Source organism: Miscanthus floridulus, chromosome 16 (assembly GCF_019320115.1).
Source record: "Miscanthus floridulus cultivar M001 chromosome 16, ASM1932011v1, whole genome shotgun sequence".
In the NCBI taxonomy this organism is placed as follows: domain Eukaryota; kingdom Viridiplantae; phylum Streptophyta; class Magnoliopsida; order Poales; family Poaceae; genus Miscanthus; species Miscanthus floridulus.
The window spans coordinates 75150493-75293754 of NC_089595.1; the positions used below are offsets into that span (position 1 = coordinate 75150493).

Genomic DNA, 143262 nt, shown 5'->3' on the forward strand with positions numbered 1-143262 from the left:
TGGCAACCTCCAAGAGTAACAAGCACCATCGGCTTGCAACTCGATCACCTAGTGCCACTTGATGTAATCTCACAATTCAACGAACTAGAATCAAACTCACTCGCAATCGATTCGCACTCTTGCAAGCACAAGTGAGTTAGAGGGCATCCAAGCACTTCTACACAAGCCACATAGGCGTGAGGGTGCTCAGCAGCCAGCCCAAGGCTAGCTACATACTCCTTTTATAGCCCCAAGTGCTAAAATAGTCGTTACCCCCTTCACTGGGCAAAGCACGTACTGACCAGACACTAGACCCCCCAGCGCCCGGTCACTTATAGAGATGTTCTAGAGATGTTTTTCAGTGATTGGACGTGTCCGATCATCACTGACCAGACTCTTCCAGCATCTGGTCGCTTCTAGACATGCTAAAAACACTAACCGGACTCACAGATGCTGACCGGACGCAGACCCTGAGCGTCCGGTCATTTTTCGCTCCAGCATCCGGTCATAGACCTTTTAGTGCTAAAACGACTATAACTCTTAGCTCCGAACTCCGATTTCGATGATCTTGGATATTTTAGAAAGCTTACTCAGAGGGCTACACATCCCACATGCATACTTGATCCAAATCACAATGGATCAAAATAGTACTCCAATCCAAAGACCATCCTATAGTTTGAAGTACAAACCGAAAAACCTTTTCTCTTCTCTAAGTTGATTCACGACAACTCTAACTTCTTCTCCTTTGCAAATGTGCCAACACCACCAAGTATGCACCACCATGTGTATGTGTGTTAGCTTTTCACAAACATTTTCTAAAGGATTAGCCACTCAACTTGCCACGCCACTTAATCCTAGCGACGATGCAAAGTTAGATCACTCGAGTGGCACTAGATGACCGATATGCAAACAAGTTTGCCCCTCTTGATAGTATAGCCATCTATCCTAAATCCAGTCATCAACTTCTTTACATACCTATGACCGGTGAAATGAAATGCCCTAGGTTATACCTTTGCCTTACGCATTCCATTCCATCTCCTCCAATGTCGATGCAACATATGCACCAACATGATCAACAATGATATGATCCACTTCATATCATCATGTGATTATATTGATTCATCGATCTTGACTTCACTTGCTTTTCACCATTGCCTTCATCCATCGGCGCCAAGTCCTTGCTCAAGCTTCACCGCCACGCGGTCCATCGCTCCAAAGCCTCTAACTTGCCCTTCACGCTTGCAACCGGTCCATCAAGCCAAGTCTTATCTTGATCTTCTCCACCTTGATCACATGACTCAATGTCATGTCTCATGTGCAATAAGCTCCTTCATCATCACATGTGTGAGCTTTGCAATATCTCCAAACCATTTTTACCTTCACGGCATATGTTGCTCACACATATGTACTTGTGGACTAATCACCTGTGTATCTCACATAAACATAATTAGTCCACCTAGGGTTATCAGTCAATTACGAAAACCACACAAGGACCTTTCAGCGGTGCGTAGGTGGTACTGCACAAAGGTTCCTACAACGAAGGAATACGACAAAGTAAGTTATGAAATATATGGACATGTGCATTGCAGAGGCAACACAAGTGTATGGCTTCATAGCACTGAATAAAAACAATATCCTTACACACATAAATAAAACCCCCACCCAATATAAAAGAAATTAAATATAGTAGACTTCCGTTCAAGGATTAACCTCAAATGATGAGACCTAATATTAAAAAAACATGATTATATGTATCATAACTTGTCTGATCAAAGGCACCATATTAATTATCTAACTGAAAATGCTTTACAAACCATAGATAGGCCATGTGTGACACTAATGTGCTGCTACCGTACAGCCTCATCAGAATGTATATATTATTATCTAGATTAGTTAATAGTAATGGTGCTTATTACTATAGTTAATGTAAGTCATAAGGTCACCCTGAGGATTTTCTACTGGACTGCATGCATACGTAGCCAAGTTCAATAGTTCTCAAAACACAATTTGAATTAGTGTTCTACAATCCAATGAAAAGATAAATAAATGTACCATAACTATAACTTCATAAAATCCCTAGACCTAAATCCGAATCTCCGTCGTAACCCCATACTCCATCCTCGGCAGACCATTTCACAAGGAAATGCACACAGATTCAGAACTCTTACTAGTTGTGGCAGTGGAAATGACGATGACCTTGGCGGCCACGACCCTGGCGGCGATCGACAAACGAGCGGAGCTGGTTGGAGGAGCACGACGTCGAGGAGAGATTTGGAGACGGGCGGATCTGAAGGGTGAGCGCGGTTGGAGATATGACTGAGGCTGACTGTCGGAGTTGGAGGCGGCGGATGCGGGAGGTGCAGTGGGCGAGGTGGAAGGAGGAGGATGCGGGAGGTCCGATGGAAGGGGCTGACCTTGGCTACGGCGGATACGGGAGGTCCGATGTAAGGCTCCGAGCTTGGCTATGGTGGCTGCGGGAGGTCCGATAGGAGGGGACGAGCTTGGCTATGGCAGATGGGGGAGCTTCGATGGGATGGCGCGAGGTTGAGGGCGGCCGCTGCGAGAGATAGGAGGGGAGGGGACGATGTCGGCGTTTGCGGGAGGCGGCTGGTAAGGGGGAACCCTAGGGTGGCGCGAGCAAATGGGAGAGGGAGAGGGAGACCAGCGGCGCCCTGGCTGGTATATATACCAGCTGGTCTGGGCTGAAATGATCAGCCCACTCCAGCCACTTCCAGCCCAGCCCCAACTAGCGAACAGGGTGTGTATCGTTTATGTAATTTGTTTGCACTAGAATATTCCTTGTAATTAAATCTATAAAACAAGACCCGTATTGACTATATTTTTATACTAAAAATAAGTAGCGCATGGGCTCCACATTTGAAAACTTTGTTAAAACGGTCTCATTCTGTTGGGCACATTATTTTCAATAATAATCTTCAAACGGCTCGTCAAACGGACTTGTGATTTGTGTGATATTGCATTTTAAAAGTCAGAAAATCCACTCTCAAGTGACATAAGGGGGGAGAGAGATTGGCTGCACTGGACTCCACTGCGCTGCTGCTGTGTGTTGGTTCCGAGATCGGCCAGTTGGCTGCAACTAGAGAGGAGAGATCGGCTTCCACATGCTACTAGTTTACACACTGCTCAAATAATTATTATTTTAATCAAATTTCTACAGAAAATACTACTGTTTATGAGCCATTAGATTCGTTTTCGAATCTATTTTGATATCAGTTTGTGCAAAAAAACATCAATACTAATCAAATATTATCATAAAGAAATACCATAGAAAAGCACTCGATTTGTATGCATGCGTGCATTGTTGAGTGCTTGAAGTGACGTCAGGAGAGAGGTAAGCGAAATAGTACCACTAGGAGATGCGAGGCGCTGGCTGCTGTACGTGTCAGAACGAATAATTTTAGTGCATATAAGAAAAATATTTTGTAAATAGAGATGCGCAAATTTAGTTCACATAAAAATGATTTTTATTTCCGCTCATAAGCCGAGTACTTCTCAGAAACCAAAGATATTAGTATTTCCGCTGATAAAAGAACGCTAATTGAAGAAAGAGAAAAGGTGAAAATTTTGGTGAGTAGTAATTGACAAGCTAATTGCCATTGATTTCTGGAATTAATTAGAACTGGATGTGGAAAGGTTATTCCTCTAGACGAAATTGTGATTCTACGTCAATTTCTAATGAGAAAAAATATGTAAAATAGCAGTAGCAGCCCACCCCTCCTCACCGACTGACACAAACACCATGCGCATTAGCAGTAGCAGCCCACCCACGCACATCATTAGCTGTCAGCCATCGCTTTCGAGCTTTTGAGTATAGCAGCAGCCAACGCCTCCCCTCTCCTACTTCAAAAAAATAAAAAAACGCCTCGCCTCTCTGACCTCACGTCACTTTGAGCGGTATATAACGCGGTCCCCTCTCGAAACACCCCGATTTGCGTGAAGGAAAATCCACAGCGTCGAAGTGTAATAAGATCGTTGTAGATCATATTACTCAAATTCCAGTCGAATATTACATCAACACAACGATAATATCAGAGTACAAATAGTGCGGAATTACATAATTTATTACATTGCCGCATTGGCAGAATCAAAAGTAGCATTCATTCAAAACAGCTTGAAGATAAGATCGCCAAACTCGAGCGTAGGCACGAAACCCTCATCCGTCAAACTCCTCGGAGCTATACTCCTCAGCAGAACCTGTGTGCCAAAATTTATCAATACGATTTGTACTGGCCACTTCCAACCCTATAAGCATTGCTTTGTGAAAATTGGATGCAAGTTGGATATAGTCAAAAGTAACCTATAAGGCTAGGGTTTCCTATGCAGTAGCATATCAAGTATATAATAATATTTAGTCGAGTTTTAACACCATTCTCACACATATTCTACCCCATTCCCTTTCCCGAGCCAGGTTTCGATCCTGAAATCGATATACCACCATCACCACACCATCACCATACCATAACCATACTATAACCATACCATCGCTCAGTCGACAGGTCAACTCCCTCTCGGCACTGTCTCAAGGCCCGTAGCCCCTAGCTACGACCGAACCCTCACTCCCAGGGGAAGAAGAGAAGGACTCATCTCACTATCTAGTTTAAGCGAAACCCAGGAAGGGTCCATAGTCGACAAGTCGGCACATATATCGATCGATCAACCGTACACTCTTTAGTGGTTTTACATAACCACAAGATCCGCCTTCCTCGCTGACCGTCGTCAACTGGGCTGATTCTGGCCGCTTGCTAGCCTAGGATAATGCCACTCTACCATTCAGCCCTGGTACATCCCAAGTCTAGTCTGAGGTGGCTGAAACTGTGAGTCATGAGTCGGGTCCACAAGGTCTCCATGAAGTCTCGAAAGGGTGTGGGGGAAATCCTCCGCGCCCCGTACATCCCTCGCACTGTCCGCTATCAACCTAGCAGTAGTGACAATATCCTACCAAGTAGTCCGGTCGTCCCGCACCATATAGGGCGAGTGGTACGTAAGGCTTCCCGGTGAATCTGAGTACTAGTAAGTCCTTAGGGATGACCAAGCCAGAATGTCTTCATCAGGGTTTCCATTTACCGTGCCACCACAACACCTCCCTCTCGAGCTCCTCCCATCACAGGTTCACACCCAGGACCACCTCATATACCATTTACCCACCACAGGTATCCATTTCCAAGGGTGCCCAGGTAGCACCCCATGGCAAGACTTGCCCCAGGCTTGTCATATACTTCAACTTGGTCGACACAACCCTCACGCCCCACACACCCAAGTCACACACGCAGCACTCTCCCCATAGTCCAGATAACACCAGTTTCCACCACGCACCAACGTAGTACAAGCGTAGTAGAAGTAATAAGTAATATAGCAACAAGCGTGTGTCTAGCCTAATAGCAGGGTGAGTAGGGGTAAGGTTGCGTCAAGGTAAAGGCCATCAAGAAAGCATACTACCATGCAGGTCCTATCATAGTGTGATTACAACAATAAAGTAAAGCAATAGCAGTTCTATATTAGCCATGCGTAATAGGTGCTATAAGATTGGGTGGGATGTGGCACCTTTAGTGTAGTCGTCTCCGTACTCCTCACGGTACTCACGATCCTCATCGGTCTGGTTCTCCTCCGAGTCTACAAACGATCGCATTATAGTCGCGTTAGTGACGTCTATAGAATAGCACAAAAAAGCAATGAAAATTCAAAAGAGCCAAATGCACTCAATCATGGGTTCATTGCGTAGAGCTTGATTTTAGATGAATTTTGGTCCTAGTTTTGTATTTTTCTGAGGTCATATGAATTAGTTATAAATTTCTGAAGATTAAATCTATTTCTGAAAATAAAAAAGGCTGAATTAATCCTGGGCTGACATGTGTCACGCTATGACTGGTCCACGTGGCATGATGATGTCAGCATGACGTCATCGTCCTGGTTCTGGTACTGACAGGTGGGGGCCTAGCTGACGTCAGCATGACATCAGCAACGTCATCAGTCCTGACAAGTGGGCCCAGGGACTCTTGGGTCACTGATGGGTTCGGTCAAGGTCAACGTCAGTCAACGGCGAGTCAACGATCAATGGTCTAGGTCAATCGGTCAGGGCCACTGACATGTGGGGCCTGGCTGCTGACGTCAGCAGCTGATGTCATCGTGATGTCAGCATGACGTCACCCTGGCTGTGTGGGCTTCTGACATGTGGGTCCCGTGTGACGTCAGCATGACGTCAGCGTCTGACGTGTGGGTCTAGAGTGTCCGTGTCACTGACATGTGGGGCCAGGTCAACGGTCAATGTTGACCGATCAATGGTGAACATGGGCCAGGTCTCAAACGGGCTCTGGTGGGCTCGGGTTGGGTCAGTCTTGGCAGGGCTAGGCCGGGCACGTGGCAAACTATGGTGCTGCCATGTCGTGGTCATGGGCCACCACTGGGCTATGGTCCATGGCTTGCGGTCCATGGTGGACCGAGGGGCGTTGGTCCATAGACCGCAGACACGACTACGATGGACCGAGTCTACCCTCCTTCTCTTAGGCGTGGTCCTTGTGCACCGGGTGCACACGCGGGTGGCCGGCGAGGGGGTGTTCCCCTATTTCTCCCGCGGCGGTGCTCCTGCCGGTGGTGAGCTCGCTGTGAGCCTCCGTGGCGGTGCTGGTGTCCAATTGTGGAGGGGAAAAGCTTCCCTAGGCCACGGCGATGATGATTCTAGGGCCTAAGTGGTGGCCTTGGCCTTCTAGGGCATTGGCCACGGTGGCTGGCGGCTCGGCAGTGCTCGCCGGTGGCGAGGTCGTGCACGCAGGCTCTCCAGTAGTTAAGCTGGGCAGATGAGGGCTCCTGCAGTTTTGTGGGTGCACGACGAAGGCATCTAGGGCTTAAGGTGAGGCTTTGGATTCCTAGGTGGCTGGTAGGGACGTCCCGGCGGCCACGGCGGCATAGTGACGACGACGAGGCACGCGGGTGAACCACAGGGCTCTAGCGGGGTGGTCACAGCATGGTCACTGACGTGTGCATGGGTGCATGTGTTCCCAGCGGCCGGAGACGGCCCTAGCCTACGCGCCCTAGGTGTGGTGCGCCATGGCCGACAAGATGAGGTTCGGCGGCAGCGGGCAGAGAGAGACCGGAAGGGGGCTCACCATGGGTGTTGTGGAAGAGGGGATAGCGGTGCAGTGAAGAGTTGTAGCCGTGTAGCTCCGGAAGCCATGCAGTGCCGACCCGCATCCGTGACAATAATGTCGGTGTCGTCTTCGGCTCCGACGACCTCCTCCCCCGCAGCGGCTTCAGCATTTTTCTCCCCCCCTTCCTCCCCCTTCTCCCTCTTCTCTCTTGGTTCAGGTGCGCAGTGGATGGCCACCACGGTGGCGGCGGGGCGATGAGATGAGCTAGGGCAATCGGGACCGGGGGCTCTTATAGCCGAGCTCGGCCATGGAGCCCGACGTTCGACGGCTAGAGATTGAGGAGGATCGGAGGCGTGCATCTCATCCAACGGCCATGCATGGTTGCATGGGCGCGGCGCCAAGGGGACAAGGCCATGCCCAGGGCGTGACCCCCCTGGCCTGCCCCTACCACCGCTATCGGGGCTCGATCGGTGAAGGAGATCGGCGTGAGCGGTCGGGGCATGGCGTGGAGAAGATGAACAGGGGAAAGTCTGACGTGCGGGGCCAAGTGGCAGCGATAGCGAGCGAGCGGAGAGGCGCGTGGGCGATGGGTGACGCGCGCTGGGCTGCTGCACGCTGGCGGGCCGAGCGAGTTGGCTGGCCTGCTACTGCGCGCGCGTGGGCCAGCAGGGGGAGAGAGGTGATGGGCTGGCTGGTCGGTGGCCTAGGCCGGTTGGGCTGCGAAGCTGAGTAGGCCTAGGCCGTGAGGCCTTCTCCTCATTTCCTTTTTCTTTTCTGTTTTTCTTTCTTCTCTATTGTTTAAATTCAAATTGATTTGGAATTTGAATTCAAAATTGATGTACCTTATTCTTTGAAGTTTAGATATGAGGCCCACCACATTCTTTTATATATTTTTATATATTAGGAATTTATTTAGCTAGTTTGTATATCAATCATAGGTGTAGTTTGATATATATAAAAAATAGGATTAGTTTTCTCTTTTTACACAATTATCCTTTGTTTTTGAATAGTAATTACTTTATGGTGTGTTTCTTTAAAGGAGTTTTAGGCATTACATAAAGCAAATGAAAATCCAAATCACCATGTGAGTTAACAATATATGCTATGTTTCATTTGTTAGTATTTAAATAAACATGATTAACAATGGCATGCCATGCTTGTGTGATGACTTAGGTTGGGGTTAGACCTAATGCATCTCTTAGGTTGGGTTCCTATACATGACACTCATCATCACATGGGAGTTTTGAGAAAAATTTTGTAGTTGGTATTTTTAGTGTATGGATTTTTGGGTTGTTATAGTCCTACCCCCTTAACATAATCTCGTCCCCAAGATTAAAGCGTAACGTACTCTTCAAAGAGGTAAGGATATCGTAGCTGGAGGTCAGACTCTTTCTCCCATGTTGCTTCTCTCTCTGTGTGATTGCTCCATTGGATCTTGCACATAGGAATAGTCTTGCTTTGGGTCTCTTTGGTATCTCTGCCTAGAATTCTGATAGGATGTTCTTTATACTCGAGTGTATCTTGAATGTCAAGTGTATCAGTTGGAACTACTTCATCGGGCATTCTCAAGCACTTGCGTAGTTGTGAGACATGGAATATGGGATGTACACACGCCAATTCCTCAGGTAGCTCAAGTTTGTAGGCGAGCCTTCCAATCCTCTTGCAAATCTTGTATGGGCCAACAAACCTAGGGGCAAGCTTCCCTTTCACATGAAATCTGATGGTCCCACGTAGCGGGGATACCTTGAGATAGACGAAGTCCCCCATATTGAACACAAGTTCTCTTCTCCTTTTATCAGCATAACTCTTGTATCGACTTTGTGCAATTCTCAAATTCTCCTTCACTTGAGCAACTCCTTCTTCTGCATCTTGTATTTTAGCAGAATCAAAGAATGATCTTTCACCCAGTTGTGACCACATCAAAGGTGTCTAACAAGGTCTACCATACAGAGCTTCAAATGGTGACATCTTGATACTGGCTTGGTATCTGTTGTTGTAAGAGAACTCTACATAGGGTAAACATTTCTCCCAATCAGAGCCATAATTCAGTACACTAGCGCGAAGCATGTCTTTTAAGATCTGATTTACTCATTCTGTCTGTCCATCTGTCTGTGGGTGATAAGCGGTACTAAAATCAAGTTTGGTTCCCATGGACTTGTGTAGAGCTTCCCAGAATCAAGACACAAACTGAGGACCACGATCAGATACAATACTGGAGGGAGCTCCATGCAGTCTGAGAATATGCTCAATGTATAGTCTGCTAATTTTCTACATTGGTCTTGGTCTTCACTGGTACAAAGTGAGCAACCTTGGTTAAACAATTAACGACCACCCAGATGGAATCGTTGCCTTTCTGTGAACGGGGCAATCCAACTATGAAATCTATGGATATGCTCTCCCACTTCCACTCGGGACCGTCAAGAGGCTTTAGCAAACCTATAGGTCTTTGATGTTCAGCCTTGACTCTATTACAGGTGTCACATCGTGCCACATGTCCCGCAATGTCTGTCTTCATGCCTTTCCACCAAAAGTGTTTCTTCAAGTCTTGATACATCTTTGAACCTCTAGGGTGAATACAGTACTTGGAATCGTGAGCTTCTGACAGAATTTCCTCTCATAATACTAGGTCAGATGGAACACAGATTCTGTTCTTGAACCAGATGGTTCCTTGTTCATCTTCTTGGTGGTTGGTCTTGTAGCCTAGTTTCATCAGACCACGGAGATATTCGATCTCTTCACAATTTTTCTGAGCTTGACAGATGTGATCTGTGAGATCATACTATATGCAGAGCTCATTCAACAAGCCATGCGGTAGTATCTCAAGCTAGAAGTCTTCAATCTCTTCCTTAAGCTCAGGTGGTATGAATTCAGTGATCAAAGTGTGACAGTAACTCTTGCGACTGAGAGCATCTGCGACTACATTAGCTTTTCCCAAATGATAGTGAATTTCTAGTTCATAATCCTTGATCAACTCTAGCCATCGGCGTTGCCTCATATTTAGATCTTCCTGAGTGAAAAAGTACTTCAAGCTCTTGTGATCTGTATAGATATCACACTTGTTGCCTATCAAGTAGTGTCTCTAGATCTTCAAGGCATGCACAACTGCTGCTAACTCAAGATCATGCGTTGGGTAACAGTTCTCATGTTCTTTCAACTGTCGAGACGCATATGCTATCACTTTTCCATCTTGCATCAATACACAACCAAGTCCTTGACGGGATGCATCACAATAGACCACGAAATCTTTGCTGATATCAGGCAATGCTAGCACAGGAGTTGTGGTAAGCTTCAGTTTCATTTCCTAGAAGCTTTGCTCGCACGCGGGTGTCCATTCAAACTCCTTAGTCTTCTTTAGAAGGTTGGTCATTGGACAGGCTATCTTGGAGAAGTTCTCTATGAATCGGCGATAATATCCAGCCAATCCTAAGAAACTTCTGATCTCTGTCACATTACGGGGTTGATCCCACTCTTTTACGGCTTCAATCTTGGCTGGATCAACTATGACACCTTCAGCTGATAGTACATGGCCTAGGAAGGCAACTTCCTATAGCCAAAATTTGCATTTGCTAAACTTTGTGTATAGCTGATGTTGGGCTAGTTTCTCAAGCACCGTTCTCAGATGATGTTCATGTTCTTCAGTGGTGGACAAATAGACAAGGATGTCATCAATGAATACCACCATGAACTTATCCAGTTCATCCATGAAAACCTTATTCATCATGTTCATGAAGTATGCGGGAGCATTCGTGAGTCCAAAGGACACCACGGTGAACTCAAACTGCCCATACCTAGTCACAAAAGCTGTCTTTGGGATGTCACTCTCCCAAATCTTCATCTGATGATAGCTAGATCTGAGATCAATCTTGGAGAAATACTTGGCACCTCGAAGCTGATCAAGCAGATCATCGATTCTTGGCAGAGGGTACTTGTTCTTGATGGTGACTACGTTCAAGTTCCGGTAATCAATGCACATTCTCAATGAGCCATCCTTCTTCTTAACAAACAGAATAGGGGATCCCTAGGGTGAAGCACTGGGTCTGATATATCCCTTCGAGATGAGTTCATCAAGCTGTTTCTTGAGCTCGGCCAGTTCATCAACTGACATGCGATAGGGTCTCTTGGCAATGGGTCCTGTTCCCGGCAAAATATCAATGATGAACTCTACATCACGGTCTGGTGGCATACCCAGTAATTCTTCAGGGAATACATTAGGATAGTCTCTGACCATAGGCACATCATGAACTGTCTTCTCCTCTCTTTGTGATTCTGAACTTGCTTTAAGGGCACATAGGATAGAGGTGGACTTTCTGGACTAGGGTTCGCATCTAATGACTTGGCCTGATGGGTGGGTCACTTGGACATATCTAGGTGAACATGATATGATACCTCGGTGAATGGTTAACCAATCTATGCCTAAGATGGCATCTAGGTTAGTGGAAGGTAACAAGGTTAGGTCAGCTTTAAAGGTAAGACCCTCAATGGTAAGACTCACTCCCTTACAGATGTGGGTGCATTTTAGGTCTCCTAAAGGTGAGCTGGTGATGATAGGCTCTTCACGTGGGGTTATAGGTAGGTTATGCTCTCGTGCAAACTTGGATGATATGTAAGAACAAGTTGCTCTAGAGTCAAATAGAACTGATGCAGTATTGCCATTAACTAAAAAAATACCGTACACATCGTTAGGGGTAGCCTGTGCTTCCTTGACGTCAAGATGGTTGAGACGTCCACGTGTAGCAGATACCTTGAACTGAGACTTCTGAGCAGCTGAGTTCTGAGGGCATTCAGTGGCTTTGTGACCTGGTTGGCCATAAGCAAAGTAGGTGAAAGGCGTACCGCTTGTAGGGGTTAGCGCGGGTGCCTTCTAGTTTCCAGTGCCTGGTATGGAGCGGTTCTGTGCTGGGCATTCATTCATAGAGCGGGAGCAGTTGAAACGGTCCTGAGTATTGTGGTCCTAAACATAATGGTCCCAGGTGTAACGATACTAAGCAGGGTGAGAGTATTTGGTGGTGTAGCCTCCACTACCTCTACTCGATCCAGGGTTGTCATCCCTGTTGTGGTGGGAGCGTTCCCTGGATGGTGCATCTCTGTGGAATCTCTTGCAATCACGACCACAGAGAGACTCCTTAGGCTTATGCTTCCTCTCCCTATACTCTTCTCTAGCTTCAGCATGGTCCTTCTCAATCTGGATGCAGTGATCCACCAGAGCACGCAATGTGTTACTCTCAATACCACCAAACTTCAGCTTGATGTGCGGATTAAGTCCCTTGTGGTAATAGTATAGCTTCTCCTTCTCAGAGTTCACAACATAGGAAGGGGCATAGCGCAGAAGGTTGGTGAAACGAGTAGTGTACTCAGTCACCCTGTCCTTCCCCATCTTGATGTTGCGGAACTCCTCAACTTTGGCCTCCATGATACCCTTAGGAATGTGATACTTAGTGAATGCTTCGGCAAACTCATCCCATGAGATGTTGGTAGGGTCCTCATGGGAATCACTGAAACTGTCCCACCAGGCGTGTGCTACACCTGTGAGCTGGTGTGCGGCTGCTCCAACACACTCATCGTCGGTGAAAGTAGTGAGGTCAAGCTTCTTCTCCATCTCCTTGAGCCAGTCATCGGCTACAAGCGGGTCAGGGTCGGTGCCATCATAGGTAGGTGGTCTTAGCTTCAAAAATCCCTCTAGCTTCCTTTGGAAGTCATTCTGCTGACCTCCCTGGCGACGGTTTGCTCCTTCAACAAGAGCTACAAGAAGCTGGGTCTGTTGTGCCATCACTTCTGTCAGGTTCAGTGGTGGTGGTGGTGGAATGTTCTCCTTAGGCGGCAGAGTATTCTCTAGGTGGAAGGGTATCCCTCCACGTCCACGGCCACGGCCACGGCCACGGTTGTTGCCACCACGCCCCCCATTTGGTTTGGCTGGTTCAGGGGTGGGCGCACGTCCATGGTTCATTAGGCGATTAGATCAGCGGTTCGGCATCTGCAACACGGATTATAGAGATTTTAGTGCTTGTGCCATAAGCGCTTATAATTCAATATGATTATATGATTTTGATGATTTAAAGAAAAACATTTATACTATCCAACACTCATTACAAAGAAGCAATAAGATCCATAAGATGCGATAAGATCCAAAACATTCATTACATGGGTTTTATTACATAGCATCATCTCTAGTAGCTACACTTGAAGACGTGCGAGAATCGTACTATGCATAGTGTCTCATAATACATCTCATAAGGGGTACATCATGGGGTACAGCTCATGGAAGCTATAGACATGACTCATGACCACGCAGGGTCATTCTACTCTAACTCGTATACTATAACTAGGATACGACTGTTCTCGATCTCGATCTCCTCGTCTGACTTGTGAAGTCAGGACACATACTTCAAGGCCTCGGCGAGCTCCTCGATAGGCTTGGCTCCAGGTAGGGTAGGGCAAACGTCTAGGTTGAGGTGAGTTGGGGCTAACTCAAACTCCTCTATCCTAGGCTTCGTCTTGCTGCGAATCTCCTTAGGTAGCTGATCCCACATACCCTTCATCTCCCTAAGGCGCTTCTTGTTAGACTTCTGCCATGCCTGCCATGTCCTTTCACACTTGTCCTGTAGGTACTCAGTTTGCCTAAGTGCCTCGATCAGGTGACCCTGGTTGCGAACAGCCTTCTTCCTGAACTCCTCTAGCTCCTAAGTTAGGGTCTTGTTCCGAGATTGGATCTTCAGCATATCAATTCCCTTGGATCTCACTCTGTCTCCTCTACGGTTGAACTCGACCTTCTTGTCGTCCAACTCTCTCTACAACTCCAAGACTTTGCTGTTGAGGTAGCAGTTCCTATTGCCTAGGTCGGCTGCTTTGTCCTGTAAGTTAGCGACCTCGGCTCTGTGGACTTCATCACGATGGTTGAGCTTGTCCTATAGCTTGGTAACTATCTCCAGTAAACTAGCTCGCTCCTGTGCTTTCTGCGAGTCTTGCTCCTAGTACTCCCACCAAAGGGCCTAGTCTTGGCGTCTCCTCTGCTCCAACTAGGTCACGTACCTGTCCTGCTCCAATAGGTGAATAACTAAGACACGAAGGCATCTATCCTCCTCAGTAAGGATAACTCTGCCGGCTACGAAACTCTGCTCACTGGGGTAAGGCTGAGGTCGAGGCCTGGGGAAGTAGACGAAACTCGGTCATCTTCAGGTGCTCGTAGTGGTCCCTCATCACTCTGCGAAGTGCCTTGTGTGAGATAGCTCGCAGTCCCTCCTCGACTGTATCGTCTATAGTCAACTCGGTGAAAGATGGGACAGAAGGTAAGGTAGTGCTAGCTAGGAACTCGACTGAGGTGACAACTGATCCTTCAATTCCTCCTTCCTGAGCTAGTTTTCCGGTGCAGGTGACCTTGACAAGCTCGTCGGGGACACCTAACGTGACGAGAACTTGGCAGAGGGTCTGTGCAAAACCCTCGAGCTCATGTAGGTCGAAGGTAAGCTTGGCGTGGTCCAGAGGTAGCGGTCCTAGAGGTGGCCAGTCGTCGTTCGTTGCCATCTGCATGTTTTAAGGAACAGGTATTAGCAGGTCCATAAATAGATAAGCCTTGCATAAAAGTAAATGTAGGGTCAGTATATAACCAAAAGAAGGGCTGTTCACATCCTATTCTATCATCCATTTCTAAGGGTTTCGTCCTATGGTCAAGTATGGCTCTGAAACCAACTGAAACGACCCCAATTTCGGCGAAGGGAAATCCACAGCGTCGAAGTGTAATAAGACCGTTGTAGATCATATTACCCAAATTCCAGTCGAATATCACATCCATACAACGATAATATCATATACAAATAGTGCGGAATTACATAATTTATTACATCACCGCATTGGCGGAATCAAAAGTAGCATTCATTCAGAACAGCTTGAAGATAAGATCGCCAAACTCGAGCATAGGCACGAACCCCTCATCCGTCAAACTCCTCGGAGCTATACTCCTCAGCAGAACCTGTGTGCCAAAATTTATTAGTACGATTTGTACAGGCCACTTCCAACCTTATGAGCATTGCTTTGTGGAAATTGGATGCAAGTTGGATATAGTCAAAAGTAACCTATAAGGCTAGGGTTTCCTATGCAGTAGCATATCAAGTATATAATAATAATTAGTCGAGTTTTAACACCATTCCCACACACATTCCACCCCATTCCCTTTCCCGAGCCAGGTTTCGATCCTGGAATCGATATACCACCATCACCACACCATCACCATACCATAACCATACTATAACCATACCATCACTCAGTCGACAGGCCAACTCCCTCTCGGCACTGTCTCAAGGCCCGTAGCCCCTGGCTACGACCGAACCCTCACTCCCAGGGGAAGAAGAGAAGGATTCATCTCACTATCTAGTTTAAGCAAAACCCAAGAAGGGTCCATAGCCGACAAGTCGGCACATGTATCAATCGATCAATCGTACACTCTGCAGAGGTTTTACATAACCACAAGATTCACCTTCCTCGCTGACCGTCATCAACTGGGCTGATTCTAGCTGCTTGCTAGCCTAGGATAATGCCACTCTACCATTCAGCCCTAGTACACCCCAAGTCTAGTCTAGGGTGGCTGAAACTGTGAGTCATGAGCTGGGTCCATAAGGTCTCCATGAAGTCTTGGAAGGGTGTGGGGGAAATCCTCCATGCCCCGTACCTCCCTCATACTATCCGCTATCAACCTAGCAGTAGTGGCAATATCCTACCAAGTAGTCCGGCCGTCCCGCACCATATAGGGCGAGTGGTACGTAAGGCTTCCCGGTGAATCTGAGTACTAGTAAGTCCTTAGGGATGACCAAGCCAGAATGTCTTCATCAGGGTTTCCATTTACCGTGACACCACAGCACCTCCCTCCCGGGCTCCTCCCATCACAAGTTCACACCTAGGACCACCTCATATACCATTTACCCACCACAGGTATCCATTTCCAAGGGTGCCCAGGTAGCACCCCATGGCAAGACTTGCCCCAAGCTCGTCGTATACTCCAACTTGGTCGACACAACCCTCACCCTCCACACACCCAAGTCACACACATAGCACTCTCCCCATAGTCCAGATAACACTAGTTTCCACCACGCACCAACGTAGTACAAGCGTAGTAGAAGTAATAAGTAATATAGCAGCAAGCGTGTGTCTAGCCTAATAGTAGGGTGAGCAGGGGTAAGGTTGCGTCAAGGTAAAGGCCATTAAGAAAGCATACTACCATGCAGGTCCTATCACAGTGTGATTACAACTATAAAGTAAAGCAATAGTAGTTCTATATTAGCCATGCGTAATAGGTGCTATGAGATTGGGTGGGATGTGGCACCTTTAGTGTAGTCATCTCCGTACTCCTCACGGTACTCATGATCCTCGTCGGTCTGGTTCTCCTCCGAGTCTACAAATGATCGCGTTATAGTCGCGTTAGCGACGTCTATAGAATAGCACAAAGAAGCAATGAAAAGTCAAAAGAGCCAAATGCACTCAATCATGGGTTCATTGCATAGAGCTTGATTTTAGATGAATTTTGGTCCTAGTTTTGTATTTTTCTGAGGTCATATGAATAAGTTATGAATTTCCGAAGATTAAATCCATTTCTAAAAATGAAAAAGGCTGAATTAATCCTGGGCTGACACGTGTCACGCTGTGACTGGTCCACGTGGCATGATGACATCAGCATGACGTCATTGTCCCGGTTTTGGTACTGACAGGTGGGGGCCCAGCTGACATCAGCATGACGTCAGCAACATCATCAGTCCTAACAAGTGGGCCTAGGGACTCTTGGGTCACTGACATGTGGGTCCGAATCAAGGTCAACGTCAGTCAATGTCGAGTCAACGGTCAACGGTCAATCGGTTGGGCCATTGACATGTGGGGCCTGGCTGCTGATGTCATCGTGATGTGAGCATGACGTCGCCCTGACTGTGTGGCCTTCTGACATGTGGGTCCCATGTGACTTTAGCGTCTGACGTGTGGGTCCAGAGTGTCCGTGTCACTGACATGTGGGGCCAGGTCAACGGTCAATGTTGATCGGTCAACCGGTCAACACGGGCCGGGTATCAAACGGGCTCTGGTGGGCTCGGGTTGGGCCGAGCTGGGCCGGACACGTGGCAAAACTGGGTGGCCACCATGTCGTGGTCGTGGGCCACCACTAGGTTGTTGGTCCATGGCTTGCGGTCCACGGTGGACCGAGGAGCATTGGTCCATAGACCGTAGACAGGACTACGGTGGACCGAGTCCACCCTCCTTCTCTCAGGCGCGGTCCTTGTGCACCGGGTGCACACGCGGGTGGCCGGCGAGGGGGTGTTCCCCTGTTTCTCCCACGGCGGTGCTCCTGCCGCTGGCGAGCTCGCTGTGAGCCTCCGTGGTGGTGCTGGTGTCCAATTGGGGAGGGGAAAAGCTTCCCCAGGCCACGGCGATCATGATTCTAGGGCCTAAGTGGTGGCCGGGGCCTTCCAGGGCGTTGGCCACGGCGGCTGGCGGCTCGGCAGTGCTCGCCGGTGGCGAGGTCGTGCACGTAGGTTCTCCAGTAGTTAAGCTGGGCAGATGAGGGCTCCTGCGGTTTCGTGGGTGCACGGCGAAGGCGTCCAAGGCTCAAGGCGAGGCTTCGGATTCCTAGGTGGCCGGTAGGGACGTCCCGGCGGCCACGGCGGCGTAGTGATGACGGCGAGGTGCGCAGGTGAACCACGGGGCTCCAGCAGGGTGGTCACGGCGTGGTCACTGACGTGTGCGTGGGTGTGTGTGTTCCCAGCGGCCGAGACGGCCCTAGCCTACGCGCCCCAGGTGTGGTGCACCATGGCCGACAAGATGAGGTTCGGCGGCGGCGGGGCAGAGAGAGACCGGAAGGGGGCTCACTGTGGGTGTTATGGAAGAGGGGATAGCGGTGCAGTGAAGAGTTGGCAGCCATGTAGCTCCGGAAGCCGTGCAGTGCCGACCCGCGTCCGTGACGACAACGTCGGCGTTGTCTTTGGCTCCGACGACCTCCTCCCCCGCAGCGGCTTCGGCGTTTTTCTCCCCCCCCCCCTTCCTTCCCCTTCTCCCTCTTCTCTCTTGGTTCAGGTGCACAGTGGATGGCCACCACGGTGGCGGCGGGGCGATGAGACGAGCTAGGGCAACCGGGACCGGGGGCTCTTATAGCCAAGCTCGGCCATGGAGCCCGGCGTTCGACGGCTGGAGATTGAGGAGGATCAGAGGCGTGCATCTCATCCAATGGCCGTGCATGGTTGCGTGGGCGCAGCGCCAAGGAGACAAGGCCATGCCCCGGGCGTGACCCCCCTGGCCCGCCCCTGCCACCGCTGTCGGGGCTCGGTCGACGAAGGAGATCGGCGTGAGCGGTCAGGGCGTGGCGTGGAGAAGATGAACAGGGGAAAGGCTGACGTGCGGGGCCAAGTGGCAGCGACAGCGAGCGAGCGGAGAGGCGCGCGGGCGATGGGCGACGCGTGCTAGGCTGCTGCGCGCGTGGCGGGCCGAGCGAGTTTGCCGGCCTGCTACTGCGCGCGTGGGCCAGCAGGGGGAGAGAGGTGATGGGCTGGCTGGTCGGTGGCCTGGGCCGGTTGGGCCTCGAAGCTGAGTAGGCCTGGGCCGCAAGGCCTTCTCCTCAATTTCCTTTTTCTTTCTGTTTTTCTTTCTTCTCTATTGTTTAAATTCAAATTGATTTAGAATTTGAATTCAAAATTGATGTACCTTATTCTTTGAAGTTTAGATATGAGGCCCAACACATTCTTTTATATATTTTATATATTAGGAATTTATTTAGCTAGTTTGTATATCAATCATAGGTGTAGTTTGATATATATAAAAAAATAGGATTAGTTTTCTCTTTTACACAATTATCCTTTGTTTTTGAATAGTAATTACTTTATGGTGTGTTTCTTTAAAGGAGTTTTAGGCATTACATAAAGCAAATGAAAATCCAAATCACCATGTGAGTTAACAATATATGCTATGTTTCATTTGTTAGTATTTAAATAAACATGATTAACAATGGCATACCATGCTTGTGTGATGACTTAGGTTGGGGTTAGACCTAATGCATCTCTTAGGTTGGGTTCCTATACATGACACTCATCATCACATGAGAGTTTTGAGAAAAATTTTGTAGTTGGTATTTTTAGTGTATGAATTTTGGGTTGTTACACCTCTCCTACCGTCAGCATGTGGTCCAGTTCCACCGAAACAAGCCAGGCACGGTTCCATCTTGTACTATGTTTGCCAAAAAGGGCACACTAATCCAACCGTCCACAACGCCATGCGTCAACCAAAGGTATGGGTAGCCGTCACCCCTTCGGAGCAGCTATCCTCTATTGTAGAAATTCTACACTATTCCATATATATATATATAGACTTATATATTGTTTCATCTTCCAAAATTCATACGAAATTACTTGTGTCTTATATAGAATTATTTTGGTGTTTATTTGCTATTTGGGTTTGAGTGGGGAGTTAAAATAACTTATTTTAATAACAGTTGTAAGAGGAATAAACAGGAAAAACTAAGGTATCGAGTATGCATGGAAAATGGGAACATAGATGCTATATATTTATGGGTGTTGTATAGCATTTCTGTATATTTATTTATATTTATTTTTGTGAAATTTAAAAAGTATAATTTTATTTTATGATGACACGACATCTATAATACAAGTTAATGTTGACAATAATAGAAAAAAGTCCTATTAAGTTTACAATGTCCTATTATGTTTTAACTTTGATTCAATACAAATTTCATAGATTTTTACTCTTGCACAAGAATAATTACTCGTAAATATGTCATACCTTTAATCTTTATACTATTACGTGTTGTTACATTTAAAGAGCTAGTTGTCGATATATCAAGTAGTGATATGTCCACTAATCTATATGCATACCTAATAATAAAAAGGCAAAATTTTTTGCACATTTTTTTTTCGTCCAACATAATAAGGAAGTTTTGAGCCCGTTCGGCTTATCCTATATCCGACTTGTTCGGCTTGTTTTTCAGCCGGAACAGTGTTTTTCTCACAATAATTCAGCCATAACAGTGTTTTTCAGCCAGTTTCAACCAAGATTTAGCAAGCCGAACAGGCCCATTTCCACCGTCCTCCTTTTAGTCTATGTATCCGTGTCCATATCCTCTCCTATTCAATCCAAATAAGGTATCCGTGTCCATATCCTCTGCTGCTCTTTCTTTTTGGGTCATAATAAAATCAAATAGACAAGCGCTAGGCCTAATTAATCATATCATATCATATCATATATATGTATGTATGTATGTATCAATTACAATAGAACGAAACACTGAACCAATTAATCAAATTACTCGAGCGAATCAGATACTCCAAACAGCTGGACCCGTCGTGGACTCAACCTCACCGGCCTCGAATAGAGCATGGCCGGGGCGTCGGCGGCAAGTGCGGCGACGATGGAGAGCAGGCCAAACACGGCGCCGTACATGACGGCGACGCGAGCGTGGCGCCCATGGAGAGCAGGCTGAACACGGCGCCGTATGTGACGCAGGCGTAGAGTGCAGCAGGCCAGGTGGGCGCCACCCGAGGTGGAGGCGGAGCCACGGAGGAGGTGGCATAGTGCCAGGCACGGACAGAGGCGAGCACGGAGTATGAGGAGGGGAGCAGGCGAGCAGTGTAGCGTACACGGCAAGGAAGAGCGCCACCTAGGTCTGTCGCCGGCTCAGCGCCCGTAGCAGGAGCAACGTCCACAGGGGCCATGCCGTCGGCTCGGTCGCTGGATCCATGGACGGGCGGGAAGCGAGGAGTAGAGCTCAACTGAGCACAGGGGATTCTTGGCCTCAAATCGAGTTCGACGTGAGCAGCTTGTATGAGGCGAGGCGAGTGTCGACAAGAGAAGCGAACGCCCCATGGAACTCGCTTTGTGGGACGAGGCCAGGCAAGCGAGTGAGACGAGGCGAGAAGCAGTGAAGGAACGTAGGTCGTTGTTCGAGCCTTCGAGGCGAGGAAAGAAACAGATTTACAGCAGCCACACAGCTTTTACAGAGAAAATAAAGGTTCGTGCATGAACTTTTTGTAATTTGACCCTAATAAATACCATAACTTTTCACTACATTTAAGTTTCTTTTTTCGTTTCCGTCAGTGAAGTATGGCACAATTTTCCCTCTTTTACTTTTCCTTCCCATGCATCCGTGAATGGAGTTCTTATTTCATTTTTGTTTGTTTCCCATAAATACTAAAGAAAAACATAAAAGCAATAATAAAAGACAGTTGAAAAATTCACCTCCAAATTGCGATAAAATTTTGATTAAGAACAAGACTTTTCTTATTAGAACATGGTCCAATCGATGGTCAAATTAACTAAATTTTAAATTAAAATATTGAGTAATTGGTTGACCAGTCCAACCTAAATAAATACACCTCTACATGCATCAGTGTAATCCACGATGACTATTATCACGTGGATAACAGAGAGATCTATCTCATTGACATATCAACAACTAACTTCTTATCGACTGAAATAAAAAAATTAAAATTATAGATTTTTATAGATCCTCAAATATTGTCAATGTCATGATCATTGTAAAATAAATTATAGTTTTAAAATTTTATAGAAGGATAATATATAAATAGTTATATAGCATTCTTGTTCACATTTTCCATGAACATAATAGTTTACTTTCTCAGCATTCTTATTCTCGTTTTCTATGAATATTCAATAACTTATTTGCTCCTGTTGCAACGCACGAGCATATTTGCTCTTAATTATTATGAGAGACCTCTCTTTATTTTCTATGTGCTAGCCCTCGTCCAGGATTGTATTGGTGCATACGTATAGCCTGGAGACGTATTTATTTAGATTGTAGGAGTATTGGGTTGAGAAAATTACATATTTGGAACTATAAACAATGCGCTTCGTAGATTTAAGGCTCCAAACATTGACTTTATAAAAATTGCCGGATGGGCGCCACGGCCCGGGACAGCACCGTGAGTGTGCACGGCGAGGGCTAGGTGCCAAGAGCCTCTTCTATCTGTGCGACGAAGCGTTCTGCGTCGTTGGGGGGCCAACCTCATGGTCACCATCCAGTCCGTGGGCATGACCCAATACCTCACCGAAGACAGAGCTCCATGCGGTCGAGGAAAGCTATGTGCCGCTCCTTTGTCCACCCTCGCTGCAGTGCAGGGCCGGCGGCTGGCTAGCGCAGGTGTACAGGAGCTGTGCGAGTGGCGACCTGCGAGCACTGAGCAGACACGGTAGCAGTCACGTGTGCAAAATCAGCATTCCAAGATCGGTTTGGACCTCTAGGCGATACATCTAGACCCTGTTCCCGTCAGAATTCAAAAAAAATCTGGATTTTGGCCCATCATTTTGCCAAATGGATCTAAACACCATCCAATTTTTTTTTTTTTTTGCAAAATGAGGTCCATTTCGGATTCTGCATTTGGGAGTCCATAGGCCAAAATTGAGCCCGTTTTGTGCCTGGAAGTCTACGTTGCCCTCAATACCCCCACCCTATCCGCTCGTTCCCTTCCTCCCCGTTCTCTTCCTCCCTGACGCACTTCAGCCGCCGCCACCGCTCGCTCCCACCGCCACCACTGCCTCTGTCTCCGGCCGGATCCTCCTCCGAGCTCGCAGATCCTCCTCTGAGCTCGCAGGATCTACCGTCTCCTCCCGGTTCGCAGCTGCCCGCATGGACGGGTACGGCGCCGACAGCTTCTACCATGGTGACAACGACGGCTACGGTGACGGCCACAGCTACGGCAACGTCGACAGCACCAGGGAGTTCCTGTCCCAACCACACCCTCCAACGTCGGATATCCTGCCTACACTCGACCGGCCTTCAACGCCCCGGGTTCCAGCAGCTTCGCTTCTCCCAGGACGGGCATGGCGGCTCTTGACCTCAACTCGCAGGGCGCTGAATGGCCGCCCATGGGAGGCTTCCAGGGGCTCCTTCGCTCTGGTGGAGATCTCGACTGCCCCAATGTCTCCCCTCCCATTGACGCCCGCAGCGCAAGCCGAACCCTAGGCTTCCGGGCTCCTCGCAGCAGTACTGGAGGTGGAGCTGTGTCCGGTCGCGCTACCTCTACGGTCTCCTGCGGTGGACGTGTTGGTGGTGGTGTGCCTCCTGTCCCCGCTGTTGGTCGCGGCGTGCGTCGAGGGACCTCCGGCGTGGCACAACCCTCGATGGCCCGCGGCAAACGTCCTTGAGTGCCGGCCGTCGCCGATGACAACTTCGCTTCCAACACCTCGAACGACGTCGACAACGTTGAGATCCTACCCAATGCTCCCACAGTATTTTCCCTACCAATTGATCTAGTGTGCCAGTTCATATTCAGTTCAGTTCATTTACTGATTGATACAAAATCTTTACAATTACAAGATTAGTAGTAGTTTTTGGAGTGTACACTGGTCAGTAGGTTGGAAATGATAAATGGGAAATTGAAAAGTAGCTAGTGGCAACACAGGATCTATATACCTTTTATAGTTTCACATGCCTAGCAAACTTTTGCCACTTTGTCAATTTCAGTCATATGTAAAGTATAAACTTGCTTGCCTATAGAGTATGGGTTTACCTTTTGTGAGATTACCTTTCTTTATGTTGTGCACTTTCGCCTGAAGATGATATTAGTAGTAGCATAGAGATGATATCTGAATATCTTAGTATCTACTGGAGTTTTAGGGACTTAATCTGCTTCCAAGATAAGTGTAATAAGGTTTCTCTTCCGTTTGTTTCCAAACTAGCATCTTTTTATTTCGAATTCTTTAGCAATCGTCACTGATCAGTTGCTCAACATCTTCAGTTATGCATTTTATATTCAGTTCAGTCCCAGTCCTACTCAGTTTAGTTCAGTTCATTTACCATTTTATATTCTTAGCACCATGTGCTTTAAAATGGTCAATTACTTGGGATCTTAGAGATCATGTTTGGCCTCTTTGCATCATATTTATGAACTGAATGAATGTTCTCTGCTGTGAATGACAACTAGCATCATAGTTATGAACTAAATGAATGTTTGTGTATTATATATGTCAATTCTGCTGCTTGTTACAGTACTTTTGATATTGTTATTTATATAGTTTCCTATTCTTGTGTATGTTTTAGCTTGGTAAAAGTAGGGCTGATTGGTCAGAGGAGAACACCGATAAGCTATGTAGGATCTGGTGTAACCAGATTGACATTGGTAATTGCACGAAAGGTACAATGACCAAAACAGGAATGAAGGAGGTCATTAGGCAGTACCATGCAGCTACTGGTAAGATGCATGATAGAGAACAGATCTCCAGTAGGTACAGGCAACTTAGGGCTCTGTGGGATTTCATCAAGCAACTGAAGACTGACACAGGACTAGGCCGTAACTCTGATGGCACTGTGATTGCAGATGATGATTGGTGGGAGTCAAAGACTAAGGTTCATGCTCATATCTTCTATGTTCTTACTGCACTGTCAATGATGTTCTCTTCTCATACTACCAAGTGTTGCAGGGTAAGAATGAATGGAAGAAATTGAAAGATGGATGGCCAGAATACTTGGACCAGTTGGAGCAAATGTTTGAAGGTATAGCAGTTGATGGTTCCACAGCCTATGTTCCTGGTTCAAATGAAGAATTTGAGGAGGAGGAATATTATGAGGAGGAGCCATCTATGAATGTTCATACCCCAATCAACTCTAACAGCAACAAGAGAGCTAGTAGTACCAGTACATGTGCTTCCAGTCCAAACAAGAAGACCAAGTCCAAAAGCCAAGCAATCAAGCTCATGGATAAGGTGATCAGTGAGCAAACCAGGATTGGTGAGGATAGGAACAAGATGATGGAAAGACAGGTTGAACTTCAAGAAAGGCAAGTTGAAATGAAGGCCATAATGAAGAGAAGGAACAGGGAAGAAAAGAGAAAGGAAGAGGAAGCTGAAGTTGATCTTGTGCAGCAAATGGCAAGGGACTGTGGTGTTCAACCACATAATACAAGGCTCTGGTACATTGTCCTGCAGATCTGCAAGGATAAGAAGACTATGACTTTCTTCAAGAAGACTGATCTAGATGCAAGGAAGGATTTCATAGAATTCTTAGCCAATGTCAACAACTAGTCGTGTTACTTGTGTTAATTGGTCATTGTCTGTCATGTGAACTAAGTTATGTTAGTGTAACCAGACCTAAATGCTGTGATGTGTGTGATGTTCCCAAGTGATGTATGTGATGTGAACCATGTGATGTGTGTAATGTGAACCAAGTTATGATGTGTGCTACTTTTATTAATTATGTTATGTGAACCAAGTTAAATGCTTACAATCAGCTCTGGCCTTTTATTAATTATGATGCATTTGGATGGATCATTAAGTCTATTAATTTTAGTTGTTTTGCATTGTTTCAATACTCACTATTTCCTGTTTGCAATTTGTCAGGTACTTGAGGCAACAATGGAGGGGGCAATTCATGCAGCTCAACCAGCTCTGGTAGTTCCAACAGCTCAACCAGATCCAGCAGTTCCTCTGATTCTAGTAATGAGGAAGTAACAAGTATGCTTGTGGATAATGAGGATTCTCATTTCACTAGTGGTATGTTGCTTTTTGCTCTGCACACGACAAATACCTATCTAGATCAGAGTATAGAGTGCCACTTGTTCCTGGGATAAAGTGGGTAGAGAGGAAGCTAACAAACAGGGAGAGCTGCTATAAAATGTTTAGAATGACCCCAACTTTGTTCTACAGACTCCATGAAAAGCTAGAGTCTTATGGCCTGAAATCCACTAATAAATGTTCCTCTATTGAGCATTAGGAATGTTCTTGTGGATGGTTGGAGCACCACAGTCAGTTAGGCAGGCTAAGGATAGATTTGAGAGGTCGCTAGGGACAGTCCATAATAACTTCATGAAAGTGTTGAATTGTCTTTGCAAGCTAGCTGCACACATCATCACACCAAGGGACCCAAGTTTCAGTCAAACCCATCATAGATTGCAGAATCCTAGATTCTCTCCCTTCTTTGACAATTGTATTGGAGCAATAGATGGCACTCATGTACCAGTCATTGTTGACAAAGATTTGATGGTCCAACACATGTGCCGCAAGAACATTACAACACAGAATGTCATGGCTTACTGTGACTTTGACATGAGATTTACATTTGTGCTTGCTGGATGGCTGGGATCTGTACATGATATTAGAGTATTCAATGATGCTATGGATAAGTGGAGCCATAAGTTTCCACATCCACCATCAGCTAAACACCTTTCTACTTGAGGCATTTCCATTTGAGTTAATGGAAGCTAACAACAGTTCATCATTGTGTAGACAAATTTTACCTAGTGGACTCCGGCTACCCAAACCGTCCGGGTTATCTTGCACCGTACAAGGGAACGAAATATCATCTTCCAGAGTACCGTGATGGCTCGGAGCCAGAAGGTAAAAATGAAATATTCAACTTCACACATTCATCGCTTAGGAATGTGATAGAGAGGGCTTTTGGGGTACTCAAGATGAAATGGAGGATTCTGTTAGGCATCCCTGCTTATCCTCCACATGTGCAAACTAAAATAATAGTGGCTTGCATGACATTGCATAACTTCATTAGAGCTAGTGGATTAGTGGATAGAGACTTTGCACTTTGTGATCATGATGAGAATTACGTCCCACCAGAAGCGTCTGCCAATCAGCCACGAACTACTCTAGCACCGTCAAGGGAGGATGCCGAAGAGATGAATGCTTTTTGTGAATCGATTGCTCTTGGTCTGTTTAATCGTTCTTCATAAGTTAGTTGAGGACTAATGAACATGTCTGAACTGTGTTTGTATTTGAGGTTGTGTTAGATGCTTCAACATGGTTTGTCTGGTCGAATATTTGTGAACTGTTGAACAAATTGTATAGTTTGTGAACTGTTTGTATGAACTTGTGAAGTTTGGTTGGACAAATTGTAGGGTCTGTATGAACAATTGTATGGTCTGTGAACAAATTGTATGAATTGTTGATTTCTATGAACTGTTTGTATGAATAAATTGTGTGGTCTGTGAACTGTGAAGAATGGATTGTGGTCAATTGCCTGGGCGTCAATTGCCTGGAAGGCAGCGGCATGCATGCATGCAATCTGCATGTATTAATGAGGGCAAATCTGTCATTAGTTGAGTTCCTATTTTGGATTTTGGGTGGAAGTAAACACCCTACTAAACCATTTTGCATTTAGGATTTTGAGGGGGATTTTGATTATGGATTCTAGATTTTGCATTCCGGGGAGAACTAAACAGACCCTAAGAGTGCTCAAGCTCAACAGACTATGATTTAGATTTGCGTCAATGGGTCGTTTTATATTGTGTTTTCAGTAGTCGGAAAAATTCAGGAGTGAAGAAAGTAAGGCTACATACAGAACCTTTTTGACCATTCATACAGAACCTTTTTGGTCCACAGGTCAGGACGCAACAGCCAACAGTAATGTCCCTGTAATGGCCTCGTTCGACTTACCCCATATTCGGCTTGTTTTTTTCAGCCGGAATAGTATTTTTCTCTCACAGCAATTCAGTCAGAACAGTGTTTTTCAGCCAGTTTCATATTCGCATGGAGAACCCTACAATAAAATAAACAGTACTGTCACACCCCAAAAATTCTGATTTTGGGTTGTGAATAGAAAACACGGAATAAAATAAAAGATTTCAGTATTGACATAATTTTTTTCAAGATTAATTTGAGTTTCCACAATTTTAGGTATAAAAAAATGCGAGTTTTCAAATTTTCTGAATTAATTTTGATGGGCGTTTGGATGATGTGGTGTTTGCTTGTTCCTTGACTTGGTGTTATGAGTGAGTAAAGTTTTCAAAACGCGTTTTGTAAGTCGACCTTCTTTCTCCGGCATGTCCTTGTCTTTTTCCCAACGCCATCCTTTGGTTTGGAGTTCCCAGAATCTTTTCCTTGTACTACAAATCATTTATTTGAGTTTATCATCCATCAACCTATCTCTACAGTCCTCTTGGGAAATTTTCTAACTTTTTTCTGGAACTTGTTCCCACTTTTCTATGAGCATAATCTAATTTATAGATTTATAGATGCTCCAAAATACCTTTTCATGAGCTCCAAATACTTTATTTAGGATCATCATGTTCCAAAATGTCTCCAAAATTTATCCCCAAATTTTTGGACCTTTCGGGGTATTTTTGGTGGCTCAAATAATAATTCTAGACTGTTCTAGATTTTTTTTTTATAAAATTAATTAATTCCGAAAATAATCGGTCTCAAACCAAACCTTTTGGTTGTCTGAGAGCATATCTAAGAGGTCCCTTAAAAGTTAACCCTCAAAACTTATTATTGGAGACCCTCTTAAACCAATTGTACCCCAAAATCAGTTTCGTCCACAGCAGCTCCCTAATATTTCTGTCCTCAATAGTGACACGTCATTAGTTAGTTGGATCAGAGATCGGATTAGTTGGATCTTGACCTTTTCCGTCCGCTCGTTCCTTTGTGTTGGTATATACGGTAACTTCTGCAAGCAACACACGTACTTGGGCAGGCTGGTCTCCAGAATGCTAGCGCACCTCCTCACGGAGGCAGGCATCAAGCAAGCAGCCAGAGAGGGAGACGAACAGGGACAGGGACAGACAATGGCGACGGTGGCTAAGAAGGCAGTACTAGTACCATCAGCAGCACCAGAGAAAGCAGTACTAGTACCAGCAACACTTTGGGGGCGTGCCTTCCTTCTGGAGAGATGTGGGGCGCACGCTCGTTTTCCCGGAGCGACTAACGCCTGTTCGCTTGGTTATAAGTAGTACGTTTTGAGCTAATGAATAGTATTTTTTCTCACAATAAATTAGTCAACAGTATTTTCAGCTATGGCTTATCAGCCAAGCGTTGAGGAACTGTTGGACCCATGTTTTACAGCTAATCACGTAGATATCAATTTTAGAGGTGTTATTAGCTTTCTCTGGGAGATGCTCTGACCAATGGATCAAGGTCTGTACAATTCTCTCTAGCGTTGATCCATGCTCTACCTGTTCTTTAGTTTTGTTTCTTCGCCCATTTTGGTTCGACGAGAGGACACATACAGATCTGAAGAAGCAGGCAAGTAGCTAGGCCATATCTATATATATATATATAGCTCGACTTCAGCCTGTTGTTAGCTTTGGTTCCATTGCTACCAAAGAGGAACCGAACTATATTTCCTCCTGAACTACACGCTACGCACGCGCAAGGACTCCACGAATCGATGTTGTTTGTCATGCCCGTCTATAAATAGCAAACCGATCTAGCCCACCGTATCCTTTTCCAAACCCTTGGAAACAAGCCGATTGATCATGATCCAAACCGCCACCATCGCTCTGTTCCTCATCACCTCCGTCTTCGTCAAGTTTGACCGAGCCGCCCTCGCCAGTAGCCCTGGACTCTCGTCGTCGGACACCTCCGGCAAGAAAATCGCGCAGCCATCTGCTTGCCCCTGTCGCCGCTTTGCATCATCCTCTGACAGAGCCTCGCAGCTGAGTCCGACGCCGCTAATCGCCGTGGCCCACTGCTGGCGTTTCCTCACCGGCATCAATAACCATCCAAGTTATCAGGAGCACTAGTCGTCTTCTTCAAAATCGAAAGAGCCACCTATGCAGCCAATCTCCTCCTGTACGTTCGTCCTATCTCTGGTATGTGTGCATGTACCTTGATGGCAAGTCTGAAATAACTGCTCCTCGTTGTTGAGGATGCAGATCTCATCAGCCCCGGCCCAGCCGCTATGAAGGATGCAAGATCACGATGCATGTGTCTTCTGGACATTCAGCAGCAGCCGGCCATGCATGAAGGAAGCCATGCTATGGTAATTCTGCAAAGTTCCTTCAGCACCAGTTTATTCGATCAGCTATGAATCATGCCCTGTTTCAAACACATCTTTACTAAACTATGGAAATTCTTCACCAGCATATGTCCAGCCACCAAGTTTCCTGTGTTGCGACGCCATGGCGTCAACGTGCACGTCTTCGCTGGCTGCCGATGCGCTTTTATGGCCGTTGAAGCCGCAGCCACTCGGAGCTTCTCCATGATGCCGCATTCGTTGCTGTGGGAGGTGAGACCTGTCTGCTGTCCACCTTCGCTCCAAGACCAGTCGACGTCAATTTCGTCGTCACCGAGCGTTGTTAATTTTTGCCATCGACAATCGCCGGTGAGCCATTCCGTCTGTTCCTTTTGCTTTCAGATGTCCGCTCACGTTCGCGTATATCCATATTGCCTCCGTTCCAAGTCGTTCTCGTAGCGTTAGTTTCGTAGCGACGCGCTAGGCGAGATAGCGCTAACGTTTTCATATCAAATATTTATGACTTTATTAAGTTAAATATGAATTTGATTAATATACATGCAACTGCAAAATAGGTGTTAAACTCTAATATTTTATTCATATAAATATTTATATGATTTAATTGCTATCATCAATGTGATTTTAAATTATAATTTGTCTAGATGAACCCACGTCATATACAGTTCGAGTAGATGCTATCAGATGCACTTTTTTTTTGCAAAGTTACAGTTTAATTTGATTAAATGATACATTGTAAGGAAAATGAACCCTTGGCCCATTTATTTTAGATTTTGGTATTTGATGACCAACATAACCAAATTGAATTAATGAATTTGCAAGCGATTGTTTTGTAGTTTAATAGGATGCAAGACGTGACTTGGACGAATGCGACATGATGATCCGATGATCAACACCATAAGCAAGACCCTAGAAGCACAAGAGAAGACCCAAGATATCAAGCAAAGTCCAAGCACAAAGATAGGAACCAAGCCGAACGCAAGATCACAAAGAAACGAGCTCACAGAGGTGACCGGACGTTGGACTGGACGCTAGGACAGAGGTGACCGGACGCTGAGCAGCAAAGTGACCGGACGCTGGGTGCCAGAGTCCGATCAACATCAGTAAGGTTCCAGAGAGCCTGTTTTCGTGACCGGACGCTGGTCAGAGTCCGGTCAGTAGCAGAAAAGCGGGATTTCGTCCCCAACGGCTACTTTCTCAGTGTGACTTATAAATAGACCCCCAACCGACCATTTCAGGTATGTGGAGCTGAGGAAACATACCAAGGGTGTTGATACACCATTTTAGTGATCTCCACTTGTATAGTGCTTAGTGTTTTATTAGGTGATTAGCATAGGTGCTTTGCGAAGTGCTTAGGTTGATTAGACTACCGCTTATGAGCTTGTTCTAGGTTTAGGCCTAGTGTTTAGTGAGGTTTGCATACCTCTTTCCACTCGGTGCTTGCGCGCACCATTGTTATACATCGGAGGGGCTTGTAGTCTTGCGAGATCACATCAACCGTATTTTTGGTGTGGCCTGCCATCGTGTACCGGATGGAACAAGGCCCGCGGCGTTTCGGCCGAAAGCTTGATAGTGAAGACAGGCAGGGAGCATCCGGGAGAGGCTTGCCAGAAGGTACATCGGAGACCCACTTGCGCGTGGGGAAGGCCCGAAGCCATCCACAGAGTTACCCGACCGGGAGCTTGGCCCTTGCGAGGGGCTCCAACGAGGACTAGGGGAAGCTTACGCGCTTCTCGATACCTCGGTAAAAATACCAGAGTCGTCGATAAAAGTTTGCATATCTCTACCTTGCTATTTAACTTCCGCATTTACATTATTTATATTACTCCTTTTGCGGTAGAGATAGCAACACACTAGCAAAATCGTAGTTGCACATTTAGATAGTTTATCTATTGCATAAGTTTTGCTAGGGTATAGTTTATCTATTGCATAAGTTTTGCTAGGGTTAGAACAAGAGGCCATAGTTTAGAGTTAGATTTTTAAGTTGCCTAATTCAACCCCCCCCCTATTAGGCGCCACGGTCCCCTTCAATTGGTATCCGAGCCGGTTGGCTTAATTTGGACCTTTGGCTTAACCGCCGTTGAGACGACGCTATTTAGAGTGGTTGGGATGGATACCTCTAGGCCTCCGTACTTTGACGGCACTAACTTCCCATACTATAGAGCTAGAATGGCTTGCTACCTTGAGGTGGTTGATTTGGGAGTTTGGAGAGTCACTCGTGACGGGATGAAACCCATTAAGAATCCCGATAAACCCACAAAGAGTGATGAAAAGAAAATTCATTTCAATGCTAGAGCAAAAAATTGCTTGTTTGAATCTTTTAGCATGGATGTGTTTAACCAAGTGTTCACTTTAAATACGGCACATAAAATTTGGTTAAAACTTAAAGAGCTCCATGATGGCACAAGTAATGTCCAGTGAGCAAAAATATTGTCTAGCTAAACAAAATTATAATTCCTTCGAAATAAAAGATGATGAGCTTGTTCATGAATCTAATTATCAATGAGCTCTATTCTATAGGATTAACAAAGCTAGATGATGCGGATATCGTGAGGAAGATCATCTCTGTGCTACCACAAAAGAAATATGCAAGCATCATCACCATCCTTCACAATATGGAGGACTTGAGTACCATGACCTCGGCCATAGTCATTGGCAAGATAGTGGCATTTGAAATGTCACACAAGATGGGTCAAGACGAAGCCTCTTCATCAAGCAAAGGCAAAGCTCTTGTATGTGGCAAGAAAAAAAAGACGAAGGGCAAGCAAGTTGAGACAAGCTCAAGCTCAAGCTCCTCAAGTGAAGATAAAAAAGAAGATAAGGATGATTATGATGATGATGAAGATTCAAGTGATGATCAATCTTCCTCCTCCACCTCCGATCTTGATGAAGAATCAATCAAACTAATCAACAAGGTGGAGAAGATAATCCAAAAGCTCAACGCCAAGGGTGTACTTGTAGGGTGTATGACCCTGGATACCCACGGCAGACCACTTGGGCTGCGCCCCTAGGGGTGGCCCAGCCCATAAGAAGAAGCCTTGCGAGACACGACTCTACTCGGCGCCTTCCGCAAGACATTGGAAAGATATCCTGAAGATATTACGAGATCTGTTAGGATATGTATGATCCCAAGATTCCTGTAATCAGTTATTACTTTCCGGTTATCTCTTAGATCTAACCGACTTGTAACCCTACCTCCCGGACTATATAAGGTGGGCAGGGACCCCCTCTAAAATCATGGCATATCATATGATAGCTAATACGAATCAACAGACCACAGGAGTAGGGTATTACGTCATACTGATGGCCTGAACCTGTCTAACTCGTGTGTCTCTGTTGCCTTCTTGTTCTTGATCACGTGCTCCTCTGCCGATCAATCTACCTTTGTGGGATACCCCTCGGAGGACTGCCGATGATATTATGTCAACAGTTGGCGCACCAGGTAGGGGTGTGCGTGCTGTTTCCTTATCGAACAAGATGGCTTTTTCTACAGGCTCTTCGTTCCTTCCGTAGCCCGACCAGATCTTCACGGTCGGATCCATCTCGTGGGTCATCAACGCTGATGGAGTCAGAGAGCTCCTCGAGCCAGAGTAGATCGGCTCTGCGCCAGCCACCCCTACACATGCAACTGTAGATCCAATCTCAGAGGCGATTCCTGAGGTCTCTTTCGGCAACAACTCGCCAGTCCGCTTCCTCGCTACCAGAGGAGGCCGATCAACAACGATGATCTGATCGAATCCATCGATCGGGTCAAACTGAAGCTCGCCGATTGTCTCTCCGTCGCTAAATCGGCACTAGGACACTCTGGTTCAGCGCTGACCACCCTCTAATCTAGATCTGTCGGAGGGTGCTCGAGAAACTGCAGGGGCTACGGCCCTACTCTTCGGATTCTCCAATGCCACCGCCGCTTACCAGCATGCCTTGAGGGGCAAACTCACCGACCAGGTCACCGTCCAGCTCCCGTCGGCCGTCAACACACTACACTTAGGCCGGAGCCCTGGGGCGCACCTCCAGACCATCCTAGAAGAAACTCTAGGCTCCAAGTCTTAGGGCTCTATGGAGACCCTCACTGAAACCTTCTCCGATCAATTTCTCCTTCCACCCTTCTGAGGTGGTGCGATCTTCAATGTCAGCATCGACAGCCCTCCTTAGAACGGTGAAACCGAGGAGGAGCGTGTTGCTTAGGAGAACCGAAATGTCAACCGTGCATAGCAGTGAGAAAACGAGGCAGACATCGCGAGGGCCAAGGCTGCTCGGAATAATCGGCTTGACTCTCAAGGAAGACCGCTCCTGCTCTACCGCGACCTCGATGAAGAATTTCTCCACATCGACGGCCATGACGTCTTCAAGACTCCAAGCGCCAATTTGGCAGTAGCTACTAACGAGCTCGCTCGTTTCCCTCAAACTCCCGAGCTCGCCAAGATCGCCGCCATGCTTAAAGCGGCTTAGTGTCAGGTCAATGAGATCCACGAGGATCAGAGACCTTCGTGCTCTATGAGCACTATTCACCGATCAGCTACGTCGAGGACCAATCGCTGCCCCAGTCAAAGCCGTTTCACCGACTAGTCGATACCTCTCTAGGGGGGACCTGGGGGCCATCACGCTGAACACCATCGCCAGCACGACTAGGAGGTTGAACAGGATGCTAGAGTACATCTTAGCAACCTTCGGGATGCGCGGCGGCGTATTGAGCAATGTCGCTTTGGTCGCCATGAAGACGAAGTGCGTCACCGCCAGGATTGCGAAAAGGAGTACAGCAACCCGGACTCAGCCCTTGAGCCTATCCCCGACCACAACGCCATAGACGATGGTGTCAACAACCCTGAAGGGCCTCCAGCTTTCACAAGGGCACTCTGAACGCTTTGATGGCCCCGTGGTTTTAAGATCATCGGGGTCGAGCCCTGCGAAGGAAGAATGAACCCAACTCAGTGGCTGTAGGCTTACGCCACTACCGTCTGCGCCGCGGGAGGAGACACTAGCGTCATGGCAAATTATCTTCCTGTCATGCTCATGCCACCCGCCATGAACTGGTTCACCAGCCTTACGCCGAACTCCATCGACTCATGGGAAGAGTTGAAGAAAGTCTTCACCGACAACTATATGGCCATGTGTACTCAACTCGGCACAAAACATGATCTCAGCCGCATCAACCAGAAGCCATCCGAGCTCCTTTGCAGCTACATCCGGCGTTTCTCCGAGATGAGGAACTCTATCCCCAACATCACGGAAGCTGTAGTCATCACCGCCTTTATCTGATGACTCCACCATCGCAAGCTTCGCTCCAAATTCAACCATAATCCACCGACTGGTATCGGTGAAATGATAACTACCACCAACCAGTACGTCGATGCAGAGGAAGCCAAGGTACGCTTCAACGAGGATGCAGGCACTCAGCGACCACCTCACCGATACGACGATCACCCCGACAATCGACATCACAGCGACCGTCGTCCCGATGACCGTAGCTATCATCGCGATAGCGGCCATGATCGAACAGGAGGACACAGGCCTAGCCAAAATCATCGTCGCCGGCTAGAACACATCTTCATCGCCATTAGTCAACCTTGCGCCAAGCATAACTATGACGAGTAGTACCAAAAGATCCTCGACGGCCCATGCCCTCTTCACAAGAACGCCAAACACAAGATGAAGGACTGCATTGGTCTGGCCAGGGAGTTCTAGGACAAGAGGCTCGATGACGACGCTAACGATGGAGCCGGAGGTCACCGACCACCTGGGAACAACAACAACGCCTTTCAGAACCACGATAAGGTGGTCGCCACCATCTTTGGGGGCCACGCCTCCACTGAGAGTAGAAGGGAGCGGAAGCTCGCCGCCCGACGAGTCCTCGCCATCGCTTCAGAAGAAACTACCACCAACCCCAGCTATCACCCATGGTCTAAGGTCCCCATCACCTTCAGTAGGGCCGACCAATGGGCAGACATACCCTACATAGGGTGTTTCCCCTTTGTCCTCGACGCAATCGTCCAGAAGGTGCTCTTCAGAAAAGTCCTTATTGACGGTGGGAGTGCTTTGAACCTACTTTTCGTCGGGGCCCTAAAGGAGTTGGGCCTCACGATATCAGATCTCACACCCTCGGACTCTTCCTTCTAGGGTGTGGTACCTAGAAGGGCATCTAGACCACTTGGAGAGATCACCCTACCAGTACAATTCGGCATGGCAAGCAATTACCGTGTCAAGCATATCAACTTCTACGTCGCCGACTTCGACACCGCATACCATGCCATACTTGGTTAGCCAGCTCTAGCCAAATTCATGGCCATACCACACTATGTGTATCTGGTGTTGAAGATGCCTTCGCCTGCAGGAGTCCTGGCTCTGCGGGCCAACCTTTCCATTGCCTACACCTGCGAGATAGAGAGTCTCGCTCTCGCCAAAGCCACTGACCTCTCCATCCAGATGGCTAGCGTGGTCGCCAAAGCCAAGACAGTACCCACCGATGACATGGAGATTCTAGAGCTAGAGCTTCCTCGCACCTCCGCCAAGTCCAAGGAAATAAAGGAGGTCGGCCTCAGCCTCGATGACGCCTCCAAGACCGTGAAGGTTGGGGCTCACCTTGACCCCAAATAGGAAGGCACGCTCGTCTCCTTCCTACGTGCCAACACCGATGTGTTTGCTTGGAAACCTACAAACATGCCGGGGGTACCACGGGAGAAGATCGAGCACTCCTTGAATGTCTCACCGACCGCCAAACCGATCAAGCAGAAACTCCGCCGATTCGCGCCAGACAAGAAGGAGGCTATTAGGGTAGAAATAAAACGGCTCTTAGCTACCAGATTTATTAAAGAAGTGTATCATCTAGATTGGTTAGCAAACCCTATTCTCGTTCAAAAAAAGAATAAAGAATGGAGAATGTGCGTTGATTATACTGATCTTAACAAACACTGCCCTAAAGACCCCTTTGGCTTGCCTCGGATAGACGACGTTGTAGACTCTACCGCCGGCTACAAACTACTCTCTTTCCTTGACTGTTACTCCAGCTATCATCAGATCTCCCTCAAAGAAGAAGACCAGATAAAAACGTCGTTCATTATACCTTTTGGTGCATACTGCTACAAAACTATGTCCTTCAGACTCAAGAACACCGAGCTACCTATCAAAGGGCCATTCAGATGTGCCTCGACCAGCAGATCAGCCACAACATCGAAGCCTACATCGATGATGTGGTCGTCAAAACCAAGATAGCCGACAACCTTATCGCTGACCTCGAAGAAACCTTCACCAATCTGAACAAGTACCGATGGAAGCTGAACCCTTCAAAGTGCATCTTTGAAGTTTCGTCCGGTATACTGCTAGGCTACATCATCAGTGCTTGAGGCATCGAGCCTAATCCTGACAAGGTCTCCACCATCACCAATATGAAACGACCAACATGTGTCAAGGATATACAAAAGCTTATAGGTTGTATGGCTGCTTTAAGCCGCTTCATCAGTGAGCTGGGCATGCTTACAAGGTGCAACGTCCGGTCTACTTTATCAGTGAAGTACTTAATGAGCCAAGAACTCGTTATCCTCAGGTACAAAAGCTATTATATGCAATTCTGATTACGTCGCGCAAGCTCCGACATTACTTCGAATACTACAAGATCGTCATGGTCACTGAGTTCCCCTTGGAGGACATTCTTCGCAACAAAGAAGCCAATGGCCGCATCATTAAATGGGCTATTGAGCTTGGCACCTATTCCATTGAATTCAGAAGTAGACCTACCATTAAGCCCCAGGCGCTCGCTGACTTTGTCGCCGAATGGATCAAGATCCAAGAGCCCGTCGCCGCTGCTTGCCCCAAACACTAGGTGATGTACTTCGACAGTGCCCTTAACATCAACGGTGCCGGTGCGGGCATTCTGTTCATTACGCTGACCAAGGATAAGCTATGTTATGTTCTTCAGATATACTTCTCGGCCTCCAACAATGCCGCGGAATACAAAGCATGTCTCCATGGTCTTCGTATAGCCATCACGCTCGGCATCAAACGCCTCATGGTGTACGGGGACTCCGCACTGGTTATCAACCAGCTCAACAAAGACTGGTCCTATTCCAGCGAGAAGATGGATGCTTACTGCACTGAAATCAGAAAGCTCAAAGGAAAATTATATGGCATCGAGTATCACCACATGGTACGTGACCAAAATCAACTCGCCGACCAACTATCCAAGCTCTGTTCTTCTCGCACCGCGATCCCGCTGGGGGTTTTTGTTCAAGATCTCCTGGCGCCATCCATCAAAGAAGATAAGGAAGTTGAACAAGTTCCCCCTGCCGAGCAGTTGGTACTTGCGGTACCTTCACCGGTCGCCGATTGGAGGGAGCAATTCATCAAGTACCTCACCAGCGCCAAGGTACCCATGGACAAGACTAAAACTAAATGCCTAGTTCATTGGAGCAAGCTTTACATGTTGGTGGACAATAGCTTGATGAGGAAAAGTGCCAAGGAAGGGATACTGCAGAAATGCATCACCCAAGACAAGAGAGTGAAGCTACTTCTTGAAATTCACTCTGGTTCCTGCGGCAACCATGCGGCCTTGAGAACATTGGTCGGCAAGGCTTTCCGAGCTAGTTTTTATTGGCCCACAGCCATCACTGACGCAGAAGATCTCGTCCGACGTTGTGAAGGATGCCAATTCTTTGCTAAGCAAATACACGTGCCGGCGCAAGAGCTACAAACAATCCTAGCTTCCTGGCCCTTTGCATGCTGGGGACTAGACATGATCGGGCCTTTTAAGCTAGCACTAGGTGGTTTCCAGTACGTATATGTCGCCATTGACAAGTTCTCCAAGTGGATTGAATATAAACCGCTCGCCTCAGCTACTGCAAAGAAGGCAGTTGAGCTCTTTGAAGATATCATCCATAGATTTGGTCTACCAAACAGCATCATCACCGATCTCAGAACTATATTTACTGGACATCATTTCTAGGATTTCTGTGAAGACCATTGCATCTCCATCAAATATGTTTCCGTTGCCCATCCAAGAGCCAATGGTCAAGTCGAACGGGTGAACGGTATGATCCTTGATGCCCTAAAAAAGCGACTATATCAGAAAGAAGAAAAGCACTTGGGCAGATGGCTCAAGGAGCTTCCAGTTGTAGTCTAGGGACTGCGTACTCAAGCTAGTCGCAACACTGGCGTAACTCCATACTTTCTGGTCTATGACTTAGAAGCCATGCTACCAGTGGACGTTACTTTCCGAGCACCTAGAGTGGAAAACTATGATGAAGAGCAGGCCGAGGTTGTTCGGTCTGAGGACATTGACAGAGTCAAAGAAGAGCGCCTAATCACTTGTGTCCATACAACTAAATATTTGGAAGGCTTGCGAAGGTACTACAACTGAAACGTCAAAGGTCGTTCATTTTCTGTCGGCGACCTCATTCTCCACAGGAAACAAAGGACTGAAGGTTTGCACAAGCTCTCTTCCCCTTGGGAAGGGCCTTATGTCGTCAAGGAGGTTACTCGACCAGGTTCTTATCGCCTATGTGACTCAGAAGGAGTCGATGTTCCCAACTCGTGGCACATCGAACACCTTTTACGTTTCTATCCTTGAAAAACTACAGATATGTACTTTATAATTTTATATTCAGATAAGTTTTTGGTCTCCATAATGTGTCACCATTTTGTCTCTTTTGTGGTTTAACATCCATTTGTGGTCGCCGAACTATATGCTATTTCATGACGAACTCCAATATGTACACGCCGTAACTATGCCGACCACATTTTCTCCAAATCGCCGAACTTGTTTTCTCCAAATCACCGAACGATTTCTCCAAATGGCCAAACACGATTTCTCCAAATTGCCGAACGATTTCTCCAAATCGCCAAACACGATTTCTCCAAATCGCCGAACAATTTCTCCAAATCGCCAAACACGATTTCTCCAAATCGCCGAACACGATTTCTCCAAATCGCCGAGCATGTCTTTCATATAGCGAAAACATTCTTTGATCGGAGAGCAACATCTTTTCTTTTCTGTTCTCTTCGGAGATGACCTAGTCTCCGATTTCTCCCTACATGTGCTATGGGCTCTGCGCTCTGTGTTATGGGTGGTCGGCTACGGTCCCTTGGTCAAACCTATTTTTCCTACATGTCTACGGGCTTCGCGCTCGACATTATGGATTATGGGTCAGCCAAGGACGAGAGTTCAACGTAGAATACATTGCTCGGACGCATCTTGTGTTGCCTTTATCTCCAAGTTCGTATAACAACTGCCGACCAGAACACGTTCAGCGCTGTTTTTTTTGGAAAAGACTCGGCCACCAATTTTTCCCTACACGTGCCATGGGCTCTACGCTCTACGTCATGGGTGGTCGGCTGTGATTCCTGGGTCATGTCTGTTACTCCTACATGTGCACGGGCTCCGCGCTTGATGTTATGGACTATGGGCTGGCCAAGGCCATAGGGGCCAGTAGCAGACCAACTGGTCGGATGTTAATTTAACTACACATAACCGCATCAGGTTTGAAACTTCGAAGATTATTTCACCGAACTACAAGCAAACTGCATATATTACAAGCACCTTATGACAAATATTTGATAAGTACTTGTTTCTTGTGCTATCATGTTTTCTAATACACAGTCAAGGTTTTACAAATGGTCTTCTATAATCAGATTAATGAGCTCCGCCATCGCCATTCGTCTCGCCAAACAGATCTATATCGTTGGCCAACATTTTTGTTGTATCCTCCACTTCATCCTCTAGCTGCTGGGTCTCCGCGTCACTCAGTCCTTCTGTAACCCACCCTCTATGGACTGAAGGTCGGTGGTCGGATAATGGGACCGAACAACCACAAGGACATGGGTAGTGATGGTAGTAATGGCATCGCGGTTGAAGGTTTAGAAGTTTTCCCATGCTGCCTTGCACCTCTAAATGATAGTGTTAGGGTGTTGCCGCCTGCCGTCGTGCTGAGTGGCCATCTTCAGGTCGATGCAGTCAAGCACCGGCTTAATTGCAGCGACTATAGTATTGAAGTTCTCCTTCTGGACTTTGGCCTCCTGCACCAGCATGTCGAATTGTGCTTTGGCTTTATGACGATAACCTGCGAGAGTTACAATGATCCGTTATATGAGGAGCTACTACAAAAATGATACTGACCAGAAGGAATTCACCTTTTAGCTCCTCAGCAAGTTTGTTCGCCCGCTCTACTTCCTTTGCTTTTTCCTGGCAAAGTTGATCGATGGTCTAGCGCATCTGGCCGAGCTCAGCATCTTGCTCTACAAGCACACCAGTTGTTAACGGAAATGAGGTTGTTCAGTAATACTAAAGTGCATTCGTTGATGTACCGTACCTGCTTTCTGTTTGGATACACTGTTGAGCTGTTCGCTTTTCCTCTCCAGCCTGCTCGGAAGCACATTTTAGTTGGTTGGAGATAGCAGCCAGCTGCTCGGATTGGCTCTGCACTTGCTCAGGACACAGCCGCCAGCTTCTCGGTAAGGACCCCTTTTGGTATTCTAGGTCCTGCGTGTTGGACTCCGTAAGGTCTCGTTCATGTTGGGCTCGCTGGATATTCTTCTCCGAGAGGTTCCTGGCCTCTTTGAGTTTTTCGTTCTCCACTGCAAGGGGCTCCATTCGCTTTATTAGCTGGCGGCGCTGCTCGGCAACTTGAGATATTTCTTGCAACAAATATGATGACATTATTGTTAACCAATTCCAATAAATGCCTCGGACCTTTCTAGACAAAGTATTCACCTTGATCTGTTTTATCACACTAGTAAGGGAAGTCTCCAGTCTCCTAAACTCCTTGGTGGTGTCCTCCTCTACAACAATAACTATTTCTTCACCATGCTTTCAGAGGATCCAGACTGCTTTAGGTCGAGGTTCGTTGCGCACTGATCTCCTCCACCTCATCCTCCTCCATCGTAGCCGGAGGGACAACCTTGGGGCTCGGTGGTCGGATAGCAGTTCCGACCATGCCCTCCAAAGAATCGAGGACTGTCGTCTGTTCATTTGACTCCGAAAGTTTTTCCGCTCTTGTTTCCACTATCGTCGAAGGAGCTGTCGCTTGATTTGCTTGCCATTGTAGGTAGTCGCTTGCCATTAGGAAGCTCACCAGGGGCAGCAATTGGCTCCCTTGCGTGCTCCCAAGCACTCGGGGACTCTAGGATGTGGTCCGCCGGTGTCTCCACCGCTCCTAGGGCAAGTTTCCGGTCGCCGATCAGTCTGAGCGGGTGGGGCTAGATCTGTTGCTCGCCTTGCACTGTATCAAATCAGTTATTCAGTAACAACATAAGTAAAGAAAATACAGCAAAATAACTACAGCACAAGAGCAATTACGGTTTGGTCTCACGGTTCAATTCCTTGAACCAACTAGTGCCTGGCCAGAGCCTCCTGGGCATAGTTGCAGGGTCGACTCCTATGCTCGACGGGGGATTCTCGGCTCTTCCTCGGTTAGGCCTTGGTTCCGCCTGCTGCTCCGGGGCTACTATCGTTTGTTGTTCTAGGATCTCCGTTGACTGCTCTGTAGGGATTTCCGACGTCTACTGCGCCGCAATTCCCTCCGCTCAATGCTCGGGGACTCTCCTTGTCGAAGCCTCAAGGACTAATTTGCCTACCCTTGATTTGTTGTTCCAGCGCGTGGGTAGAGCGGAGGCCCTTTTGTGCTCACGGGAGGGTTCGTGAGAATCTCATCATCGCCAGACCAATCGAACACCGTGGTTCTTCATGTTTGGTTGGTCTGGTCATCATCCAGAGAGATCCTGCCTGGTTTGCGGGGAGTAGTTGCTGCTGTTTTCCTCTTCTTCTAGGCCGGCTCATCTTCCATCGGCCTCTTTCCCCAAGTTTTCACCGACACTGGGGGGAGGACTTTCCATCCGACCAGTGTCCATTCCTCTGGATTCCGAGGAAACACTGACGGAAGCTCTCCTTCAATTTGAATAGGTCGACGTGCATCCACTGACGGTGGCCAATCATTCCTCAGTACGCCCGAGAAGTACACCGCCCTGTCCTGCGAATGGGTCTTAACATGAGTAGGATCAATTTAATGCTCGGCAGTATAAATAAAATTCTCGGAAAACATATAGTAAAGACATTCACCTGAGGAGGCAGATTCTTGCAATTGAAGTGCTTTGTGTACCCTGACAGCTTGAAGGAGGATAGCGGAGAGAACAGCTCGGCAGTTCGCTCTTCGACGTCGCTCCTAGAAAGAATTTCGGGCTTCTCTCGAGTCCCATCGATCTCCCCTTTGAATTCAAAGCCTAGGGTGCGCCCTCTCCTTGCAAGGTTGTATGCGACGCACTATGAAACTCGCTGCTACTAATCCGCCATTGGTCTTCATGCCCTTTATCAAGCTAAGGAGTTCATTCACTTGATCCATGTCATCCTTGCTCGGTAGCTCCGACCAACTCCTTTGGCTTTCTGGGATGTGGTCGGCGTTATAATGCACCGCTAGGTGGCTTTGTCTCATGTAGAACCATCTGGTGTTCCACCCCTTCAGCGATGTGTTCAGCGGTATGGTAAGATATTCACTCGCCATCCCATCCCGAAGCTAGAGATACACCCCGCCGACCACCTTTGAACCAGCGCCTGCCTCTCTTCTTCAGCCAGAATAGGTGACTGGAAAAGATTGAAGTGGGGAAGGATGCCAAGGTATGCCTCACAAAAGTGGATGAAGATGGAGATGTGCAGAATGGTGTTAGGGTGGAGGTTGCACAGAGTAACCCCCCAGAGCTCCAACAGATCCCTCAGAAATGGGTGCACAGGAAACCCTAACCCGCGCTAGAAATAGTCTTCGAATACTACCGCTTCGTTAGTGTGAGGCGTGGGAAAAGACTCACCGAGAGCTGGCCGCCATCTGACGGTCGCACGGTCAGGGAGAACGTCGGCCTCCACCAATCGATTCAACTCAGCTTCTCCTATTTGTGACGGCACCCACTCCTCGTTGCGTCAGGCCACGGCATTTGCCTTCTTGGGACTCGTCTTCTTCGGTTTTGTAGCTCCTCTCTTCGGTGCCATCTCTCAGATCTGGTTAGGGTTCGGCGGTAGAGACAACAGTGGTTGCAGATTTGGCGGCGCAAGAAGTGAGGAGGAAGATGAAGTGGAAAAGGTGGGAACGGGGACTGTGGTGGCACTATTATATAGGATCCTCCCCACCGTTCCACATTCAAGGGTTTTTTGGGAACCGTTCCCACGATCTGCGCCGCTGCGATTTCTCCGAAGTGGCAAATGGGCCGTTACCTGGGATTCCCCACAATCGTAGCCAATGGTGCTCATTTATTGCTGCCTTCAATTGCTCCACACCGAAATATCGCCGACATCTCCGCTGTTTAAAAAGGCTAAGTAACTGACACTGTCCAGTCGTTATTCTGGTTTTGCCTCCATGATTTGATTTTTCCAATAACTCCGCCTATAGCAATGGGACTGGCAGCCTGCTCCGTTGGTCTTTATTTGTTTTTATATTTCTGACCCTAGCACCACGTGACTGCATCACCTACTGTCGGGCTTGGAGACTAAGTGGGCACACTTCACCTTGCGGTGAATGTGCTTTGTTGTTTTCTAGGACATGCTCGGGGACTGGCTTCCTGCTCGACTAGTTTTCTACTGTTCTTTGATTTTCTAACACTGGCACCACATGACTACATCATCTGCTGTCAGGCTCAAGACTAAGTGGGCACACTTCACCTTGCGGTGAGTGTGTGGGGGTTTTTTCTCGAAGACTATACGTCTATAGAGGAAGATTGACTCCAACAAGTTTGTTTGGATTCTAAGTGGGCACACTTGGTCCACTACGGATAAATTTTTTATTCTAAACTTGAGCTCCTTACACCCTTATGGCAAGCCGTACTTTGGTCACTCTGCTCGGCGATGATTCACGCTGCTCGGCAACATGTCGCCTTGCTCGGTGACATATTGTGTTGCTCGGCAATGGTTCACACTACTCGGCGACGGCTCACGTAGCTCGGCAGTTTAGCATGGTGGTAGGACCATAAGCTTGACTACTCGACGTTGTTCGCACCTGCTTAGACAAGCTTAAGACGACGTTGCACAACGGGTACAAGGTGCTCGGAGACTAGCTGTGGGGTGTACGACCCTGGATACCCACGGTAGACCACTTGGGCTGCGCCCCTAGGGGTGGCCCAGCCCACAAGAAGAAGCCTTGCGAGGCACGACTCTGCTCGGCGCCTTCCGCAAGACATTGGGAAGATATCCTGAAGATATTACGAGATCTATTAGGATATGTATGATCTCAAGATTCCTATAATTAGTTATTACTTTCCGGTTATCTCTTAGATCTAACCGACTTGTAACCATACCTCCCGGACTATATAAGGCGGGCAGGGACCCCCTCTAAAATCATATCATATCATACGATAGCTAATACAAACCAACAGACCACAGGAGTAGGGTATTACGTCATACTGATGGCCTGAACCTGTCTAACTCGTGTGTCTCTGTTGCCTTCTTGTTCTTGATCACGCGCTCCTCTGCCGATCAATCTACCTTCGTGGGATACCCCTTGGAGGACTGCTGACTGATATTCTATCGACATGTACCCATCCAAATTTAAGATCTCATTTTCACCAATCAAAGAAATGAGCAAAGAAAGAGAGGATGCTATGGATGCGGTGAGATAAGGCACTTTGTGGAAGTTTATCCAAATAAGCCCACACCCAAGACAAAGAAGAAGGCATGCAAGAAACAAGCCCTCACATCAATAAGGACATGGGATGATTCTTCAAATGAAGAAAAAGACCATCACAAGAGGCGAGGGCACAAGCACTCATCATCAAGCTCTTCTCGTGTGTGCCTTATGGCATGAGGTAACGAAAGCTCATCCTCTAGTGAGAGTGACAGTGATGACAAAATGCCTTCTTATGAAGAAATTGTGCAACAAAATCTTAATTATGCTAAAGTTTGCACTAGTCAACAAAAGAAGCTCCGGAAAATAAAAGAAAAGCTAGATAGTTCACAAGAAGCATACAAAACTTTGCTTGAACAATATGAGAATTTTGCTAATCTTAATGTTCAACTATCTACTAAAATTGAACAACTTGAGGTTAGTGCAACAACAAATGCATGCACAATCAATGATGAGCAACTTGTAAAGAAAAATAAAAAATTAAAAGAAAAGTTAGCTAGCTCACAAGATGCTTATAAAAGTTTGCTTGCTAAAATGGAAACTATATGCAAACATTGTGATGAGCTAACTAATAAAGTCGCTAATCTTAAAGCTGTTAGTACAACTCCCACTAAGGCATCTAAAAGGAAAAGTTCTAACATGTCTAAAAAGAATGCCTCTACTTTTTGTAATGATTTATGTTTAGACTCACCTTTGTGCAACCAAGTTTGTGTTGAGAAAGTTGTTGTAGATACATGCACACAAGAGGTTGCAAAGGAGAATGAGTAACTCAAGCAAGAAGTAGCTCGCCTCACTAAGGACTTGACTCAAGTGAAAGGCAAGGCGAAGCAAGCCCAACTTCATCAAGATAACACCGTTAATGGAGTGAAGAAGCTTGATGAAGGACAAACCATGGTTAGCTACGTGTGCCACAAGAAAGGTCATAAGTCGTATGAGTGCAAGGTGAAGAATGGGGGAGGAGCAAAGAAGAAAGAGAAGAAGCAAACAAGCAAGCTCTCCAACACCTACACCAACAAGGTGGACAAGAAGACCTCCACACCATACTTGCTAAAGAAGAAGAAAAATGACAAGGTGGTGGCCATCAAGGTAAATAAGCAAGCCAACAATGGGGTCAAACGCTTTTGGGTGCCAAAGGAAATCATCTCCAACATGAAGAGCACCAAAAAGGTTTGGATCCCGAAAGGGAAGTGAGAAGTCCTATGGACTTCAGGGAATTTGGATACTTGGCAAAGTTTGGATGCATTTCATGGGGTGCATCATGATGGACAAAATCATTGCCAAGTGGGCTAGTGAATACTATGGACCCAAATTCTCCTTCCCATGTTAGGTAACTAGATTCAATTTACTTCAATTGGTATTAGATTTAAATTTTCCTACAATTTGTATATTTTAGCATCTAGTTACTCTTCATGCCTAGGTTTGCATTTGCATTCTTATATATTTGGTCATGCATACACTAGGTATTTCATATGGTAGGCTTGCTCAGTTTCATTCTTATTTCTTGGAAGCAATCCTACATGGTTTAAAATTATTTAGGAGCATGGCACATAGCTTGTCCTTCAATTGTTCATCTAATATGTGCCAAAGTCCAAATTGTAGATAATTTCTCCCGAATATCGCCTTCGAAAATGACCCTCACATTCATGTGATGTCATCTTTCAAGCGGTGTTTTTTATTCTAAAATTAATGTGCATGTTTCCTATAAATTTTCCATACTTGTGTGCACAAATTTAGGGGGAGATTACTTTATAAGTTGGATGCTTTGAGACTAACACCTTTTCAAGGTTATCATGTGTGTAGTAGTCTTATTACAAGAAAAATGGAGTCCCTAGAGTTAAGCATCATACTTCAAATATCCACCACCGATTGCAAGTGGTAGAATGTGGTATTTCTAAACCAATATCATCATGTTGATTTCATTTTGATATTTATATGCTTTCTCCGTGCATTATATAGATTAAATTCTCTTGTGTAATACTTTGCCAATTATGCATATGCTTTGCCTTCTATTATATGTATGCATATATTTAGGGGGAGCTTAGTCTATATAATGTGAGAGTCAAATTTTATGATCTATTTCACTCTACACACAAAGGATCACAAAGTTTGACCCTTCCTTGTGCTACTAATGTCTTCCTTTTTGGTGTTTGATTCCAAAGGGGAAGAATTTAGAGGACCAAAAGCAAACATTAATTTATAGTAATGGTTCGAGAAAGGGAGGATAGTGGATTATGGATTAGCCTATGTAATGGAAAAAAATTGTAGGAAGCAAGGCTTAAATCCATAATACCACGTGGGGACATTTGCAAGGGTAAAATGAGTTTTTATGTAGACTTACAAGTAGTATCTTTTAGCATCATATAATCTTGCCCTTTGCATTGCATCCTAGAAAGTAGGTAGGTTTTTAAATTTTTAAATTTTATTATTTGTTTGCTTTGATCGTGTTGTCATCAATCATCAAAAAGGGGGAGATTGTAAGGAAAATGGACCCTTGGCCCATTTACTTTAGATTTTGGTGTTTGATGACCAACACAACCAAATTAGGACTAATAAATTTGTAAGTGATTGTTTTGTAGTTCAATAGGATGCAAGACGTGACTTAGGACTGAAGGCGACGTGATGATCGATGATCAACACCATAAGCAAGACCCTAGAAACACAAGAGAAGACCTAAGATATCAAACAAAGTCCAAGTACGAAGATAGGAACCAAGCCGGACGTAAGATCGCGAAGAAACGAGCTCATAGAGGTGACTGGACGTTGGATCGGACGTTGGACCGGACGCTGGACCGGACGCTGGACCGGACGCTGGACAGCTCACAGAGGTGACCGGACGCTGGACAGCTCATAGAGGTGATCGGACTGCTGAGCAGCAAAGTGACCGAACGCTGGGTGCCAGAGTCCGATCAATATCAGTAAGGTTCCAGAGAGCCGTTTTCGTGACCGGACGCTGGTCAGAGTCCGGTCAGTAGCAGAAAAGTGGGATTTCGTCTCCAACGACTACTTTCTCAGTGGGGCTTATAAATAGACCCCCACCTGGCCATTTGAGGTGTGTGGAGCTGAGGAAACATACCAAGGGTGTTGATGCACCATTTTAGTGATCTCCACTTGCATAGTGCTTAGTATTTTATTAGGTGATTAGCGTAGGTGCTTTGCGAAGTGCTTAGATTGATTAGACCACCACTTATGCGTTTGCTCTAGGTTTAGGCCTAGTGTTTAGTGAGGTTTGCATACCTCTTTCCACTCGGTACTTGCGCGCACCATTATTATACATCGAAGGGGCTTGTAGTCTTGCGAGATCACACCAACCGCGTTTATGGTGTGGCCGGCACCATGTACCGGAGAGAACAAGGCCCACGGCATTTCGGCCGAAAGCTTGATAGTGAAGACGGCGGAGAGCATCCGAGAGAGGCTTGCCGGAAGGTACGTTGGAGACCCACTTGCGCGTGGGGAAGGCCCTGAGGCCATCCACGGAGTTACCCGACCGGGAGCTTGGCCCTTGCGAGGGGCTTCAACGAGGACTAGGGGAAAGCTTGCGCGCTTCTCGATACCTCAGTAAAAATACTGGAGTCGTCGATGGGAGTTTGCATATCTCTACCTTGCTCTTTAACTTCCGCATTTACATTATTTGTATTACTCCTTTTGCGGTAGAAATAGCAACACACTAGCAAAACCATAGTTGCACATTTAGATAGTTTATCTATTGAATAAGTTTTGCTAGGGTTAGAACAAGAGGCCATAGTTTAGAGTTAAATTTTTAAGTTGCCTAATTCACCCCCCTCTTAGGCGTCACGGTCCCCTTCATACATGCATGTTTATAAATAAAACATGATTAGCTTTAACTTGGCTTTTGAAATTAAACATGTTATATGATATGATTAATCTGAATTAATAATTTTTTCATAGTTTTGACTAATTAAAATTGATCAAGTTTGTAGTTGTTTATTTTATAATATAAAATTTCCGGTAGCCGTTTCTTTTTAACAGTAGTTTCGTTTTCAGCGTCTCTTGCGTTCCCGTGACCGTAGCAACGAGCCCTCTCTTTTAGCATGCTATTTTCAAGTTTTTACTTGATTGGTGTATTGTTCTTAGGCCCTATTCGCTTCGTTGAAAAAACAAGCTGAAACACTGTTCTGGCTGATTTATTGTAAGAGAAAAACACTGTTTCGGCTAAAAAAAAATAAGCTGAAAAGTACGGATTATAAGACAAGCGAACAGGGCCTTAGTCTACCTTGTTTGCTTGTATGTGTGCTTGACTTGCTTGGTGCTTGCTACGAGTAGAAAGAGAACCGCCGGTGAGCGTTGGAGATCAAAAGTTGATGACCGAAAGCTGAAGTATGAGGATGTTTGACCAAGTGTAAAAAGGCAAGTATAATATGAGGCTCTCCTTGACACCTAATAATTATAATGCCACTATATTCATGCAGCATGTGTCGAATATGATAGCCTTAAGGATATTCCTAGTATTTGTTATCTTGATCCTTGATACCTATGGTTCATACATATGGGTAGTTTTGCTAGTTGCTCTACTTAACGATGAAAGCTCCTTAATAATGGCTAATGGTATATGCAATGATGTTTAAAATGTGTTTTTTAGCAACATGGAATCCCTAAGGACTTATCTATGAGTAAAATTCAGGACTTATAGTACAACCATGAGAGTTATATAGCTCTGGCTTTAGTCAAGTATGAGGTCATTTTCTAACTTGTTAGTGGTTACCCGAAAGGACACAAAAGGGGCTTGACACGATGGGTATAGTGCGGCCTCTGTTCCTAAGAGTACTTCTGCGTGAGTGTGCCTTTCGAAAAAGAACTCTATATCTGCCTGTCGATTAGAAACCTAGCGGCCCTAACTTGTTAGATGGACCTTTGAAAGGCTTCATAGTGAACCCTGCCGACCTTCTTTGGTAGTGGGTTAAGAGATTAGCGACCTCGGGCGAAAGGGTAAATCACGGCTCATGGTGAAAGTGTACAGCCTCTGCAGAGTGTAAAACTGTTATAATAGCCGTGCTCACGGTCACGAACGGCTTGGAAAACTGACGGAATATTTGGTTCTTATTGTTATTCTATGATATTGAGGATGCTCATGTTTAATCATTATTATACTATTGCCATTACTTATAATCATGTGGGAACTGGAGCTCAAGCATAGCCTAGCAACTCATGCTTTAATGTTAAAAACTTAGTCTACTAAAAATGTCTACTGTAGTTCAACCGTGTCTAGCCTTTTGAGCCTTCATTCGCCCATGTTATATTTACTTTACGGAGTACAACATGTGTTCACCCTTGCTATTTCCCCACACCCCTAGTCTCTAGTGAAGGTTGCTCGGATGGTTGTTGAAGATTAGTTATCGTTCCGCGATACTCTGATATAAGTGTTAATATAACTATGTATACGTTATATTTAATAACATTGTTTCTGATACTATTCACTTTATTGTTGTATGTGTGGACTTTTTGGACATACATATAGCGAGTCTAGTTTTGTTCTTAAAACTGGGTATGACAGGTACGAGTAACATGGTATCACATTAATCAATTTAATTCAACATGCTGGGAAATTGAGGTAATTAAATACACCAGGAACTTGTTCTTGGCGTTCCTCTAATTCTAGCAATTCATGTTGATTTATCAAATCCAGCATCCATGAACAAATGATGTTCATCATGCTTTCTTGGCCTTGGGCTTAGGTGGCGGTGCTAGGAACAAAGCCCTGAAGATCCACGCGGCAAGAATGGCACCAATGAAGGGGCATATCCAGTACACATAGAACTGCTCCCAAGTATTATGGCGATTGTTAACATACGCCCAGCCAAATGCCTGCATATAATATTTGATCAAGATTAATAAGTTCAAGAAAAAACGAAACTAGAATCCTTATTTTTAGTAAAGAGCGCTAAACTGAAAATAGCCAGGAACAGAGAAATGGATAAATGCTATAAGAACAGTAATCTAATAAAATCAGCTCTTATCAGAAAATTACCAAAATATTCAAAATTCAGCAATGATCTACACCACTATTCCTAGGGCAGCATTCCACTGAGGGTAGCAATGTCATTTGGGGATAGGAACCACTCTTGGGATCCAATAGTCATGGCCATTGCCATGTCTCATCACTCTTGTGAGGAGTGGGGTATGTTCCCTGTCCTTGCCTCTGTTGATCTTCTGGTCAACTTCTCAGACGCCATCCTATGCACCACTCTTTAAGTCTTGTTTGGAAACATAGCAATGCTCTTCAATTCATACGTATTGAAAGAGGTGGAAAATTAGTTCATTTCCACTCCAATCCATATGGACTGGGAGGGATTGAGTTTATCCAAACAAGCTCTTAGAGGTTTCCATCATGGCATTGCCAGAGGTCAATTTCTGAGCTTAATGCTTGCTTTTGCAGAGCAATAACTGCACTCAGACATTGCTGCAATCTGTCTCGGCAAACATGGTGCGGTAGTTACTCAGTTAAATGGAGTAGAACTGTTTTTAATCAGCACAAACAAGAGATATTCTGCCAGCATTACTCTGCATTGTATTCTGCCAACTTTACTCTGCGTTTATCCTTCAATTCGGTAATTAACTTTGTTTAGTTCACCTCAAACACATAGACAATCATTGACACTTATGTTCACATTGTATTGTTGTGCTCCTTTAGAATGCAGGGTTCTATGTGCAGGTATTCAACTGGCGTCTGATTAAAAAAAGGGGTGAAGTATGCTAGATTTTCCAAGGTTTGAGACTTCGGCAAAACAGAAACTCAGGCCCTTTTCAGGTGAGTATGTGCTCTATGTTATGATACAAGCAATGGTGTCCAAGCATGGTTCCTTATTTGAGATAACATCTACTCCCTCTGTTTCAAATCATAGTTCACTTTGTCTTTGTACTAAGTCAAACTTCTCTAACTTTGACTAAGTTTTTACAAAAATATGTTAACACCTACAAGTTCAAATAAATGCAACATCGAAACATATTTCATGAAGAATATACTGAAACTAATTTAAAGTTGTAAATGTCGTTGCCAGGGGCTAGAGGTTTATCCCTCCTAGCTGCCATTGCTCTGGGTGGTTAGCGCCCTGTCTTATGGTCATTTGGTCATCTGTAGTTTCTTTTGCAGGCACGAGTGTTCCTAAGGGCAGCAGTAGAGTGTGTGTGTGTGGAGTGAGTTTGAGTTTTTGTGTTGCATGGGCACTTGTCCCTTTTTCATCTTCTTAATATAATGATGCGCAACTCTCCCACGTTTTTGAAAGAAAAAAGAGTTGTAAATGTCGGTGCATTTTTCTATAAACTTGGTCAAAATCAAGTTAATTTGACTTAGGACAAAGCCAAAGTAAGCTATAATTTGTAACAGAGGAAGTAGAATTCAGTTTGAAGGCTATATAAAATATTCTAGAAAGAAATAAAATAAAAATTTTCATTACAATATGGTAGTGTGATTAGTGGTCTACAATTTGTTAATTTTCTAACTTTTCCATTTCAATCTATTTCAGTGCCCAGCAACTTTAATTTGTAGATGAATGTTCCAATTTGGTTTCATGCCCGGAAGGTCAACCACAGAAGTAATCTTCTTAATAAGACAGGTTATGGAGCGGTTTAGAGAGCAGAAGAAGGACCTCCACTTGGTTTTTATTGACTTAGAGAAGGCTTATGACAAGATACCAAGAAATATTATGTGGTGGTCTTTGGACAAACATAAAGTCTCATCAAAGTACGTGACCCTCATCAAGGACATGTACAACAATGTTGTGACTAGTATTCGAACAAACGATGGTAACACAAATTACTTCCCGATTAAAATTGGACTTCATCAAGAGTCGGCCTTAAGCCCGTATCTCTTTGCCTTGGTAATGGATGAGGTTACCAGGAACATACAAGGGGATATCCCTTGGTGTATGTTGTTCGCTGATGATGTAGTGTTAGTGGACGAAAGTCAGGCGGGAGTAAATAGGAAACTAGAGTTATGGACGGCAGACCCTTGAGTCTAAAGGTTTTAGATTGAGCAGAACTAAAACCGAATACATGAGATACGACTTTGGCGGAGTTGTTCAGGAGGAGGGAGATGTGAGTTTGGAAGGTCAAGTAGTGCCTAAGAAGGATACCTTATGATATCTGGGATCGATGCTACAGAGGGATGGAGATATTGATGCAGACGTTAGCTATAGAATCAAAGCAGGGTGGATCAAGTGACGACAAGCTTCTGGCATTCTCTGTGACAAGAGGATACCACAAAAGCTAAAAGGCAAGTTCTATAGAACGGCGATTAGACCGGCTATGTTGTATGTAGCAGAATGTTGGCCTACAAAGATTCGACATGTTCAACAACTGAGTGTTGCATAAATGCGTATGTTACGATGGATTTGCGGTCACACAAGAATGGACCGAGTTCGGAACGATGATATACGTGATCGCCTTGAGGTAGCACCAATTGAAGAAAAGTTTGTCCAACATTGGTTGAGGTGGTTTGGCCATGTCCAAAGGAGACCTCCAGAGGCACCAGTGCATTGTGGAGTCCTAAGCCAATCTAATAATATGAGGAGAGGTAGAGGAAGACCGAAATTGACATCGGGGGAGGCAATAAAAAGAGATTTGAAAGCTTGGGATATACCTAGAGATCTATGTTTGAATAGGAGTACTTGGAAAGCAGCTATTGAAGTGCCGGAACCGTGACTTGGGGTTCTTGGTGGGTTTCAACTTTAGCCTACCTCAACTTGCTTGGACTGAAAGGCTATGTTGTTGTTGTTGTTGTTGTTGTATGAATGTTCCAATTATACTTTTTGTCCATAGAACAAACAACCAGTACGAAGAATGCGTGTTCAGAACTTCAGATTTAGACATGGATATAAGGTGGCTATATGCTGCGTATGCGTGCCTTCTCTATAGTCAGCAAACACCTATCCTATACCTCTAGAGTTCTTCTGGAAGACTGGAACAATATTTTGTTTTCCACTTCCTATCACCATGCTGACTCTGTTAGTTCAGAGCTGTATTTAAAAAAAAAGATGTATCACAATGTTGTGCTCTTGACTTGCAAAATTGCTCCTGACCTTCAGACAAAGAGACAAGAAGATGCTTCAAAAGATCAAGTGTGATGATTTGGTGGTCAAATAATTTTATTCACCCTTTTCTTCTCATTGTAACATGCCGGGCATTTCGTACAATTATTTTAGAAATAGGTAATCATGTGTAAACAGTAACTGAAATCCTTTCATTCAGACAACTGATTTTGCACCATTCAAGTGATATAACACTTGCTAGCAAAAGAAATAATTTATTTCCATGTAGCAAATAAAATAATCTAGTGGATAATATCACATGCACTGGCGCTGATACATTTTGAATAGCCACACATAATAATGTTGTGTCCGATTTATTATTTGCTAGTGCATATCAAATAAAAGAGGGAATCATAGCCAATAGATATTATTTTGAAAGAGATTGATGTTACTAGGTACTATTCATCAAATTAAGAAATAAACAATTCAACTTTTTTGTTGTTGTTCTTCTAACAAAGATGATGGTTACAACAAGCATAAATCTAATTGCTTTCAGAAGCCAATAACAAAGTATTAGTATTTTGATCAGTAAACTAATTTATTCTCTCATTTTTTATTTTTTCTTCATGTAGCTGGTTTCATCATTACTCGCATACAAAATATTTAAACGTTCAACATCAGTTCTTTGCTCTGGATTTGACTTGATGCAAAGATGCACTTGACTTTTTTAGAGGGATGTATGAGTGTCAGAAACATAATGCACAGCCTAAATGAGTAGATACAAACCGCTGTTTTAAATTTATCTCCAGTTCTCCACTGCCAATTTCTATTTTCAGAACATAATGCATAGAAGTCATTTTCCCCTGATTTACATTTATTATAAACTATAAATTTTCAGCTTGCTCCTACAACAGAGTTATAGCGCCATCTAGCCATGTGTGGTCTCTCAAAATACGACATCTGTGCATGTATAGTGGCCAAAGCATACCACTAAATTATGATATAAGTTCACCTTTCTCACTAAAGAATGGTATAGATCCTACTACCCACATATGTAACATTCCTGAGAGTCATCGAACATCTACAAATATTTGTTAGATAGGCAATCAGGCTGCTAAAGTTCCCTGTGATGGACCAAAAGGCACAGTTATTTTCTAGTTGGGTGTTGAAATTTGCTCGCTGTATGTATAGATGGTGACAGGAAACTACCAATTGGAGTGAAAAGTATATACAAGTAATGAGCTAGCTGGCCAAACAACAGACAACAGTAGAAGGAAAAGAGAAAAAGAAAGGAAGAGACTGACATTGGCTGGGTTCATGGAAGGGCCGGTGTATGCTGCGCCGGAGAGGACGAGGCACAAGGTGCAGATGGAGATCATCCATGTCTTGATGATGGGGTTGCGGGGCCCCTTGACTATGATCAAGAGCACGGCCAAGGTGATGACGAAAGTAAGCACTAATTCAGCGACGGCACCGGTGTGGGGATCCACCTTGAGCGAGGGTCCCCCAAGCATGTGCTTGTACTGCGCCGGCATCAGCTACGAGATGGCAAGAGCGCCGCCCACAGCGCCTGCGGCCTGATCAGTTAGGAGTCCGCATCAGTCTCTGAAGAAGACATTTCTGAACCCTTGAATTGAACTGAACCCAAATTCAAGTGAAAACTAACCTGTGCCGGTAATCGGAGCGCGACGGAGAAGAGGGAGGGGCTGGTGACTCCGGCGGCGTAGAAGGCGGCGACGCCGGTGGGGTTGAAGCTGGCGCCGCCGAGTGCGTCGCAGAGGATATTGAAGGCGAAGAGGAGGACGGAGAGGAGGGAGACGGTGACCAGGAGCGCGTAGTGGACGCCCTGCAACTTCAGGTAGGACGTCACCGCCGCCGTCGAGGCCCCCAGCGTGGAGACGCACAGCACCCATAGGAACGTCACCACCGCGTCAGCGGCAGCCGCCCGCAGCGCCGCGTCCATCGCCATCAGCGCCCGTGTTGCCCTCTGCTCTGTTGTGTTGTGTTCAGGAGAAGCAGATCGGAACTGACGGAGGAGGGGGTACGTATACAAACGCTCTTCCCGTGCTGCATATCTCCCTTCTTTTTTCGGCTCGTTTGGCTCCACGCCGCAGCACATTCTGCATGGAAGAACAACCAGGCTTGTAATTATCGATCTGGAGACCATTTGTCCTTTTATCTTGAAAATGGAGCTAATTTTAGGCACAATCATACTTAGATAAAAAAAATAGGTTAAGATAGTACTATTGTATAGTTCAGTAACTTAATAAAGTTGCACATTAAATGAAGTTGTATTTGAGTTTTGGTCGCTATTTGAACAACCGTAATAACCTGTGTTGGCTGAGATGATCTTCATTTTTAGTCTTTTAAGATGTTCAACCCCGTTAATCAATTTTCGGGTATTTATGAATCAGTCTCTTAAAATGCTCGGACCGTCTTTGAAGATCACCGGTATTTATCAAACTGTCTCCTAAAATGCTCCTACCGTCTCCTAAAGTGCTTCTTTTGCTATACTGAACCTGGAGCTCCGGTGTAGCTTGTGGTTTAGCATTTGCTAATATACACGATCATTCATTTAGCTTGTGGTTGAGCAAAGGATTTGAATGCAACAGTGGCGTATCAGTGTCAATATACTAAAGCACTTCTTTTCTCCAACGGAGACCCTTTGAGTTGTTAATTATTGAGCAAAGGATTTGAAAGCAATAGTGGCGTATCAGTGTCAATATGCTAAAGCACTTCTTTTCTCCAACGGAGACCCTTTGAGTTGTTAATTATTGAGCAAAGGATTTGAAAGCAATAGTTACATATCAGTGTCAATATGCTAAAGCACTTCTTTTCTCCAGCGGAGACGGTGCCACGAAGTTCATTATCGCTTGTATTCAAATCTTGTATTCACCAACATATCGACATAATATTTATAAGTATCCTTGTAACATCTTGATACAGAGAATTTTAGAAACTCTCCACTCACATGGTGAAGCAGGGATTATGTAAAAGCAGTCCTTGTGGCCCCGTTCGGCTTGCTGAAACTTGACTAAAAAACACTGTTCTGGCTGAAATGTTGTGAGAGAAGAACACTGTTCCGGCTGAAAAAAGAAGCCGAACAAGCCGGATATAAGGTAAGATGTCGACGATAACTGTTTGTTGATGTATTTCCCAATAAAACTGTTTTCCTATGTTGTTGATGTAACGTAAGAATGCAACCATTAGCAAATACTCATCGGCTTTATCTCCACTGTGGTCAGCTATCAAGCTTACAATTAAGTTGGTGGCTTTATCGCCATGACAAGAGCCTCATCTAGAACAGGAATTTTCATACACAATATCACCTATATAACACAAGCTTCACAAATATAATAGCAGCTTGACAAATGCATCAAACCCACAAGAACCACATTGTAAACAGATCAAAACTTTCACTTTTACTGTACATAAAATTCAGTGGATGCACACATTGCATATTGTGAGGACCAACAAAATCAGGATCTTTGAAGTTGTCAATGGATGACGAATTTATATATCAATTAGAATGGAACAACAGAGTCTTAATCCAGATAGTAAAGAAGTACTAAGGTCATTCCTACAACATATTTCAAAATCACAAATATTACTGAAAGACAGAAAGAGCCTTCAAAAGCATAACAAATTGAATGAATCAGTTCAGCGTACCAGATCAAATATTACTTAGACAACGTCACAAGATCCACATTTTTTACATTTGTCAATCCAGAGGACAGAAAGGTACAGTAAATTCTATGGAGATGGTTATGTGAAAAAATGACCAGAATTAACATAACACAGTGATCTCAATGGCATTGGAAAGAATGACACCTAACCTTGTGATATAATCCTACAAAACTTGTCTCACAGCATCATTGGAACTAAAACATCCTGATCCCTGAAACCATCAAATGTAATCTTATCCTCATACGCCTTAACAACATCTGGCACATCGTGAGCATACCTCAATACTCCCTCTGTCCCAAAAAAAAAAAGAGTCATTCTCGCTTCCAAAAAGTCAGCAACTTTTAACTTTGACCAAATATATTTAACAAAATATTAATATTTATGGTACATAATTAGTATCATTAGGTATATCATTTAATATACTTTCATAATAAACTTATTTGGAGATATAAATGTTGCACGTATTTTCTATAAATCTAGCCAAAGTTGAGAAAGTTTGATCAGCATGACTCCCGTAGCGACTCTATTTTTGAGACGGAAGGAGTACATACTTTGTGGAGAACATCTTGGTGCTACCAAGCAATGCCGAAATCAACTTGACGTTGGGCCCAATCTTTCCCTCCCTCATCAACAAGCTTAATGCGGCACACCTTGTTATGATGTTCTTCTCCAAGCTATACATATAAGCACAGGTTGCCCCATTACTTCGCTTAGTTCAAGCTTCAGCTCATCCAGGAAGAACCGAAGCTTCTTTTGTATGATCTCATCAGAGAAGCTCAGTGTCGTCGGCTGCCTCTTGAACGCTCTGCGCAGCTCACCCTCGGACACCCCGGAGCTTCGGTGCAGGGCGACCCTATGCAGCCACGTCTCCCTACTGATGCCCCATTACGCGCGGATGCCGTAAAGAAAGCCCTTCTCCATTACGCCCAAGCCGAACTCCTTGAGGCCCTCGAAGATCTGGCATATGCGTTCGGGCGAGATCATGAGCACGCCCATCTCGATGATGACTTCGAGATGGATTCCTCGGGGAGCCCGAGGCAGCGGAGGGTGTCCACGGCGGGGTGCAGGCTCTTCTCCAAGTCGGACATGAGGGCGTGGGGTGCGCGAGATGGCAAGGCAGACGTCCTCATCGGTGCCAAGGATGCTGCGGAGGAACTGGATGCAGGGGACGAGGTGCTTGTCGAGGCTGCGCGTGAGGAGGATAGGATAGCTGGCGAGCCTCCGCGGCTTGACGCCGAGGGAGGCGAAGAGGACAAGCTTGGGGCGGAGGATACGGTCGGGGTCGAGGATTAAGATCAGCCGTAATCGGCGGACTAGGTCGGCGATCTCCGCGTCGGTGAAGCCGTAGCTCCGGAAGAGCGCGCGGACGGCGTCGGCCTTGGCGGTGGAGCGGATGGGGAGCTTGTGGGCAGCCGCGGCGGCGGGGGAGAGTCCGCAGGAGATCAGGTAAGAGACAGTGGCGGGACAGGGCTCGGAGACGGGGGCGGCCGCGAGGGTTGCTAAGGAGTGTCCGTGGGAGAGGGCGTCGCTGGGGTTTGTGCAGGCGGCGGAGGGGATTTGGCAGAGGCGGAGGAGCCGCCGCCGACAGATGGTGGAAGCGAACATGCCGGGTGCGGCGGGGATTTCGGGCCCGGAGGCCCATCTCTAATACGTTATGGCCCCTCAAGAAGCCGGCCCTGGCTTTTCAGCCGCAGGCCGCAGCCTTCCTCTGCTGTGGCTCCATCTCAACGCAGCTTTCCTCTACGGCTCCATCCTCGCCATCGCCACCGGACCTCGCTCGCTCACCTGTTGCCAGTTACCACTCCCAAGTCCAAATGATGAAGTCCCTCCTCTTCTCCGCCCATCCCACGCCGCCGCTCCTCCCCGCCCCCCGCCTTCGCAGGCTCCTCCGCTTCCGCGCCTCCTCCTCGGCCTCCGCCTCCGCCTCCGCCTCCGCGCCGCCCCAAGCCGACCGCCGCTCCCCCCGGCCGGCGCCGTCGCGCCGCCTATCCTCCTCCCTCTACGCGCGCCCCAGCCTCCTCGACATGGAGCGCGAGCGCGCCACCCGCCGCGCCGACGTTGACGCCTTCCTCGCCTCCCTCGGCGTCGACCCGGGCGAACTCGCGGGTCTCGAGCTCCCCGTCACCGTCGACGTCATGCGGGAGCGCGCCGAGTTCCTGGGTTCCCTCGGGCTCACCCGCGAGGACCTCGCCGCCTACCCTCTCGCTCTCGGCTGCAGCGTGCGCAAGAACATGGTCCCCGTCCTCGACTATCTCGGCAAGCTCGGCGTCCGCCGCGATGTGCTCCCGGACCTGCTGAGACGGTACCCGCAGGTTCTACACGCCAGCGTCGTCGTCGACCTTGCCCCCGTCGTCAAGTATCTCCAGGGTATGGACGTGAGGCCCGCTGACGTGCCGCGCGTGCTCGAGCGCTATCCGGAGCTCCTCGGGTTCAAGCTCGAGGGCACCATGAGCACTTCCATCGCCTACCTCGTCGGCATTGGAGTGGGGAGGCGTCAGATAGGCAGCGTCATCACCCGTTTTCCAGAGGTGCTTGGTATGCGCGTGGGGAAGATAATAAAGCCTTTCGTCGAACACCTTGAGGGCATTGGTCTGCAGAGGTTAGCTGTTGCAAGAATAATAGAGAAGAAGCCATATGTACTTGGATTTGGGCTAGAGGAGAAGGTGAAGCCTAACACTGACGCTCTTATGGACTTTGGAGTGAGGAAGGAGGCTCTAGCATCCATTGTGATGCAGTACCCTGACATTCTTGGACTTGAACTGAGGGACAAGCTTGTTGCACAGCAGAGCTTGTTTGAGTCGAGCATTTTGGTTAGCCGTGAAGATTTTGGGAGAGTAGTCGAGAGGATGCCGCAAGCCATTAGTCTTGGACGAGCTGCGGTTCTGAAGCATGTTAATTTCCTCACAGCTTGTGGATTTATGCTCTCTCAAGTGAGCAAAATGGTTGTGGCATGCCCCCAACTGCTCGCACTAAATATGGATATAATGAGGATGAATTTCGAATACTTCAAGAATGAGATGGAGAGGGATTTGGAGGAGCTGGTTGAGTTCCCTGCGTTCTTCACATATGGCCTCGAGTCGACTGTGAGGCCTCGGCATGAGATGGTGTCCTGGAAGGGCTTCACATGCTCTCTTGCATGGCTTCTTAACTGTTCTGATGCCAAATTTGATGAGCGCATGAAGTATGACACAATTGGGGTTGAGGAAATGGAGCGTGAGGATTCTTCTGACATGAATGCATCTGTGGAGGAGATAGAGAGTGAGGAGTACGAAGACAGCGATTATGATGACTCTGATGATGAGTTTGTTTGATAATTCATTTCATCAGTCATTAGATTGTCAATTTTGAAGTATTATGTGGTTGGTACACGAAATATCAAACTGTAGTTTAGAGGTCCTGTCCTGTATGTTCAGATATCCTTCAACATTGTATGTTATAACTGTGTAAGGATGGATTTCTCACCTTCCTTACCGACGTACTCTCTCCCTTCCAAATTATAAGCCGTTTTGGATTTTCTAGATAATAGCTTTTGCTATGCACTTAGATATACACTATGGTAGTGTTTGGATGAGAGGATTTCCGGAGTCAGGATGGGATGGATCCAGTTTTTGGGCGTGGTTCAGAGTCGTGTGGAGTCAGGGACATCCCACTTGGGCATATTCGCTGAAGATTCCGTGACTCTGTGTCCCTCTTTTGACAGAGTCATCCCCAAGTGGGATGGCTGCCTTGGTGCATGCGTGATGAGCTCGGAGGAAGAGGAGGAGCCTGAGGAAGAAGGAGAGCGGCTGCCTGCGTTGAGGAAGAAGAGGAGCGGGGTCCAGCCAGCCGTCGCCATGCTAGTTTAGGTTCATAGCGCAAGCTCCGGTATCTGGCCCCAGCCTCACCGCGCCACTCCGACCCTGCCGCCGCAGTGCCCGGTGAGATCTGTACCCGCCTCCACCGTGCGGGTGAGCTCCGACCCCAGCCTGGCCCTCACCGCGGTGAGCTCGGCTTCCGACCCGACGGCACGACCTCCGGCCCTACAGCCGCCATCCAAGAAGGAGAGGAAGAGAGCAGTGCACGGCCAAGCTTGGCGGTGGAGGAGGGGAGGAAGACGACCGGCGCATGGCCGAGCGCCGGCGAAGGAAGTGCAGGGCGTCGGGCTTCGCGTTAGGAAGCGCGAAGGTGAACGCTGTTGCGGAGACGCTGCGTCCGCTGCGTGCGGTTGGGATAAGAAGAACGAAGGGATAAGGAAGAGGAAGAAAAAGAAAAGAAATTAAAAAAAAACTGACAAATGGACCCCACTTGTTAGTGGGTGATCCCACTTTTGATGTCCTAAGACCAAACAAAAAATGGGTTCATCCCATCCCTCTTCAACCAAACAGAAATTGGAGTCGTCCCGTTTCCGTCCCATCCCAAAAACCAGAGTCGGGACAGTCCCACCCCACTTTAACTCCCAACTAAACGCTACCTATGTCTATATACATAGTAAAAACAATGTATCTAGAAAAGCCAAAACGTTTTATAATTTGGAATGGAGGGAGTACTTGGCAATTCTATGCCAAAACATATATGAAACCATCTTTGTCATGCATGCTCAGAGGTTAATAACACGAGAGCAGTGGACTGAAGATTAAGAGTGCTGACTGATTTTCATATGGTATTGAAAACAGAGGCTCATTTGTGGAGGGTGTAGACAGCGCAGAGGATGAAGGTGTTTATGATGATTCTGATCATGGTTTTGTTCAATGATTTGCTTAATAGTATCTATTGCTATCTGACTAACTTTGCATATAGGCCATAAGCTTGATGCTCTATTTTGTCATTAGATTGTCATTTCTGAAATATATTTGGTAAACCAAATGCTGGATATAATCAAACTGTATAGAGGACCAGTATTATCATATTTCATTGAATCTTGTGTGTTTTAACTGCATAACTAGAAAAACTCGGCGCGGCAAAGCCGCGCTCTCCTTTGAATCCACCAGCTTAGCACTTTTTTTACAATTACTGCAAAAAGGTTTAGCAGTTGAGCTACGAGATTAGAGTTATGATGATCTTGACATTGAACTAAGTTATCGTTAGCAGAGAATAATACAATAGCATCTTGAACATTACCGAGACCATGGTCACATCATAGCAATCTGGTCTCTTGAGCGACCTGATCATCAGATTAGTGATGGTATTCAATTCGGATTTCCTAGTATGGATTCAACAGTTATCATGGTCACTTTTTTTTATGTGTTTTTAAGTTTTTGGGGAGGTTTATGGCGGCACTGTTCATTTCTCTACATAAAGGATAGTTTTTTAATAATATTTATTCGTTGTTTGATAAATACGCATCTCTGGAAGGTTCATTCTTAAGGATATTAGTGTGTTGTTCTGGAAGGTTCGTTCATAAGGATTTTAGTGCAGCATCATTAATTTGGGGTGCGCGCTGCAATGTTCTTTGCCTTTTTTTTTGTTTCTTATAGTTATGGAAATTTCGGCATGACTTTCCAAAGGAAAAGGGGTTTCTTCTTTTTCTTGCCTTTCTTCCTGGATCTGTTCCCCTTTCCAAATCTTTTGCATTTTTTGGGGTCTATATAGATATATAATTACATGACTCTTATTGTAATTTATTTACATTCTCCTTTGTTTATTGTCGTTTTATTGTCATATGTTATGATTCGTTTTCATTTGTTGATGTGCAGGGTTGGGCAGAGACTTTGCAGCTTTGGGCCAAATACAGTGCTCTCGTGAGTATATTATGCCATATTGTTTACAATTTTGTGTGAGCATGTAGAACGGCTCCTATGAAGGACCAGTATGATGTTTCCGTATGAGTTGTCACTAGGAAATCTTCTATGGACTATGGTAGTGTGTTGTGTTCGAGGTCCTTGTTTAGTACTGTTTCCATTGTTTGTTGTTTATTAATGTTTCCATAGTTTGTGAGATGATCACAATTTCTTTTTTTTATGTTTTCAAATTTGTTCAGTAGCAACTGTGCTTTGCCTACCTGTGTCATTCTTACATCTATACTATACAGTGACTTCTTTTCTTACTGCTTCATTGTATGAAGTATTAGGAAAGAAAACAAATGCCAGATATTTAAATGTTCCAATTTCTAATTGATATAAGTGGAATATCTTCTATTGTTATTAGTGTGGGCTGCAAAATAATAAAGTATACTGATGTTACATTTGTGTTGCATATTTGGTGGTGATGGGACTTGGGAGTAAACGTTGTGGTTTACTGAAATGTATACCGTTTGCACAATGTAAATAGTTGGCAGTTGATATTACTTTAGAGAATGTGTATTGTTGGGGGTGTGGCATAAGCTAGGGCCTCCCATTAGTGTGTAATAAGGTCTGATTACTAAGCCTAGGGGCCTATTTGTGAGTGTTTAGGAACTGGATGCAGTTTGTAGGAATTCATTTGTTTATAAGCCCTACCGGGAAAAGGAATGACTCAATTGCTCACTTCCTCACTTACTTCTCTCTCTGTTTGGTCCGAGACTAACATGTATGGTGTCTGTACCCTACTCAATGTGTAGCAATGAATAATCATGAGCTAATTGGGAAGGCATGAAACCTGGAAGAAACTGGAAATTCTTTAGCAAAGTAAATGCCAACTTGAATTCCTAGTTTTTGTTGCTTCAGCTCATTATTTACTATTGCTGAGTTCAGATGTTTGGAAGGGTGATTTACGGGCCTTCTGCCGCTTCAGTTGCGGTGCTGCTTGCTTGAATCATGCAGCTAGTGCCTACATACATGTCTGATTAGGTTTGCTTGCAGCAAGGCTCACTAAATGGAGTCTCACAATGGCAAGGCTGATGACTTGCCTCCACCACCTCCTTTGATTGCTGGTGTTGAACCACTTAAAGCTGATGAAACAAAGGCGCCATTGAAACCTAGGAGCCTGGTCCAGAGGAATGGCTTTGGCAGAAAGGGGCAGCTGATAAAGCTGATAACAAATCACTTCAAAGTTTCTCTCATGAATGCTGAAGATTATTTCTATTATTATTATGTGGGTCTCTAATCCTTGTCCATGTGTCATTTCTTTATTTTCATCCTCATACCTTCATTATCAATGATGTTATCTTTTACTGGTTGCAGGCCAATTTGAAGTGTGAAGATGATACACCGGTTGATCACAAAGGGTCGGGAAGAAAAGTGATCGAAAAACTGCAGCAAATTTATGCTACTGAACTTGCAAATAAAGATTTTGCATATGATTGTGAGAAGAGCCTGTTCACAATTGGTGCTCTTCCTCAAGTTAAAAATGAGTTCACTATCGTGGTTGAAGACTTTTCAACTGGAAAGTAAACCTCAGTTATTTTGATTGATTTGTCATTATCTACTCTGGTGATAATTATCCCTAAATGTTAACTTGACTTTCTTGCTTTCAGGACTCCTGCTGATGGCAGGCAGTCCAGGCAATGACAATCCTCCTGGAAGTGAGAGGAAAATGGTCAGAAGGCCTTACAATACAAAGACGTACAAGGTTGAACTCTCTTTTGCGGCAAAAATTCCTATGAGTGCAATCTCACAGGCCTTGAGAGGTCAGGAATCAGAGCACAGTCAGGAAGCAATTCGAGTGATTGACATTATTCTGAGGCAGCACTCAGCTAAGCAGTATGTAGTTGTTTCATGCAATTCTGAGGGCATATATTACAAATACAACAACAACAACAACAAAGCCTTTAAGTCCCAAACAAGTTGGGGTAGGCTAGAGTTGAAACCCAACAGAAGCAATCAAGGTTCAGGCACGTGAATAGCTGTCTTCCAAGCACTCATATCTAAGGCTAAGTCTTTGGGTATATTCCATCCTTTCAAGTCTCCTTTTATTGCCTCTACCCAAGTCAACTTCGGTCTTCTTCTGCCTCTCTTCACGTTACTATCCTGACTTAGGATTCCACTACGCACCGGTGCATCTAGAGGTCTCCGTTGCACATGTCCAAACCATCTCAACCGGTGTTGGACAAGCTTTTCTTCAATTGGCGCTACCCCTAATCTCTCACGTATATCATCGTTCCGAACTCGATCCCTTCTTGTATGACCGCAAATCCAACGCAACATACGCATTTCCGTGACACTTAGCTGTTGAATATGTCGTCTTTTCGTAGGTCAACATTCTGCACCATACAACATAGCAGGTCTAATCGCCGTCCTATAAAACTTGCCTTTTAGCTTCTGTGGTACCCTTTTGTCACATAGGACACCAGACGCTTGCCGCCACTTCATCCACCCTGCTTTGATTCTATGGCTAACATCTTCATCAATATCCCTGTCCCTCTGTAGCATTGATCCTAAATATCAAAAGGTATCCTTCCTAGGCACTACTTGACCTTCCAAACTAACATCTTTCTCCTCCCGAGTAGTAGTGCCGAAGTCACATCTCATATACTCAGTTTTAGTTCTACTAAGTCTAAAACCTTTGGACTCCAAAGTCTTCCGCCATAACTCCAGTTTCTGATTCACTCCTGTTCGGCTTTCATCAACTAGCACTACATTGTCCGCGAAAAGCATACACCAAGGGATGTCCCCTTGTATGTCCCTTGTGACCTCATCCATCACTAAAGCAAACAAATAAGGGCTCAAAGCTGACCCTTGATGTAGTCCTATCCTAATTGAGAAGTCATCCGTGTCTCCATCACTTGTTCGAACTCTAGTCACAACATTGTTGTACATGTCCTTAATGAGCCCGACGTACTTCGTTGGGACTTTATGTTTATCCAACGCCCACCACATAACATTTCTTGGTATTTTATCATAAGCCTTCTCCAAGTCAATAAAAACCATGTGTAGGTCCTTCTTCTTCTCCCTATATCGCTCCATAACTTGTCTTATTAAGAAAATGGCTTCCATGGTTGACCTTCCGGGCATGAAACCAAATTGGTTCATAGAGACCTGCGTTATTGCTCTCAAGCGATGCTCGATAACTCTCTCCCATAGCTTCATAGTATGGCTCATCAACTTAATTCCTCGGTAATTTGTACAACTTTGAATATCCCCTTTATTCTTGTAGATCGGTACCAATATACTTCTCCTCCACTCATCAGGCATCTTATTCGATCAAAAAATATGGTTGAACAGCTTGGTTAACCATACTACAGCTATGTCCCCGAGGCATCTCCACACCTCGATTGGGATACCATCCGGTCCTATCGCCTTACCTCCTTTCATTCTTTTCAACGCCTCTCTGACCTCAGATTCTTGGATTCTCCGCACAAAGCGCCTATTGGTGTCATCAAAAGAGTCATCCAACTGAAAGGTTGTGTCCATATTCTCACCATTGAACAATTTGTCAAAATACTCTTGCCATCGATGTCGGATCTCATCCTCCTTTACCAAGAGATGCTCCCTTTCATCCTTAATGCACTTAACTTGGTTGAAGTCCCGTGTCTTTCTCTCACGAACCCTAGCCATCCTATAAATGTCCTTCTCTCCTTCCTTCGTACTCAAATGTTGGTAAAGATCCTCGTACGCTCTACCCTTTGCCACACTTACAACTCGCTTTGCAGTCTTCTTTGCCACCTTATACTTCTCTATGTTGTCCACACTCCTGTCATGGTACAAGCGTCTATAGCATTTTTTCTTCTCCTTAATAGCCCTTTGGACTTCCTCGTTCCACCACCAAGTATCTTTAGCCTCACGTCCCCTTCCTTTGGTTACTCCACACACCTCTGAGGCTACCTTCCGAATGTTGGTTGCCATCTTGTCCCACATATTGTTTATGTCGTCTTCTTCCTTCCAAGAGCCCCCTTTGATAACCCTTTCTCTAAATACCTCTAACGTCTCCCCTTTCAGTTTCCACCACTTTGTTCTTTCAATCTTAGCTTGTTTATCCCTACGGGCACGCATCTGAAAACGAAAATCTGCCACCAAAAGCTTATGTTGAGAAACAACACACTCCCCTGGTATCACCTTGCAATCCAAGCATGCTCGTTTGTCCTTTTTTCTTGCGAGGACAAAGTCAATCTAACTACAGTGTTGTCCGCTATTGAAGGTCACTAGATGAGATTCTCTCTTTCTAAAGAAAGTGTTGGCTATCATCAGGTCAAAAGCTACCGCGAAGTCTAGAGCTTCCTCCTCCTCCTGATTTCTACTACCATACCCAAAACCTTCATGAACTGCCTCGAAACCTGCGCTTGTAGTACCTACATGCCCATTAAGATCTCCTCCTATAAAAAGCTTCTCACTACTAGGTATAGCTCTAACCAGGCCATCTAAGTCTTTCCAGAATTGTCTCTTAGCACTCTCGTTGAGGCCTACTTGGGGGGCATACGCACTAATTACGTTCAAGACCATATCACCAACGACAAGCTTGACTAAGATAATCCTATCTCCTTGCCTTCTCACTCCCACCACACCATTCTTGAGGCTCTTATCAATCAAAACTCCTACTCCATTTCTATTCGCGACTATCCCTGTATACCAAAGCTTGAAACCTATGTTGTCCACCTCCTTCGCCTTCTGACATTTCCATTTAGTCTCTTGAACACATAATATATTTACACGCCTCCTAGTCGCGGTATCAACTAATTCTCTTAACTTACCTGTAAGTGACCCTACATTCCAACTACCTAAACGGATCCTAGTTGGTTCGACTAGCTTCCTTACCCTTCGCACCCGTCGACTCTGATGCGAAGACCCTTGCTCATTTTTCACTACACCCGGGCGCCGATGTAGCGCGCCACTAAGGAAGCGATGACCCGATCCTTGGTTACTTGACACTATGCCCAGATCACGACACGGCGCGTCACGGGGGTGACGACTCGGCCCTTGCCCATTTAACACCATACCCGGGTTCCGATATGGCGCGTCGCTAAGAGGGTTACGCCCCAACGATTTTCTTTCGGGTTTCATCTCCATTTAAGTGGCTAAGTTTTTACATTGGCTCGCCACGCCTAACACAACCCTCCTCCTTTACCAGGGCTTTGTCGATGCGAGACCCATGGGGTTTCCCACGGAGAAGAGAGAAGAAGACCTAGTCTAACTAGGATTCCCTATATGTAATCCTACTAGGACTAGTTGCACGTAATCCTACTAGGATCTCTACTTTGTAACCAACTAGGACTCCCGCCTCTCCTGGACTATATAAAGGAGGGCAGGGGTCCCTAGATCAAACGACATCAACACACACAACCACAACATACCTCGCAACACAACAAATAGCGCAGGGCACAATATACTATCCACACCAAACTGGACGTAGGGCGCCGTGACTTTCCGGCGTGCCGAACCAGTATAAATCGTTGTCTCCCTGCGTTTACCATCGAGTTCCTGCAAACGCCGATACCCCTCCGAACAAATCACCGCCTCGGGTATCCCGTGGCGGGTTGCCGGTGGTAAAACATCGACAGCTGGCGCACCAGGTAGGGGTTCTCGGCGCTTTGCGTTTGAGAGCTCGGTGGACCTCAAGATCAAAGATTTGTTGTGGCTCTTGTTGGCCCTCATCGACAAGTCGCTGCAGCTCTCGTCGACCCTCAAGATCAACAACACGTTCTCGGCGACAGGACCTCAAGATCAATATTCGCAGCCCTCGTCGACAACTCGCTGCGGCCCTCATCGGCCCTATCTGAGATGCATCTTCAGCACCGTCCCGCAGAAGCTCGACTTCTCCATGGTGATCCCCGTCCTACATGGGCAACTCGTCCACGTCAACTCGTCGACTACATCGAACCAGATGCGTTTCATCATGAAGCTAGCCAATGTCTCATCTGGATCGATCTTACTCTGTCCGACACGGGATGTGGGGTCCCTGATCCCAATGACCGCATTAGGCACAGCACTCGCACGGGATTCCGACTCCAGCGAGCCTATCAACGAGCGCTGCAGCTACAAACTATAGCAAGCTAGCAGCCTGCAAGTCAAAGAAATCTAGGAAATCCATAGCGCTTAATCTCTGCCGTTACATGCAAGACGATAAGCCCGGTCTACAGAGGCGGTCCTTTGCATCTACTTTTTCCTGGAGCAAGTCAATCAACTCACCGCAATCTATCCGAGTCCGATCAGCAACAGACTTGTCAAATTCAAAGAATTCTGCTACGTATAACAAAGAAGCTACCAAAGAGATTCCAAGACCTTCGCTCAACATACACAGAAGACGTACGCGAGCATTACTACCCCAACGTCCCCGATGACTACTTCAAATTCGCGAGAGCACTCGGCGACCGGCGGACGACTATTTCGACTACTCCTCTCGTCGAGAAAACTAGTTGAGGGCGGATTCCACGTGATCGACAACTAGTCGGAATCGACTCCGACTAGTCGGCTTCATCAACGACCGCCACGGCTTCGTCAACAACGCGGCCACGAACCAAGCTAAGTCACATCTCATTTTTTATATATTCCGGATATTATTCGTATGCCTATGTGGCCATATCATCTTCCCTTAACGGCTGTTAATTTTCTCGGATAGTAAGCCTTAATTCGTGAAGCTTGTTTTCTCGAATGGATGGTCACGTCAATGAACCTCTGAACCATACGGATGGTCACGTCAAAGAACCTCTGAACCATACAGGTGGTCACGTCAATAGACCTCTGAACCATACGCGAGATTCAAGTGCTTAAACGTAATAGGCTACTACCTAGAAAATTAACCGACTTAGCAAGGGAACACACAAAAAATCATCATGTGAGCAAACATAGTGCTCTAAGTCTTCTCTTAACGGTCGCTAAAGTCCTCAGGTAGAACAGACCTTAATCCGTGAAGCTTGTCTACTCGAACGGATGGTCACGTCAATGAACCTCTGAACCACACGCGAGATTCAAGTGCTTAAACGTAACAGGACACTACCTGAGGAATTTACATGGCTTAGCAAGAGCAAGACGCAAAAAGTTTATATGCATTTCATAATGCAGGGGCCCGCCCCTGATTGATTATTCAAATATGGGACATGCTCCCCACTTCATATCCGAAATGTCATTTACAACATATTTTTATGTTTAACATGCAGGGGAGCTACATCGGTACCATGAGATCAGGAAAACACGCTCCTGAGAGCTAGTCCAGAAATAACCCGGATTGATCAGAAAACAACCCGGATGAGGTACATACAAATTCAGAAAGAACCTGGATGAAGCGCAAACAACCCCGAAGAGGTGCTGCAAGTACCAAGACAAATTCAGAAAGAACCCGGATTGATCAGAAAACAACCCGGATAAGGTACATACAAGTTCAGAAAGAACCTGGACGAAGCGTAAACAACCCCGAAGAGGTGCTGCAAGTACCAAGACAAATTCAGAAAGAACCCGGATTGATCAGAAAACAACCCGGATGAGGTACATACAAGTTCAGAAAGGACCTGGACGAAGTGCAAACAACCTGGAAGAGGTGCGGCAAGAACCAAGACAAGATCAGAAAGAACCCGGATGAATCAAAAACAACCTGGAAGAACATTTCAGAAAGAACCCGGATTGATAAAAAAAAAACCCAGATGAGGTACATACAAATTCAGAAAGAACCTGGACGAAGTGCAAACAACCCGGATGAGGTACATACAAATTCAGAAAGAACCTAGACGAAGTGCAAACAACCTAGAAGAGGGACATCAAGAACCAGAGAAGTCTAGAAACGACCTCGTTGAATAAAAAACAACTCGGAAGAGCATCATGGCTTAGTCAAAAAACTAAGCTCGAGGGCTCGGCATTCGCTTCAACTATGCTCGAGGGCTCGAATTCAAGGATGAAAGACCAAGAATACAAGTACTCAAGACTACAACAAAAACAACACATCAAGACCCTTCATCCGATTTCTATTCTAAAGAAAAGTACTCAGAGAAGGCTCGGGGGCTGCGGGATACATAACCCCAAAAATTTTTTGAAGATAAGAATCTGGACCCTCCAACTTTTGCAAGCAAAAGCAAGAGGCTCGGGGGCTACACTCAGTGAGTGCAATTTTTACGAAAAATTGCACCCACCGAAAAAGAACTCGGAGCAACCAAGAAGACTAAAGGGACCCTCTGGCTTCTTGTCCCAACAAGCAAGAGGCTCGGAGGCTACACTCACTGAGTGCACTTTTATCCAAAAGTGCACATCAGCCGAAGAAAAGACAAAGAAGACCATCTCAAGGTTTCACTTCAAGAAGAACCTCGAACGGATTTACAACAACTCAACGAAGACCAAGAAGAACAAGAAGGCTTCCGAAGCTCATCCATGAGATGCTCGGGGGCTTATCGATGCGAGACCCATGGGGTTTCCCACGGAGAAGAGAGAAGAAGACCTAGTCTAACTAGGATTCCCTACATGTAATCCTACTAGGACTAGTTGCACGTAATCCTACTAGGATCTCTACTTTGTAACCAACTAGGACTCCCGCCTCTCCTGGACTATATAAAGGAGGGCAGGGGTCCCTAGATCAAACGACATCAACACACACAACCACAACATACCTCGCAACACAACAAATAGCGCAGGGCACAATATACTATCCACACCAAACTGGACGTAGGGTGCCGTGACTTTCCGGCGTGCCGAACCAGTATAAATCGTTGTCTCCCTGCGTTTACCATCGAGTTCCTGCAAACACCGATACCCCTCCGAACAAATCACCGCCCCGGGTATCCTGTGGCGGGTTACCGGTGGTAAAACATCGACAGGCTTGGGACCTGCTATGCTGGGACACCAAAAGCGCCCCACCATAGGGCATATATTACAAATATTGCTGATATTATTGACGATTCTTGCAGTGTAGCCATTCTCTGTCTTTAACTGTGTCCCTTTTTGCTTCCATGGGTTGCCTATTAGTAAGGCAATCATTCTTCCACAACAATCCGTCCAACTTTGTTGACCTGAGTGGTGGTGCAGTGGGCTGTAGAGGGTTTCATTCTAGTTTTGGTGTAACCCAGAGTGGACTTTCACTCAATTCATCATCCATATGCCATGTTTTAATCTATACAGTACAATGTTAATTTCTCTCTATGCAGAGTTTAAGAAAAGTTATCGTCCAGTTTATTTAGTTTAAAATGACAACATTCACATGCTACCTATCATTAATTTCTATTACTAACCCAAATATTGTAATCAGGAAGGGTTACATGCATCATTTTGTTTACCACGTACTTCCTCCGGTACCAAGTTCTAGATTTTCTATGATACCTTTTTAAATCAATATTTTAATACTAACCTCTTCCATAAATTATTTTTAGATCAAGCCCTTTCGGGCGTGCCAGTGCGCCTGGCACAACAGAAAGGTAATGTCTCATCACATGCACTGTGAAACCTTCGGGTAGTTGGCAACGCCCTGGAGCTAGGTGTTGGCTGGGGAAGTGATTAACGTTATTGGAGTCAAGATAAATCTCTGAATAACACTCATTTCATAGCATTTGCGTAAGGTCTACGGTTTTAGGTTTTCATTTTTTGATTTGGAATGTTTGTGCAATATAGTTGCTTTTTTTCTTTTTTGATGGGATGCATGTTTTAGGTGCAGTGTATTGTCTACCTGTCCATTTGACGTGATATCCAAAAACATGCAATGAATAGGGTCAAATTTCGACGTTTACATTTTCGGCCTGTTCGCTTGTTGGTTTCAGCCAGTCCAAACCAGCCAGTCAACAGTGTTTTTCTCTCACAATAAACCAGCACCAGTTAGTCCAGAAACCAACCAGCGAACAGGCCGTTTATCTTTCTTACTGGCATACTTGCAAATTCTGTCAAAACAATTATGTAACCATTTTTCTCATCAATTTTCAGAGACAGATCTTGACATCAGTCACCAGATGCTGGTTGAGTTTTTCCCCCAAATTTCATATTAGCAAGTGCAAAAACTAATCAAACAAGGTACTTTTAAAAAAAATAAGCAAAATAAATTGGGAATTCGAAGGAACCGTTGCACGTCTCCTGGATTGGATCCATCGTAATCCCAGAGCACACAAGTCCAGAACCTTATCAGGCAACTAGGGATGAAAACGGTATGGATATTTTCCGACCGTATTCAAAACCGAATCCGTTTAGAGAAGTTAAGATCTGTCCGTATCCGAGTCCGGATATCCAACATCTGATACTGTATTCGTATCTGAATACTCAAATCGCATATTTATGATATCGATATCCAATCATATCATATCCGACATAGTTGACACTATTCATATTCGAATCCGAATCCAAATAAAAATATAAAATTAAATATATTATCGGTGATATCCGTCTATATCCTATCCGTTTTGATCTCTACAGGCAACCAAAGATCCCTACAGGCAACCAAACGAAACACGGGCGTCCAGCGTCTGCTGAGGCTCAGGATGGCGTCCCACTCGTGCCCCCGCGCCGCTACCTTGGCGCCGCACGCCGCGCGCCCGCTCTCCTCTCTCCTCGCCCCCTCGCCCTCGATCTGCGCAGCTCGGTCGTGCCGGGGCCACGCGGCGAGTCAGGGCGGAGGACCCCGAGCGTGGCGGCGATGTCGTCGTCGTCGACGCCGCCGCCGGGATCCGTGCAGAAGTCGGAGGAGGAGTGGCAGGCCATCCTCACGCCGGAGCAGTTCAACATCCTACGCCGCAAGGGCACCGAGTAAGATTTTAAACCGCACTAGCCACATCTCTTGTCCTTCGCTGTTGTTGCTGAATTTGTCTTGTTGACGGTAGTGACAAATTGAATGGTCACTAGTAGTAGTAGATACGCATTCTGATCGACCCAAGTTAAATTCAATTGCATAAGCATTAACAAAGATCGCCCAGAATGCACATCACCATGCTCTCGCCCGCTACATATGTCATTAATTGATAGCTGGCCACATGACTGTGCTGTGCGTTTAACTGCAGAAGTTGATTCTAATTTTCTACCAGTATTTGGATAGTACAATTATTAGATGGATTGTAAAGTTTGAAGAATTTGTAATTAGAGCACGGAAATGCTGACGAGTTGAAGCTAGTATCATTACTGAATCACACCATCCATCTTATTAGTTGCTATTTTGAACTACTGCATGTTTTGTAGTACTGAAATTTAATTATACACAAAATCCACAGAGGTCAAGACAACAATCGGTTGTAGCCCTTGAATCCTAATTGTAGATTTCCCTTGACAGTAAGGAAATTTGCTCAGCTACTCAACAAAAGAGGTCCCTGATTTCATCTACTTCTATGTGTGCACCTTGGTTGTGCATCATTCTGTGGTGCTCGTGTTACATGTCTTCCATGTGCCTCTTCATTTCATGGTGGTGTTTTCTTTCAGTATTTCAAAAAATCTAGCCAAATATAACATAAATACAATGTTAATCCATAGAAGATGGAACAAGTAGCTGGAGAAATTGGTGTTGCCATCTTGTGAAGGTCACTTTGCAAATCCAGAAGAATCCAATAATTGTGTAAACTAGAGTAGGTTGCGTACAATTGATCATGTCATTAACTATAGGTGTTAATAATATAGAGAAAAATGTTGTCTTATCGTTGCAATAAACCAAGAGAAAATTCGATGTCCTTGTAGTCCAGTTGCAACTTCCAACACCCCAGTAGCCAATTAGTGACTGTGGATCTTGATTTTACGGTCCTTACTTCCTTATTTTATTAGAGGTAACTTAGAATTTTATAAATTGTCAAGTTCTTGGGTTGAATTAGAGTGTAGAGCATGAGAGAAGTTATGAACTATTTGATAAATTAACTAGCTCCAGGTTGTTTTTTGTTAGTGTTGCTGCAGTTCTGGCTATGGCTGATGCATCACAGAGTTCTATAGTAATGCAAGAACATATTAATTGATCCTATCTGGTGAAAAATACTTGACGTTAGGATTTGTGACCGAAGAGAGGTTACTTGGAGTCCGTGTCACTATATTAAAATGAAGCAACAGGTTTGCAGCAGCAGCAACAATGAAATGATAATAATAACTAATTTGACATAAAAAAAACAAATATCTGACCCTGACTTTGTTTTTTTAGTAATGACCTATTGCCATTACCATGATTTTCTGCTTTTATGAAATATGAATTGCTAAAATGTATGGCAGTCCATTTAATTTAGTTTTTTTTCCCGGATGACAAGCATGTATTTATGTCTGTAAGTTACTATAACTAGTGTGCACCGTTTCCACATTGTAGCATGGGAATCATTGTTACATGCCAAATAATCATGGTACAACTATTAGTTTCTGACTGATGTTTGGCATGTGGTGTGGTGAAGGCTGTTTGTCTGCTAAACTATTAACAGGTGTCATAGTTTTTTTCTGAATTTGTTTGGTGGTCTGATTTCCCAGGTACCCTGGAACGGGTGAATACGACAAGTTCTTTGAGGAGGGTATTTATCAATGTGCTAGATGTGGAACTCCCTTATACAAATCATCTACAAAGTTCAACTCAGGGTGTGGCTGGCCGGCATTTTATGAGGGACTTCCTGGGGCCATAAAACCGACGGTATGTGCTACTATTCTCTCTTGCACATCAGGATGAGGAATGATCCTGCTCTCTGGCCTTCTCTGCAATCTCCAGTATTAAGTATTAACCAATATTTTTTTTTTGACACTAGCCGGACCCTGATGGGAGGCGGACAGAGATCACATGTAGTGCCTGTCGAGGACATTTGGGGCACATATTCAAAGGGGAGGGGTTTAAAACGCCTACCAACGAGCGACACTGTGCTAACAGCATTTCGCTCAAGTTCACTCCGTCCTAAGCCTGACGGCAGATGAACTCCGACCTGAAACTCAAGAACAGAATAACTGCTTGACCTCTGTTGGTTGCTTTCTTATTGTATAGTGAGTTATGAAATGGAATTTGTTATTCCTCTTATCATTTCTAATATGCTGTAACAAATTTTCAATCACAAGTGGTGGTCTTTATTGATAAATCAATGTACTTCTGCCGTTAAAGATTGCATGTGCAACTTCAGTCCAACTGTTGTATCTGGGAAGCGCATAACAATTGTATATTCATACACCTATTTTCACATTAAGAAGCTCCGAGCACGTGAGAATCACAAGTGACAAACAATTATGCAAAAATTTCAGGAAATGGCCAAGGCAAGTAGCTACATGGGCTTTAAGAACAACAATTCACAAAGAATACTGCCATTGCAGAAACACACCTTGCCTGAAAATCTCACGATATAGGTAGTGTGAATGCGCGGGTTGGCTTGGTTCCAGCCGGGAACCGGGTATGGGAGAAGGATGGTGGTAGCGTGTCGGTGGAGTGATCCAGTGGCGCGAGCGAGGAAGAAGAATGCCATCAGTTGGACCGGAGGAAGAAACGACGACAACACTCTGATCAAGATCGTACGGACAACAGCTGTTGAATGTGGACCGTTATCCTTTGCATCAGCTGTGGAGGAAGAATGGACTCTTTAAGCGTTGGGCAACAAACCAATCCTGCTCTAATTATCGAAAACGAAACTTTTCTGAAATAAATTCAATGCAGTTCAGGTTGGACCAACTTGGGTTGGCTGCCTCTCCAGCTTTGATCATTGTGGAGAAATGAAAATGGTTGCAATGCAGTCCAACTTCTCAAAACACTAGCAAAATGAATTGAGACAGACATTATGATCGGATTTACACTTGCACCAATCTTACAGCTCTCACACAAACTCAGTTGTAACCGTATGCAAGGATGTCTTGTCCAGTTGTCCTATTAATAAATCTGAAACCACTAATCTTATTAGGGGAATTGGGCAATACAGAATTAAAATTCTATTGTTGTACAGAGAACTTATGCAGCACAATGTAACAAAGAAACATCATGGCGATCAGAGATTCTGAGCTGTTTGAGAAGTGCCCATCTCCATCTGCAACTAACATCTGGAGCATTGCTTCCTGTCCCCTGAAAACTGACAGACGACCAAATATACAATTTCAGTCCACAGAATAAGAAATGAAAAATATGAAAAAAAATCTCATTATTATTGGTCATATACGTGGGAGCCTGTCTGTTTACCTGGCATCCGTGCTGACCATTTTAGGATATCAGCTACTCACATATGTAAAGCTTTAGGTTTGATCACTTTTGTTTCTTTTAGCCTGGCAGGCTTTCAAGGCTTGGACGTCTGTTATGAAACGAGGTGACAGACATCTCGTTACTAAAGATTACATGAGTGGTACTAACATTCAGAATTCACTGCACATTCATGTTGAAGTAAAACAAAAAAATGAACATCAACTCTGACATGATGATTAATGAGATAAAATAGATATTAGGTTCTGAAACTCAAGGTAACCTGTTATTTTTAAGGTCGCTTCTTCATGCCCACTCATTAAAAAATGAGATAATTGTCTGTTGGACATCCAAAGTGATGGTCGTTTGCTGGCGGACACCCCGTTTTGAGCAGTTTGTCAGAAGGCACTCTGGTTCGATGAAATTAGGCCACAGGACACCGCGGACCGGTTGCAGCCGGTTAAGGAGAGAGAAAATTTCGTTTTGGACATCCGGTGCCCCTGAGCCACAGTTGGGTCCGCCCCTCTCCCACTCACTGACGCACGGGCCCCACCTGCCATCTTCTTCTTCCTCCTTTTCTCCTCTTCTCTTCTTCCATTGCTGAGCAGCAGCCACCGCCGTCGACCAGCCCCGGCCACGTAGGCGCACGAACGAGCTGGTGGAGCTGGTGGCGTGGGAGGCGGCGGTGCTGCTGGAGGTGGGCGAAGACGTGCCCCTTCTCCGCGACAAGCTCGAGTGGCTCCACACCTTCATCCGCGACGTCGACCGCCGTCGCCGCCTCCGCAACGACGAGTTCGTCGCCGTCTGGGTGCGCTAGACCCGTGACGTCGCCTTCGAGGCCGAGGACGCGCTCGACGACTTCCTCCACCGCGCCGGGCGGAGACAGAGGAAGGCCACGCTGGGTTCCGGGTGCGCCGTCGGTGGGTGGTGGTGGTGGCCCAGCCGGTGCGCCGGGCAGGTCGCGCTTCGCCACGACCTCTCGGGGCGTATCCACCAGATCAGGAATCGGCTCAATGAGATCTCCGAGAACTGTGCCATCTACAACATCGAGCACACGCCCGCGCCGGCCTGGGCCGCTGCCTCTGCCACCACCCTCGCCGCCTGGTACGAAGCAGTGTTTGCGGTCAATTTGAGTAGATTTCCTCCTGCAAATCTGTCCATGCGGTGCTGCTGTCCTTCTCGTTTCATTCTCCGGCCAAGATTCGTCTGAATTTTCAAGCTGTTGTGCTAGCGAAGCGATCAAATTGACCGGATTTATTTCTGTGTAGGGACGATCTGGAGGAGGACACGGTTGGGCTGGACAAGTACAGCGACATGCCGAGATCCTACGGTCCAAGGAGCTGGCCCCGCCGGCGCGCGAGAAGCAGCACAGGGGCGGCAGCAGCAACAGCTGGCCCTGGATCATGTCGCGGGCCTTCGACGACCTGCCGCACCACCTCAAGTCATGCTTCCTCTACATGGCGGCGATGCAGGAGAGCACCCCGGTGGACGCGCAGCGTCTGGTGCGCCTGTGGGTGGCCGAGGGGTTCGTGAGCCTGCGCCGCGGGAGCACCATGGAGGAGGTCGGGCAGGGGTACCTCAAGGAGCTCATCTCCCGCTGCATGGTGCAGCTGGTGGACAAGGACGACTTCAGCGCCGTGCAGACGGTGGTGGTGCACAACTGCCTGCACGCCTTCGCGCAGGACGAGGCACAGGAGGCCAACTTCATCAAGTGCCACACGACAGAACTGACGTGCTCGCGCCGGCCACCGTGCATCGCCTCGCCGTCCTCAACTCCACCACCGACAGGTATGAACAGCTCCACCACGGACAGAAAAAAAAAGAGAAAGGAAGAGAGGAAGAAGAAAGCGGCAGGGGCAAGAATGTCATTTCACCGTTGTTCTCTCTCCTCAACCGGCTGCAACCGGTCCGCGGTGTCCTGTGGCCTAATTTCACCGAACCAGAGTGTCTTCTGGCAAAATGCTCCAAAGTGGGTGTCCGCCAGCAAAGGATCATTACTTTGGATGTCCGCCAGACAATTTTCCCTTAAAAAATAAATGCATCACAGTAGTATTGGTCATTGGAACACCATTTTGTGGTCAGCTTGAATGGCGACTGTAGGAAGTTAGTCTGACAAACTTTAGAATAGACTTAGGCCCTGAATTCTAGATATGCAAACGTTTGGATTTCCTATGTCACAAAAGGAAAGCAAGACATTTGGTGGCTGCCCAGGCCGAATGAAATTATACAAGTACAGGACCACGCACTTTAGTAGCAAAAATTTAAAGAATGCTTCATTTTCTCTCCAATCCCGATGAGAATGCTAAATGCCAATTATCAGTATATTTTATTTATTCAGTTCTGGTATTGCATCATTTTACATCACTGCCTTGGATTAGACTAGATGTGGAACACCTCTCTAAAGGACCGACACGTAACCATCCTAGGTTAGGCCTTGAAATCTAGGGCCCATTGATCACATAAAAGTGATCTGGACGACAAATGGATGCTTGGCGATCACTGCTCTCACTTTAGAACATACATAATGTGGTTCAGGACAAATCATTACAAGGATAATGTATGATGAGTGAAGAATATGCATACCCTACTTCTAATACAATATAGTTCTTTTGCTCTAAACTTAAGTTTGTTCTAGTTCTCACTTTCTCCTGGTGGCATTAGATAGAATATACTTTCGATGCTTCTCAAGCTCCAGAAAATGCATTAGTTAAAAAAAACTACATATAAACCACTGAGCTCCATCAGTAACAGATTCCTCCAAAAGGTACTGCCACCCCTCAAACTTCATGCGAAGTTCACAGGGTTCATTCCTCTAGCTTAGCCAAATTAGTCAAATAAATCCCATCCTATAACTGAAACAATTGCCCTCTAAACTCAGTTCTCAATAGACTAACACATCTTGCAAATATCAATCAACTGAAAGCAGCTTTGTTCGAGACATTTGAGTTTCCTTTGCTAGTATACAATTCCAATCTCAACTGGGAACTAACAAATCTTGTTAGAAAAGATATTGCGAATAAGAAGACCTACGTGCTTGGCAGGCCTTCCAGTTGCGATTTGACTCGATGAGGCAGTCCTGCAAACAAATAATGACAAGATCCAAATCTGAGAGGCCTAAGATTGGTATTGAAGGAAATGAGTGACTTGCCTGGAAAGGAGAGACAGTACCTGGAGAGATAGATATACTGTGGCACACTCATTAAGCTGCTTCACACTCTCGTCCTCCTCATCTGCATCTGTTGCATGTAGAGGGTGTTGGGATGCAGGCAGTGGCACGTTGCTACCATTGCTTGAGGAAGATTCCATTGCAAGCTTGGTTTTGTTTGGTGGTGGCACCTCAATCAGTCTGTTTTGGCCTTTCAGTTGCCTTCAAATGGGTTGGACCTGTAAAAATGCCATAATAGAGCCAGTTTTTTAAAAAAAAATATATGAAAAGGAAATGCAAGACGCGAACTAGAGCCTGTTCTACCAACTACTATAGCTGTGTGAATGCTAAGATAAATTTCTAATCAGACTTCTAATTAAAGAGCAACAATTTACACTACCCAGCCATTATTTCAGCTATTAGGGTGTTCAGCAGGGCTCTGCTCTAGGATTTTCCCTGATCCAAACAGGATGTACTTGATCAACATAATAAGGAGAAAGCCCTGAAAATGTTCACCCAGCAGGTTGGCTCCAAACACAGGAGAGATTCTAGGAGAAATAGAACATGCTTCCTTGGCAGGTTGGTGGCTTTAGTGTCAAATAAAAAGCACAGTTCGCTGGGTTCATGCATTTGTGTCATTCTAAGTATGTGCATACATGCACCAAGGTGCATGGTACATGAGTTCCTAGCAAACAATGGTTGCATGTGTCTGCCTTCTTTCTTCTGAGAAGATGCTCAAATCCATACTTTCTTGCACATGAATGTTATGAAGCTTTCTGGTTTTATTCCCCCCTTTTACAAATTTATCAACGTCGACACAAAAGGCAGCCCAAAAGTATGTTAACATAGATTAACTATATAGAAGAGTTCCAACAAGAGATGGATCCCAAAAGATGTAACTAGGTAAGATATCCTAACAATCTGTTTGACCTATGCATTTTGTTCGTACCAATTCATGTTATAGTCCACATGAAGACATAAGATATCCTAATAATCTGTTTGACCTACACATTTTGTTTACACTAATTCGCATATAGTCCATGCACACACATTCAGTTGAAAAAGCACTTCTGTTAGGTTAAATGGTTAACAAATGGTCCAATTCAGCAAACATGCTAAATAGTTCTGATTCAAAATCTATCTGGAAAAAATTACAATTACATACACATGCTGCTAATAACATATGCTGGTGCTGACAAAAATATTACTAGTCAAAGCCTAAAATAGTATTCACATATTAGCAATCAAAGTTATAAAATGTTTGCATGCACTTCATGCCCCTATGGAGCAGCAATTGAGGTTTTTTCTTTCTTTCTATGCAGTTAGGATATACATATTTCGTTTACGGTTCAATTATGAGTTCAGAAAGCACACGTGCTGGGCAGTCAACTCCAAAAAATAATAATCTGTAACAACCTGTCGAAGCTCGCAGCAATACATGCCGGGGGGTGGGGGGTGGGGGGTGGGGGGGGATTTGCCTAATATGAATCAACATGTACGTAAGTCTCATATGTCATAAAATAGTTTGATGGAAGCACTAATTATATACGCACGTACGATTGATAATAATTAGGTCACAAAATCACAAACACACTAGAGGGGATATCAATATATGAATATAGGGGCGGACCCAATAAAGGACATGGGTGTACACTTGTAAACCCAATAATTTTCGCAAAAAAAAACGAAGTTAGTAGCCGTCTATACACCTGTAATTAGATCAGATCCGAATAGAGATAGCCAAATAGTTTAAGTTAGCGTTCGGGTGCCCAGTTTCGCACAGCACAAATGGAAGAAAAAGGGACAAAGGCCTGGGAAGGACTGACAAACACCTGGGCACTGGCGTATGGCATCAACGATCGCCCAGTTGCTGAACGAGAGAGACAGGGCGAGCAAGCACGCCGGGTGAACGGCAGAAGATTTTTTATTATTTGTAACCTTCATAAATCAATATTTCAATACTAACCTTTTCCATAAATTATTTTTAGATCAAGCCCTTTTGGACATGCCAGTGCGCCTGGCACAACAGAAAGCTAATATCTCGTCACATGCACTGACGTGATAATCCCCGCCACATGTGTGGCCTTCCTGTGGGCTCTGACTTGTCACCCCCACCCCCCCCTCCCCACGGCATGAGATGCCTTGTCCCATGGCCAGCCCCTCTTCCTCCTCCATCTCTCTCTCTGCTTGTTCCCGCCAAGGTGAAACCTACTCGGGTGTACCCCTACGCAGTTGGCAACGTCTTGGAGCTAGGTGCTGGTTGGGGAAGTGATCAACGTTATTGGAGTCAAGATAAATCTCCGACTAACACTCATTTCATGGCATTTGTGTAAGGTCTACGGTTTTAGGTTTTCGTTTTTGATTTGGAATGTTTGTGCAATAGTAGCTAGTTTTTTTTTCCCAATGAGATGCATGTTTTAGGTGCAGTGTATTGTCTACTCGTCCACTTGATGTGACATATCCAAAAACATGCAATGAATAGGATCAAATTTCGATGTTTACATTTTGTTGTTTTAGTTTTTGCAAAATGAGCTAGTATTATATTTGAATTATCATGGTATTATTTTTTCTTGTTCCCGTTGCAATGCATGGGTATAATCCTAATAACTCTGTAAGAAACAGTCCCTCTTCTCTAGTTCTCAATTGTGTTAAATCCGAATGTCAGGTCAGATAAACTTGTGCTTGTTTTCGCCTACCTGTAGATAGAAGAGGATGGAGGGGAGAGAGTTCTAAGTTCTCACCAGGCTTGTCGCCGGCCAGGCTGGAGAGCGGACGGCGCGGGGCTGGGGGCGCGCCGGCGTGGCTACAGACAGCGGCGCCGGGCTGGGAAGCACGCTGGCGCGGCTGGAGAAGCCGAGACGGAGGCGGGTGGCGCAGGAACTGCTTGGGGGCGCGGAGGCGGAGATGTAGGGTCCTGGGGAGTCCGCCGGTCGGGCTGGGGCTGGGGGCGTCGTCGTCACTTGTCGCGCGGTGGCACGTCCCCCGTCGCGCGGAGGAAGGAGGCGGAGTCGCGGTCTCGCGGAGATGTGTCGAGGAGCAGCGGAGCAGGCAGCGTCGGGCGTGAGCTCTTTTTGGGCCTAGCTATGCTATTGCCATCCACGTGCAGCCCATTAGATCCGCCCTTAGGGCCTCTAAGGATGGAGCCCATTAGATCCGCCATTATTAAAACGGAAATGCTCTTCTCAGAGCGTCCGACGTTCCGGACACGTCTTTCCTAGACCCGTGGAGCTCAATACGAAGCCTACTTATTGAAAGCTCTAGGTTTTGGTGAATTGATGAAACGCTAAGTGTTAACCTAGTTTATCAAGTGATTATAAGATATGTAGCATATTACAAGCGATGAAGCAAATGAAGACCATGACATGATGATGGTGATGCTATGATAATGATCAAGCGCTTGGACTTGAAAAAAAGAAAGAGAAAAACAAAAGGCTCAAAGCAAAGGTATAAATAGTAAGAGCTATTTTATTTTGGTGATCAAGACACTTAGAGAGTGTGATCACATTTAAGTTCGATAGTCGTACTATTAAGAGGGGTGAAACTCATATCGAAATGCGGTTATCAAAGTGTCACTAAATGCTCTAACTCATTGCATATGCATTTAGGATCTAGTGGAGTGCTAACACCCTTGACAATGTTTGTAAAAATATGCTAACACATGCGCATAAGGTGATACACTTGGTGATTGGCACATTTGAGCAAGGGTTAGAAACTTCACCGACGCCCTAAACTCAGGTGAACGTGGTCACTGTAAGTGATAGGACGCTGGTTTCTGAAGGATCGGCGCATCCGGTAGTAGCAGCAGAAGAAGCGCAGCATCAGTCATCGACCGGACGCTAGCGCTGAAACGACCGGACGCTGGCTGGCTGCGTCCAGTTGAAAGAGTCGAGATGGCGACTAGAGGGGAGGTGAATAGTCCTTTTTTAAAACTTAATCACGTTGGCTAACCGAAATAAGTACGGAATTAAAACTATCGGTCTAGCCAAGACTGCACCCCTCTATCTATGTTCACTAGCACCTTACAAAAATACTAATCAAGCAACAAAGGTGTTGGGTTAGCTAGAGCTCTACTAACCAATTCTAGAAGCAAGGTCACACAAACCTATGCCACTAGTACTTTAAGCAACAAGGGAGCTCCTACACATGCTAGTAAGCAAAAGCACAAAGCTAACTAAGCTCACTAGCAATGCTCAATAACAAGGCAACCAATGCCAAATTAGATAGCGCAAATACTTAGCTACACAAACTAAGCAATGTGACTAACAAGATTACACAAACTAAATTAGCCACGCAAGGGAGCTACTTCTATGCTACACAAGCAAGAAGGTAACTAGCAAGCTACACAAACTAACTAATTACAAAAGCAACAACACAAGCTCAATATATATGAAAGTAATCACAAGCTTGTGTAATGGAGATGCAAACCAACGGAAAGAACAAGGTTGACACGATAATTTTTCTCCCGAGGTTCACGTGTTTGCCAACACGCTAGTCCCCGTTGTGTCGACCGCTCACTTGGTGGTTCGGTGGCTAATTGGCATCACCCGCCAAGCCCGCACGTCGGGCGCCGCAAGAACCTACCGCGGAAGTGAGGATAGCTCAATGACACGCTTTACTAAAGTTGCTCTTCACGGCTCCCGTGGGACGAGCACAATGCCCCTCACAAGCTCTTCTCCGAAGCGTCGTATAAGCTTCTTGCAGGTTTCCACGGAGACCACCATCAAGTTGTCTAGGAGGTGACAACCTCCAAGAGTAACAAGCACCACCGGCTTACAGCTCGATTACCTAGTGCCACTCGATGCAACCTCATAATGTAATTGCACTAGAATCTCTCTCACACACAATCGAATGATCACTATCAAGTATATGTGAGATGGAGGGCTCCTAAGCACTCTCAAGCATGAACACAAATTCCCCCAAGGTGCTCAGCACCAGCCATGGCCGAAGGCCACTTCTATTTATAGCCCCAAGGGCTAAACTAACCGTTACCTCTTCACTGGGTATTTTTTGGGTCGACCGGACGCTGCACCGGACGCACCGGACATGAATACTGGACGTGTCCGGTCGCTATACCGGACGTGACCGGTAGCTGTCTGACCGCCACGTGTTCTACCGTTGCCTCCAATGGCTCTCTAACAAGACGACCAGACGCTCAGCACGAAACGATCGGACGCTCAGCCGCTAAGTCCGATCGAGTCCAGTAAGCCTCCAAGGCCGCCCGGACACGTCTGTTAGAAACTGACCGGACGCTGAGCCTCAGCGTCCGGTCGAGTACAGTACGCACCCACTAACGACCGGACGCATCCGGTCACACCGGACCGGACGCGTCCAGTCACACCGGACCGGACGCTGCCAGTGTCCGATCGACTGTACTGCTGAACACTGTGTTTTCATATTCACACCGGACACGTCCGGTGTGGCGACTGGACGCGTCCGGTCGCACCGTGCAGTTTAGTCCTGAGCCACATACCGGACGTGTCTGATCTCCATACCGGACATGTCCGGTCACTATGTGACCAGCGCGACTAACTCCTCTTCGACTCTAACTTCTTCACCCTTGCTCAAATGTGCCAACCACCAAGTGTATCACCTTGTGCACATGTGTTAGCATATTTTCACAAACATTTTCAAGGATATTAGCCACTCAACTTGCCACGTCACTCGATCCTAGCGACGATGCAATGTTAGATCACTCGAGTGGCACTAGATGACCGATATGCAAACAAGTTTACCCCTCTTGATAGTACGGCCATCTATCCTAAACCCGGTCATAAACTTCTCTACACACCTATGACCGGTGAAATGAAATGCCCTAAGTTAAACCTTTGCCTTGCGCATTCCATTCCATCTCCTCCAATGTTGATGCAACACATGCACCAACATGATCAACAATGATATGATCCACTTCATATCATCACGTGATCATATTGGTTCATCGATCTTGACTTTACTTGCTCTTCACCGTTGCCATTGTCCATCGGCGTCAAGTCTTGCTCAAGCTTCACCGCCACGCGGTTCATCACTCCAAAGCCTTCGACTTGCCCTTTACGCTTGCAACCAGTCCATCAAGCCAAGTATTGTCTTGATCTTCTCCACCTTGATCACATGACTCAATGTCATGTCTCGTGTGCATTTAAGCTCCTTCATCATCACATGTGTGAGCTTTGCAACATCTCCAAGCCATTTTCACCTTCATGGCATATGTTGCTCACATATATGTACCTGTGGACTAATCACCTGTGTATCTCACATAAACACAATTAGTCCACCTAAGTTGTCACTTAATTACCAAAACCAAACCAGGACCTTTCAGCGCGGCAGTGCCACACTTTTGTGAGACAATGCCACAGTGCGTCAGTGCTGCACGTTGAGAGCAGTAATGCCGCACCTAAAATTTAACTTTCGCTGCGAGTTTGTTTTAAACAAGCCTATTCACCCCCTACTATAGGCGACATCAAAATCCTTTCAAAAATCATCCACGCGCTGCTTCTAATTGGGATTACAACCTGCTGATGGCAAGCCACAAAATTACAGTATGCTTCGTTACAGCTGCTAAATTATTTATCTTGAACATGGGACGAGGGCAGTTGATACTGAACCAATATTGCCAGATGAACCAGATGAAGATCTATTGCATCTTAAATTTCTAAGTGTTGAACAGAAAGCAAACATGGGGAAAAGATACAAAGCGCCTGAAGCATGCAATGACTTCGGTAGGGCGACAAAATGCGCATGGGATGTGCAACCTATTATTCTTTCCCGGAAGGATATTGAAAACTCAGAGATGACATGAACCATCCAAATGTTTCCAAGCTGCGCTTCTTGCTTCATCTGACTCCACTCATACCCCGTTTCTTTTTCAGAAAAAAAAAACAGTCAGCACAGATAGCATCTAGGACAAATTGTATTGAGAAATCAAGGCCCATCTAGAGCTGTTTAGTTCCTAGTCAACAAAAACGTTGAGACTTCAGGTACATCTATTTATCACTTAAATGTCAAAGGCTGTTTTTTCATACTCCCTGCATATACACAAGATATAAAAGGCTATATGCACTAAATCTTGGAATAAATTAATCAGGCAGTTCCCTCCAAAAGATGTGAAAATTTCGAGGACTAAATGTTTCTCTCATCACAAAAGCTCTTGACTCCACCTTTTGAAACCAACCATCCAGGCTGCACAGAAATAATATGACAATAAAGATATATTAAGAACTCAATCTTGAAGGAACAGGCAACGTTAAGATGGCAAAGTACCTTTCATGCACACATTACCAGGATAGCACACCAAAAATCTTTATTCCAACCTTTGCAGCCATCCAAGCTGTGCATAAAAATATGATTAAAGATATTTTAAGGACTTGATCTGAAGAACCAGAAAAGATTAGCATGAGAAGTTACCTTCCATGCATACATCACGAAGAAAGCAACTGTATCTGCTGACCATACAACAGCGAAGGACTTCACAAAGAATGGAATTATAACGTTGATCAGAGGGATCAGGAGAAATAAGTAGTTGAGAGCTTCTTTCTCCTTATTTGAGCAGTCACGAGCCCGAAGTGAAGGTATAGCTGCAGAAGTAGATAATGCTCCATTAATATGTTGAGGAAAAGGTTCCTATGCAGTATGAGATAAGCAGCAAATAATGAGTCAAAGTTTCAAGACATGGCCACAAAGTTTTAAATTCTTGTAACTCCAACATCAACTACAGGAATTTTTCATGTATAATAAGACTGAAATATTGTTTCCAACTTTCCTTATTAGCTTGGAATTTTAAATGAACTGTCACGTGCATTTAACTCAAATAAGGTATCAGAGCCTATCAGAGCCTATCAGCCAAGTTGCCTTAAGTTTGAGACCTCGCTAATGCAGCTGTGGCCACATCTACTCATGTAGTCAAATTCCATATGTTGCAGGGCTTTGAAGTTTGAACTGGTTAGTGCATATAATTCCATGAATAGCACAAAGACTCTCCAGAACAGACAAAAGCTATATATATCTCAGTCTTAATTGAAACCTAGTACATGTGAATTCAGACCAGTGTTAACTTGTCAATCAAGTTCAGATTGTGAATAAAAAAGATTCAACTTGTGCGAATTCATTATATGTCTACCATCTTACTAAATCAAGTCCACAAAGAGAATTTTCATCATATGTTAGATTTCAGAATAATGGATTGACATTGCGCTTTCAGCTTTATGGTCTAACATCTTGAATATGGAAATTGCAAAAGTTTGGTTGGGTTCTTAGGATAAAATATATCCAACTGCTCATGTAAGATAACCATTTGCAAATGAGCAAGATTACAGCCGGAAGAGAGGATACTTCATTATGAGTTTCAGTTATCATATTTGTTTGTGTAGAACAAATCAAGCATATATAGACAATGGTAGAAAGTAAAAACACTGTTGGTGCTTTTTGAAGCCTTCGCTACAACTTTCTTAAAGAAGTGTGATTGGTGTGAAAAATTGTTGTTTTTGGAACTGGAAGTACTGGTTGCTACTTACATATACAGATGCCACTTATCGTTGGGGAAATGAAAGGGTCAGAGCTATTCATTCATTTTCCATTTCATCATGTATTTCCCTAACAAGCACTTACATCTGTCTGTCAGGTTCTACTGGGTTTGCTTTGCATGGTAATTTGAATTGTTTCAAGCTTGATCATGTTATGTTGTGTTAGTTAAAGGTCTGGATATGTATACATGCTGTCAGATTCTCAATCCTGCATTCATCCCTGGCTAACCGAACAACAAATGGGAGGCAGGAGATTAGTTCTGCTGGGGAATTAAACCCCCCAGGGAATGAGTGACAGCAAGGGGATCCACTAATTCCCCATCTGGATTGATTCAGCTTGGGGATTTGATCCCAAGCTACCGAACAAGGCCTTAATCCAGTTCAATCCCCCTCCAGTCCCCACCAAAACTTGCTAAGAACAAAACTTGCAAAATGATGTCAAAATCATGTTCTTACTAAGAACAGAACTTGCAAAATTCTTACTTACTGAACATCCAAATGGACCACATTCCCATCAACCTCCAGATGTCTGGCTCATTTGATGGGAATATGAGATTGAAGGAAAGAGCTCCACCGAACAGCATGGAGACATATCCCTGGACTTCAAAGACAGTGTACAGGGCAGTTCCAGGGACAGCAGGGTTCTTTGTTTTCGTGGACGCCCTCGGTGCAAAGGTTGCTGCAGTCTTCTGAACTGCCTGTTGTTCAGCAATAGATCATAACTACAATCAGGAATGTATAAGGAATTTAACTGTGTTTTACACCCATATAAAATTAGTTGATTCAATGGTGAGTTCTGTTAGCTCTATTAGTAGTGAAGATTGACCATTTTTTTGTGACATCTTCTAAACTACTGTGCAAAAAAGAACGAAATGACAAATCTAGATTGATAGTAAATCATCTACAACAATTACTCCTTTCCTACAAACTGAAATCTAGCTCTTGTGGCGTAAGTTCATAGAATTTGGCGACGAAATAAGAACTAGAGTCCAATAAACCAAGGGGACAAATGAAGCAAAGAAACCTTCTTGAGCTCCTTCTCGATCTTGGGATCAACAGGGGGCGGCTGCTTCCGGTTGGATGACTCAGCCGAAGCACCTGCCTCTGCGCCGCCGCCGCCCTCCTCCCGTTCCAAGGTGTCTCCCACGGTAGACGCCTCAGCCGCCGCAGCACCGGACCCTGAACCGTCGGTGCTTGCGCGCGGGAGACTGAAGTACCGCTTGCTCCTCCGACTGCAGCCCGGCCTCCTCCATGAGAGCGTGGCCGACGGTGGCCGCAGTGCAGCAGCAGCCGGCAGAAACGCGCAGCCGCCACTGCTGCTGGCCGGGTTCCCTACCAACAGTTGCATTGCTGGCCGGGTTATGTGGAGAGGAGAGTAGGAGACGCGAAGGGAAGGGATGGGGAACCGATACCGATGGTTCTCCCGCGCCCCGCGCTGGACCATCGCCCACCTAATTTTTTTCCGCGGATGGGGAGGCTTCAAGTCACGGCAGGAGAGGAATAACCGCAAAATAAAAAGAAAGTGAAATCCATGGGTGCCAATTAAACTTTTTTTTTGCGGCGAGCTATTTATCTATGAACTTTTAGGGGTTGTTTGGATCTGACGTTTTCTCAAAACTAGCCTCCATAAAACCAGTTTTACTGTAACTACCTCTAAAATTGGCCCGGTTCATTTCGCTGAAATTTGGTTTTTTGCTAATATTTATGCTGATTTGTTGGGTTTGTTCACTGAAAAGTACTGCTGAAGTAAAATGAACAAGTCAATTATGTTTGATCTCCCAACTAACCCATGTACAAAATATAAACTCAGTTTCCATAAAACAAGAAAACTGTGGATTAGTATTATTAGAATTGATTTTCGATAACCACGATCTCGTATAGCCGCCGCGTGACAGTGGCGGGCCCAGCGGGTAGTCCAGGTAGGCCCAGGACTACCCTAGAATTGGGTCGAAATTTCTTTGAGTACTCTGCGCAGTTGAAAATTTGGCCCATTACTCATCTCTCCCCGTGACCCTGTCTGCGCACTGCCGCACTCTCCGACTCTGTCTGCGACTCTACGCGAGCGAGGCAGCGAGCGGCCCTTCCCGAGTCCTGACGGCTGGCCGTGGCCGCCCCACCGGCCTCCCCTCCCCTGGCCCTGCGGCTCCGCCTGGCCGGCAGCCGGCAGCCCCACCCCGCCAACCTGCGCCCGCCACTCCGCTCAACCTCCGCGGCTCCGCCAGGCACCAGATCCCACATCCCAGTCCGCGTCCGGCGTGCGGGCCGTGGCGTGCCAACTGCCAACGCCGGCCAGCACAGCAGGCAGCTCGCAGCTCCGCAGCAGCGCAGCTGTCTACGCCGACCAGCGCAGCGCCCGTCCGCCCGTCCCATGGACCTAGACCCTGGTGGCCTCTGTCTCACTGTCTGTCCTGGACGCAGTGACGCACACGCATTGCCTCTGCCTGTCTGCCAGAGTGTCTGGTGAGTTTCTGTTTCTCCACAGCTTTCTCCAGATGGCCAAATCTCATTCTTTTATGTAGTTATAACTTATAAGCTTTGGGGTTTGGAAATTGGAAATTAGAAATTAGACTGTAAAGGCTTAGAAATTGTCAATTGTGGATATATTGTCTGTGAGTCTAAAATTTCTTGTCATTTTTCAGAAGGCTTAGGGACTGTAGATCTATCATCTGTGAGCCTAGAATTGAATGGAAATTGTTGTAATTTTTCAGAAAGTTGAGGCACGAAGAAATCAAATATAGCATTTCTTTTTTAGAAGCATGAGGCAAAAAAAGTTGCAACTTGTGCTCCACCAATTCCAGCTGTTGATGAAGAGCAGTCTATTCCTGTTGTAGAAGATCCTCTAATTGTGAGTGATGAAAGTGTTATCGTAGTTGTGGATGAAGGGACAGAAACACCTAGAGTAACACATACAGACACAGATCCTACTAGAGATAATGGGTCAGATGAAGTTGAAGAAGAAGAGAAAGAAGAACCGCCTCCGGCCGCTGATGTTGATTCCCTTGAGCATGACCCGGGACTAAGGAGTCCTATTTCAACCTTTGATGTGAATGAACAAGATTCTATCAGAAGAAGGTACATTTTAAAAGGCCCCTGTCATCTTTATGCCTATAATTATCCATCCAGAAAAATCTATGGTAAAGATCGCTGCTTTAATTTTGTTTGGTTTCATAAGTACCATTGGATTGAATATAGCGTAGAGAAGGATGCAGCATATTGCTTCTATTGTTATTTGTTTGGTAAGGAAAGTGGAAAATTTATTACGGATGGTTGGCATAATTGGAATATGGGAACTATATCACTTGACAAACATGAGTCTTCAACTTTACACAAGTTTGCTCAAGAGAAATACAGCTTATTTGTGAAAAAGGGTACAAAAATTGATACTGTCATTGAGAAGGTGTCAGAAAAAGATCGAGTTGATTACAAGGCTAGGTTGACTTATTCACTCAGATGTTTGAGATTCCTTCTGCATCAAGGATTGGCTTGTCGTGGGCATGATGAAACTGAAGAATCTAACAACAGAGGGAACTTCCTTAAACTCTTGAATTGGCTTGCAGGAAATAATGAAGAGGTGCACAAAGTGGTTCTGAAAAATGCCCCAGGTAATTGCATTTTGACCTCCCCTCGCATACAAAAGCAAATTATTAGATGTTGCTCTGAGGAAACCACTAGATACATACTTGAAGAACTTGGGGATGACTACTATGCAATTCTAGCTGATGAATGTAGTGATATATCACATAAAGAACAATTGGTTGTTTGTTTGCGTTATGTTGATAAACGTGGAAGTGTTTGTGAAAGCTTACTTGGAGTAGTTCATGTTCCTGGCACCACTTCTTTGGAACTTAAAACAACTATTCAATTTTTACTCACTAGTCATCACTTGAGTCTTAGTTCTTGTCGTGGGCAAGGATATGATGGAGCTAGCAACATGAAAGGAGAGGTTAAGGGGCTAAAAACACTGATAATGAAAGAGTCCCCTTCTGCTTATTATGTGCATTGTTTTGCACATCAACTCCAATTAGTGCTTGTTGCTGTTGCCAAGGGAGATATTGGGGCTAGTACTTTTTTGCTCAAGTTTTACGCTTGCTGAATATTGTTGGAGTTTCTTGCAAACGCCATGATATGCTTCGAGATGTTAGAGCACGAAAATTGAAGAAAACACTTGAGTTGGGTGAAATAGAAAGTGGAAGTGGGTTAAATCAAGAGATGGGATTGGCTAGGCTTGGTGATACTAGGTGGGGTTCTCATTATAGAACTGTTTTGCATATCATTGACATGTATTCTACCATTCAGGAAGTACTCATAACTCTTGGAAAGGATCCCACACAAAGAGATGATTGGCCAAACATATATGCTATGGTTCTGACTTTAGAGTCATTTGAGTTTGTTTTCAATGCCCACTTGATGCTTGTGATTCTTGGGTACACAAATGAGTTGTCTCAATCTTTGCAAAAGAGAGACCAAGATATTGTTAATGCAATGACACTTGTTAGTGTGGCAAAGACAAGGTTCCAACAATTGAGGTCTGATGGGTGGGAAGATTTCTTAGAAAAGGTTAAATCATTTTGCATCAAATATTCTATTGATGTTCCTGCAATGGATAGCAAATATGAGCCTCATGGAAGATCCCATCGCTTTTATCCTGTACAAACAATTGATGATCACTATAGAAGAGAAGTGTATATTGGTATTATTGATAGAATTCATCAAGAGCTTGAGAATCGGTTTGATGAGGTTAGTAGGGAGTTGCTTATTTGTATGTCAGCATTGAATCCCTCCAATTCATTTGTCTCATTTGATGCTAAGAAAATCCTTAAGCTTGCAACTTTTTATCCCAAAGATTTTTCAAGTTCTGCTTTGAGGACACTTGAAATTCAACTTGGCACATATATTAAAGATGTAAGAATGGATGATAGATTTGAAGGACTGAACAACCTCGGTGAGCTCTCTAACAAGCTTGTTGACACTAAGAAACATGAATTTCATAGTTTGGTATACTTAGTCCTTAAATTGGCATTGATCTTACCAGTGGCGACAGCAAGTGTTGAAAGAGTATTCTCTGCATTGTGTTTAGTGAAGAATAAGGTGAGAAATAGTATGAGTGATAGGTTATTGAATGATTGTTTGGTTACCTTTATTGAGCGTGATATATTCTCCACTGTAAGCGAGGATGACATAGTTCATGCTTTCATGGCAATGAGAAAGCGCAAAGCAAAAGCCTTGAACTAGAACTTGTATTGTAATCTCTTATTTATGTAAGACCTTATCTTATGTATAATCTATTTGTGCAAGTTTTGGATCTATTTATATAAGTTTTGAACCTTTCAATTGTATTATCTCAATTTGGTTAATTTATAGCTACTTTATCCGAACTTTTTCTTTGAATTTTGTCGTGTTGCACAATAAATTTTTTGACTAGGACTACTCTGGTTTTAAATCCTAGGTCCGCCAGGGTAATTTTTTTCGCAGTCCCGCTTTCGCGCTAAGCAGGTTTGGCCGCCTATGCAAGATATAACCACGATCAAGATCGGATATGGTCAAGCAGCGCCACTTGCGAGTATCTGAGTCCAAACCTATTTTTAATAAAGCTCACGCTAACTAACTAACAAACTCAAAACTGGTTTTCCTAAAATCTAGTTTAAAACTCATTCAGCTAAAACAGGTTTAGAAATTAGAGATCCAAACAACCACTTAAACTATAGGCACCGTAGGTCTATAGTATACGGGTGCATTTTTCCTACTCCCGGGAGTAATTACTCACACCTTCAATAAACCACATTGCGTATGTGTGCATACTCATTTATTAATTTGAGTATGTTTATATACTCATTTTATGATACTCTAAATCATACTACATGAAATTTTTTCAAACTAACCCATATTTTGTAACATATTATTTTAATACTATTATAGTAGTATACGATTATACTTATTTTATATACTCAATGCATACTTGCACTTGACATACATAGTACCCTAGATTATCCAGTATGATCATATACTTTGTCAACATACACTCCGTCGGTCCATATATACTCTAAATCTAGAGATATACACATGGGAGTAACTACTCCCTTGGAGTAGGAAATAATTTCCCTATACTTTATAAACAACCAATTAAACGGTAGGCACCGCAGGTCTATACTTAATAATAATACTGGCATAAATCTCATGATAAGTCCCAAAAGATTCATATTGAACTTCAATCGGAGTATTTATTTATCTACATAATCCAGCGCACATAGATTAAGTGCATGTTTGGATCTCATTTAGACTTTGGATTCTAGATAATGAATTTAGAATTTGGATAAAAAAATTAGGGTATTTAGATCTTAGTTTTCATTGTGATTACTGTATTTGTATAATAAAAAATTCTGAATAGTAGATTTAGGATGCATAGTTGGATTCTAGAATCTCATTCTACATACAAATGTTTGGATCATATTATCATTTTTCTACCTCATTCTCATTATTTTAGGAGATCGAAACAAGCCCTATGTGAGAGGGAGGAAGACGACTACAAATGACGGTTGTGCTTGTCAGTGGTTAGAGCATCTCCGAGAGTCTTTCTATAATTTATCCTCTAAATCATCATTTAGAAAATTATTTGAATAAAATTATTTTCTATATCCTTGTAACCTTTAACAAGTTTCTATATATTTTGCATACTCTAGGGAGTGATCCTCGCTCTTCATTTTTAACTAGCGAGAAATACGAAATAGATGTTGTCCATATTTGGAGATCCAGTTAAAGAAGCCATTTGTGGGGTATTTTTTCACCAAAATTTATATTCCTGTAAATTAGAAAATATATAAAGAGTCTTTTGGAGATGCTATTAATGGCTGCTTTTTAATATTTATTTACTATTTCTTTGAGCCATTAGATATCTTAAAAGAAAAAAAATTCTGATTCAACCCTTCCCAATCCTTACAAATTTCGGACATGCTTAGCTGGGACCTGGACTAGAGGGAGATTGCAGTAAGGTGGGAAATGAAAGAGGGAGAAGTATGACAGGGAGAAGTATGACAATGGCCTCATGAGGAAATTCCACTTTTTATGGGCCCAAAGATTTATTTCCGCAGAACAATCCAAGAAATTATACAAGGAGCTCAAATCCATTTTGTTATACCTCTGTTGACTAGATTTTTTGTTGTGAAACATGGTGTTTCGATTTGAGCTAATTATTTTTATGGCAACGTGCATGTGAATTGTTAATTTTGAAATTTACAGGCCTAGTTTCTTGAAGATGTTTATAGAGGTAATGTCATGTGCGGTCGCACATACGCCAGGCGCACAAGAGCCCGCGACGTGCGCCAGGCGGCCGAGCGAGCAACGGCCGAGCGAGCAGCCAGGGCGCAGGAAGGGCAGGCGAGTGGCTAGGAGGAAAGTTAGCCAGGTGATTAGTTGCTTCCTTGTTGGATTAGTCCTACAATCAAGGAGAGCCTTCTCCATCTGTTAGGCCACGGGCCATATATGCATGTACGCTGGGACAATTGAGATTAACGAAGAAGTTATCCCTAATCTCTCTTTCTCTCTTAAGCCGACGGCCGAGGGGCATAACCTCGCCGGCGTGACGGACGGCGGCTACGAGCTACGTAGCCGAGGTTCGGCCAGTCAGGGGTTTGAGGCCCTTGACAACCTGGTATCACGAGTCCAGCGAACTTCGCCACCTCGCTCCCGCTCCACCAGCCTATCCACCGCCGCCGCACCACCATCCTCACCACCGCCATCCCCGTCTTCCTCCACCGCATCCACCGCTGCCCAGCCGATCATGGGGGAACAAGCCATCGCCGACCTCACCAAGATGCTCCAGGACCTGTCCGCGGATATGGCGACCATGAAGGCCGACCTGGCATCCCTGAAGGACAAGTCGAGCTCTTCCTCGACGGGTGCCGGGCCCACCGACGGTAGCCATCACAACGACCGGCCGCCGCGGTTCCAGAAGATGGACTTCCCGTGCTTCAACAACAAATTCAATCCGCTGATCTTCATCAACCGATGTGAGTCCTACTTTCACCAACAGAGAACCATGCCGGAAGAGAAGGTCTGGATGGCCTCGTTCAATCTTGAAGACGTGGCCCAGCTGTGGTACATCCAGCTCCAGGAGGATGAAGGCATGCCGCGCTAGGGTCGATTCAAGGAACTCCTCCATTTGTGGTTTGGCCCTCCTCTCCGATCGGCCTCCCTGTTCGAGCTCTCGGAGTGCCGGCGTACCGGGACGGTGGAGGAGTACTCCAATTGGTTCCAAGCACTCCTTCCCCGCGCCGGCTGGCTTGACAAGATCCAACGGGTCCAGCTCTACACCGGCAGCCTCCTTCCGCCTCTGAGTCACGCGGTGCGCATCCACAACCTCGAGACACTCGCCAACACGATGAGTTTGGCGCGCCAGGTGGAGCTCATGGAGATCGACAGGCAGGCCCAGGCCCCGGCTTGGCCCACCGTGCGCGGTCTGCTACCATCGCCGCCGCCTCGCCCGGCTCTTCCCGCGCCGCCCCAGCAGCTGGCGCTGCCCACGCCACCGACAGGTGTCGACCAGGGACGCCGCGAGGGCAACCAACGGCGCCTCTCCACGGCGGAGCAGGCGGAACGTCATTGCCTTGGCCTATGTTTTAACTATGATGAAAAGTACTCTCGTGGCCATAACAGGTTTTGCAAGCGGATCTTCTTCGTCGACGGTGTGGAGATCGATGACACCAACGACGCCGCTGAAGCGGGGGACAAGGAGGCTCCCTGCTTCTCGCTGCTGGCCATGGCTAGCGTGTCCATGGCGGACACCATGCAGCTCGCGGTGGCACTGGGGGCCGCCTCGCTCGTCGCCCTCCTTGACTCCGGCAGCACCCACAATTTCATCTCCGAGGAGGCAGCGCAGTGGTCTGGACTACCTCTCCGTCAGTGGCCCCGCCTCACGGCCATGGTCGCCATGGTGAGAGGATCACCTACGTCGGCGTCATCCGCGACGTGCCACTGCTCATCGCCGGTGACCCGTTCCCGGTGGACCTCTTCGTCATGCCCCTGGCCGGGTACGACATCGTCCTCGGCACCAAGTGGCTCAGAGCGCTGGGGCCCATTGTCTGGGACCTGGCCAACCAGCGCATGTCATTCCAGCGCGAGGGCCGCACCGTCTCTTGGGCTGGCGTGCCCACCGTGGTGGGCCCCGCCTTGAGCGCCCTGGCAGCTGGCGAGCCCCTTCTGGAGGCCCTCCTAGACGCATTTGCAGGGGTCTTCGCCACACCGACCGACCTGCCCCCCAAGCGCGCCCACGACCACCGCATCTTGCTGAAGCCCGACGCGCAGCCGGTAGCCATATGCCCCTACCGGTACCCGGCTGCCCATAAGGACGAATTGGAGCGGCAATGTGCCGCCATGATTGAACAAGGGATCGTCCATCGCAGCGACTCACCGTTCTCATTGCTGGTCCTCCTCGTCAAGAAGCCCGACGGTTCATGGCGCTTCTGTGTTGACTACCGGGCCCTGAACGCGATGACGGTCAAGGACGCCTTCTCGATACCGGTGGTGGATGAGTTGCTGGACGAGCTCAACGGTGCCAAATTCTTCTCCAAGCTAGATCTGTGGTCGGGGTACCACTAGGTCTGCTTGTGGTCCAAGGACGTCCACAAAACAGCGTTCCGCACGCATGACGGCCTGTACGAGTTCTTGGTCATGGCGTTTGGACTCTGCAACGCGCCGGCCACATTCCAAGCCTTGATGAACGACGTACTCCGGCTGTTCCTCCGCCACTTCATCTTGGTATTTTTTGACGATATTTTGATTTACAGCAAGACATGGGCGGATCATCTGCGCCACCTTTGTGCTGTCCTCGACGAGCTCTGCCACCACTAGCTCTTCGTCAAGCGCACCAAATGCTCCTTTGGTGCCCCCACCGTCGCCTACCTCGGCCACATCATCTCCACTGTGGGCGTCGCCATGGATCCGGCCAAGGTGCAGGCCATTCGTGACTGGCCGGCTCCTCGCTCCGCCCGTGCTATTCGTGGCTTCCTCGGGCTCGCGGGGTACTACCGCAAGTTCATGCATAACTATGGCATGGTGGCCATGCCCCTGACTGCGCTTCTCAAGAAGGATGGCTTCTTGTGGGACGACGCAGCTGCCGCGGTGTTCTCGGCACTCAAGGCGGCGGTCACGTCGGCCCTGTAACACCTCGGGTGTTAGCCTTGCATAACTTGACTTGCATAACATGGGCATGATCATCACGCATTCATAAACAAGCATTTACCATTGAAACATTTGATTGAAACGTCTGCAACATTTGCTTGTTATCGCATGTTTCATTATCATATGCAACCTTTCTCGTTATTTCATGTCTCCATGTGTATATGCAAATGATCATGAATGAACACATGTACTTGGTTAATATGAGTCACCAAAAATCTTTTGGCAATGCTTAGGTTCACAATTAGAGCATTGTTCATGAAAGTCACTTTTCATAATCAAGCCTTTTAAGTCATGGTTCATGTGATTACTTTAAATGGCCCTATGAGTGACTACTATATGAAATGATTGAATGACCTTGCAAATTGCTTAAACATGCTTAGGATATCATCATGAACAACTTTGGTATTTAGGGCTAGGGCTAGTTTGGTCATTAAGCCATGCTTTGATAGGTATCATCATTTAAAAGTGACATGTTTGACCAAAGTTGAACTAGGTGTTAGAAACCTTGCATGGAGGAGATTACTAAAGCAAAGTTGTAGTATTTGACATAAGGAACAACTTTTATTTTTAGGTCATGGACTAAATTAGCTTCTAACATACTTGAATTGGGATCACAAAAATCAACAAATGACTTTTTCAACACTTAACGAATTTTCTAAGTCCTTGATTGACTGACACTCTGACAGGCCTATGTTGGGGGTGATTTTTCTCAGTCTCGGTTGAGAATTGGAGCATGATCCTTGAACGAAAGTTGTAGCTGGTACATTAGACTTCAACCTTGGTGTACTAAGTTTTTGCTGAAAGCCATTGGTAACGAAGTTGTCATCGTTGCAATACTCGCTGTCAGGCTAATACGCGCACGACTGACGAACTGAATCAAGCCGTTCGATGGCCGATCGGCGCCAGAACGCGAACGCCGTGAGTCCGCGGCGACGGCCGCGCGTCGCCAACGCCCTGATCACGTAGGCCACGACGCGCCTGGGCGTGGCCTTAACCCTGCCAGCGCCTGCCCGAGCCATCCCACACCCATTTTTCAGTTTCTCGGCTCTCCTTCGCCGTTCGCAGCGCCCACAGCAGAGCCGCCTCGACACCGTAGCAGTTGTCGGCGTCAGTGCCGATGATAGCCCGTCCTCGCTGCTCCTCCGCCACCGCCACAGCTCCACCACCAGCCCAGCAACCCACTGCCTCCTCCCGTGGCCGCTGATAGCCCTCGGTAAGTGCCAGAGCCGTGCGCGAGCTCACCGGAGCTCCGCCGCCACCTCCGTCGCCGTGGCCACGTCACCACCGTCCACTGCAGGCCACTAGAGCGCGCGCATTAGGTCCCTTGTAGTCCAGCGATGCTCGTCTGAGCTTTAGGTCACGCCACCGAGGTAGTCACCGGCGTACCGCCGTTGTCCCGCCTCACCGAGCCACCATAGCCGCCGCCGTCATCATCAGCGTCGACGATAGGGCCGGCCAAGGGGTTCATTAGATGCGCCAGGTCGCGTAGGTTGCTCGGTGAAGATGTCACCACCGGCGAAGCTCGCCGTCGACGAGCCGTAGCCGTGCAGTGCCGAGCAGCGCCGCTGCTCTGTTCGTGGCTCACTGACATGTGGGTCCAACTGACGCGTAGGTCCCACCGGTCAGCAACAGCAGTGTTGAGGGCTAGTTCAAAAATTCCAGATTCAAGTGTGATTTGTGATTTTTGTATCTTCAGTTTGGTAGCTCCTAAATTTGTGAAATAAATTTGGTAGTGCTCCTTAGGAAGTGTAGTATTTAGGAAAAATATGTTTTTAACATTTACAGTAGAAAATTTTGGAGATTTAAATAGGGATTTGAATTGTGCTTTTGAATGCATTCAAATTTGTTTATTTTATATCTAGAGTTCCTGTGCTCCAAAATTTATGAAAGTTTTGTGGTAAGCTAGTATTAGCATGTATGAACTCTGGTAAAAATTTGAGGACTAGTGCATGTGTAGATTTATAGTTATAGATTTTTCTTTTATGAATAGTTAATCCTTGCATGAATTTTTATACATTATTTATGAGTCCAAAATTCATGAAATTTTTTTGAGGTAATCCTAGTACCATATGGATGCTAATAAAAATAGAAAATCTGTTCTTGACACTTTTCAATGGGGTTTTCCATTTATGCTATTTCAAGCCTTGCTTCCTTGTCATTTTTGTATAAGATGTTCTACTTAGTAAAATGACATGAAATTTTTATAGTAGTCCTTTGATAGCATTAGTAAGGCATTGTAAAGTTTTGAGAATTTATGAAGTACATCTGATATATGTTTATTATTTAACCTAGATATCTAAATAAAATAATAAAGGCAATTAAATAAATAGTTTGGGCTTCACCATTATATTATCTAAAATGTATTTAGTATGCTTAAACTGTTGGTAGATTCTATGTTGTCAAATTTTGAATGATTACATGAAGTAGAAGTATCGTTACTTTATATTGCATTTTGAATAGTTTCTGGATAAATTCTGTAGTTTGAGGAGTTGCGTGTTGAAACTGATGTGTACTGTAAAAATGGTTAATAACAAAGTCGTAGAGAATTTGATAAGCTTTCCAGGAAGTCTAGGATCACTGAATTTGGATTAGTAGAACTCCAGTTATGAGTAAAACAAATTGCTATTGTTTTGTGGCATAGTCAATGCATTGTAGAAAGTAGTTAATTAATAATCGAGAAGAGATATGCACCTACTCAATAGACATGATGCACTTGTTAATATATATGCATTCGTAATACTTATGCCATACTCATGCATTTAGGATCGGAGAAAGAGATCACGTTGCTAGAATTCGAAGAAGCAGAGGAAGGGAACCCACGGGAGGATCCGCAAGCCGCAGCTCCTGAAGGCATGGAGCAGAACCCTGAAGAGCTTCTAGAGTGTCCTGACCACCGCCCTACTTCTTTTCTATGAGGCAAGCCCCGGAGCATTATAAGTCTCCCAGTAATTTACAAATATTTACTTACGTATTTATGATTGATGCATTAGGTTATAAGAGTTGAATGAAACCACTTGATGCATGTAAATTCCTTGTCCAGATATTAACCCTTTAATCGGTATAGGTCTAGGATCGAATATATGCTTAGCCATGCTTAGACCGGTAGAAGTTGGGTGATGTCCTGTCACCTGCGAGATGTAGGTGGATACCGGAGCATGGTTAGCTATATCTGCTATCGTGGAACAGAACCATGGGGTAAAAGTAAATCGAGACCGGACGGGAAGTCGATAGAGAAGCAACAAGACATGGAGGTCTTGGGTGTGGATTTATCCCCGTCTGTGTCGATTAAGGACCATACCATTGTTGGTGCTTCTGACAAGATTGAACGCATGCCTCTCACTTAGCTGGCCGGATAACTCGTTCCAACCGCGAAGCCAAGTAATTCAACTCAGGCCGAGAACCATTCTGTTGTGCGCTCCTTCTGGGGATCGATCAGACTGAGCCCAAGGGTAGGCTTGGCCTGAGCATCCTGGCATCTGGTGTTCCAGATTGTGCGGCATAGTACGGACTTGCGAAATGTGTACTGGAGTTGTACCAAAGGTGACCTAAGGCTATCGTGGCTGGTAGACCTAGGTTTGTGTTAGGAATAAATTCCTAGCTGGTTGAAATTGATTCGAATCGCCGTCCCTCCCGGATAGCAAGAAACTTGGCTAGTCCCAACATTGTAGCAACTGTGTTATAAAACATAATGGTTCGGATGAATATGGAATTACAATACCTGCTATGGTTACTATTGTATGCTTCTAAATGATATACCGCATGCCGCATGTTTGGCATAGGATAGTTGCTAACCTAGAAATGGATAGTTATAATTAACCTGGTAAAGAATTGTAACTGTACCATGATTCAATTGCTTTTACGCAAAAATGTTGTCGAGTTACGTCCACTTATACAGCCTTGCATAATCCTTGAAGTCATTTTATTTCTGGTTCATGACGGGTAAGTCTAGCTGAGTACCTTCTCGTACTCAGGGTTTATTTTCCCATTGTTGCAGATGGCACTGTGTATCATGGGTATTGCAAGAGTTGCTTCTATCCCGCTGTGGATGAGGAGTAAGCCTTGGGCAGGCTTCTTTAGTAATTCCTATCTTTGCTTTTGTGGACCGTGATCTGGCTTGGCACTATATCAAACTATGTTGGAAACTTTATCTTCGAACTTATTTGCTTCTGCTTTATTTATCAAACTCGGTTTGTAATAACTTTTATTCATACTCTGATGATGAAAAGTATCTGTGAACTTTATGTAATATGTGGCATGTATGTTGAATCCTGTACGATCTTGGTTGTTGTAAATTGTTTATCGAGACCCGTCGTGGTACTCGACGGATTACCGGGTTTATATGGGTTCAAGTATGACAGTGCGACCGCTTGCGGATTACCATTGTACTTGTATTCTTATAAATTGGTCGGTTCTGCGACAGCTGGTATCAGAGCAAGATTCAACGTTAATTGTCACAAGTGTATTTAAAACAAAAGTTTTTGTTTTCCAAAAACCCATCTCTAACAACTAATAGTTATATAATAGGTATTTGAAATCTAAAGTGTGCCAATGATCACTTTCCTTATGCCCAAATTAAGGACTATTAGGTGGCTATTTAAGTACTAACATGGGGTTTTTACTTTGTCGTCCATACGACGTGCTATAGTATGGATGCCATTCACTTGAGTGGTAATGTATGGATCAAATGCCTCTACGCCAAGGTAAGATGATGAGTGTATGACCGCAAGATGTGAGAGTGCGGTCGGGAAGAGTTAGCTTTGGTACGGCTATGTATGCATGCTTGCATGTGTATATAGTACGTATTTAATTGTGGGTTTAAATTATTGTCGGGTAGATTGATACGGAAGTATATGTATGGGTATACATATATGGAAGTATTTACAATTACATTCTGCATATTTCATTATGGGTTTAGGGCTGAAATGAAATTTTATGCAGGTACACTAACAACGAAACGTGTAGCTCGACTAGTTACGCTATTTATGAGAGAACGTATGTATACCACCGTGTCTACCGTTAGAAACAAATTTTTCCTAAGTTTGTGAGGACGTACGGCACGAGCATGCATCATGTTAAATTGCCATTCACATAACTACATTGTTCCTCCCCTTATAAAATTCTTACTTGGTTATGTAACTCTTATCCATTATGTCATTGTCTCACCAAAAGGTACATATTAATGGTGCAGATGGCACGCACAAAGCAGACTGCTCGCAAGTCCACCGGAGGCAGAGCTCCCAGCCGTCAGCTTGCTCCACATACCCATCAACGTCACACGTTCCTTAGAGAGTTTGGGATGCCTACACTCTTATGGAGAGTGCTCAGCTATGTAGGCTATCCTGATGGAATGGAACCCCGCTACTTCTAGGCGAATGAGCAGTTGAGAGAAGGTCTTTTAGTTACTGTGGAGGTCATTGTTCGTCCCCTAGGTGACGATTCTAAGTGGACAGGTTGATGTTATGAGTCAACTGGTAGGACTGCTGAAGAAGCAGCTGGCAGGGCAGCCTTTGGGATCCTGAGGGATATCATGGATCGTTTTCCTTAGGAGCTGGTAGCCGCTTTGGCTGGAGTATTTCTGAGGGGCAACCCCTCCACTGACTCATGGTAGCAGGCAAGAGGAAGATCTTTGGAGATTGGTGCAGCCGAAGGGCAGAACAGTGATAACCCTTCCATGAGCGCCATGTTCGTAGTGATGAGAGTGTTAGATGGAGTAGAAGGTAGCCTCAGACGTGTGTCTGGTGCTCTTGGTCATGCCCGCGAGGACCGACGTCAGCTTCAGAGGGAGCACGATGCCGAGATTGAGAGGCTCACTGAAGAGATGACTCGTTTAACTCACCAAAGGAATGTAGCCTGGACCAGGGAAGATGTTCTGAGAGCTCGACAGTTTGAGCTAGGGCAGCAGCTGGCCAATGCGGAAGAATACAACGATAATCTGCATGAAGAGGTTCATCTACTGAAAAATCAGCTCCACCCTTATGTCCCACCTGGAGCTACAGAAATGGATCTAGAAGGGTACGAGGAAGGAGAAGAAGAAGTAGAGCCTGAAGAGGAAGTGGAACCTGAGGAAGGAGATGATTCTATGTCTGACCTCAATAGTGATCATGATGAGGATTAGATCACTTAGTACTTGGTGGAAAGTCTTATGTATCACCTTTATTCATGTAATGGACCTGTAGTTCGAATTCGGTATTAGTAACCTGACTATCATGTAATGTTGATCAATCGCACGTTTGGATGAACATTAATGCAATTCCAGTCCTTTGTCAGTAATCACGATTAAATTTGCATGCGTTACGAGCACGATAAGTGGTCAAATTGGTGATGTCATGTTGCGAGAATGAATTGTTATGCCTATGTTTTTATTGTAATTTTGAGAATTTTCTCCAGTAATTTCAGTTTGGCATGAGTACCTAATTCATCTGCAATCTCTTGGCATCAACTAATAATCGCTTATTGTTGCAACTTCGCAGATGACGCGCACCTGTGCTGGAGCTGGTGGCAGCCAAGATGGCAACCATGATGACTTGCCACCCCCACTGCCACCGTCTGCTCAGGAATTCTTTACCTAGTTCCTGGGGAGCCAGAGGACAATGGAGGAAGCTTTGCGCCTCATCGCGCAAAACACTGCTCGTGGCCACCCACATCAACCAGGGGCCGAGCCAAATCAGCACAGTACATTTAAGAAGTTTCTGGATACGAAGCCTCCAATCTTCAAGGTGGCTGAGGAACCACTGCAGGCCAATGAGTGGCTAAATACCATTGAGCAGAAATTTTGTCTGCTAAGGGTCACAGAGCACCTAAAAGCTGAATATGCTTCTCATCAGCTGCAAGGACCAGCAGGAATCTGGTGGACGCACTTCCTATCGTCTCTACCTGCTAATGTGTGAGTTACCTAGGAACAGTTCAAGCTGGCTTTTAGGGGACACCATATTCCCCCGGGCCTGATGCACATGAAAGCCGCTGAATTTATGAGGCTCACTCAAGGAACGAAGTCACTCATAGAATATATGCACGCATTCAACAACTTGTCAAGATATGCTCCAAGTTTCGTGGATACTGAAGAGAAAAAGATAGAGAGTTTCAAGTGAGGTCTGGGTACTAAACTTATGAAGACTATGGCAAATTCTAGGTGTGCCACATACAATGAGTTTATTAGTGATGCCTTGACCCAAGAAAATCACAACAACATGCATGCAGTTGCCAAGGGTCGCAAGAGGGCATATGAGGCCGGTGCCTCTGGATCTTTCTAGTCGAAAGCGCCTATCATAGCTAGGCCACAATTCCGTCCACCTGCACCCAAGTTTAGGCCTCCACCACTGAAAGCTCAGAATAATAGGCCATAGAAACCATTCCGTAAGGCGTTCACTATTGCCTTACCAAAAGGAAATGGTAATCAGGACAGCTCCACTAGATTCAGAAGTAATCAACCATGTTTCAACTGCAACCAACTGGGTCATTGGTCCAAGGAATGCCCCCACCCCAAGAAGAATAGCAACCAGAATCAGAATAATCAGAGATAGGCGAATGCTAGGGCACGTCAGGGACAAGTGCATTATACCACTGTGGAGGAAGTGCCCACCGGAGAAGTTGTCACGACTGGTATGTTTCTCGTCAACAAGCATCCCGCTGTTGTTTTATTTGATTTGGGAGCTTCTCATTCATTTATGAGTCAAGCATTTGCATCTAGACATGATCAAGAAATAATTGAAGTAAGCAAAGGGGGTTTTAACATAAGTTCAGTAGGGGGAACTGTTACTACCAAAAAGATAGTCAAAAATGTACTCATCTCGATACAAGGGAGGGAGTACACAACAGATTTGATAATATTGCCGGGGTTGTCGATAAGTGTAATCTTAGGCATGAATTGGATGAAGTATCATGGTGCTCTTATTGACACTAGCACCCGTACTATCATGTTGAGAGAACCCACGGGAGGAAATGCTTTTCTAGTACCACTCTCCCGCGATTTCGAACCCCAACATTTAGCCTATGCTACCCAAACCACCACAATATGTGATATCCCCGTGGTTTGTGAGTTTCCGAATGTATTCCCAGAAGAATTACCAGGTCTACCACCAGATAGGGACGTGGAATTTAAGATTGAATTAGTGCCAGGTACCACACCCATATCCAGAAGGCCCTATAGAATGCCACCCAATGAGTTAGCAGAACTTAAGGTTCAATTGCAAGATCTATTGGACAAGGGTCTTATCCAACCTAGCTCATCTCCGTGGGGATGCTCAGCCTTGTTTGTGAAAAAGAAGGATAAGTCACTGAGAATGTGTGTAGATTACAGACCACTCAATGCTGTGACCATCAAGAATAAATATCTGTTGCCCCGCATCGACATCTTGTTCGATCAGCTAGCGAAGGCAAAGGTATTCTCCAAAATTGACTTGAGATCAGGTTACCATCAGATAAAGATCAGACCGAAGGATATACCTAAAACTGCTTTCTCTACTAGGTACGGCTTATACGAGTATTTGGTTATGTCTTTCGGACTAACAAATGCTCTAGCCTGAGTAGGAGACGCGAAGGGAAGGGATGGGGAACCGATACCGATGGTTCTCCCGCGCCCCGCGCTGGACCATCGCCCACCTAATTTTTTTCCGCGGATGGGGAGGCTTCAAGTCACGGCAGGAGAGGAATAACCGCAAAATAAAAAGAAAGTGAAATCCATGGGTGCCAATTAAACTTTTTTTTTGCGGCGAGCTATTTATCTATGAACTTTTAGGGGTTGTTTGGATCTGACGTTTTCTCAAAACTAGCCTCCATAAAACCAGTTTTACTGTAACTACCTCTAAAATTGGCCCGGTTCATTTCGCTGAAATTTGGTTTTTTGCTAATATTTATGCTGATTTGTTGGGTTTGTTCACTGAAAAGTACTGCTGAAGTAAAATGAACAAGTCAATTATGTTTGATCTCCCAACTAACCCATGTACAAAATATAAACTCAGTTTCCATAAAACAAGAAAACTGTGGATTAGTATTATTAGAATTGATTTTCGATAACCACGATCTCGTATAGCCGCCGCGTGACAGTGGCGGGCCCAGCGGGTAGTCCAGGTAGGCCCAGGACTACCCTAGAATTGGGTCGAAATTTCTTTGAGTACTCTGCGCAGTTGAAAATTTGGCCCATTACTCATCTCTCCCCGTGACCCTGTCTGCGCACTGCCGCACTCTCCGACTCTGTCTGCGACTCTACGCGAGCGAGGCAGCGAGCGGCCCTTCCCGAGTCCTGACGGCTGGCCGTGGCCGCCCCACCGGCCTCCCCTCCCCTGGCCCTGCGGCTCCGCCTGGCCGGCAGCCGGCAGCCCCACCCCGCCAACCTGCGCCCGCCACTCCGCTCAACCTCCGCGGCTCCGCCAGGCACCAGATCCCACATCCCAGTCCGCGTCCGGCGTGCGGGCCGTGGCGTGCCAACTGCCAACGCCGGCCAGCACAGCAGGCAGCTCGCAGCTCCGCAGCAGCGCAGCTGTCTACGCCGACCAGCGCAGCGCCCGTCCGCCCGTCCCATGGACCTAGACCCTGGTGGCCTCTGTCTCACTGTCTGTCCTGGACGCAGTGACGCACACGCATTGCCTCTGCCTGTCTGCCAGAGTGTCTGGTGAGTTTCTGTTTCTCCACAGCTTTCTCCAGATGGCCAAATCTCATTCTTTTATGTAGTTATAACTTATAAGCTTTGGGGTTTGGAAATTGGAAATTAGAAATTAGACTGTAAAGGCTTAGAAATTGTCAATTGTGGATATATTGTCTGTGAGTCTAAAATTTCTTGTCATTTTTCAGAAGGCTTAGGGACTGTAGATCTATCATCTGTGAGCCTAGAATTGAATGGAAATTGTTGTAATTTTTCAGAAAGTTGAGGCACGAAGAAATCAAATATAGCATTTCTTTTTTAGAAGCATGAGGCAAAAAAAGTTGCAACTTGTGCTCCACCAATTCCAGCTGTTGATGAAGAGCAGTCTATTCCTGTTGTAGAAGATCCTCTAATTGTGAGTGATGAAAGTGTTATCGTAGTTGTGGATGAAGGGACAGAAACACCTAGAGTAACACATACAGACACAGATCCTACTAGAGATAATGGGTCAGATGAAGTTGAAGAAGAAGAGAAAGAAGAACCGCCTCCGGCCGCTGATGTTGATTCCCTTGAGCATGACCCGGGACTAAGGAGTCCTATTTCAACCTTTGATGTGAATGAACAAGATTCTATCAGAAGAAGGTACATTTTAAAAGGCCCCTGTCATCTTTATGCCTATAATTATCCATCCAGAAAAATCTATGGTAAAGATCGCTGCTTTAATTTTGTTTGGTTTCATAAGTACCATTGGATTGAATATAGCGTAGAGAAGGATGCAGCATATTGCTTCTATTGTTATTTGTTTGGTAAGGAAAGTGGAAAATTTATTACGGATGGTTGGCATAATTGGAATATGGGAACTATATCACTTGACAAACATGAGTCTTCAACTTTACACAAGTTTGCTCAAGAGAAATACAGCTTATTTGTGAAAAAGGGTACAAAAATTGATACTGTCATTGAGAAGGTGTCAGAAAAAGATCGAGTTGATTACAAGGCTAGGTTGACTTATTCACTCAGATGTTTGAGATTCCTTCTGCATCAAGGATTGGCTTGTCGTGGGCATGATGAAACTGAAGAATCTAACAACAGAGGGAACTTCCTTAAACTCTTGAATTGGCTTGCAGGAAATAATGAAGAGGTGCACAAAGTGGTTCTGAAAAATGCCCCAGGTAATTGCATTTTGACCTCCCCTCGCATACAAAAGCAAATTATTAGATGTTGCTCTGAGGAAACCACTAGATACATACTTGAAGAACTTGGGGATGACTACTATGCAATTCTAGCTGATGAATGTAGTGATATATCACATAAAGAACAATTGGTTGTTTGTTTGCGTTATGTTGATAAACGTGGAAGTGTTTGTGAAAGCTTACTTGGAGTAGTTCATGTTCCTGGCACCACTTCTTTGGAACTTAAAACAACTATTCAATTTTTACTCACTAGTCATCACTTGAGTCTTAGTTCTTGTCGTGGGCAAGGATATGATGGAGCTAGCAACATGAAAGGAGAGGTTAAGGGGCTAAAAACACTGATAATGAAAGAGTCCCCTTCTGCTTATTATGTGCATTGTTTTGCACATCAACTCCAATTAGTGCTTGTTGCTGTTGCCAAGGGAGATATTGGGGCTAGTACTTTTTTGCTCAAGTTTTACGCTTGCTGAATATTGTTGGAGTTTCTTGCAAACGCCATGATATGCTTCGAGATGTTAGAGCACGAAAATTGAAGAAAACACTTGAGTTGGGTGAAATAGAAAGTGGAAGTGGGTTAAATCAAGAGATGGGATTGGCTAGGCTTGGTGATACTAGGTGGGGTTCTCATTATAGAACTGTTTTGCATATCATTGACATGTATTCTACCATTCAGGAAGTACTCATAACTCTTGGAAAGGATCCCACACAAAGAGATGATTGGCCAAACATATATGCTATGGTTCTGACTTTAGAGTCATTTGAGTTTGTTTTCAATGCCCACTTGATGCTTGTGATTCTTGGGTACACAAATGAGTTGTCTCAATCTTTGCAAAAGAGAGACCAAGATATTGTTAATGCAATGACACTTGTTAGTGTGGCAAAGACAAGGTTCCAACAATTGAGGTCTGATGGGTGGGAAGATTTCTTAGAAAAGGTTAAATCATTTTGCATCAAATATTCTATTGATGTTCCTGCAATGGATAGCAAATATGAGCCTCATGGAAGATCCCATCGCTTTTATCCTGTACAAACAATTGATGATCACTATAGAAGAGAAGTGTATATTGGTATTATTGATAGAATTCATCAAGAGCTTGAGAATCGGTTTGATGAGGTTAGTAGGGAGTTGCTTATTTGTATGTCAGCATTGAATCCCTCCAATTCATTTGTCTCATTTGATGCTAAGAAAATCCTTAAGCTTGCAACTTTTTATCCCAAAGATTTTTCAAGTTCTGCTTTGAGGACACTTGAAATTCAACTTGGCACATATATTAAAGATGTAAGAATGGATGATAGATTTGAAGGACTGAACAACCTCGGTGAGCTCTCTAACAAGCTTGTTGACACTAAGAAACATGAATTTCATAGTTTGGTATACTTAGTCCTTAAATTGGCATTGATCTTACCAGTGGCGACAGCAAGTGTTGAAAGAGTATTCTCTGCATTGTGTTTAGTGAAGAATAAGGTGAGAAATAGTATGAGTGATAGGTTATTGAATGATTGTTTGGTTACCTTTATTGAGCGTGATATATTCTCCACTGTAAGCGAGGATGACATAGTTCATGCTTTCATGGCAATGAGAAAGCGCAAAGCAAAAGCCTTGAACTAGAACTTGTATTGTAATCTCTTATTTATGTAAGACCTTATCTTATGTATAATCTATTTGTGCAAGTTTTGGATCTATTTATATAAGTTTTGAACCTTTCAATTGTATTATCTCAATTTGGTTAATTTATAGCTACTTTATCCGAACTTTTTCTTTGAATTTTGTCGTGTTGCACAATAAATTTTTTGACTAGGACTACTCTGGTTTTAAATCCTAGGTCCGCCAGGGTAATTTTTTTCGCAGTCCCGCTTTCGCGCTAAGCAGGTTTGGCCGCCTATGCAAGATATAACCACGATCAAGATCGGATATGGTCAAGCAGCGCCACTTGCGAGTATCTGAGTCCAAACCTATTTTTAATAAAGCTCACGCTAACTAACTAACAAACTCAAAACTGGTTTTCCTAAAATCTAGTTTAAAACTCATTCAGCTAAAACAGGTTTAGAAATTAGAGATCCAAACAACCACTTAAACTATAGGCACCGTAGGTCTATAGTATACGGGTGCATTTTTCCTACTCCCGGGAGTAATTACTCACACCTTCAATAAACCACATTGCGTATGTGTGCATACTCATTTATTAATTTGAGTATGTTTATATACTCATTTTATGATACTCTAAATCATACTACATGAAATTTTTTCAAACTAACCCATATTTTGTAACATATTATTTTAATACTATTATAGTAGTATACGATTATACTTATTTTATATACTCAATGCATACTTGCACTTGACATACATAGTACCCTAGATTATCCAGTATGATCATATACTTTGTCAACATACACTCCGTCGGTCCATATATACTCTAAATCTAGAGATATACACATGGGAGTAACTACTCCCTTGGAGTAGGAAATAATTTCCCTATACTTTATAAACAACCAATTAAACGGTAGGCACCGCAGGTCTATACTTAATAATAATACTGGCATAAATCTCATGATAAGTCCCAAAAGATTCATATTGAACTTCAATCGGAGTATTTATTTATCTACATAATCCAGCGCACATAGATTAAGTGCATGTTTGGATCTCATTTAGACTTTGGATTCTAGATAATGAATTTAGAATTTGGATAAAAAAATTAGGGTATTTAGATCTTAGTTTTCATTGTGATTACTGTATTTGTATAATAAAAAATTCTGAATAGTAGATTTAGGATGCATAGTTGGATTCTAGAATCTCATTCTACATACAAATGTTTGGATCATATTATCATTTTTCTACCTCATTCTCATTATTTTAGGAGATCGAAACAAGCCCTATGTGAGAGGGAGGAAGACGACTACAAATGACGGTTGTGCTTGTCAGTGGTTAGAGCATCTCCGAGAGTCTTTCTATAATTTATCCTCTAAATCATCATTTAGAAAATTATTTGAATAAAATTATTTTCTATATCCTTGTAACCTTTAACAAGTTTCTATATATTTTGCATACTCTAGGGAGTGATCCTCGCTCTTCATTTTTAACTAGCGAGAAATACGAAATAGATGTTGTCCATATTTGGAGATCCAGTTAAAGAAGCCATTTGTGGGGTATTTTTTCACCAAAATTTATATTCCTGTAAATTAGAAAATATATAAAGAGTCTTTTGGAGATGCTATTAATGGCTGCTTTTTAATATTTATTTACTATTTCTTTGAGCCATTAGATATCTTAAAAGAAAAAAAATTCTGATTCAACCCTTCCCAATCCTTACAAATTTCGGACATGCTTAGCTGGGACCTGGACTAGAGGGAGATTGCAGTAAGGTGGGAAATGAAAGAGGGAGAAGTATGACAGGGAGAAGTATGACAATGGCCTCATGAGGAAATTCCACTTTTTATGGGCCCAAAGATTTATTTCCGCAGAACAATCCAAGAAATTATACAAGGAGCTCAAATCCATTTTGTTATACCTCTGTTGACTAGATTTTTTGTTGTGAAACATGGTGTTTCGATTTGAGCTAATTATTTTTATGGCAACGTGCATGTGAATTGTTAATTTTGAAATTTACAGGCCTAGTTTCTTGAAGATGTTTATAGAGGTAATGTCATGTGCGGTCGCACATACGCCAGGCGCACAAGAGCCCGCGACGTGCGCCAGGCGGCCGAGCGAGCAACGGCCGAGCGAGCAGCCAGGGCGCAGGAAGGGCAGGCGAGTGGCTAGGAGGAAAGTTAGCCAGGTGATTAGTTGCTTCCTTGTTGGATTAGTCCTACAATCAAGGAGAGCCTTCTCCATCTGTTAGGCCACGGGCCATATATGCATGTACGCTGGGACAATTGAGATTAACGAAGAAGTTATCCCTAATCTCTCTTTCTCTCTTAAGCCGACGGCCGAGGGGCATAACCTCGCCGGCGTGACGGACGGCGGCTACGAGCTACGTAGCCGAGGTTCGGCCAGTCAGGGGTTTGAGGCCCTTGACAACCTGGTATCACGAGTCCAGCGAACTTCGCCACCTCGCTCCCGCTCCACCAGCCTATCCACCGCCGCCGCACCACCATCCTCACCACCGCCATCCCCGTCTTCCTCCACCGCATCCACCGCTGCCCAGCCGATCATGGGGGAACAAGCCATCGCCGACCTCACCAAGATGCTCCAGGACCTGTCCGCGGATATGGCGACCATGAAGGCCGACCTGGCATCCCTGAAGGACAAGTCGAGCTCTTCCTCGACGGGTGCCGGGCCCACCGACGGTAGCCATCACAACGACCGGCCGCCGCGGTTCCAGAAGATGGACTTCCCGTGCTTCAACAACAAATTCAATCCGCTGATCTTCATCAACCGATGTGAGTCCTACTTTCACCAACAGAGAACCATGCCGGAAGAGAAGGTCTGGATGGCCTCGTTCAATCTTGAAGACGTGGCCCAGCTGTGGTACATCCAGCTCCAGGAGGATGAAGGCATGCCGCGCTAGGGTCGATTCAAGGAACTCCTCCATTTGTGGTTTGGCCCTCCTCTCCGATCGGCCTCCCTGTTCGAGCTCTCGGAGTGCCGGCGTACCGGGACGGTGGAGGAGTACTCCAATTGGTTCCAAGCACTCCTTCCCCGCGCCGGCTGGCTTGACAAGATCCAACGGGTCCAGCTCTACACCGGCAGCCTCCTTCCGCCTCTGAGTCACGCGGTGCGCATCCACAACCTCGAGACACTCGCCAACACGATGAGTTTGGCGCGCCAGGTGGAGCTCATGGAGATCGACAGGCAGGCCCAGGCCCCGGCTTGGCCCACCGTGCGCGGTCTGCTACCATCGCCGCCGCCTCGCCCGGCTCTTCCCGCGCCGCCCCAGCAGCTGGCGCTGCCCACGCCACCGACAGGTGTCGACCAGGGACGCCGCGAGGGCAACCAACGGCGCCTCTCCACGGCGGAGCAGGCGGAACGTCATTGCCTTGGCCTATGTTTTAACTATGATGAAAAGTACTCTCGTGGCCATAACAGGTTTTGCAAGCGGATCTTCTTCGTCGACGGTGTGGAGATCGATGACACCAACGACGCCGCTGAAGCGGGGGACAAGGAGGCTCCCTGCTTCTCGCTGCTGGCCATGGCTAGCGTGTCCATGGCGGACACCATGCAGCTCGCGGTGGCACTGGGGGCCGCCTCGCTCGTCGCCCTCCTTGACTCCGGCAGCACCCACAATTTCATCTCCGAGGAGGCAGCGCAGTGGTCTGGACTACCTCTCCGTCAGTGGCCCCGCCTCACGGCCATGGTCGCCATGGTGAGAGGATCACCTACGTCGGCGTCATCCGCGACGTGCCACTGCTCATCGCCGGTGACCCGTTCCCGGTGGACCTCTTCGTCATGCCCCTGGCCGGGTACGACATCGTCCTCGGCACCAAGTGGCTCAGAGCGCTGGGGCCCATTGTCTGGGACCTGGCCAACCAGCGCATGTCATTCCAGCGCGAGGGCCGCACCGTCTCTTGGGCTGGCGTGCCCACCGTGGTGGGCCCCGCCTTGAGCGCCCTGGCAGCTGGCGAGCCCCTTCTGGAGGCCCTCCTAGACGCATTTGCAGGGGTCTTCGCCACACCGACCGACCTGCCCCCCAAGCGCGCCCACGACCACCGCATCTTGCTGAAGCCCGACGCGCAGCCGGTAGCCATATGCCCCTACCGGTACCCGGCTGCCCATAAGGACGAATTGGAGCGGCAATGTGCCGCCATGATTGAACAAGGGATCGTCCATCGCAGCGACTCACCGTTCTCATTGCTGGTCCTCCTCGTCAAGAAGCCCGACGGTTCATGGCGCTTCTGTGTTGACTACCGGGCCCTGAACGCGATGACGGTCAAGGACGCCTTCTCGATACCGGTGGTGGATGAGTTGCTGGACGAGCTCAACGGTGCCAAATTCTTCTCCAAGCTAGATCTGTGGTCGGGGTACCACTAGGTCTGCTTGTGGTCCAAGGACGTCCACAAAACAGCGTTCCGCACGCATGACGGCCTGTACGAGTTCTTGGTCATGGCGTTTGGACTCTGCAACGCGCCGGCCACATTCCAAGCCTTGATGAACGACGTACTCCGGCTGTTCCTCCGCCACTTCATCTTGGTATTTTTTGACGATATTTTGATTTACAGCAAGACATGGGCGGATCATCTGCGCCACCTTTGTGCTGTCCTCGACGAGCTCTGCCACCACTAGCTCTTCGTCAAGCGCACCAAATGCTCCTTTGGTGCCCCCACCGTCGCCTACCTCGGCCACATCATCTCCACTGTGGGCGTCGCCATGGATCCGGCCAAGGTGCAGGCCATTCGTGACTGGCCGGCTCCTCGCTCCGCCCGTGCTATTCGTGGCTTCCTCGGGCTCGCGGGGTACTACCGCAAGTTCATGCATAACTATGGCATGGTGGCCATGCCCCTGACTGCGCTTCTCAAGAAGGATGGCTTCTTGTGGGACGACGCAGCTGCCGCGGTGTTCTCGGCACTCAAGGCGGCGGTCACGTCGGCCCTGTAACACCTCGGGTGTTAGCCTTGCATAACTTGACTTGCATAACATGGGCATGATCATCACGCATTCATAAACAAGCATTTACCATTGAAACATTTGATTGAAACGTCTGCAACATTTGCTTGTTATCGCATGTTTCATTATCATATGCAACCTTTCTCGTTATTTCATGTCTCCATGTGTATATGCAAATGATCATGAATGAACACATGTACTTGGTTAATATGAGTCACCAAAAATCTTTTGGCAATGCTTAGGTTCACAATTAGAGCATTGTTCATGAAAGTCACTTTTCATAATCAAGCCTTTTAAGTCATGGTTCATGTGATTACTTTAAATGGCCCTATGAGTGACTACTATATGAAATGATTGAATGACCTTGCAAATTGCTTAAACATGCTTAGGATATCATCATGAACAACTTTGGTATTTAGGGCTAGGGCTAGTTTGGTCATTAAGCCATGCTTTGATAGGTATCATCATTTAAAAGTGACATGTTTGACCAAAGTTGAACTAGGTGTTAGAAACCTTGCATGGAGGAGATTACTAAAGCAAAGTTGTAGTATTTGACATAAGGAACAACTTTTATTTTTAGGTCATGGACTAAATTAGCTTCTAACATACTTGAATTGGGATCACAAAAATCAACAAATGACTTTTTCAACACTTAACGAATTTTCTAAGTCCTTGATTGACTGACACTCTGACAGGCCTATGTTGGGGGTGATTTTTCTCAGTCTCGGTTGAGAATTGGAGCATGATCCTTGAACGAAAGTTGTAGCTGGTACATTAGACTTCAACCTTGGTGTACTAAGTTTTTGCTGAAAGCCATTGGTAACGAAGTTGTCATCGTTGCAATACTCGCTGTCAGGCTAATACGCGCACGACTGACGAACTGAATCAAGCCGTTCGATGGCCGATCGGCGCCAGAACGCGAACGCCGTGAGTCCGCGGCGACGGCCGCGCGTCGCCAACGCCCTGATCACGTAGGCCACGACGCGCCTGGGCGTGGCCTTAACCCTGCCAGCGCCTGCCCGAGCCATCCCACACCCATTTTTCAGTTTCTCGGCTCTCCTTCGCCGTTCGCAGCGCCCACAGCAGAGCCGCCTCGACACCGTAGCAGTTGTCGGCGTCAGTGCCGATGATAGCCCGTCCTCGCTGCTCCTCCGCCACCGCCACAGCTCCACCACCAGCCCAGCAACCCACTGCCTCCTCCCGTGGCCGCTGATAGCCCTCGGTAAGTGCCAGAGCCGTGCGCGAGCTCACCGGAGCTCCGCCGCCACCTCCGTCGCCGTGGCCACGTCACCACCGTCCACTGCAGGCCACTAGAGCGCGCGCATTAGGTCCCTTGTAGTCCAGCGATGCTCGTCTGAGCTTTAGGTCACGCCACCGAGGTAGTCACCGGCGTACCGCCGTTGTCCCGCCTCACCGAGCCACCATAGCCGCCGCCGTCATCATCAGCGTCGACGATAGGGCCGGCCAAGGGGTTCATTAGATGCGCCAGGTCGCGTAGGTTGCTCGGTGAAGATGTCACCACCGGCGAAGCTCGCCGTCGACGAGCCGTAGCCGTGCAGTGCCGAGCAGCGCCGCTGCTCTGTTCGTGGCTCACTGACATGTGGGTCCAACTGACGCGTAGGTCCCACCGGTCAGCAACAGCAGTGTTGAGGGCTAGTTCAAAAATTCCAGATTCAAGTGTGATTTGTGATTTTTGTATCTTCAGTTTGGTAGCTCCTAAATTTGTGAAATAAATTTGGTAGTGCTCCTTAGGAAGTGTAGTATTTAGGAAAAATATGTTTTTAACATTTACAGTAGAAAATTTTGGAGATTTAAATAGGGATTTGAATTGTGCTTTTGAATGCATTCAAATTTGTTTATTTTATATCTAGAGTTCCTGTGCTCCAAAATTTATGAAAGTTTTGTGGTAAGCTAGTATTAGCATGTATGAACTCTGGTAAAAATTTGAGGACTAGTGCATGTGTAGATTTATAGTTATAGATTTTTCTTTTATGAATAGTTAATCCTTGCATGAATTTTTATACATTATTTATGAGTCCAAAATTCATGAAATTTTTTTGAGGTAATCCTAGTACCATATGGATGCTAATAAAAATAGAAAATCTGTTCTTGACACTTTTCAATGGGGTTTTCCATTTATGCTATTTCAAGCCTTGCTTCCTTGTCATTTTTGTATAAGATGTTCTACTTAGTAAAATGACATGAAATTTTTATAGTAGTCCTTTGATAGCATTAGTAAGGCATTGTAAAGTTTTGAGAATTTATGAAGTACATCTGATATATGTTTATTATTTAACCTAGATATCTAAATAAAATAATAAAGGCAATTAAATAAATAGTTTGGGCTTCACCATTATATTATCTAAAATGTATTTAGTATGCTTAAACTGTTGGTAGATTCTATGTTGTCAAATTTTGAATGATTACATGAAGTAGAAGTATCGTTACTTTATATTGCATTTTGAATAGTTTCTGGATAAATTCTGTAGTTTGAGGAGTTGCGTGTTGAAACTGATGTGTACTGTAAAAATGGTTAATAACAAAGTCGTAGAGAATTTGATAAGCTTTCCAGGAAGTCTAGGATCACTGAATTTGGATTAGTAGAACTCCAGTTATGAGTAAAACAAATTGCTATTGTTTTGTGGCATAGTCAATGCATTGTAGAAAGTAGTTAATTAATAATCGAGAAGAGATATGCACCTACTCAATAGACATGATGCACTTGTTAATATATATGCATTCGTAATACTTATGCCATACTCATGCATTTAGGATCGGAGAAAGAGATCACGTTGCTAGAATTCGAAGAAGCAGAGGAAGGGAACCCACGGGAGGATCCGCAAGCCGCAGCTCCTGAAGGCATGGAGCAGAACCCTGAAGAGCTTCTAGAGTGTCCTGACCACCGCCCTACTTCTTTTCTATGAGGCAAGCCCCGGAGCATTATAAGTCTCCCAGTAATTTACAAATATTTACTTACGTATTTATGATTGATGCATTAGGTTATAAGAGTTGAATGAAACCACTTGATGCATGTAAATTCCTTGTCCAGATATTAACCCTTTAATCGGTATAGGTCTAGGATCGAATATATGCTTAGCCATGCTTAGACCGGTAGAAGTTGGGTGATGTCCTGTCACCTGCGAGATGTAGGTGGATACCGGAGCATGGTTAGCTATATCTGCTATCGTGGAACAGAACCATGGGGTAAAAGTAAATCGAGACCGGACGGGAAGTCGATAGAGAAGCAACAAGACATGGAGGTCTTGGGTGTGGATTTATCCCCGTCTGTGTCGATTAAGGACCATACCATTGTTGGTGCTTCTGACAAGATTGAACGCATGCCTCTCACTTAGCTGGCCGGATAACTCGTTCCAACCGCGAAGCCAAGTAATTCAACTCAGGCCGAGAACCATTCTGTTGTGCGCTCCTTCTGGGGATCGATCAGACTGAGCCCAAGGGTAGGCTTGGCCTGAGCATCCTGGCATCTGGTGTTCCAGATTGTGCGGCATAGTACGGACTTGCGAAATGTGTACTGGAGTTGTACCAAAGGTGACCTAAGGCTATCGTGGCTGGTAGACCTAGGTTTGTGTTAGGAATAAATTCCTAGCTGGTTGAAATTGATTCGAATCGCCGTCCCTCCCGGATAGCAAGAAACTTGGCTAGTCCCAACATTGTAGCAACTGTGTTATAAAACATAATGGTTCGGATGAATATGGAATTACAATACCTGCTATGGTTACTATTGTATGCTTCTAAATGATATACCGCATGCCGCATGTTTGGCATAGGATAGTTGCTAACCTAGAAATGGATAGTTATAATTAACCTGGTAAAGAATTGTAACTGTACCATGATTCAATTGCTTTTACGCAAAAATGTTGTCGAGTTACGTCCACTTATACAGCCTTGCATAATCCTTGAAGTCATTTTATTTCTGGTTCATGACGGGTAAGTCTAGCTGAGTACCTTCTCGTACTCAGGGTTTATTTTCCCATTGTTGCAGATGGCACTGTGTATCATGGGTATTGCAAGAGTTGCTTCTATCCCGCTGTGGATGAGGAGTAAGCCTTGGGCAGGCTTCTTTAGTAATTCCTATCTTTGCTTTTGTGGACCGTGATCTGGCTTGGCACTATATCAAACTATGTTGGAAACTTTATCTTCGAACTTATTTGCTTCTGCTTTATTTATCAAACTCGGTTTGTAATAACTTTTATTCATACTCTGATGATGAAAAGTATCTGTGAACTTTATGTAATATGTGGCATGTATGTTGAATCCTGTACGATCTTGGTTGTTGTAAATTGTTTATCGAGACCCGTCGTGGTACTCGACGGATTACCGGGTTTATATGGGTTCAAGTATGACAGTGCGACCGCTTGCGGATTACCATTGTACTTGTATTCTTATAAATTGGTCGGTTCTGCGACAGCTGGTATCAGAGCAAGATTCAACGTTAATTGTCACAAGTGTATTTAAAACAAAAGTTTTTGTTTTCCAAAAACCCATCTCTAACAACTAATAGTTATATAATAGGTATTTGAAATCTAAAGTGTGCCAATGATCACTTTCCTTATGCCCAAATTAAGGACTATTAGGTGGCTATTTAAGTACTAACATGGGGTTTTTACTTTGTCGTCCATACGACGTGCTATAGTATGGATGCCATTCACTTGAGTGGTAATGTATGGATCAAATGCCTCTACGCCAAGGTAAGATGATGAGTGTATGACCGCAAGATGTGAGAGTGCGGTCGGGAAGAGTTAGCTTTGGTACGGCTATGTATGCATGCTTGCATGTGTATATAGTACGTATTTAATTGTGGGTTTAAATTATTGTCGGGTAGATTGATACGGAAGTATATGTATGGGTATACATATATGGAAGTATTTACAATTACATTCTGCATATTTCATTATGGGTTTAGGGCTGAAATGAAATTTTATGCAGGTACACTAACAACGAAACGTGTAGCTCGACTAGTTACGCTATTTATGAGAGAACGTATGTATACCACCGTGTCTACCGTTAGAAACAAATTTTTCCTAAGTTTGTGAGGACGTACGGCACGAGCATGCATCATGTTAAATTGCCATTCACATAACTACATTGTTCCTCCCCTTATAAAATTCTTACTTGGTTATGTAACTCTTATCCATTATGTCATTGTCTCACCAAAAGGTACATATTAATGGTGCAGATGGCACGCACAAAGCAGACTGCTCGCAAGTCCACCGGAGGCAGAGCTCCCAGCCGTCAGCTTGCTCCACATACCCATCAACGTCACACGTTCCTTAGAGAGTTTGGGATGCCTACACTCTTATGGAGAGTGCTCAGCTATGTAGGCTATCCTGATGGAATGGAACCCCGCTACTTCTAGGCGAATGAGCAGTTGAGAGAAGGTCTTTTAGTTACTGTGGAGGTCATTGTTCGTCCCCTAGGTGACGATTCTAAGTGGACAGGTTGATGTTATGAGTCAACTGGTAGGACTGCTGAAGAAGCAGCTGGCAGGGCAGCCTTTGGGATCCTGAGGGATATCATGGATCGTTTTCCTTAGGAGCTGGTAGCCGCTTTGGCTGGAGTATTTCTGAGGGGCAACCCCTCCACTGACTCATGGTAGCAGGCAAGAGGAAGATCTTTGGAGATTGGTGCAGCCGAAGGGCAGAACAGTGATAACCCTTCCATGAGCGCCATGTTCGTAGTGATGAGAGTGTTAGATGGAGTAGAAGGTAGCCTCAGACGTGTGTCTGGTGCTCTTGGTCATGCCCGCGAGGACCGACGTCAGCTTCAGAGGGAGCACGATGCCGAGATTGAGAGGCTCACTGAAGAGATGACTCGTTTAACTCACCAAAGGAATGTAGCCTGGACCAGGGAAGATGTTCTGAGAGCTCGACAGTTTGAGCTAGGGCAGCAGCTGGCCAATGCGGAAGAATACAACGATAATCTGCATGAAGAGGTTCATCTACTGAAAAATCAGCTCCACCCTTATGTCCCACCTGGAGCTACAGAAATGGATCTAGAAGGGTACGAGGAAGGAGAAGAAGAAGTAGAGCCTGAAGAGGAAGTGGAACCTGAGGAAGGAGATGATTCTATGTCTGACCTCAATAGTGATCATGATGAGGATTAGATCACTTAGTACTTGGTGGAAAGTCTTATGTATCACCTTTATTCATGTAATGGACCTGTAGTTCGAATTCGGTATTAGTAACCTGACTATCATGTAATGTTGATCAATCGCACGTTTGGATGAACATTAATGCAATTCCAGTCCTTTGTCAGTAATCACGATTAAATTTGCATGCGTTACGAGCACGATAAGTGGTCAAATTGGTGATGTCATGTTGCGAGAATGAATTGTTATGCCTATGTTTTTATTGTAATTTTGAGAATTTTCTCCAGTAATTTCAGTTTGGCATGAGTACCTAATTCATCTGCAATCTCTTGGCATCAACTAATAATCGCTTATTGTTGCAACTTCGCAGATGACGCGCACCTGTGCTGGAGCTGGTGGCAGCCAAGATGGCAACCATGATGACTTGCCACCCCCACTGCCACCGTCTGCTCAGGAATTCTTTACCTAGTTCCTGGGGAGCCAGAGGACAATGGAGGAAGCTTTGCGCCTCATCGCGCAAAACACTGCTCGTGGCCACCCACATCAACCAGGGGCCGAGCCAAATCAGCACAGTACATTTAAGAAGTTTCTGGATACGAAGCCTCCAATCTTCAAGGTGGCTGAGGAACCACTGCAGGCCAATGAGTGGCTAAATACCATTGAGCAGAAATTTTGTCTGCTAAGGGTCACAGAGCACCTAAAAGCTGAATATGCTTCTCATCAGCTGCAAGGACCAGCAGGAATCTGGTGGACGCACTTCCTATCGTCTCTACCTGCTAATGTGTGAGTTACCTAGGAACAGTTCAAGCTGGCTTTTAGGGGACACCATATTCCCCCGGGCCTGATGCACATGAAAGCCGCTGAATTTATGAGGCTCACTCAAGGAACGAAGTCACTCATAGAATATATGCACGCATTCAACAACTTGTCAAGATATGCTCCAAGTTTCGTGGATACTGAAGAGAAAAAGATAGAGAGTTTCAAGTGAGGTCTGGGTACTAAACTTATGAAGACTATGGCAAATTCTAGGTGTGCCACATACAATGAGTTTATTAGTGATGCCTTGACCCAAGAAAATCACAACAACATGCATGCAGTTGCCAAGGGTCGCAAGAGGGCATATGAGGCCGGTGCCTCTGGATCTTTCTAGTCGAAAGCGCCTATCATAGCTAGGCCACAATTCCGTCCACCTGCACCCAAGTTTAGGCCTCCACCACTGAAAGCTCAGAATAATAGGCCATAGAAACCATTCCGTAAGGCGTTCACTATTGCCTTACCAAAAGGAAATGGTAATCAGGACAGCTCCACTAGATTCAGAAGTAATCAACCATGTTTCAACTGCAACCAACTGGGTCATTGGTCCAAGGAATGCCCCCACCCCAAGAAGAATAGCAACCAGAATCAGAATAATCAGAGATAGGCGAATGCTAGGGCACGTCAGGGACAAGTGCATTATACCACTGTGGAGGAAGTGCCCACCGGAGAAGTTGTCACGACTGGTATGTTTCTCGTCAACAAGCATCCCGCTGTTGTTTTATTTGATTTGGGAGCTTCTCATTCATTTATGAGTCAAGCATTTGCATCTAGACATGATCAAGAAATAATTGAAGTAAGCAAAGGGGGTTTTAACATAAGTTCAGTAGGGGGAACTGTTACTACCAAAAAGATAGTCAAAAATGTACTCATCTCGATACAAGGGAGGGAGTACACAACAGATTTGATAATATTGCCGGGGTTGTCGATAAGTGTAATCTTAGGCATGAATTGGATGAAGTATCATGGTGCTCTTATTGACACTAGCACCCGTACTATCATGTTGAGAGAACCCACGGGAGGAAATGCTTTTCTAGTACCACTCTCCCGCGATTTCGAACCCCAACATTTAGCCTATGCTACCCAAACCACCACAATATGTGATATCCCCGTGGTTTGTGAGTTTCCGAATGTATTCCCAGAAGAATTACCAGGTCTACCACCAGATAGGGACGTGGAATTTAAGATTGAATTAGTGCCAGGTACCACACCCATATCCAGAAGGCCCTATAGAATGCCACCCAATGAGTTAGCAGAACTTAAGGTTCAATTGCAAGATCTATTGGACAAGGGTCTTATCCAACCTAGCTCATCTCCGTGGGGATGCTCAGCCTTGTTTGTGAAAAAGAAGGATAAGTCACTGAGAATGTGTGTAGATTACAGACCACTCAATGCTGTGACCATCAAGAATAAATATCTGTTGCCCCGCATCGACATCTTGTTCGATCAGCTAGCGAAGGCAAAGGTATTCTCCAAAATTGACTTGAGATCAGGTTACCATCAGATAAAGATCAGACCGAAGGATATACCTAAAACTGCTTTCTCTACTAGGTACGGCTTATACGAGTATTTGGTTATGTCTTTCGGACTAACAAATGCTCTAGCCTACTTCATGTACCTGATGAACTCGGTATTCATGCCCAAACTTGACAAGTTCATAGTCGTGTTTATCGATGATATATTGATTTATTCAGAAAATGAGTCAGATCATGAAGAGCATCTGAGGATTGTCCTATCCAGACTGAGAGAACATCAGCTATATGCCAAGTTTAGCAAATGTGAATTTTGGTTGAGCAAAGTGCCTTTCTTAGGTCACATTTTATCAAAAGATGGAATCTCTGTAGACCCATCAAAAGTACAAGAGGTCATGGATTGGAAAGCCCCAACTTCGATTCATGAAGTTCGGAGTTTTCTCAGGCTAGCAGGATACTATCGTCGGTTTATTCCAGATTTCTCAAAGATAGCTAAGCCTATGACCAGACTACTTTAGAAAGATGAGAAGTACAAATGGACACCAGAATGTGAAACAGCTTTTCACACCCTCAGAACTTTGTTGACTACAGCGCCTGTGCTAGCACAACCAGACATTGAAAAGCCTTTTGATGTATTTTGTGATGCATCGGGAATAGGTTTGGGATGTGTGCTTATGCAAGAAGGGAGAGTTATTGCATATGCCTCTCGGTAATTGAGAAAACATGAAATCAACTACCCTACACATGATTTGGAACTTGCGGCCGTTGTCTATGCACTAAAGATATGGAGACATTACTTATTGGGCAATGTATGTCATATCTATACTGACCACAAAAGTCTCAAGTATATCTTTACCTAGCCAGAACTGAACATGAGACAACAAAGATGGTTAGAATTGATTAAGGACTACAATTTAGAAGTGCATTACCATCCGGGTAAAGCTAATGTAGTAGCGGATGCACTCAGTCGGAAGTCTCATTGCAACACTGTGGAAGCATTGTTGGAAGATGGATTCAACTTGCTACATCCTGCTGTACTACACAATATCACAATCAGTTGTTCACTTGAGGGTAAAATCATAGAGCTACAGCAGAAAGATGTAGGAATAAGTCACATCAAGAGAAAAATGCAAGAGCAGGAAACCAAACATTTTAGATTGGATGAAAGAGATGTATTATGGTTTGAGGACCGACTCATGGTACCCAAAGACCATGAGCTAAGGAATCAAATTTTAGCTGAAGCTCACTCATCCAAATTGTCTATCCATCCGGGTAGTAGTAAGATGTATCAAGATTTGAAAACCTGCTTTTGGTGGACTAAGATGAAGAAAGAGATCGCAGCCTATGTTGCTAGGTGTGATAACTGCAGTAGAGTGAAAGCCGTCCATATGAAAACTGCTGGATTACTTCAGCCATTGCCTATTCTAGGATGGAAATGGGAGGAAATCAGCATGGACTTTATCACAGGCCTTCCAATGATGCCAAAGGGTCATGATTCAATCTGGGTAATTGTTGACCATCTCACCAAGTCAGCACACTTTATACCCGTGAACACATGGTATATAGTTGGAAAATACGCTAAGATATATGTTTCCTAGATCGTGAGACTACATGGAGTACCTAGGACTATAATCTTAGATCGAGGACCACAGTTCATAGCTCGTTTCTAGGAGCACTTACACCAGGCTTTGGGAACTAAGCTAATCAGAAGTTCAGCTTATCATCCATAAACTTCAGGATAGACGGAGCGAGTGAACCAAATCCTAGAAGATTTACTTAGAGCTTGTGTTATATCTTCAAAGGGTTCATGGGAGAAATGGTTACCTTTAGCTGAATTCTCCTATAACAACAGTTATCAAGTGAGTATCAAAATGGCTCCATTTGAAGCCTTGTATGGCAGAAAATGCAGAACTCCTTTGAACTGGATTGAGCCAGGTGAAAGGAGATACTTTGGTATTGATTTTGTCAATGAAGCCGAAGAGCAAGTACGTATCATCCAACGACACATGAAGGCAGCTCAATCAAGACAAAAGAGTTATGCCAACAAAAGAAGAAGACCACTGACTTTTGAAGTGGGTGACTATGTATACTTGAGAGTATCACCCATGAAAGGTGTGAAAAGATTTGGAATGAAAAAGAAGCTTTCACCAAGATATGTAGGGCCATACAAAATTTTGGAACGAAAGGGAAATGTTGCGTATAAGTTACAACTTCCACCAGAGATGAGTGCAATATTTAATGTGTTCCATGTTTCTCAGCTAAAGAAATGTCTTCGAGTATCGGAAGAAGCTATTGCACCTACCAACGTGCAGCTTCAATCGGATTTGACCTATGAAGAAAAGCCAATTCGAGTATTAGAGGAGATGGAGAGAGTAACACGGAGTAAGATTATTAAGTTCTATAAGGTGGTGTGGAACAATCATAGTGAACAAGATGCTACGTGGGAAAGAGAAGATTATCTACGAGAAGTTTATCCCGCCTTTTTCTAAGAATGGTAGGTCTTGCAAATCTCGGGACGAGATTTTTATAAAGGGGAGGGGCTGTAACACCTCGGGTGTTAGCCTTGCATAACTTGACTTGCATAACATGGGCATGATCATCACGCATTCATAAACAAGCATTTACCATTGAAACATTTGATTGAAACGTCTGCAACATTTGCTTGTTATCGCATGTTTCATTATCATATGCAACCTTTCTCGTTATTTCATGTCTCCATGTGTATATGCAAATGATCATGAATGAACACATGTACATGGTTAATATGAGTCACCAAAAATCTTTTGGCAATGCTTAGGTTCACAATTAGAGCATTGTTCATGAAAGTCACTTTTCATAATCAAGCCTTTTAAGTCATGTTTCATGTGATTACTTTAAATGGCCCTATGAGTGACTACTATATGAAATGATTGAATGACCTTGCAAATTGCTTAAACATGCTTAGGATATCATCATGAACAACTTTGGTATTTAGGGCTAGGGCTAGTTTGGTCATTAAGCCATGCTTTGATAGGTATCGTCATTTAAAAGTGACATGTTTGACCAAAGTTGAACTAGGTGTTAGAAACCTTGCATGGAGGAGATTACTAAAGCAAAGTTGTAGTGTTTGACATAAGGAACAACTTTTATTTTTAGGTCATGGACTGAATTAGCTTCTAACATGCTTGAATTGGGATCACAAAAATCAACAAATGACTGTTTTCAACACTTAACGAATTTTCTAAGTCCTTGATTGACTGACACCCTGACAGGCCTATGTTGGGGGTGATTTTTCTCAGTCTCAGTTGAGAATTGGAGCATGATCCTTGAACGAAAGTTGTAGCTGGTACATTAGACTTCAACCTTGATGTACTAAGTTTTCGCTGAAAGCCATTGGTAACGAAGTTGTCATCGTTGCAATACTCGTTGTCAGGCTAATACGCATGTGACTGACGAACTGAATCAAGCCGTTCGGTGGTCGACCGGCGCCAGAACGCGAACGCCACGTGTCCACGGTGACGGCCACGCGTCGCCAACGCCCTGATTGCGCAGGCCACGACGTGCCTGGGCGCGGCCTTAACCCCGCCAGCGCCTGCCCGAGCCATCCCACGCCCATTTTTTAGTTTCCCGGCTCTCCTTCGCTATTCGCAGCGCCCGCAGCAGAGCCGCCTCGACACCGTAGCAGCCGCCGGCGTCAGTGCCGACGATAGCCCATCCTTGCTGCTCCTCCACCACCGCCACAGCTCCACCACCACCCCAGCAACCCACTGCCTCCTCCCATGGCCGCTGATAGCCCTCGGTAAGTGCCAGAGCCGTGCGCGAGCTCACCGAAGCTCCGCCGCCACCTCCGTCGCCGTGGCCACGTCGCCACCGTCCACTGTAGGCCACTAGAGCGCGCGCATTAGGTCCCTTGTAGTCCAGCGATGCTCGTCCAAGCTTTAGGTCGTGCCGCCGAGGTAGTCACCGGCGTACCGCCGTTGTCCCGCCTTGCCGAGCCACCATAGCCGCCGCCGTCATCATCAGCGTCGACGATAGGGCCGGCCAAGGGGTTCATTAGATGCGCCAGGTCGCATAGGTTGCTCGGTGAAGATGTCACCGCCGGCGAAGCTCGTCGTCGACGAGCTGTAGCCGCGCAGTGCCGAGCAGCGCCGCTGCTCTGTTCGTGGCTCACTGACATGTGGGTCCAACTGACGCGTAGGTCCCACCGGTCAGCGATAGCAGTGTTGAGGGCTAGTTCAAAAATTCCAGATTCGAGTGTGATTTGTGATTTTTGTATCTTCAGTTTGGTAGCTCCTAAATTTGTGAAATAAATTTGGTAGTGCTCCTTAGGAAGTGTAGTATTTAGGAAAAATATGTTTTTAACATATACAGTAGAAAATTTTGGAGATTTAAATAGGGATTTGAATTGTGCTTTTGAATGCATTCAAATTTGTTTATTTTATATCTAGAGTTCCTGTGCTCCAAAATTTATGAAATTTTTGTGGTAAGATAGTATTAGCATGTATGAACTCTGGTAAAAATTTGAGGACTAGTGCATGTGTAGATTTATAGTTATAGATTTTTCTTTTATGAATAGTTAATCCTTGCATGAATTTTTATAAATTATTTATGAGTCCAAAATTCATGAAATTTTTTTGAGGTAATCCTAGTACCATATGGATGCTAAGAAAAATAGGAAATCTGTTGTTTGACACTTTTCAATGGGGTTTTCCATTTATGCTATTTCAAGCCTTGCTTCCTTGTCATTTTTGTATAAGATGTTCTACTTAGTAAAATGACGTGAAATTTTTATAGTAGTCCTTTGATAGCATTAGTAAGACACTGTAAATTGTTGAGAATTTATGAAGTACATCTGATATATGTTTATTATTTAACCTAGATATCTAAATAAAATAATAAAGGCAATTAAATAAATAGTTTGGGCTTCACCATTATATTATCTAAAATGTATTTAGTATGCTTAAACTGTTGGTAGATTCTATGTTGTCAAATTTTGAATGATTACATGAAGTAGAAGTATCGTTACTTTATATTGCATTTTGAATAGTTTCCGGACAAATTCTGTAGTTTGAGGAGTTGCGTGTTGAAACTGATGTGTACTATAAAAATGGTTAATAACAAAGTGGTAGAGAATTTGATAAGCTTTCTAGGAAGTCTTGGATCACTGAATTTGGATTAGTAGAACTCCCGTTATGAGTAAAACAAATTGCTATTGTTTTGTGGCATAGTCAATGCATTGTAGAAAGTAGTTAATTAATAATCGAGAAGAGATATGCACCTACTCAATAGACATGATGCACTTGTTAATATATATGCATTCATAATACTTATGCCATACTCATGCATTTAGGATCGGAGGAAGAGATCACGTTGCTGGAATTCGAAAAAGCAGAGGAAGGGAACCCGCAGGAGGATCCGCAAGCCACAGCTCTCGAAGGCTTGGAGCAGAACCCTAAAGAGCTTCTGGAGTGTCCTGACCACCGCCCTACTTCCTTTCTGCGAGGCAAGCCCTGGAGCATTATAAGTCTCCCAGTAATTTACAAATGTTTACTTACGTATTTATGATTGATGCATTAGGTTATAAGAGTTGAATGAAACCACTTGATGCATGTAAATTCCTTGTCCAGATATTAACCCTTTAACCGATATAGGTTCAGGATTGAATATATGCTTAGCCATGCTTAGACCGGTAGAAGTCGGGTGATGTCCTGTCACCTGCGAGATGTAGGTGGATACTGGAGCACGGTTGGCTATATCTGCTATCGTGGAACAGAACCATGGGGTAAAAGTAAATCGAGACCGGACGGGAAGTCGATAGAGAAGCAACAAGACATGGAGGTCTTGGGTGTGGATTTATCCCCGTCTATGTCGATTAAGGACCATACCATTGTTGGCGCTTCTGACAAGATTGAACGCATGCCTCTCACTTAGCTGGCCGGATAACTCGTTTCGACCGCAAAGCCGAGTAATTCAACTCAGGCCAGGAACCGTTCTGTTGTGCGCTCCTTCCGGGGAACGATCAGACTGAGCCCAAGGGTAGGCTTGGCCTGAGCATCCTGGCATCTGGTGTTCCAAATTGTGCGGCGCAGTACGGACCCACGAAATGTGTACCGGAGTTGTAGCAAAGGTGACCTAAGGCTATCGTGGCTAGTAGACCTGGGTTTGTGTTAGGAATAAATTCCCAGCTGGTTGAAATCGATTCGAATTGCCGTCTCTCCCGGATAGCGAGAAACTTGGCTAGTTCCAACATCGTAGCAATTGTGTTATGAAACACAATGGTTCGGATGAATATGGAATTACAATACCTACTATCGTTACTATTATACGCTTCTAAATGATATACCACATGTTTGGCACAGGATAGTTGCTAACCTAGAAATGGATAGTTATAATTAACCTGGTAAAGAATTGTAACTGTACCATGATTCAATTGCTTTTACACAAAAATGTTGTCGAGTTACGTTCACTTATACAGCCTTGCATAATCCTTGGAGTCATTTTATTTCTGGTTCATGACGGGTAAGTCTAGCTGAGTACCTTCTCGTACTCAGGGTTTATTTTTCCATTGTTGCAGATGGCACTGTGTATCATGGGTATTGCAAGAGTTGCTTCTATCCCACTGTGGATGAGGAGTAAGCCTTGGGCAGGCTTCTTTAGTAATTCCTATCTTTGCTTATGGACCATGATCTGGCTTGGCACTGTATCAAACTATGTTGGAAACTTTATCTTCGAACTTATTTGCTTCCGCTTTATTTATCAAACTCGGTTTGTAATAACTTTTATTCGTACTCTGATGATGAAAAGTATCTGTGAACTTTATGTAATATGTGGTATGTATGTTGAATCCTGTACGATCTTGGTTGTTGTAAATCGTTTATCGAGACCCGTCGTGGTACTCGATGGACTACTGGGTTTATATGGGTTCAAGTATGACAGTGCGACCGCTTGCGGATTGCCATTGTACTTGTATTCTTATAAATTGGTCAGTTCTGCGATAGGCCCCCGTCCTCGCCATGCCTGACTTCACCAAGCTGTTCGTCGTGGAGTGAGACGCGTCGACGTTCGGCTTTGGGGCCGTTCTCATCCAGGAGGGACACCCGGTGGCCTACTTCAGCCGGCCAGTGGCACCACGTCACCGCGTCCTGGCCGCCTATGAGCGCGAGCTCATTGGCCTCGTTCAGGCGGTCCGGCACTGGAGGCCCTACCTATGGGGGCGCCGCTTTCTTGTCAAGACGGATCACTACAGTCTGAAATACCTCCTCGACCAGCGCCTCACCACGATACCGCAGCACCACTGGGTCGGCAAGCTCCTGGGCTTCGACTTCACGGTGGAGTACCGCTCAGGCACCACGAACACCGTCGCCGACGCTCTCTCCCGCCGTGACAACGAGGAGGGCGAGCTGCTGGCCATCTCGACGCCCCGGTTCGACTTCATCGAGCGCCTCCACCACGCCCAGGCCACTGATCCAGCGCTAGTCGCCATCCACGATGAGCTTCGTGCGAAAACCCGCACCGCACCGTGGACCATCACCGATGGCATGGTCGCTCTGGAGGGCCACCTCTACATCCCAGCCGCATAGCCACTCCTTCAGGAGATCCTGGCCGCGGTCCACGACGACGGCCATGAAGGCGTCCACCGCACGCTGCACCGTCTACGGCGTGACTTTCATTTCCCCAACATGCGTCGTTTGGTGCAGGAATTTGTGAAGGCGTGCGCCACATGCCAGAAGTACAAGTCAGACCACTTGAGGTCGGCCGGTCTGCTCTAGCCGCTGCCAATCCCTTCCAGCGTTTGGGCCGACATCGGCATCGACTTCATTGAGGCGCTGCCACGGGTGTAGGGCAAGACGGTCATCCTCTTCGTCGTTGACCGCTTCAGCAAGTACTGCCACTTCATCCCGCTGGCGCACCCCTACACCGCCGAGACCATCGCCCAAGCTTTCTTCGCCAACATCGTCCGCCTTCATGGCGTTCCGTAGTCCATCATCTCGGATCGCGACCCGGTGTTCACGTCCGCGTTCTGGACCAAGCTCATGCGCCTCACCGGCACCAAGCTCTTCATGTCGTCGGCATTTCATCCGCAAACGGATGGCCAGACGGAGGCCGCCAACCGGGTGATCGTCATATACCTCCGCTGCTTCACCGGCGACCATCCTCGGCAGTGGCTCCGTTGGCTCCCGTGGGCCGAGTACACCTACAACACTGCCTTCCAATCGTCACTCCGGGAGACACCGTTCCGCGTGGTCTATAGCCGTGACCCGCCGACCATCCGCTCGTATGAGCCCGGCGAGACACGCGTGGCTGCTGTTGCCCAGGAGATGGAGGACCGCGCAGCCTTCCTCGACGACGTCCGCTATCGCCTCGAACAGGCACAGGCGGTCCAGAAGCGTGTCTACGACCAGCATCATCGCCCGGTGGCGTACCAAGTAGGTGACTGGGTACTCCTTCGTCTCCGGCAGCGCCCAGTGGCGTCCCTGCCACGTACCACCGCCGACAAGCTCAAGCCACGTTTCGTCGGGCCGTACCGCGTCGAGGAGGTCATCAACGACGTGGCTGTCCGGCTGTAGCTTCCCCAGGGGGCCCGCCTCCATGATGTGTTCCACGTTGGGGTGCTCAAGAAGTTCGTCGGCACGCCCCCAGCCACGCCCCCGGCACTGCCACCAACCCACAACGGCGCCGTGGTGCTGGCGCCTGACAAGATCACCGCTGCCCGGCTGGCACGCGGAGTGCGACAGGTGCTGGTCCAGTGGAAAGACGAGCCGGCGGCATCTGCGAGCTGGGAGGACTTCGACGACTTCCGTGCTCGCTTTCCTGCTTTTCAGCTCGAGGACGAGCTGGTCTTCGACGGCGGGAGAGATGTCATGTGCGGTCGCACATACGCCAGGCGCACGAGAGCCCGCGACGTGCGCCGGGCGGCCGAGCGAGCAACGGCCGAGCGAGCAGCCAGGGCGCAGGAAGGGCAGACGAGTGGCTAGGAGGAAAGTTAGCTAGCTGATTAGTTGCTTCCTTGTTGGATTAGTCCTACAATCAAGGAGAGCCTTCTCCATCTGTTAGGCCACGGGCCATATATGCATGTACGCTGGGACAATTGAGATTAACAAAGAAGTTATCCCTAATCTCTCTTTCTCTCTTAAGCCGACGGCCGAGGGGCATAACCTCGCCGGCGTGACGGACGGCGGCTACGAGCTACGTAGCCGAGGTCCGGCCAGTCAGGGGTTTGAGGCCCTTGACAGGTAAAGTATGTGTAAGTGCATTCATATGTATGATTATGCTACATTTACATGCGTGTATTGTTTTAAAGAAATTCGTAAAAGGAGGTTATCAAATATCTAAAGAGCTTCTCAAATATCAAATGGCCTAAAAAACATGTATAATTGCAACTCAAAAGATCAGACTGTTTAAATGCCCTCTTTAGAGCGCATGATATATCCAAAACACAGGAATAAGAAAACACAATATTAGAGCTGCATGTCACTTATAATCCTACAGGAATTGGAAACACAAAAGGTTCTCTAATGGAGCATTTGAATACAGGAGAAACACAAGAATTAGAAGAGAGATAGACACGCGGGAAAGTTTCTAAGTGGTTGGACCTCATGTTAGATTTCGTCCAAAATTTCTATGGATTGAGCCATTCCATAGGAATTTTATAGGATTTCATGATGATCAATCTTTTATTCCAAAGGGCTAAAATTTTCTATAGGTTTGGAATCCTACAAAATTTCTCCATCCCGTTTGCTCCCGTGCCATCGTGAAACCAAAGCTTTTCCCTTCCACGGTTCCATTTCCACCCGTCAGGTTCGCCATTGACTCCGTCGTCGCCCGTAGTAGATCTCCACGGTCATGGCTCGCCACAGCCCACAGAGATCACGTCCAATGGCGCGAGTTCGTCAAGGTGCGGCTCCCTTTGCTGCCTGAACCACAATGGCCCGGTGTTTCCATCATCATGCACGCGCGCACGAACCCTTGCATTTCTCTCGATCACAGGACACAGTGTACGTACTGTGCAGGTACTGTTGAAACTGTTTTTTTTTTTTTGAAACTTTCAACGTGGGGGATTTCTCCCCACCTGATTTTATTGATTCAAAGCTTTGGCGGGATGATTACAAAGGTGTTTACAAGGGAGTTTGTCGTTTCGATTCAGAACAGCCCTATGTTACATTGGGAGTATTGTTCACCGACATGTCAAAAAGTCTGGACCAAGCACTTTTTTGCTTCTCTTGGGCATTCTAGCTTTCCATTGAGTGGCCTCGGCCTTGCAAGACAGTAGAAGATTTCTAAGGCTGAAATGCTCATTTCGGAATACAACTCCGTTTCTTCTTTTCCAAATTTGCCAGCGACAAATGGTGATGAACGCACTGAACTGATCATCAGGCACATTCGGTAGTTTCTGAATGTAGTGAAGATTCTGAGCTCGAGGATTCTGATTTCCGGGCAATCCAATTGCAGACCAGAATTGGAGAGCGATAGGACAGTGAAATATGATGTGGTCTGCGTTATAACCATAGGATCGATCTATGGTAGTACCGAGGATCTTCTAGGTAACCAGTTGGTCCAAACAAGTCCTAATACATCTAGACAGAGAGACGTAGACAGAGAGATAGAGAGATAGGGGTTCGAACCTGAGACCGCAGGGGTGGAAGATCTAGTGGCCTCCATCAGGTTTGTCGATGCAGTCTGCGCACGGGCAGCGATGGTCGGGGAAGATGTCGGTGTAGTTGCCGTCGTCGGAGCGGGGCGGCACGGCTGGTAGCTTCCCGTCACTGGCTGCGCCCCTCTTGATCGGATTAGGGTTTTAGTGTCGGTGGGGAGGTCGGCTCAGGTCAACCTCGTGATTAGAGCCGCCGGCCCCCACCTCTTTATATAGCGCAGGGTGATAGGGGCCCTCCAGCCATGGTGGGCTGGGCGCCCCCGATCAGGGCGCAAATCAAAGGTCCAACTGGGCCGTTGGGTCCAGTTAGGTTAGAGATCAATCTAACAATCTCTCCCTTGATCTCTTTCCATCTTTCACTTTCATATTCTTTACTTTTGTTCATTCCATTACAGATTAGCGCATAGAGCATGTCTCATCGTCACGGTCCATTGTCGATAGATTTAACAGCTACAACACACTACTCTGTTCTGAAATAGATAATTATCTTTGGGCCTTCTTTTGCCCAGGAATTATAGGCTTTTCCTTAAACCCATGCCGGCTAAATGTTCTCTGAACACGTTGAGTGGTAAGCCTTTTATAAGCGGATCCACGAGCATCTTTACTGTACTTATATGCTCAAGACTTATGACTTGATCCCGGACTTTATCTTTCACAACATAATACTTTATGTCAATGTGTTTGGCAGCACCACTTGACTTATTGTTGTGAGTATACTGTACTGCTGGATTATTATCGCAGTATAACTTTAGTGGTCTATAGATGTCATCAACCACCTTCAAACCGGGTATGAACTTCTTTAACCAGTTCACCTACCCCGTTGCCTCATAACACGCTACAAACTCGGCATACATTGTGGACGATGTAGTGATGGTTTGCTTTGAGCTTTTCCATGAAATAGCTCCCCCTACGAGAGTGAATACATATCCAGACGTGGATTTTCTATTATTTCCCGCATTATCAGAATCTAAATATCCCACTATGTGGAGTGAATCAGATCTTCTATACGTCATTATGAGGTCTTTCGTTCCTTACAAATAACGTAAGACTTTCTTTACCAATTTCTAGTGTTCTATTCTAGGATTGCTCTGGAATCTGCCAAGTAACCCGGTAACAAATGCCAAGTCAGAGCGCGTGCATACTTGAGCATATTGCAAGCTTCCGACAGCTGAAGCATATGGAACTACTTTCATTTGATCGATCTCATATTGGTTCCTAGGGTATTGAAAATCCCCATATCTGTCGCCCTTGACTATAGGAGCAGGTGAGGGACTATATTTGTGCATACTGAATTTCTTTAAGATCTTTTCTATGTATGCCTTTTGTGACAGTCCTAATACCCCTTTTCTTATATCTCGATGAATCTCGATCCCTAGAACGAACGAAGCTTCACCAAGATCTTTCATATCAAACTTTGAGGACAAAAACTTCTTTGTCTCTAGTAGTAGACTGACATCACTACTAGCAAGTAAGATATCATCCACATACAGGACAAGGAAGATAAACTTCCCATTCTTAAACTTTGTATAGACACAATTATCCTCTACATTCTCTTTAAACCCAAAATTCTTTATTGTCTGATCAAACTTCAAGTACCACTGTCTTGAAGCTTGTTTTAATCCATAAATGGATTTCTTTAGGCGGCATCCCATTCGTTCTTTTCCTTCCATGACAAAACATTTCGGTTGTGCCATGTAAACATTTTCCTCCAAGTCTCCATTAAGAAATATCGTCTTTACATCCATCTGATGTAATTCTAGATCGTAATGTGCCACTAATGCCATTATGATTCTGAAGGAATCCTTACATGAGACTAGAGAAAAGGTCTCATTGTAATCAGTCCCTTCTCTTTGCGTAAAGCCTTTTGCCACAAGTCGAGCTTTATATCTCTCTATATTCCCTTGAGAGTCAAGTTTTGTCTTGTAGACCCATTTACAGCCTACTGTTTTGGCTCCTTTAGGAATTATCTCTAAATCCCAAACTTTATTGGCATTCATTGATTTCATTTCATCTTCCATGGCCTCAAGCCACTTTGATGAATGATCACTTCTCATGGCTTCTTCAAATGAGGTGGGATCATCCTTCATTTGAAATTCCTCAGTGTTGTACACTTCATAATAAGCAGGAATAGCTGATTTTCTAACTCTTTGAGACCTTCTAGGGGCCTCCACATTTGGCACATCTTCTGTTTGAGGCTGTTGTTGCTCCCCCTCATTTGTGGCAATAGATTCTATAGGATCCTGAAGAACAGGTTTCTCATCATCATTCATTGTTGCCACAGGTGGGATAACAACAGGTGCTGTGTAACACCTCGGGTGTTTAAATATTAAAATCTGACATGTCATCATATGCATTGCAAAGCATTTGGCATTTGGTGAAAACTTTGAGATGCATACACTAATACAAGTTTATATTTATGTGGTATGTGTTGCAATGTATTGTTTGACTCAAGTTCAATGTTTGTTTGGATTTTGAATTTTTCGAGAAAACCCTGCTTTTCCACATTTAAATCCTACCCTGAAAATCCATTTCAAAATCTAAGCATATTTTGGTGTTGGGCCCAAAAGCAAAAGTGTAGAGCTTGGCAAGTTATACAAAGTTTGTTTTTGGAGTTTTTCAAGTTGTTTAGAAAATTTTTGAGTAAATCAAAAAGGCGTAATTCGGTAAATTTCCCTATTCAAATTCAAAAGTTCATTTCAAAATCTAGGCCGAATTAGGAGATAGTTATAAAAGCAAAGATGTAGAACTTTTGATTTTGAACAACTTTTATTTTTGGAGATTTTTGAGTTGTTATGAAAATTTGGGAGTAATTTGTGAATTTTGGCGAATGGCAAACTTGTAATTTCGATGAACAGTACTCACCGCTCACGCTACACCGGCGGCGACCTTCGGTTTGCTTCCAGGCGCGGTCGTGGCCGTCTTTGGCGTCGCGCTGGCGCGGTGAAGGCCACAGCGCAGCTTCCTTGCGCTTCTGAGCTGCTCTATTTAGCCCAGGCCGTCGCCGTTGGCCCCGTTCTCTTGCTCTGTTTTCCCGACACCACCGCCATAGCTCCGGCGAGCCCGCACCGTCTCCCTAGTGCCGTGGTCGTCTTGGTAAAGGCCGTTCCAGTTCCGTCTTTCTCTTGCGCATCCACCCAGCCAACTGTGGTCGGCTGATTTCGTCGGGAACTCACTGACCACGCTCTTCTTCCTCGTGGCCGGCAGAGTCCCCGTCAAGCGAGCGCCGTCGTGGCCAGTACTCTACGGTGAGCTTCTGATCTCGGGAAGTATTGTTTCAGCTTCTCCGTGATGCCGTGGTGCTTAATATCTTGTTGATTGCTCGTTTTGTCCACCACAGCCACTGGAACACCGCCGTCGCCATTGCTCGCACCGCTGTGATCACTGTGAACGCCGCCCCGCTTCACCGTTGCTTCTCCGGCCTTAATTCTTGCTTGAACGTGTTCGTGGTAAGCTACTGGACCTTCCCATGCCCTCTGTTTCCCCGTTTTCGGCTTCGTTGTCGGCGTAGCACTGCCGTGCCACCGCATCCGCCATGACCGACGTTGAGCTAGCATAGGACCGTTATCGGATCAAGTAGGGACGTCAATAGATGCGCCTAGTCTTGGTGAACGTTTTGGTACCTTGGCCATCGCCATTGGACTCACCGTCGGCGAGTTATCTCCGGTCAGAGCCGTCGCTGCCGTGGTCAACGTCGGAGGTTGAAGATGACATGTGGGACCCGTTGTCAGTGACTCAGCGTTCAAATGGATTTTTCTATTTTTAGATTTGAATGAATAGTGTCTGTTTTTGTTATTTTTGTGTAGATTTATTTAGAGCTCCAAAAATTATGAAAATTTTTGAGTGACTTCTCTGTGAGGTATAGTATTTAAGAAAAATATGAAATAATGTTTTTCAGTAATTTTTAAATGTGATAAAAATTGCTCAATTTATTCATAAATGGATTTCCATGATTTTTCTAGGCTTATTTATTTATCCAAAAATTATGAAATTTGTTTTGCCACTTAGTTAACATGTAATGAACATGTAATAAAATTTTGAGCTCAATCAGAATAAGTTGATTTATTTCATAATTTTGAATTAAATAATTAATTCATAAAAGCAAATAGTAACCTTTAATGATTTAGGTTTTTGTTTGGACTTTTGGATTGAGTGATGACCTCGGATCATTTGTTGTTAATGATCCTTGGTAGTTGATATATGTGTTACGAAAAAGATTTAGTTTGTTTGACTTGCAACTGGACCGCGAAGGAAAGTTGTATTCAAATTATTAATTTTGCATCCATCATCGAGCATCATATTTCGTATTCCGCATCATGTTAAACATGGCATTGTTATTACGTGTAGTGAACGAAGGTGAAAACGTGGTAGTTAATCAAGTTGTTGAGGAGGTTAATCCGTCTGTTGAGGTTGGATCGAATACTTGTGTAACGTCGCAGGAATCGGACTTTTCCGTCAACGAAGGCAAGCCCCGGATGCATACAACCCTACCTTGTATTTTATAAATTAATTTCGCTTTTGCTTTCTGTTACTGCATTAAGTGATTAGGAGTTAAGTAAAAGCCTAATTGGTGCATTACCACCCTTGTTATTCCATATTTACCATATTACCTGTTTTAAACTCGTATATGCCTAGTTTTGCTTAGCTATGCGTAGAACGATGAAAGTCGGGTGACTACCTACCACCTGCTAGTTTTAAATGGAACATTGGTTAATTATGTTAGCATGTGATATGGGAATGTGGAGTAATAAATCTAAACCGGGCGGACTCGGTGTGTGTGAGCCACAGGACATGGAGGTCTTGTGAGCGGGTTCTTTCCGCCTGTGTCGATTAAGGCACGTCCGTTGTTGAATTGTATGAGGTGAGAATTTGTAGTACTAATCACATACTCCGGTAAGCCTGAACTTGGCAATTCTATTATGAGAATGGCTACTCGCGCACTGGGAGTGGAGAGATGGCGGGAATAGCGTGTACCCACGTGGCCATGGGCTGGAATGGTGGAATACTGTGTTCTCGGGTGGCGCGGACCCGTTCTTGTTTTAGAGGATCCGAGGGTAGGTTGGTATATGGAGGTCAGGGACCTGCATATGTCGTGTGGTCTGGAATCCCCAGCTGGGTTTATAATCGGTTTGAATCGTCGTTGCTCCTCGGTTAAGGAGACTCAACTCACTGTTCATCATCGTAGAATTAATAACCGGAACTTGAATAAGGCTTGTGAAGGTGCTGAATATGAAGTTTCATGATCTCAGTGCAGATCGTGTCAGCTTTATATATAATTCTTGAGAAGTTTTCTATATAAAGAATGTTGTTAAAATAGCTTTTACGCAAAAGAACTTTGATCATTGTAAAAGCTATACCTTGAATCCCTGAGCCTGCATTACTGAGTTTATCAGTTAATATTTCGGATAAGTCTTGTTGAGTACTTTTGTACTCAGGGTTCGTTGACCCCTTGTTGCAGGTAAACCTCATGAGCAGATCTGTTTTGGATCGTGCTGCATGACTATCGTTCGTTCTGACGATGAGGAGTAAAATGTGTGATCCTTGGGCAGGATGTTTATTTTGTGTGTTATGTATATATTAATTATGCCACTCCACTACTACTATGGTTTGTAATAATTAAAGAACTTAGTTTGTAAGGTTTGAAATAACTGATTTGTAAACTATGTTATCGTAAGACTTCCGCTGATTTTACTCTGGTTTTGATATTTGAATAAATGTTGTAATACTGCAATGACTCTGTAACGTGATCCTGCTCGGAAATCGTGGATGATTCGGGGTTCCCCGAGGACACCCGACAAACTTCTTAAGTTACCAGGAACATATGCATTGTTGTCAAAGGTCGTTGGACAGTGACAGGTGCATGTGGGTCCTATAATTTAGGAGGTTCTGCCACAGAATGGTATCAGAGCGATCGTTACAAGGTTTTGTTGTATTATTTTACAAAAAACTTCAAAATGATTTGGATGACTAAATTTAACTTGGTAATTTAGTCCAAATTGCTTCTGACTTATCTTATTTCTTTCTCACCATTCCCTATTTGATTAAAAGTTTTTTTTTGTGGTGGAGTAGTAGTCATACTATGCCCTATATAAAAATAAATGTTGTTTATGTGCATTATAAACTTTGATGTTTTTGTTCGTAAGAACGATTCATGCATCAGGAATAATTCACTCGTTACTTCCTTCACCTCTTAGTCTAGAGTTAAGCAGTGAGTCTGGTTTGAGGAATGTAATCCATCTTAGCTACTTTCTGGATTTTGATCAATGGTCTTACTTGGATTAAATTGGCTACCTACAGTATGGCTTGTGCCAAGATGACGCCCCGTAAGTCCACCGGACCCAAAGGAGTTCCTCGTCACCAACTTGCCCCTAGAAATGATGGTGCTAGCAGTAGCAGTTCTAGGCCTGATCCCCAGGCAGAGATACAGAGGATTTCCGCAGAGTTAGCACAATCTACTAGAGATAGGGCTTTGGATGTTATACAAATAGGAGAATTACAGGGTCAATTGAGGCAGCTCACCACCACGCATAGGAACTACGAAAGTATGTTAGTTCGTACGGTGGAGGGAAGAAATGAAGCTTGGCACAGGGAAAATGTAGCTAGAGCTAGAACTCATGAGCTAGAATTCTTTGTAGAAGATTTAGAAGAACATAATACGTATCTACATGAGGAGGTTCATAGGCTTAGCAATCTACTAAATCCGAATCATGAGCCTCAAGCTGATGCCATGGACCCTGGTGTCATCCTTGCCAATGATGATGAATCGGGAGAGGAAGAAGAAGAAGATCCTGAAGAATTAGTAATGATCGATGAAAGTGATGATGAAGGCGGTAATAATTCTGGAATGGATACCGAGCCTGAAGTTTGAAGAAATTGAGGAGAAGAGTAGAGTTGTATAATAGTAGCTCTAGTTAAGCTATGTAGTTCTGTTTTCGTACTCGTGGGTTTGTTTGTACATTAGTAAACTCTATGTAAGGTGTCTAGAGTAAGCTTTGGTACAATTCAATAAAGACATGTGAATAAAGTTTGGTTTGTTATGAGCAGATGCGTCGTACACGGGGTTCGTTTATTCCGGGAACTTCACAAGATGAGGATGGTATTCCAGATCCGCCACCAGTTCCAACCAATTTAGCTGATGCTATAACTGCACTTGTCAATGTGACGGCTGAAAATTCTCGTTTGCTTCATGAGATGGCTCATAGTAATCAGAATCAGATGTACGGAAATCGTGGACGCCACCATAACCGACAGGAGGCTACATATGTTGAT

At 45.3% G+C, this 143262-nt stretch overlaps 8 protein-coding genes, 1 long non-coding RNA gene and 4 pseudogenes across 12 annotated transcripts; 9 read left to right on the top strand and 4 right to left on the bottom strand.

Annotated features, from left to right (window-relative positions):
• Positions 1-26090: 26090 nt before the first annotated feature.
• On the top strand, positions 26091-26749 carry LOC136510847 (protein ALP1-like). Its single transcript, XM_066505166.1, has 2 exons — positions 26091-26221; positions 26293-26749. The coding sequence occupies exons 1-2, from the start codon at positions 26091-26093 to the stop codon at positions 26747-26749; spliced, it is 588 nt and encodes a 195-aa protein (XP_066361263.1).
• A 1745-nt stretch (positions 26750-28494) lies between these two features.
• Positions 28495-33012, top strand: LOC136513934 (uncharacterized). 2 transcript variants are annotated; one of them, XR_010773472.1, is made up of 5 exons: positions 28495-29588; positions 29672-29778; positions 29880-30120; positions 30606-31007; positions 32290-33012. It is a non-coding gene; the product is annotated as an uncharacterized lncRNA (long non-coding RNA). The 2 variants fall into 2 exon arrangements; XR_010773471.1 differs by lacking the exon at positions 32290-33012 and having other exon boundaries at positions 30606-32261.
• Positions 33013-50853: 17841 nt separating this feature from the next.
• LOC136511585 (transcription termination factor MTERF6, chloroplastic/mitochondrial-like) lies at positions 50854-59648 on the bottom strand (annotated as a pseudogene).
• Positions 55870-56300, bottom strand: LOC136510848 (aquaporin SIP1-2-like). The gene is made up of 2 exons (XM_066505167.1): positions 55998-56300; positions 55870-55908 (listed from the first exon to the last, which is right to left on the bottom strand). Exons 1-2 carry the CDS (start codon positions 56298-56300, stop codon positions 55870-55872), a joined length of 342 nt encoding a protein of 113 aa, XP_066361264.1.
• A 39-nt stretch (positions 59649-59687) lies between the features above and the next one.
• LOC136511584 (transcription termination factor MTERF4, chloroplastic) lies at positions 59688-65652 on the top strand. Of its 2 annotated transcripts, none has more exons than XM_066505630.1 (4): positions 59688-63735; positions 64774-65005; positions 65095-65300; positions 65388-65652. In XM_066505630.1, exon 1 carries the CDS (start codon positions 59833-59835, stop codon positions 61327-61329), a length of 1497 nt encoding a protein of 498 aa, XP_066361727.1. In that variant the 5' UTR covers positions 59688-59832; the 3' UTR covers positions 61330-63735; positions 64774-65005; positions 65095-65300; positions 65388-65652. The 2 variants fall into 2 exon arrangements, with proteins under 2 accessions (XP_066361727.1, XP_066361728.1); XM_066505631.1 differs by having other exon boundaries at positions 64778-65005.
• On the top strand, positions 64787-65421 carry LOC136510849 (protein argonaute 4A-like). The gene is made up of 3 exons (XM_066505168.1): positions 64787-65005; positions 65095-65300; positions 65388-65421. The coding sequence occupies exons 1-3, from the start codon at positions 64787-64789 to the stop codon at positions 65419-65421; spliced, it is 459 nt and encodes a 152-aa protein (XP_066361265.1).
• An 8528-nt stretch (positions 65653-74180) lies between the features above and the next one.
• On the top strand, positions 74181-76783 carry LOC136513010 (peptide methionine sulfoxide reductase B5-like; annotated as a pseudogene).
• A 94-nt stretch (positions 76784-76877) lies between these two features.
• Positions 76878-84054, bottom strand: LOC136513011 (uncharacterized). The gene is made up of 5 exons (XM_066507012.1): positions 83717-84054; positions 80999-81214; positions 80861-80906; positions 77834-77942; positions 76878-77726 (listed from the first exon to the last, which is right to left on the bottom strand). The coding sequence occupies exons 2-4, from the start codon at positions 81134-81136 to the stop codon at positions 77887-77889; spliced, it is 240 nt and encodes a 79-aa protein (XP_066363109.1). The 5' UTR covers positions 81137-81214; positions 83717-84054; the 3' UTR covers positions 76878-77726; positions 77834-77886.
• On the top strand, positions 78126-80814 carry LOC136513009 (probable disease resistance RPP8-like protein 2). Its single transcript, XM_066507011.1, has 2 exons — positions 78126-78934; positions 79099-80814. The coding sequence occupies exon 2, from the start codon at positions 79234-79236 to the stop codon at positions 79864-79866; it is 633 nt and encodes a 210-aa protein (XP_066363108.1). The 5' UTR covers positions 78126-78934; positions 79099-79233; the 3' UTR covers positions 79867-80814.
• A 3807-nt stretch (positions 84055-87861) lies between the features above and the next one.
• Positions 87862-90958, bottom strand: LOC136512539 (protein RESISTANCE TO PHYTOPHTHORA 1, chloroplastic-like). 2 transcript variants are annotated; one of them, XM_066506508.1, is made up of 5 exons: positions 90513-90958; positions 89976-90186; positions 88374-88543; positions 88248-88296; positions 87862-88148 (listed from the first exon to the last, which is right to left on the bottom strand). In XM_066506508.1, the coding sequence occupies exons 1-4, from the start codon at positions 90930-90932 to the stop codon at positions 88270-88272; spliced, it is 828 nt and encodes a 275-aa protein (XP_066362605.1). In that variant the 5' UTR covers positions 90933-90958; the 3' UTR covers positions 87862-88148; positions 88248-88269. The 2 variants fall into 2 exon arrangements, with proteins under 2 accessions (XP_066362605.1, XP_066362604.1); XM_066506507.1 differs by having other exon boundaries at positions 88230-88296.
• An 898-nt stretch (positions 90959-91856) lies between these two features.
• On the top strand, positions 91857-94824 carry LOC136510850 (uncharacterized; annotated as a pseudogene).
• Positions 94825-99415: 4591 nt separating this feature from the next.
• Positions 99416-112144, top strand: LOC136510851 (uncharacterized; annotated as a pseudogene).
• A 21234-nt stretch (positions 112145-133378) lies between these two features.
• LOC136510853 (uncharacterized) lies at positions 133379-134320 on the top strand. The gene is made up of 2 exons (XM_066505169.1): positions 133379-133771; positions 133922-134320. The coding sequence occupies exons 1-2, from the start codon at positions 133379-133381 to the stop codon at positions 134318-134320; spliced, it is 792 nt and encodes a 263-aa protein (XP_066361266.1).
• The last annotated feature ends 8942 nt before the right edge of the window (positions 134321-143262 follow it).

Coding starts and splice junctions, on each gene's coding strand:
- LOC136510847 (XM_066505166.1), top strand. CDS start 26,091: ATGGCTTACTGTGACTTTGACATGAGATTTACATTTGTGCTTGCTGGA. Junction 26,222..26,292: donor TTTCCACATCCACCATCAGC/TAAACACCTTTC, acceptor TCATTGTGTAGA/CAAATTTTACCTAGTGGACT.
- LOC136510848 (XM_066505167.1), bottom strand. CDS start 56,300: ATGGCGATGGACGCGGCGCTGCGGGCGGCTGCCGCTGACGCGGTGGTG. Junction 55,909..55,997: donor CGCTCCGATTACCGGCACAG/GTTAGTTTTCAC, acceptor CTAACTGATCAG/GCCGCAGGCGCTGTGGGCGG.
- LOC136511584 (XM_066505630.1), top strand. CDS start 59,833: ATGATGAAGTCCCTCCTCTTCTCCGCCCATCCCACGCCGCCGCTCCTC.
- LOC136510849 (XM_066505168.1), top strand. CDS start 64,787: ATGGAGTCTCACAATGGCAAGGCTGATGACTTGCCTCCACCACCTCCT. Junction 65,006..65,094: donor ATTATTTCTATTATTATTAT/GTGGGTCTCTAA, acceptor TACTGGTTGCAG/GCCAATTTGAAGTGTGAAGA. Junction 65,301..65,387: donor GAAGACTTTTCAACTGGAAA/GTAAACCTCAGT, acceptor TCTTGCTTTCAG/GACTCCTGCTGATGGCAGGC.
- LOC136513009 (XM_066507011.1), top strand. CDS start 79,234: ATGTCGCGGGCCTTCGACGACCTGCCGCACCACCTCAAGTCATGCTTC.
- LOC136513011 (XM_066507012.1), bottom strand. CDS start 81,136: ATGGAATCTTCCTCAAGCAATGGTAGCAACGTGCCACTGCCTGCATCC. Junction 80,907..80,998: donor CAGTATATCTATCTCTCCAG/GTACTGTCTCTC, acceptor ATTTGTTTGCAG/GACTGCCTCATCGAGTCAAA. Junction 77,943..80,860: donor CTGGAAGGCCTGCCAAGCAC/GTAGGTCTTCTT, acceptor GTTTCATAACAG/ACGTCCAAGCCTTGAAAGCC.
- LOC136512539 (XM_066506508.1), bottom strand. CDS start 90,932: ATGGTCCAGCGCGGGGCGCGGGAGAACCATCGGTATCGGTTCCCCATC. Junction 90,187..90,512: donor TCGAGAAGGAGCTCAAGAAG/GTTTCTTTGCTT, acceptor GCTGAACAACAG/GCAGTTCAGAAGACTGCAGC. Junction 88,544..89,975: donor GTGGTCCATTTGGATGTTCA/GTAAGTAAGAAT, acceptor CTACTTCTGCAG/CTATACCTTCACTTCGGGCT.
- LOC136510853 (XM_066505169.1), top strand. CDS start 133,379: ATGCGCCTCACCGGCACCAAGCTCTTCATGTCGTCGGCATTTCATCCG. Junction 133,772..133,921: donor ATCGCCCGGTGGCGTACCAA/GTAGGTGACTGG, acceptor TAGCTTCCCCAG/GGGGCCCGCCTCCATGATGT.